This window comes from Macrosteles quadrilineatus, unplaced genomic scaffold (genome assembly GCF_028750875.1).
Source record: "Macrosteles quadrilineatus isolate MER2022 unplaced genomic scaffold, UCM_ALF_1.0 Scaffold_1__1_contigs__length_201487025, whole genome shotgun sequence".
Classification (NCBI taxonomy): domain Eukaryota; kingdom Metazoa; phylum Arthropoda; class Insecta; order Hemiptera; family Cicadellidae; genus Macrosteles; species Macrosteles quadrilineatus.
In genome coordinates this window covers 164,727,878-164,872,056 of record NW_026542594.1, presented here as the reverse complement: position 1 = coordinate 164,872,056, position 144,179 = coordinate 164,727,878, and the positions used below count along the sequence as shown (strand labels likewise).

Here is a 144,179-nt window from a genome sequence, read left to right as displayed (position 1 = left end):
TTATCTTGACGACTCGGTCCCACGACACACAACTGCTACTTACTGTGGTTATCTCCTCGCTTATAAACACACAATACACTATAACTATGAATATCACTGGATAACAGGTAACTGTGCTGGGATTTAGGTAAATAACTTCTAGAGTTTTGGTTACGTGCTAAATAGTTTACGGTGTAGATATACAGGGTGTTGAAAATGTCTGGAACCAACATTATATCTGGTGAGTGGTTAAAGAAAAAGAAATGATATTTTGTGTCCGGATATACTATGGTTTTACCTATCTTTTGGTGCCTTATGAAAATTTTTACCGCTTATAGGGAACGTCCTGTGGAGGATGCAGTAATAAGTTTAAATGGAAGCCTATGGTAAATGATACATCATTTTAAAGGCCATTTTTTTCTGAGTAAGGAGCCACAAGTTTCATCTCAAAAGGACCACCCTAGCAAAAATGACGACTGTTTGAAATTTAAATAACCACTTATAGGGAACGTTCTGTGGAGGATGCAGTAAAAAGTTTTCATTGAAGCCTATGGTAAATGATACATCATTTTAAAGGCCATTTTTTTCTGAGTAAGGAGCCACAAGTTTCATCTCAAAAGGACCACCCCAGCGAAAATGGCGACTGTTTGAAATTTAAAAATTCCGTTCCCTATAAGTGGTTTTTTAAATTTCAAACAGTCGCCATTTTCGCTGGGGTGGTCCTTTTGAGATGAAACTTGTGGCTCCTTACTCAGAAAAAAATGGCCTTTAAAATGATGTATCATTTACCATAGGCTTCCATTAAAACTTTTTACTGCATCCTCCACAGGACGTTCCCTATAAGTGGTAAAAATTTTCATAAGGCACTAAAAGATAGGTAAAACCATAGTATATCCGTACACAAAATATCAGTTGGTTTTCTTTAACCACTCACGAGATATAATGTTGGTTCCAGACATTTTCAACACCCTGTATATAGTAAATGACGGTACCTATTTAGGAAGGATTAAAGGTCATTGAGAACGCGTCTATTTGTTGGAAAATACAATTATTTAGATGGATAGCGTCGTAAAAAGTAGCAAAGAAATAGATAACAAACTTCTGTACTTATTATGTACTATAGTTTAAAACAGTATTACTATTTACTAAAATGTAAATCCTGTACTAAAAAAGGGTCATGTATCTCTGGATATTATTAAGATTAAATATACAATGATTTTTCTAGAAAATATAGTTTTTTTATAATTTGCTGCTAAGAATGAGTAAATTATGTTTCACATTTATTTCATAAAACAATCTTCCTATTATCAACCAAATCAACCTTTTTTTTTAACAAGTCAGTGTTAAATTCAATGTTACTCTATTACAGAATTATGTTTGTAAATCTGAGAAAGCACGTAAAATTCTAATGACTCATTTAATAAATGATTTTTTTATATACATGTTCAATCGCTTTAGTAGATAATATTGCTGAAAGTTTCTTTGTATATTTCAGATCAAATACTGTATATTTCACAGTAAACTATATAAAATTTAAAATAATTAATCAATTTTAAATTTTAAAAATAAACTTACTAATTAATAATTTAATTCAATAAAGACTTAAAAAAACTTGAGCATATTTCAAAACTCTCATACAAAGGCCCGATACTTCAGCAATCACTGAACCCGGTAAGTTGTAAGGGTGGAGCGCCAATCTTGAGGAGGCAGAACTAATGGAATTAGATGGAGTCCCTGAGGACCACTCGAGTGTGACGGTCCCTAGACGAGCTCGAGCAGGATCCTCCAACGTGTAGTAGGACTGACTCTGGCAAGATCATCACAGGCACCTGGACATGTGGACAGCTCAATGTTACTCGATGTACTGAACAACAAATAATATTGATTAAAACATTCACCTAGAGATATTTTCATATTTTTTAAATTTTTCAAAACAAATTACAATTTTAACTATTCAAAAATAAATAAGTTTATTGTTAATCACTGTAATGTAAATATCTCCTATATGAATTATACAATAAATATTTATGAGGAAGTGGATGGGTGAAATATGCAAAACGGAATTATTATGACAAAATTGTAGGTTTTCTTGTTGTAAACATAATTCAATTTAATTGACCTTTTGTTTGTTTTTTTTCAGCACAATTGACTACGTGATCAATGATAAACAACTATTATTTGGACAATGAATTGGGGGGAAAATTCAACGGACATGATTAGGCCTATTACCATTGCGTTGCAAGTCTAACTGAACAGCCCTAGTACTTTTTAGCTCAAATGAGAAACTTTTCTTAGATGTAATGGGTATCTTAATGATTTTGAAACAGCTTGTAAGTAAGTTATTCGTGGCAATTGAATGCAGTTGGTGATTTTAAGATATGATTACAAAAACATACTTTAAGTTTGTTATTAGTTATTTTATAGTTTGTCAATATTTTAACACAATTGAAGTTATTGGTAGGTGATAAGAAAGCTTATGTAACCGCAATAAATGTCATTCACTGTCCAGCACTAACAATATTATTTGAATTACGAATCTTCCTCCAAGTCGTTAAGGATTTTTAAAATTCTAAACTAGACTTCAGCCAATTTCACTTTCACTGTCCTCAACAATCAAGTGACTACGCACTGCGCTGAAACCTTGGAGGAATACAAAATCTGAACTGCATCCAAGTTAGAGACACTATGGCCAACGAGGTGGAAATGAATAGTGGAACATTTCAAGCAAATTTATATTTAGAACTGTTTGTAATTTAAATGAATAAAACGAATTCAAAATGTTAAAATAAAATGATCAATGCTAAAAAACTTCTGTTAGAATTTAACCGATTTGGACTATTATTTTAAGGTAAAGACATTAGTTAAAGAGCAGTTATATTTAAATAAATGACTTGAACATATAAACCTTGTCTAGTAAATTAGTCGTCCATAATCAAACTTCGTCCCCCCATTAAATTCATGATAAACTCATCGATTTTCGGATTCAGGGGTGTGTTTTAGCAAACGTTTTCCTATGACCTTTAAGAACCAAGTGAAACCAAAACTTGTTTTTTAAATGGGTAGCTTTATTTGTATTTAAACATCCTCAAACTCAGAGCAGTCCTGAGGATTAAATTATATTTTACACACAATCAGAAAATATCTAGTTTATTACGCTTATAACTACTGTGTTTAAAACTAATGACACTCCAAAACCTTTAACTTTTTTAATTTGACTAAACATTTTTAGAATTGCAATGCATATCTTCATTTAAGCTAATTAATAATAAATTTCTCAACTGCATAGCACCCCTTAGTTTAAGTTACAACCCCCCTCCTCTTTACTAGTGGGTGGTTAATACAAGCATTCGTCCCATGTAGTCATCATTTCTGCTGTTATCATTAGTTAGGCTTAGAACCTTATCGCCCCTACCACGCGGGCGTGTGTCTAGTCTATGGCTATAACAATGGGGCTAATGACATAGAAATGTTGTCAACTCGTATTTAACGCTTTTAGAACAAATTTTAGATCTAAGATGTCATTTGTTATGGCACTTATTTTCTTTACCATATTTTTTATATATTTAAAATCATTACTCACGAACAAAATAAGTGGGAAACGGAGAACCAGCCACCTCTGGCCCTAATCCGCATATAGAAGTTTGGTTAGGTTAGGTAAGGTTAGATTATATAAATGTGTCCCCTGAATTTACGACTAGTGGCCAGGACCCCTATACTCACAACTTAATTTTTAACTGTCAGATTTTGTTTCATTTTACGGATATCCGGATACAAATACAATATAGATGTCGGTTGTGCAGTAAGAGTGTCAGAAGTTCGTTGACCTTTTGAAAAGCAACAGATGTGCAAGTTTTGAATGAGTGTGAAGTTGGATTGCATTTGACGCTTAAGTAGCGTTCCTCCCTCTTTTAGTAATGGGTGTCAAAGAGTGCTTCAACTGTGTTAAGTGCTGCATCTTTGGCACTGGCGGATCTCCTTGAATTTATCCAATTGTACATAATTAATGTAGTAGTAAAAATAAAATACCCCCGCCGCAGCAAACCTGCCGACTAAGCGAATTTCCATTTGTCTGAATTGATTTTCAGTTAAATATATTTTAATAACATTAGGTTTAACGAGTACCTAGGTTTGCTGCTACAAGGAAACTAATACAGTGTGTTTTTGAGTAAAATATTGATAGCTTAGTAGAAAATAAATAAATTTGCCAAGTTTGATCAAAATATATTCATAAACAAGCAAACTACAACATTTGACAATATTCTTCATAAGAATAACATGGGAATTTTAAATTTACAATTTTTTTAATTTTCTCCGTTACTAATAATTGAACAAAAATACTTTCATATACTAAATTATTTGTTTTTTTAAGCTCTTTAAAAAGGTCTAAAGAGAAATTGGGAAATTTTGTGTTTTGAGGGTCAAAAGTGAGAAAACCCAATTTTTACCCCATAAAACCCCCCGTAAAGCCCCGTTCCCATGGTCCGATCATGCTGGTTCGCGAACTCATTCAAGTTTATCCCGCTTTACACCTTTAAACCAAATTTCATCAAAATCGGACACAAATTACTCAAGTTATCGCGTTCACGGACGTATATATATATATATAAGTCTATATATATATATATATATATATATATATATATATATATATAGCACTATACATATATAAAAATTTGAACGAATAGTGTTTTTGGCCTCTGGGGACATCAAAATGAAAAAGTAAATCGGTCCCGGGTCTAGGTCTTACCGTGCCACCTACGGTAATAGCTACTTCCCTATAGGGAAATTCGCTAACAGGCAATCAGCATAACCATTACTAATTTAGTAATGTATGTAATACAAAATTTAATAAAGTCTTTCATGTTACGACCAACACATGCTACATTAATACAGTGGTCACTATTACGATACATATTGTGAAGTGAACACTTACTTTCTATTGTATTTCTAAAAACATAAGAAGATAAAAATTACAGTCAACAATATTCTAATTTTTTTTATGTACAATGTTCATATATACTTATATTACTATTATAGGCCTACAACGACATATTACAGTTTCAATTAACACCCAATCTCTTAATAAAAATTGAAATATCAATACAAATTAATTTAAAGGTTAAAAGAACACTCTCGATACCGTTCAAATTCTGCGTGAATCATCTACTCTTTTTATTTTAATAAGCAAAACGTTGACAGGGACTGCAGAATTTTATTATTCATAGGAAACATAAGCACTACATTTGCATGTCCAGTAATAAATTGTTTGTCAAACGAAAAAATGGAAAATATACTTTCCAATAATATGATTAATCTTAAATGATACGGTTTACATTTAAGAGCAATGTAATGTTATGTTAATATTTTATATAGATACGTAAATCAAATTTCAAAGCCACAAATAAATCAAAAACTTTGTCAAAGGCCCCCATGAAGTTGTCAGAGCGTTCTTTACAATGAGACCATATTCAGAGAAACGCTTCACCACGTCCCTTGATTTGACTTGGGCCTTTTATCTTCACTTTTCAATCACATTTGGAAAGTAACCTAATTCCGCCTCCATTTTCGAATATGATATGGGGAAGATATTAGACTCGAGTCTTTCCTTATTGATGACACTGCAAGATGTGAGCAGATAAAAATATGTTCAAAGAAATTTTTCTTTTAGTTATGTCAAAAGAATATAAACAATTATTATAATTACAATACATTGTTGAATTCACTGCAATGAATTTTTAGTGCTTGAGTCTGTTTAAACATACAAGTATTAATAAAACTCTGTCCATAAAAGTCTTCTTTGTAGTGCTTTTATTAAAACGTTGGCAATCATTTTTAAACGAAGATCCCGATGAGCTAGAGACTTGAAACTTAAAACATAACTCACAAGTGGATGGCAATGCAATATTATATCATTTAATTTTCATATTTCCCTTGGGCTACGCCCCATTGGCTTTACATGTTTATATTTTGAAAGAATGTAAACATATAAATTAATTTAAGACAGCTGTAAATACTTAAATTTGACAGTTAGAAGAGCTGAGGTTAAGAGGTAAAGGTTCTGCTCCCAAGATATTCTAAAAATATAAAACAAGCATTTCAAATTAAAGACTAAACATTAGAAAATAATTGATAAATAAAAATACTTTTTAAAAATGCCACGTTTTAAAACGCACTAAAAAGTATAAAATAATTTTTAAATATGTTTAGAGAATAAATACTTAAAAGATTTAAAACGAAAAACGTGAGGTGCATGCAATAGACCATAATAGTTCAATAGGTGAAGTTAATTGTAAATTAGCATGCGCCCCACGTTTTTTGTTTTTAATGTAACAAGTAATTATTCTCTCAACATATTTATTCTCTCAACATATTTATAAATTATTTTATACTTTTCAGTGTGGTTAAAAACGTGGCATTTTTAAAAAGTATTTTTATTTATAAATTATTTTCTTTATTTGTTTAACAATACAAAAATGTAAAAAAGTTATCAAATTTCTGTTATCGAGTCCTACACGATAGAACTACATTTTTTGATAGGATATAGCAAAACACTAATAAACATATTTATTTATTTATTTACTCTCAACGATTACACAATTTTACAGCAAATACATGATATGTTAACATGTTGTTTCTAATAGGCCACAAAATACTAAGCAACAGTAACTCTAACAATAGATATACAATAAATAACAAATAATATTATAAAAATAGCAAAAGCATAAAGAGATTTGTACGTAATAATAATAATTTTGACTAGATACAAGTAAGTTTAATTGTTTGACGTTACAATCACGGATATATACTTATTCTCATCATATGTTATTACTTATTCGTATGGTTTCACGGACGATTTCCACTTCCTTCATGAATGTTAGATTTGACGCTTTATTCCTCCAAAAAAGTAGTAAAAGTAGTTAGAAAGGAAGAAGTAACATTCTAAAAAATGGATTTGAGAATAACAACTTTTAATGTATATAAGAGCAAACTTTATAAGATCTAAATCAGAACCTTTAAAATAATGTCTATATTCAAGTATTACTTGATTCGATAAAAAAAAAATCCATCTGTTGTTTTCCATTTATTTAATTTTTTTTATTATTTTTATTATTCATTTTTTATGTTTGAATTTTGTATTATCATTAATTTTATTTTTACAAAGAATTAAATTTATTTTAAGGGTAATTTTACGTGGCCTAGATTTATATTTTTAATTTGGTTATTGAGTTTATTGCTACCTATGAAAAAGGGTTAGCATGCATAGTAAAATATTTGTTTGTTGGTTAGAAATTCAATTAAATACACCTATAACCATTATTATTTAACCAGCATTACAGTGCTAAGATTGAAAATTATTCTTATTTCAAACTTCTTGCAGTTAACTTATTTGTTTACATGAGGGATCTCATAATTTAAAGTCCATAACACTACGTATAGAGTTATCTTTAGAGATTAAATGATAAGAATATTATTTATTGCCTGTATTAAATTTTTTGTAAAAGTATTAACAAAATACTCTTAGCATTCGATAAAGAAAACATGTGGTAAACAAGTCATTGTACACACGTATTCTACACTCACCCCTGTATCAGATTTACTTGATCGAAACTTTTAATAATACTACCTAACTAACTAGTAACATTACTAATAAGCCCGAATAACGTTTTTTCCAACAAAGTTGACATTCACTCATTGTCATTCAGTAGCCATGTCATGCAAATGAGGCCGACGGATATTTCGGCAGGACAAACACAGTGCTCTCTTATAAAAGGGGATTTTTAGCCTCAAAGTACGTAATTAAAAGTTTACACCTTTTGTTTTCTATTACAAAGCCCGTACAATGGAGGTCCCCACATGGAGGAAACTTGTACCCATGTGTGGTCACACAATACTCACACATACATACTTAGTTCACGCACACAGTGCCAAGTTTATTTAATACAACGTTCAAAACCCAAATATTCTTTAATATATTTGAATATATATGTTTGGCGATTTACACATTGGAAAAACCAAAGCTAAATCCCGAAAATATTTACAAACTAACATTGCATGTTATTTAAATAGGTAACCACTGGTTTATATATTATACAACCATGAAAGACAGCTTTGAAATATGCTTCCCTGTGATAGTAAACATTCTGCAACAAATTTAAGCAAAGCGAATTTCAAGTTTTTATTGCAATAGGTCACGTAAAGTCTTACAATGATGATCAAAGTAATAGTCACTGACCCTTAGGGTGGTTTGAAAAATGATAAACTTTTTTTCAGAATAGAACAGCTTAATCAGTTTTTGATTAAATTTTACCGATGGCAAATTTGGTAACGATTTTTTTACCAAATTGTTTGGCGTTTGATAAAAGTTGTATTTATGAATAAGAGTACACTTTAACTGACAACCGTATTGTTAGTAATTATATGCTAATTTCTGAATCTAAGAGACGAATCAAGAAAATGAAAAAAAAATTAAGAACCAATATATTAAAACAAAAATGTCAATAAAACGAAAAATCTGCTAAAAATATGTTAATCTCTGTTGACGGAGAGAGAAAAAATCACTGTCCCCAATTCAGACCCGAAGAAAAGTACATAATCAAACGGAAAAATAAAAATGCCGAACGAACTTCTAATGCTCTTTTAATGTTAAAGGTTTTATCGGTGCTATAAATTTCGAAGGGTGAACCCACATCAGGTATTGAGGAAATTGATTAAATTAACAAAGACTCTAGATATCAAGTAACCACATTATGAATCGATAATTTACGATAATGATGCCTGTTATCTATTTTACAGTATTATTAAATTGAGACTTGTATTTATATACGTTATAAATGCGTTAATATTTTGAGGAGTATTAATAGTTAGGATATTTGGTAGAAGTAAATTTTATTTCTTAAGATTCAGACATCCTGATTTTATTTTTTATCTATTATCTCGCAGTCAACTCCTCTTAGTTTTCAAAGGTTTAATGTACTTCTTTAGCCTAATAATTCTTCTAAACCTGATTAAAAAATGTTTTTGTACTTGTAAATGGTACTAAGAACTGATAGCACTCGTACATTCCAGAACTGAATATGCCTATAGAAGTAACATTAATTTTAATTAATTTAAGTAAACCCCAATGACTGGTGTTAACTGATACTACAAAAGAAAGTTGAAAGAAAGAAAGTTGTATTTTAATGTTCGTTTATAGTAAAACATGTCACGACAGAGGGTCGAGGGGACTTTCTTTGTGCAATTAATAGCAATCAACATACCCGATTGTTACTATCAAGGCTTCATGTTTCAGTGTAAAGCGCAACCATCAAGGCAGCAGTTTCCACGTGTAGGTCCTCACCATTCTAGTTGAAGGGCTGCATGTTGCAAAGCAACTCCTCTTGACACACATTGCAAGCATATTTCATAACCACTGGCACTAGAGCGCGGCTTTAACGATGCCATATGTTACAGTTAGTTAGTCTCTCAATGAAACTGGAATTGGTATTTTTTTCTTTCTAAAATGCTTAGTAACCTTAACCCAAACTTTGTTTTCTAATGGCAAATCACATACAAATAGTTTATAGGAATAATCATCCCATAAAATTTCATTTTCTTGAAATTTTGATTGTAAATATTGATGTTCCCGTAAATCCCCATACGATAATGAAAAGATTGAATTTACTCAAAACAGCCATAACGATTTTAATTAAAATTTTGTGTTTTATAGTCCTTTTAACTTTAGACAAAAAGGCTCAGTCGCAATTTCTGTAACCATTACGGTTCAAAGGTTCATCCCATAAAAACACATAGTAAAATAACAGAAAACTGAATTTAGTAAAAAACATCCCCAAAGATTTAGAAATAAATTTTATATTTATAGCTTTAACCAAAACGGAACAGCCATAAAATACGGCTCAAAAGCTTATGCCATAAAACGCCATCCTAAAATAACGGAAAATCAGATTTTCTAAATAGCAGCTCGACTAATTTTAACTAAATTCTATTATGTTATTATTATGTTATTATTATTATGTTATTATTATGTTATGTATTATAATGTTATGTTTTTATTATGTTATTGTTATATATTATTTTATTGTCCTTTTAACTCTAACCATAATGTACAACCCCCATCGTTTTAAATATTACTTTTTATTAGATATTGCAACTTTTGTGATATCCCCCTTTAAATATCATTGTTGCTCCTACCATTATAAAGATTGTTGACAAGCTAATTTGAGAAAGTATGTGTCAGATTGCGGATACCATTTATTTTCAAATATTTCATCATAAAAAATCAAGGTAAATATAAAATTATTTTACGATTACAGTAGGATTTGTGTAACGTAAAATGAAAATCAAAATTTGTCCCACGTTTTATATTTTTTTGTGACTTAGCTGTCCGAATTGTTGTTTTAGCTTGGATAACTCAAGGAGGGTTAAAGTAATTTGTAAACAAAGGCCATGTACCGCAGCCAGAGGGAAGGGGGGGGGTTGGTCAATTTACCGGTCAGTTGGGTCTGGGGCCCGTCTCAGCAAAGTCTTAGTATTTGCTTTGTTGACTTGGAATAAACACAGGAAAGATTCCAGGGAATGTAATTGGTGGAATTGATTGTTTCACCGTTGAAAAAACCTCCAACCTCTCGTTGGTCTTTTAAAGACTTCGTTGTCAACTGTAATATGCTTCACTCAAGCTGAACCTTCAACAACCTTCACTTTTCTTGTAAATATTTTTACGATTTAAATTTAATCATTAGTTATTGTGATAACCAACATAAAATATTTCCTTTGAGTGGATTTTTACGAAAATCTGCACCGTTAGGGACATGTGCGTCTCGTGCCGAGTCCAGTAAATGACAACTCTTTGGTCTAAGACTCCCCACTGGTGTGATGGACATCTCATTTCGCTGTCGATAAGAGGATTGGCAGATGATTGGTGTTTTTGATCTTCTGCGCAGTATTTTAAAAACTCTTTTACTCTTAAAGAGTAGAGGATGATTTTTTTCCACGGGACAGGTAGTGGCATATTAAAAATAACTACGGCCGGCTTTAAACTGCTATAGGTAAAAACTTCGATATAATAATATACCTTAAATTTGACGGTATTTGATGAAAGAATTGTCAAAATCATTTTCTGTGATGTGTAAATACATGGAACAAAAAACGTAATTCGGAATACTATGAAAATTACAGTTAATATCCTGATTATGCTCACACATTTTGTGAATTACATAAATCATTTACAAATTAATTGTTAAGATGAAATCGTTGACAAATCTTAAAAGTGTAAGTGGTAAGAGTTAAATTTAAATCTTTATAAGCTATATTGTTGCCATCGGCATTTTTAACACCAACGTTAGATGATTGGGCTTATTACTTAGATAGCACAGTTAATATTTTTCATAGTACTAAAATAATTTTGTATTAATGATGTGAGTGTGTGACGAACAAATGTTTTTGGTGGAAAAAGTATTATTACAGGTTTTATATCTTTAGCCTTGATAGGTTTGCATTCTGCTTTAAATTATAATTATCAACAACTTATTTCATTTATAATTAATTTTTTTTTATTGGCATAGTACCTACTTTCATTCAATACAATGTAAATCAATTTATTTCACCAGCAATATGTTTGAAGTAAACTAAATTTCACGCTCTTGATATTCTGTTGCTATCCCCACAATAATAACGCGTTTTAACTCTCTTCCACTAACTGCCACCCCTAACTGTGTAAAGGCTTTTGATAAGAGAAAAAGCAGAGTCTTTCCAAATAAATCATATTAATGACCGCAAGGCTTGCCCGGAACGACCCACAAATAACGCTACAAGAGTGCGACAACTGTAAAATGAGGCCTAATGACTGTCTGGTGGTTTCTTTATTATCTCTTAAATATATGAGGATCTCGAAGAATTGTAAACACAAATTTAGATAAACCAACTTCTAATTTCTTTATTATAATTTAAGAGTCCTTGGAGCCTAGACGTTCTAACTCTTAAAACAATTTAAAAAATACTAAGAACATTTATAATCTCGAAGTTTAATAGATATTTAAATTACAATCACTCTGGTGTTTGAAAAAATATTTTGGGATGGTAAGCAAGTGTTCAGCGGCTGTTTGAAGTTAACAAAATGTGCTCTTATGTTGGGCAAATCCAAAGCTTCCATGGATTTTCTTGGAGAACAATTCAAAAATACAAACACCATTTCTAATCTCACTGTTAACTAGATAGTGAAATTATAACCACTTTTGTGTTAAAAAAAATATTTTTGGACGATAAATAATTTTTCAGCGGCTTTTTAAAATTATCCAAGATGGCCGCTAGCCTCCAAGGACTCTTATAGTCAAGTATGCTATTCGTCATACCGCATAGTCATACTACCGTTTCAATCGATTAGTAAAATTTTAAATGGATGAATTACACTTTTGCTAATCAAATATTTAGGAGAACATCTATACCTTGTCATGAAAATTTGGAATAACCAAACATTTGGTAAAATTTTTAGTCGCCCCCAATGTTCGCAAATCAGAGGGTGGGATTGTTTATACCTCATGTACTCAGGTTGAAGCTACTGAGTTAAGTCCCAAGGGTGAAAGATTGCTAAGAGCTGCCAAATCTGGGCTTTTGTATGTAAGATCAAAGCAGTCATATGGGACATTGTGTTATAAAGTATAGTAGATCACCATGTGCATTTTACTACTCAATGGTAATTAGCTTGATTAAATTACTAAATAACTCTGTACTTAAATATTTAATTTTGTTCATAATAGAGAAAAGTACAATATACATAGCCTACATAATGTTAAATAATGTAGAAATAATTAACAAATAATATGTTTATAGTGAGGCGTAAAATTATATTTGATCAACGAAAAGGCAGAGTTTAGCAAATGCATGCAAATCTTATGTATCGTGTTTTTTTTCAGTTGTCATTTTACTTTGGATGCTAGTTCTGCAATTTTTCTTTTTTAATATATTTTATTATTCAATGATGATTTGAATAATAAAGTATATAATATATGTATATTATATTTAATATACTTATAATATATTATAGTATATATTATATATACAGAGTGTCCCGTAGCTCTCTGAAAACATGTATATAGCATTATTGCTTAGGTCAAGACAAACCCATTTCACGATAGGAACAGGGGCCTGTGATGCCTAGTTTACCGTCTGTCTGTGTTTATGTGTTATAAAAAAAAGTGAAAACTCCTAAACGGTTTGAGATACAGGGTTTTGCTAATAATGTTTTTTGCAAATAAAAGATTTTTTAAATATTAAGAAAAATTATTTTTCAGATCAAAAAGATAGAGAATTTCAATTCAAATCAAATGAGAGAGTTATCAGTTTTTTTTTCTACATTCGGTTACGCAACGTAACAGGATTTCCATACTGTTTACTATTTGTTATTTTACAGACTCCTATTAAATTTTAGGAGGTAGTCCTATTAAATTACGTAACCGAATGTAGAAAAAAACTGATTACTCTGTTTTTTCATCCAATTTTATCAAACAAGGTCTCATTTGATTTGGATTTAAATACTCTATCTTTTCATGTGCAAAACTGCCATTAAAGATTCTAAATGGCCGCCATATTGAAACGGCTTGAGATATTGGAACGAAACTTTGTAAGCTTTTTTGCCTACTAAAATACACATTTATGCCAATTTTGAAAATTCTATCTTAAAAATACCCCCGCTGCAGCAAACCTGCCGACTAAGCTAATTTCCATGTCTCTGAATGATTTTCAATTAAATCTATTTAAATAACATTAGGTTTAACGAGTACCTAGGTTTGCTGCCATAAGGAAACTGAAACTAATAAACTGTGTTTTGGTAAAACATTAGTAGCTTAGTATAAAATAAATAAATTTGACAAGTTTGATCAAAATATATCCATAAACAAGAAAACTACAACATTTTCAATATTCTCCATAACAATAACATGGGAATTTTTAATTTACAATCTTTTGAATTTTCTCCATTACCAATAACCGTACAAAAAAACTTTAATATACTAAACCATTTGTTTTTTTAAGCTCTTTAATATGGTCTAGAGATAAATTATGAAATTTTGTGTTTTAGGGGTTAAAAAAGAGAAAAATACCCCATAAAACCGCCTGTAAAACCGCGTTCCCATTGTGCGATCACGCTGGTTCGCGAACTCATTCACGTTTATCTCGCCCTACACCTTTAAACCAAATTTCATTAAAATCGGACAAAAATTACCCAAGTTATCGTGCGGATGGACACATATCTCATATAAAGCTGATATTCTGATGGGATGGTAGCACTGGAAGGTTAATTCATTCAGGAAATACTCATGTGTGAAACATTTTTCGCATCTAAATATTTGTTATACTTTTTTTTTTTTTAATTATTACATTGAAATCAGGTAATCGTGGGTGTTAATTGTGTTTGTCCATTATTATTTTAAATCTTTGTAATATCTCTATCGATAATTTCATTATATTTTCCTTAATTAATGTTCTGCAATGTAGGTCACAGAACTATTAGACAGTTTTCAATATCATTTACATCCAAAATCACACAGCAACTACACAGCTCAATAAAATTATGATGTTCTTGCAAACACAAATACCACGTTTAGCAAAAGTCGTGGCGTATATCATCAATATACAACATTGAAAAATCAAGTAAGCTTTGTGCTATTAAGGTGCCAAGAATTGTCTCATGAATTTTTAGTTAGTATACATGATTTACGTCGTTTTCAGACGGTTACGCTTTATTGTTCAAGGCTTACGTTTGCTTAAGAGTAAAGGAACTTCAATAAATGTTATAAAAAATTATAGTGTTAAATGAACACCAATTATTCCTTTGTACCTTATGTGAAGTATGGTTCCCCATACCCGATGGGGAAGCATTTTCCAGAGGTCAATGCCCCCGCAGCAGCAGATGGCTGCAAGGGCTCTAGAAGCATAAGCTGCATTGAACCAGATACCGCAGTCAAAATGCACACCACTTCAACGCTCAGCTCTCTTTGTTACCGTGATGCACATAAAGATGCATTGTTTCCTACACAGATTGTCTGTCGGTTACACAATCTCTATTCACTTTCTATAGACTTCTTTGCAATTCCTCTCTTTTTTTTAAGCGTGTAATTGTAAAAAAATTGGTGCTGCGATGAGTTTTTTTTTTTAGTTTCAAAATATCAATTGAAAGCTAGAACAACTTAGATCTTATGTCAAAGTTTTAAAATTAATCCTGCATTTCTAAAAGGGCTGTTTGACAACCTAACAGTAGACCCAGAAAATACAATAGTGTATTCCTTTACTAGACACTAAACTAACTATTTTTGAAACAAATGAATAAAGTTTAGTGACAGTCAAACACTTTAGGTCGAATTTACAAAAATAAACGAGGCACCATTCTTAAACATAAAAAAATTAAACTCAAATTACGTAGTGTATTTAAGTATTTTTAGCAAACAAGTTTAAGCTCAAATCGATGTACTTTAGCATTTTAATCAGTCCAAATACGGAGAAAAAAGTATTCATTGTAGTAACACGTACAATTTAATGAGATTTTCAACACAAATAAGTTCGAACAACGGTGTAACATTTGATTTGATCAAAACTATTTCCTTTGTCAAATCAGCTTTGTTAAACAAACTCTTTTCAGTTCAAAATAGTTATTTGTGTAACTAGTGGGCGAGGTAACACTTTGCTGCACACGAGAGAAATGTTTACACACGAGCCGTAGGAAAGTGTGGAAAGTTTCTCGAGTGCAGCAAAGGCAGTTTGCACTCATGTTACACATTATATTTTTCCTACAGTTACTATAAATCATAAACAATTAGTCTTTCAAACACTGTACAAGACGTTTTTAGGTTAGGTTAAATCCAGACATTGAATGAAAGGAGAAACGCTGCACCAGCTGATCGTATTCGTTATATCTTTAAGTGTTACCAACTTATTTTCAAGCGCACACGGATTACTGGCATAATAAAAACACGCTGTTTTGTGTTGTTTGGTTAGAATACTGGTGTGTGCGGAAGTAAAAACTTTGCGCCAAAGTAAAAACTGTGTGCCAAAGTAAGGCTTTCTGTACTATAATCTGTGCACTTTATCGGGTTACTGTAGGAAAATAAATATTGTACTCTTGCACCACATAAATTGAAATCTGCTGTTTCCTAAAACATACTCAAATTATACTGCCATCGCCATCCTAATAACGGTGTGAATTAAATATTTAATAATAACTAGGGCAACACTACATACGTTTGCAGCTTACAGCTAAGTTTGCAGTGTTACATACAGTATTTTAACTGTAAATCAACGTGCAATGTAATTTAAAATTCTATATTTAATAGTAGTCAACCTAAGGTGTACAATGCTTGTTTCTCTACAGTAGGCGTTTTACGTTTGGTCTTAAAATAATATGTCATGAGGTTTCATGGAGATATGTCTACAATAACCAGCCAGTTATCCACACCCAGGGCACTTATCTTTTGTAAACATAAAGGTCAACATAGGAGGTCCTACAGCTTGATGGGAGTTCCAAAAACCGGGTCATTATATTATTTTGTAGCAAATCCACAATGATGATTAGCGAAATATGATTTAGTAACAGAAGTACGAGGACCTAACTACTAGACCACTCATTTCCTATTTCGTATCAATATTTATAATTAAAAATTAGTAGATATAATAGGAGAATATGACCTCACTTTCGGCGTTTTAGAGGCACTTTTAGGGCACTTTTTATAGGGGGAAAATGAGAAAAAAATGGAAGAGCTTTTTTTGGCCACTTTTTTAAAGACCCAGCTCTCGACCTATACACCCCTATATAAATTTTCTACTTTTTTAATACTGAAAAACACGTCTGGAATATGGCTCATTTTTTTGGCCACCCGGCTCTCGGCACGCGAACTCGGGTGCGCTCCTGGTTGTGGGTGTGCTCTAGGCATGCTCTCGACCCATGTCGTCCTCCCGGTCGCGGGTGTGCTCTTGGCATGCTCTTGACCCATGGCGTGCTCCATGCTATGGTCGGGCTCCTGCCCAATGATCCCGCTCCTGACTCTAATGAATGACTGAGTGTAACCCAATGACCCCAATCAAAACTAATTGTTAATTTTCTCTGCCTGTCTGGCGCCAGTCTGTCTGGGCCAGGTTTTTTGACAATTTTTGGGTATAAAAGGGGGAGATTCTATCGTATCCTCACTCACTTGGACCACCTCGCCCACCTGGACTACCTCGCCCGCCTGGACCACCTCGCCCGCCTGGACCACCTCACCCGCCTGGACTACCTCGCCCGCCTGGACAACCTCACCCGCCTGGACTACCTCACCCGCCTGGACCACCTCGCCCGCCTGGACCACCTCACCCGCCTGGACTACCTCGCCCGCCTGGACCACCTCACCCGCCTGGACTACCTCGCCCGCCTGGACAACCTCACCCGCCTGGACTACCTCGCCCGCCTGGACCACCTCACCCGCCTGGACCACCTCACCCGCCTGGACTACCTCGCCCGCCTGGACCACCTCACCCGCCTGGACCACCTCACCCGCCTGGACTACCTCGCCCGCCTGGACCACCTCACCCGCCTGGACCACCTCACCCGCCTGGACTACCTCGCCCGCCTGGACCACCTTGCTCATCACCTGAATCTTCTTGTTTTAACATGTAAGCTAGACTAGTGTAGGCCTAATATATTGTCGCGTGTCGGGTCATGGGATCAATTGGTTGTGACCAATTGATGCTTGTACTCATATTCTGTATTTCTTTTAGTTTGAAGTTTTGTTTCTTTTAGTTCTTTTAGTTGAATTTAGTTTTGATTTAGAAAATTATAATTGCCAAATCTAATTGTGTGAAATAATTTTGAATATTAAAATATAAAATTAATATTCAAAATTATTATTTTTATGAATTGAAATTTTTAAAATGTAATTTCTACTATATATAGAAGATGTCAACCTAGTTTTTTAGTTACATGTCAATTGTATGCTGCTTCCCTATCTAAAATGTAACCTTATTTTGTTATTACTATTTTTAAGTGAGTCAAAAGTGTACAAGTTATTTTTTTTAAACTTAGTCAAATTTGACTCACCTGGGGACTTTGAGTCAAAAGTGTACAAGTTATTTTTTTAAAACTTAGCCGAATCTCAATCACTGGGGACTTTGAGTCAAAAGTGTACAAGTTATTTTTTTAAAACTTAGCCGAATCTCAATCACTGGGGACTTTGAGTCAAAAGTGTACAAGTTATTTTTTTAAAACTTAGCCGAATTTGACTCACCTGGGGACTTTGCGTCAAAAGTGTACAAGTTATTTTTTTAAAACTTAGCCGAATTTGACTCACCTGGGGACTTTGAGTCAAAAGTGTACAAGTTATTTTTTTAAAACTTAGCCGAATCTCAATCACTGGGGACTTTGAGTCAAAAGTGTACAAGTTATTTGTTTAAAACTTAGCCGAATTTGACTCACCTGGGGACTTTGAGTCAAAAGTGTACAAGTTATTTTTTTTAAACTTAGCCGAATCTCAATCTCTATATAATTTTTTCATAGGTAGTCTCCTCTATATAACTAACACTAACTCTGTATAAATGTAGACTCAGCATTCTGCTAAAAAGAGTTTTTATTTAAGATTTAGAATTTAGTTTTGATTTAGAAAATTTTAATTGCCAAATATTATTGTATAAAATTGTTTTGAATATTAAAATTTAGAATTATGATTTGAATTATTACTTCTCATTAATTTAAATTGTAAAAATGTAATTTCTACTATATAGAAGATGCCAACCTATTTTTTAATTTCATATATAAAAATGAAGACCACATGTCAACATTGTTTTGCATCGCTCTCCAAAAGAAGCAACCTTATTCGCCACTACAAGGTAATACATAAAATGAAGGTGAAACTGTGCAAAGTTTGTGATTTAATCTGTGATAGTAACATAGCTCTAAAATCTCATATATTACAAACTCATAAGACTTGTAATTTCTGTAAAAGAAATGTTGTTGGTCATTTTAAAAGACACGTAAATTCTTGTAACAAATGTCCATATACAATGATTAAATTTGTCGGCAAATCGATTAAAACTGAACTTAAAAGTACTCTTCAGTCTTGTCCTCTACCGATAAAATGGACTTTAGTAAGGAGAATCAAATTTATAAAATATTCAATGGATCAAAACGGAAAATTAGTTAATGAGAAAGAATGTATTGCAGATTTTAGAAGCCTTACTATCCTAACCATTGAGAAGAGAGATTTAAAGCATCAAATTGAAAATGCTCTTTTAAAGATTGACGCTTCCATGCACAAATACCAAGCCGAAGGTAGTGGATGGATATATGACTATACTAAATATTGGCAGTTGCACGTTTACAAGTATAAGCCCCTAACTCCAAAGTCATATATCCCCACACCAAAAAGTATTCAATTGACAAAAGCAGTTTTAAATATAAAGAATGCTGATAATAAATGCTTCCTTTGGTCAATTTTAGCAGCTTTACATCAAAGGAATGCTAAAAATGCTGAAAGGGTATCGAAATATGCACCCTATGAAAATCAGTTAAATATGACAAACATAAAGTATCCTGTTAAAATATCTGATATAGATAAATTTGAAAGACAAAATAATATAAGTGTTAATGTATTTGGAGTTGAAGACCAAAAATTTATATATCCATTAAGAAGAACCAAACTGAATAGTAATACTCATATAGATTTATTATTATTACAAGAAGGTCGTAAATCACATTACTGTTTAATTCGTGATTTTAATAGGTTAATGCTGCGGTCTACAAAACATAACAATAAGAAGTATTTTTGCAAGTTTTGTTTACAACATTTTTACACCAAAGATAAATTAGAACATCATATAACATATTGTAAAAACTTTGATGCCCAACGAGTGGAAATGTCTAAACAAGATACATTACAATTTAAAAATTATAAATATCAACTTAAAGCCCCATTTGTAATTTATGCTGATTTTGAGTGCTTTATAAACTCAAACAAGCATATTCCATCGGGTTTTGCATTTGTTGTAGTAAAAGATTCTAAGATTATTTCTGAAGAGTTATATAGTGGTGAAAATGTTATGGACGTGTTTTTCAAAAGGTTATTTGAGACTTATGACTTCATTAAAAGTCAAATGGCGATATATATTCCCCTTGTAATGACTCCTGAGCAAGAGGCGTCTTTCCAAAACTCAATACATTGTCATATTTGTGAAAAGCCCCTATATTTTGATAGGGTACGGGAACATTGTCATTCAAATGGCCAATACCGTGGAGCTGCCCACAATGATTGTAATTTAAACTATAAAGTAACAAAGAAAATCCCAGTATTCTTCCATAACTTGAAAAATTACGATGGACATTTAATAATGCAACACTTGGGAAAGTTTAATCGTAAATTAAATTGCATAGCCAAAGATATGGAAAAGTACATTTCATTCTCTGTTGATGATTTAGTATTTTTAGATTCCTATAACTTTCTGTCCCTTCCATTATACAAATTAGCTTCCAATTTAAATACATTTAGATTCATAGACAATCCACTACTACAACGCAAAGGCGTATTTCCCTATGAATATATGACAGGACCAGATAAGTTTGCAGAGTCTCTACCTCCAATTGAAAAATTTTACAGTACTTTAACTAAAGAACATATCTCTCCCAATGAATATGAACATGCTAAAAATGTCTGGACCCATTTTAATATAAACAATTTACAAGAATATCATGATTTATATCTTAAAACAGATGTATTGCTACTGGCTGATGTGTTTGAGACATTTAGAGACCTGTGTTTAAAAGATTATAAACTTGACCCCGTACATATGTATTCACTCCCTGGACTAACATGGGAGGCCTGTCTTAGAATGACTGGTATAAAATTACAATTATTTCAAGATATTGACATGCATTTGTTCATAGAAAGTGCAATCAGAGGAGGAGTCAGTATGATTTCTACACGTTATGCTAAAGCCAATAATAGATATATGGGCGAACATTATGATCCTAATCAAGAGAGTGTGTATTTAATATATTTAGATTGTAACTCGCTATACTCCACAGCAATGTGTGAGACACTGCCCGTGGATGGATTTCGTTGGACTAATGAGGTAGACTACAAAATATACAAAAACAATCAAAATGATGAGTTTGGATACATTTTAGAAGTTGATTTAAAATATGATAAAAGCTTACATGATTTACATAATGACTATCCATTAGCACCTGAGAAAATGAATGGCAAATTAATACCTAATTTAAATGACAAAACTAAATATATTTTACATTATAAAGCATTACAAAAATATGAGGAATTGGGTTTGGTTGCTACAAAATACCATAGAATTTTAAAATTTAGACAGTCCAAATGGCTTGCACCCTATATTAATTTTAATATTGAAAAACGCAAATGTGCTAAAAATGATTTTGAAAAAGACTTTTACAAATTGTTAAATAATAGTCTCTTTGGTCGAACAATTATGAACCAACGCAAGTTTCGTGATATATATCTCAAGGATGAGTCACTATTAACTAAATATGTCACTAATCCAAGGTTCGACTGTAGCAAAAAGTTCGATAACAATTTACATGCTATACATTTAAATAAATTAGTTGTAAAGTTTAATAAGCCGATATATTTGGGAATGACCATTTTAGATATTAGTAAAGTAATAATGTATGATTTCCACTATAATTATATGTCAAAATTTAAGAACAAAAGATTTCTTATGACAGATACAGATTCTTTAATGTATTCTATAGTTACAGAGGACTTTTACAAGGAAATAGAATGTGACTTGCACTATTTTGATACCTCTGGATATAGTAAAGACCATTTCTTATACTCTGATAAAAATAAAAAAGTCACTGGCAAGTTTAAAGACGAATTAGATGGTCATATTATGTATGAATATTGTGGTTTAAGACCAAAGTTATATTCTTATATTCCTCTAAAATGGTTATATGAAGAAGACAAACAAGCTTTAGAGGAATATAAGAATATAACTTTGGTCTTAAACCACAATATTCATACATAATATGACCATCTAATTCGTCTTTAAACTTGCCAGTGACTTTTTTATTTTTATCAGAGTATAAGAAATGGTCTTTACTATATCCAGAGGTATCAAAATAGTGCAAGTCACATTCTATTTCCTTGTAAAAGTCCTCTGTAACTATAGAATACATTAAAGAATCTGTATCTGTCATAAGAAATCTTTTGTTCTTAAATTTTGACATATAATTATAGTGGAAATCATACATTATTACTTTACTAATATCTAAAATGGTCATTCCCAAATATATCGGCTTATTAAACTTTACAACTAATTTATTTAAATGTATAGCATGTAAATTGTTATCGAACTTTTTGCTACAGTCGAACCTTGGATTAGTGACATATTTAGTTAATAGTGACTCATCCTTGAGATATATATCACGAAACTTGCGTTGGTTCATAATTGTTCGACCAAAGAGACTATTATTTAACAATTTGTAAAAGTCTTTTTCAAAATCATTTTTAGCACATTTGCGTTTTTCAATATTAAAATTAATATAGGGTGCAAGCCATTTGGACTGTCTAAATTTTAAAATTCTATGGTATTTTGTAGCAACCAAACCCAATTCCTCATATTTTTGTAATGCTTTATAATGTAAAATATATTTAGTTTTGTCATTTAAATTAGGTATTAATTTGCCATTCATTTTCTCAGGTGCTAATGGATAGTCATTATGTAAATCATGTAAGCTTTTATCATATTTTAAATCAACTTCTAAAATGTATCCAAACTCATCATTTTGATTGTTTTTGTATATTTTGTAGTCTACCTCATTAGTCCAACGAAATCCATCCACGGGCAGTGTCTCACACATTGCTGTGGAGTATAGCGAGTTACAATCTAAATATATTAAATACACACTCTCTTGATTAGGATCATAATGTTCGCCCATATATCTATTATTGGCTTTAGCATAACGTGTAGAAATCATACTGACTCCTCCTCTGATTGCACTTTCTATGAACAAATGCATGTCAATATCTTGAAATAATTGTAATTTTATACCAGTCATTCTAAGACAGGCCTCCCATGTTAGTCCAGGGAGTGAATACATATGTACGGGGTCAAGTTTATAATCTTTTAAACACAGGTCTCTAAATGTCTCAAACACATCAGCCAGTAGCAATACATCTGTTTTAAGATATAAATCATGATATTCTTGTAAATTGTTTATATTAAAATGGGTCCAGACATTTTTAGCATGTTCATATTCATTGGGAGAGATATGTTCTTTAGTTAAAGTACTGTAAAATTTTTCAATTGGAGGTAGAGACTCTGCAAACTTATCTGGTCCTGTCATATATTCATAGGGAAATACGCCTTTGCGTTGTAGTAGTGGATTGTCTATGAATCTAAATGTATTTAAATTGGAAGCTAATTTGTATAATGGAAGGGACAGAAAGTTATAGGAATCTAAAAATACTAAATCATCAACAGAGAATGAAATGTACTTTTCCATATCTTTGGCTATGCAATTTAATTTACGATTAAACTTTCCCAAGTGTTGCATTATTAAATGTCCATCGTAATTTTTCAAGTTATGGAAGAATACTGGGATTTTCTTTGTTACTTTATAGTTTAAATTACAATCATTGTGGGCAGCTCCACGGTATTGGCCATTTGAATGACAATGTTCCCGTACCCTATCAAAATATAGGGGCTTTTCACAAATATGACAATGTATTGAGTTTTGGAAAGACGCCTCTTGCTCAGGAGTCATTACAAGGGGAATATATATCGCCATTTGACTTTTAATGAAGTCATAAGTCTCAAATAACCTTTTGAAAAACACGTCCATAACATTTTCACCACTATATAACTCTTCAGAAATAATCTTAGAATCTTTTACTACAACAAATGCAAAACCCGATGGAATATGCTTGTTTGAGTTTATAAAGCACTCAAAATCAGCATAAATTACAAATGGGGCTTTAAGTTGATATTTATAATTTTTAAATTGTAATGTATCTTGTTTAGACATTTCCACTCGTTGGGCATCAAAGTTTTTACAATATGTTATATGATGTTCTAATTTATCTTTGGTGTAAAAATGTTGTAAACAAAACTTGCAAAAATACTTCTTATTGTTATGTTTTGTAGACCGCAGCATTAACCTATTAAAATCACGAATTAAACAGTAATGTGATTTACGACCTTCTTGTAATAATAATAAATCTATATGAGTATTACTATTCAGTTTGGTTCTTCTTAATGGATATATAAATTTTTGGTCTTCAACTCCAAATACATTAACACTTATATTATTTTGTCTTTCAAATTTATCTATATCAGATATTTTAACAGGATACTTTATGTTTGTCATATTTAACTGATTTTCATAGGGTGCATATTTCGATACCCTTTCAGCATTTTTAGCATTCCTTTGATGTAAAGCTGCTAAAATTGACCAAAGGAAGCATTTATTATCAGCATTCTTTATATTTAAAACTGCTTTTGTCAATTGAATACTTTTTGGTGTGGGGATATATGACTTTGGAGTTAGGGGCTTATACTTGTAAACGTGCAACTGCCAATATTTAGTATAGTCATATATCCATCCACTACCTTCGGCTTGGTATTTGTGCATGGAAGCGTCAATCTTTAAAAGAGCATTTTCAATTTGATGCTTTAAATCTCTCTTCTCAATGGTTAGGATAGTAAGGCTTCTAAAATCTGCAATACATTCTTTCTCATTAACTAATTTTCCGTTTTGATCCATTGAATATTTTATAAATTTGATTCTCCTTACTAAAGTCCATTTTATCGGTAGAGGACAAGACTGAAGAGTACTTTTAAGTTCAGTTTTAATCGATTTGCCGACAAATTTAATCATTGTATATGGACATTTGTTACAAGAATTTACGTGTCTTTTAAAATGACCAACAACATTTCTTTTACAGAAATTACAAGTCTTATGAGTTTGTAATATATGAGATTTTAGAGCTATGTTACTATCACAGATTAAATCACAAACTTTGCACAGTTTCACCTTCATTTTATGTATTACCTTGTAGTGGCGAATAAGGTTGCTTCTTTTGGAGAGCGATGCAAAACAATGTTGACATGTGGTCTTCATTTTTATATATGAAATTAAAAAATAGGTTGGCATCTTCTATATAGTAGAAATTACATTTTTACAATTTAAATTAATGAGAAGTAATAATTCAAATCATAATTCTAAATTTTAATATTCAAAACAATTTTATACAATAATATTTGGCAATTAAAATTTTCTAAATCAAAACTAAATTCTAAATCTTAAATAAAAACTCTTTTTAGCAGAATGCTGAGTCTACATTTATACAGAGTTAGTGTTAGTTATATAGAGGAGACTACCTATGAAAAAATTATATAGAGATTGAGATTCGGCTAAGTTTAAAAAAAATAACTTGTACACTTTTGACTCAAAGTCCCCAGGTGAGTCAAATTCGGCTAAGTTTTAAACAAATAACTTGTACACTTTTGACTCAAAGTCCCCAGTGATTGAGATTCGGCTAAGTTTTAAAAAAATAACTTGTACACTTTTGACTCAAAGTCCCCAGGTGAGTCAAATTCGGCTAAGTTTTAAAAAAATAACTTGTACACTTTTGACGCAAAGTCCCCAGGTGAGTCAAATTCGGCTAAGTTTTAAAAAAATAACTTGTACACTTTTGACTCAAAGTCCCCAGTGATTGAGATTCGGCTAAGTTTTAAAAAAATAACTTGTACACTTTTGACTCAAAGTCCCCAGTGATTGAGATTCGGCTAAGTTTTAAAAAAATAACTTGTACACTTTTGACTCAAAGTCCCCAGGTGAGTCAAATTCGACTAAGTTTAAAAAAAATAACTTGTACACTTTTGACTCACTTAAAAATAGTAATAACAAAATAAGGTTACATTTTAGATAGGGAAGCAGCATACAATTGACATGTAACTAAAAAACTAGGTTGACATCTTCTATATATAGTAGAAATTACATTTTAAAAATTTCAATTCATAAAAATAATAATTTTGAATATTAATTTTATATTTTAATATTCAAAATTATTTCACACAATTAGATTTGGCAATTATAATTTTCTAAATCAAAACTAAATTCAACTAAAAGAACTAAAAGAAACAAAACTTCAAACTAAAAGAAATACAGAATATGAGTACAAGCATCAATTGGTCACAACCAATTGATCCCATGACCCGACACGCGACAATATATTAGGCCTACACTAGTCTAGCTTACATGTTAAAACAAGAAGATTCAGGTGATGAGCAAGGTGGTCCAGGCGGGCGAGGTAGTCCAGGCGGGTGAGGTGGTCCAGGCGGGTGAGGTGGTCCAGGCGGGCGAGGTAGTCCAGGCGGGTGAGGTGGTCCAGGCGGGTGAGGTGGTCCAGGCGGGCGAGGTAGTCCAGGCGGGTGAGGTGGTCCAGGCGGGTGAGGTGGTCCAGGCGGGCGAGGTAGTCCAGGCGGGTGAGGTTGTCCAGGCGGGCGAGGTAGTCCAGGCGGGTGAGGTGGTCCAGGCGGGCGAGGTAGTCCAGGCGGGTGAGGTGGTCCAGGCGGGCGAGGTGGTCCAGGCGGGTGAGGTAGTCCAGGCGGGTGAGGTTGTCCAGGCGGGCGAGGTAGTCCAGGCGGGTGAGGTGGTCCAGGCGGGCGAGGTGGTCCAGGCGGGCGAGGTAGTCCAGGTGGGCGAGGTGGTCCAAGTGAGTGAGGATACGATAGAATCTCCCCCTTTTATACCCAAAAATTGTCAAAAAACCTGGCCCAGACAGACTGGCGCCAGACAGGCAGAGAAAATTAACAATTAGTTTTGATTGGGGTCATTGGGTTACACTCAGTCATTCATTAGAGTCAGGAGCGGGATCATTGGGCAGGAGCCCGACCATAGCATGGAGCACGCCATGGGTCAAGAGCATGCCAAGAGCACACCCGCGACCGGGAGGACGACATGGGTCGAGAGCATGCCTAGAGCACACCCACAACCAGGAGCGCACCCGAGTTCGCGTGCCGAGAGCCGGGTGGCCAAAAAAATGAGCCATATTCCAGACGTGTTTTTCAGTATTAAAAAAGTAGAAAATTTATATAGGGGTGTATAGGTCGAGAGCTGGGTCTTTAAAAAAGTGGCCAAAAAAAGCTCTTCCATTTTTTTCTCATTTTCCCCCTATAAAAAGTGCCCTAAAAGTGCCTCTAAAACGCCGAAAGTGAGGTCATATTCTCCTATTATATCTACTAAAATTGTTGCATTTATATCTGAGATCACAACAAAATTGTCATTCTTAAATGCTTAATGTTTATTTTGACATGACAAGTAGCTTAGCAAAATATATTTTTAGTTCAAAACCGAGAAGTATATATTTATGAATGATTTTGAAAACTATTGCAATATTACTGTACCGCAATAGAACTGGAGGGGCAAATAACCTATTCAGAATTTAAAATCATACTTGTCAAAACATGTTAAAATTAAGTCATTTAATTGTTATAGGGTTTAAAAATTGTATAAGGCCTAGTTTTTTTTGTTAATGAACATTTATGTTAAAATATAGATGTTATTTTAAAAACTTTTATTATTTTTGCATTTTACTCTAACGGAAACCTAAAAATATTATTGGGACGGTTTGGAAATCTAAAATACCGAATGCACTGAATGTTCAATGCAGATACGAAAATTCTGTCAAAACTTTTTAACCTATATAGTAGAACAAAAGATCATAATACCATCTGTATTGAAAATCAAATATCCAATTAAGCTATTGTTACGATTCCATTATTCCATCGAACTAATATGAAAACATGATCCCCAATTAGCGTATATTTCTATGGGTTGTGTAGATACGTGGATACACGTGCGAGTATTGCCATGGGCAGGCATCGCTATTGTATGTCACTTTGATGATAGTTGCCTAGCGAAATATCCGATTACCACACCAAATTCAATAACAATAGGAATTGTGTCCAAAAGTAGACGAACATTTATAGTTATTTTACCTAAACGCGTTTAGTATACCTTATAATTTTCGCAATGTACCTTACCTTTAAATAAATTTAAAGCGTTTTACCATAATCCAGTTTCAATTACAGTATTATCTTACTACTTACAGATAAATTACTAGCGTTCATGCACAAGAGAACATATCCTGTTTGTAACATTGAACAAGTGCAGGATATTCTGTGGTCTTTGGTTGTACCATTATTCCACGTCCGCCTAAAACCACAAACCATCAACTTGTATATAAAATTAAATTCAAAGATTTTTGGATTCATAAAGTAATAAAGTAAAAAATTGACTTGTGGAAATTTTGGTTATTTCTTTGCAAGATTTAGATAGAACATTAGAACATTCAAGAACATTAGATCAAGAATATTTAGGTATCAGTTTATGCGTTCGTTTGAAATAAAACTAAAGATTTTATTGTTTATCGACAGAAATGATCATATAAACCGAATGGTTAGAGGTTTTCTACTTTTATGTCTAACAAATCATACGCCATGTTGAAGCGCAGGTGATGTATTCTTTAATGAGGTTGGTCGTTATAAGGCTTCATCACTTGTCATTGATATTGTCAACAAGAAAGATTAACCTAAATGAGGTTGTCTGAAGTTGACATTGCAACTCATTATAGACTTTTCCGCTTAGGGAAATTCCCTGTATCTTCCGCAGGAACCATATCTTCCCAACATCTCTCGTGTTCAATGAACAATATAAATCGACAAAATATAATATAACAATATAATACGGATAAACCACTAATTTAGATGTTTTGTGATTTAGGCCAGTTACATATATTTGAATGGTTTCGTGAACCATCCTATTTCAGAGTTGTTAAAAGAGTAAGTTTACACAAAACCTTTTCTAACACAAAGTTAATAAAGTGTCTGATAATATATTTACCGTTTGTGTCCAAACAATACGTTAATTTTAGCATATTGGTTTCCGAAGTATTAAAAAGTGCTACAAAATATGGTAAAATCATCCATGGAACAAATATAACGTTTAATTTAATCCAAATAACTTTAAATTGGTGCAATGACAAAGAGTAAATAACGTATTAATGCACCCAACTGTTAACTCACATAAACATCGCCTCCAGCTTACAATTTCCAATGATATACAGGGTGGAAGGTGGAACAAAGTTAGTGTTAAACACTTTTATGAGTTAGACTACTAAGTATTGGTGACAAAATGACACCAATTTAGGTTACCATACCCTCACGGATAGGCAGTAGCAGAAAAAAATAAGATTTTTTCAACATATTTTATTTGCTTAGATAAAATGAACATAAGTTCACTAAAGGTTGATTTTATTCAACGCGATTGCATTTTCAAAATCAGAAAGTTCCAATATTAATACAGTATGTAGTACAAAGTAATTGGTATCAAAAATCTGTACAAGCTTTAGTTCTAGGCCTACAATGTAAGTTTTAATTTGTGATTTTTGAAAAAAAAACATAATTTACGCGTCTGGTAACTTAAATTGAGGCCATGTTGTCAGTAACACTTAGTAGTTTAACACATGAAAATTTTACCCTGTATATTTAAAGGAATATAATTTATGAAGGTACATCCCAACAACTTTTAAAACGATTAGCAGTAAATGTAAATATTACACACGCCACGACGACTAAACATTAAAACATACCGGAATATATCGTGAAGGTAACGTGATTCAACAGGTTAAAACTTTTCACACGTATCACGTATAACGTACACTTTAAGAGCAAGAATAAAGCCAAAAGTATTTTGCCTTAAGATAATATCTCTTAAATGAAGCTGTATAAACAACAATATAAGTTGGAGCTGGAACTTGGACGTGACAAGGCTACTAAAGCTCTGTTGTCAACCGCTGTACTTTAAACTACCGACAATCTGGTGTAAGTGGGGGGCTTGAACCAAGTCATTACAGATAATCACAGACAAACTCAAACTTTTAAAAAGCTGGCAATAATAATGTCGCCAAAATCTTGTGAGCTATCGTTTTAGAGCCTTTTTGGTTACGTTACATTTAAATAAAATTTCAAAATATAGTGAATTTGATTGTATGCATCCTTGTACAGTTATAAGATAAAAACATAAATAATAAATAAGATACACGTCAATGTCTCGTTCAGTAAAGTGTAATAGCAAATCACCTTCATTCGTCGTTGAAAATTTTCATCAAACGACAATCCTAAACTATTTAAAGTGCACAGTTTCTAAATATTTGTCTATAAAACTATATTTGTGTCTTTTAAGTTTTCAATATATTAGCAATGAAGGAAGGAGGGTTGGATACAACAATTTGGATTTCCCAATGATGAAGATTAAAAAAAAACACATTGCACACCCCAACCTGCATTTTATTTTGACGACTGCATCTTTCATAATCTGTAATGTATTAAGTTGTGTTAAGTCGAGTCGTGTGTTCAGTTTCGACGGAGTACTAGGCCTAGTTCAATTTTCTCTTAGAATAGTTTAAAAAATCACTAATATATTATTATTCAACATAAAATTTGATATAAAAACATAAGCATTTCTTTGTTCATGTTGAAGATAAGTTTTGTTTCGTTGAAGTTGTAAACTGTTTTTAAAAATTTTTTGAAGTTTTGTTTTAAAGAAATCTAGGTACACATTTTTAGAACACAAATAATCGATAAATTATGCTAAATTGTTTAGATAGTTCGGTCGAGGGGTTGTTCACACAATAGTGTGAATTGCTTAGATATCACAACAAATATCAACGTAAAAATTATATCTATATCAAGTTACACTTTTAATCACTCTATGTTGCCAATAATTTCATCGAGAATCAAATATTAATTTCCATTACTTTTTTTCAATGTTAACATTAATTTATACACAATAAGTGCATTGCAATAGACTTGTTTTATTGCGCTGCCTAGCTACTGTTTATTATTATTTCTGCTGATTTCTTAAGTATTTCTTCACATAACCTTAAAGTTTTAGTTGTGTTGACTATTAGTGTGCTTTTATTGTATTAATTTTCACAATCCTTGGCGAAAAATAGTGATCGTGCCACGGGCTGAAAGGGTTTTGTAGCTCTCTCGAATTCGTCTCGAACTTAAAAGCTATCTCGAGCCATCAAAACCTCATTTTTGGCCCTAGTTACGAAATAACTATTAATGTATCAAGCTTAATCCATATTTTAGTTTAATAAATCACTGAAATAAATGCTAATAAAACAAAACATAATGTTCGATCGAAAACAACTAACCATAAACTACAAGTAACAAATCATGCATAATTTTATGTAATTTTACATCTCTCCATAAATGCTTACAACTGATAAAATGACAAATCTGGTGAACCCCCCCCCCCCCCCCCACGCCACCACATCAAGTGTACTAAGGTGTTCGGTGTACGTGCTTCGACAGGAGACGGTATGTTTAGCGCCCCACTCCTGTTTGATGTGTTTTTAAGACTTTCGTCAGGCAAAACTCCGAGATATTAAGGTTTATGTCGTGCCGACTTTCCGCGTTTGTGCTTTATTATAGGTTGGGGGAGCTTAAAATGAATTGTCTGTACCTTTGGAAACTGTACAATATAGATAGTATTCTTATTGTTTAAAATATGATACGCTTTTGATAACTTTAGACAAAATGTACAATTTTACTTTATTTGATAAAAATGTGAAAAGGATGTTAGGAATAGAAGTACATATGACTGTTGTGCATAACGGCATGGATTGAAAAAAAAACGTTGGTTATAAGCGAATGGAGTTGACATTGAACTTATTGGATTCGTGTTCTTCTTTCCCCCGGGTTCCTTTCTTGATATTTTAGTGAACCACTAAAATAGAGAACAAGCTATTACCGCACTTCTTATGGTAATACCTAGAAAAGAGATCAATTTACTTTTTTAATTTGTATGTGCCTAGAGGTCATAAACACATGTTAAAGTTAAGAACTATGGGAAATAATAAGATTTTTATGAAATTTGTTAAAAACGTGCAAACCAACCCTTATTTGAAGAAGTACGTGAACTACCATGATCATACGAGGTTGTTTGAGGTAGAAATTGGTGTTTCCCATTTGTTGTACCCTTTAACATATTATAATGTGGCAATTTCTTGTAACACCACCTTGTAGAGCCTAAAAAACAAATGATTTACAATATTGTATGCCCTTAATGGTTATGGGTAAAATTTCAAAAAAACTGTAAATTCAAAATTCCAATGTTATTCTTATGGAGTATAGCTAAACTTTTGTAGTTAACTTGTTAATAAAGATATTTTAATCAAATTTTTAAAATTTATTGATTTCATTCTAAACTATAAACGTTTATAAAATAAACACTCTATTACCTTCCCTGTTGCAATTACTTGTTAAACTAATGTTATTTGAACAGGGGATAGAGCTGACATTTTTATGGAGACATTTTAGTGAAAATATAATCAACAGACAAATGGAAATTAGTCTAGTAGCAGTTTTGCTGCGGCGGAGGTTATTTCCTAATTTCATTATTTCAGTCTCATCATATAAGACTAACAGGGTTAGGAGCATTGGGAGCATTTAGGAGGTTAGGGCGACTTTAGAACAACCCACCAATGATATTTACATTTGCGTTTCACCGCGGAATAAAGCCTATAGACGGGAAGTTTCCTTTCACGTCACGTGCCAGCTGTTGTTCTAATGCACCACTAGCGCCCCTAGCGGATGCCACATTAACCCTCATAATCTTCTGACAATGTGGACACGTCCTCTGCAACTGATCTGATTGACGGTTCTTAATGTTGACTAACTACAAATGTGCAAGCGATTGCCACCTCCATTGCCTGGAAACCATTTGAGCTTTTTGGTTATGTTTAATAGGTTGGCAGCCTCTTTTAACATTGCATTTGCCTGTTTATATAGGTCTTAGGACAACCGTGTCTACCTGTACACTGAAATACTTAGATTAACATGTAATTTATATTATATTTTTGTACAATTTTGTACTACCAATAAAAAAATTTGTACCCTTACCTTTAAATAGAAAATGTAAAGCAAAGGACGTGTGGTTAGTGAACACTTGCACTCGTAGTGTGGAAATCACAAAATATAATTATACCAAAATATTGGACTGTTTTTATTTCTATTTTGTTCCATAAACGACAAATTTTGTACCCCTTTCTTTCAATGGGCAAACTCAAAACGAAAGATGGACACATGCACCCGACATCAATATTTTTTAGTTGTAATTAAATGCATATTGTTTGTGATATTTTTGTTCCTTTTGCTGTCAAAAATAAAAGGGTTGGTACCACCTTTGGTCTTCGTCGCAATGTAAGAATCTCGGTGGCCTCTTTTGTTCACCCGACATTAATATTTTAAAAACCAATTAAATCTCATTTCGTACTATTTTCTACAATATTATGCCATACTGGATAGTTATACTGAGACACTAACTAAAAACTGTGTAGCAATTAACTGTTTATTAAGTATGGTCATAATACCTCAAGGAAAGTTTTAAGGGTGTCTTTGTGGTATACATTCTTTTGATAGACTGGAGATATTGCTTCAAGATAACCTTAACATTTTGGCTGGGTTTTGTTTAAGGAACATGTTGTTGTCCTTGGGATGTTTAAATTGTTTTACTTCATAATCTAAAATGAAGATATACAGTATAGATCTTCCAACAGTGTTGGCGAACCTCCGTATCATTTATGAAAGATGTCGAACTTTTGAGTTTTCAAATAAATCTAAACTATTTATTTGTTTAAGGAAAATATTTTAGACCAAATTCAATCACACAAATGGTAGTTAGCTTAGTACACAGATTTGCTTGAGAAAGGGGGGGGGGAATTTTATGATTAGACTTACATACCGCACGCAAAATGAATTATTAGGAACATTTTTTATGTAAATCTGATTGTATACAGTTTCTTACAAGTAATTTTGCTTTTGTTACAAACCAAAATAACTTTTAGCTTCTTGTGAATCTTATTCGAACTGTTTGTTGAAAGGATAGTCATGATTTGTATCCATGCAATCCCTTGTAACCAAAGAAATCCTACGCAATATAACGCAAAGCTTATAAAATATTGTCGTATTGAGTTATGTCCACGTAACACAAAAGCAAATTCTCGAAAGGCCAAAGTCTAGTGTTGAAAGCTACTTATGTCATGTATGTGAAATATGTGAAGGATTTGAATGTCTCCGTGGGAGGGAAGATTTCAGCAATTGAACCGGACATTGGTTTGCGATGGGGGGAGGGGGGGAACCTGCCTACAGCACTTGTGCTTATTATTGGCCAATAGAGTTTCCAAAACATTGTAGGAAGAAGTTTACGTCAGATCTAAAATAACTTCTTTTATCTGGCTTTTGCTTTTACATTTCGGCAGAAGATTAGCTCATAATATCAGTAAAAAAAACTACTAGTAGGAGTATTTACTATTTTTATCTTATATAAGACTATTTAAATTATGTAATGTTTTTATAACAATATTTAGTAGATATTAAGTTCAATAGATAACTCATAAATTGAGTCAGGATCACCTGACTGATTTTTTTATTATTTTAATTTGTTTATATGATATTCAATGTTATGGTGAAGCGGTCTGGATCACTTGTCCTGTCCTACATGACGTCAAAAACTCAACGAGCACCAAACACCTCTTGTTTTCTTGTGTAATAAAATTTAGTAAACATTTTTGAAATAAAATTTAGCAAACATCGTTTGCAGCAACTTCTTAAAAATTGAATATCAAAAATCACACAAACATGTTGAACATTTTGAACATCAAAATTGCATTGTTTTTCAAAAGAGAGGTAAGTAATTTATTTAAATATTTCTACATGTAGTTAATAGCTAATGAAATTAAACATATATTACGTTCTATATTCTATTTACTTTATTTCTCTATTCTATTTACGTCCCTATTTTTTTTTTTTAATTGTTCGTCCCACTTATTCGGATCTCACTATTATTTATACAATTGTTTTAAAAAATTTCGTGTCAGTACCTTATGATTTAGTTTTATCATAGGTTTGTAGCTTTCAATATTTTCTGTCGTATTATTGAATTAAATTGGTACGTATACTTTCATCCCACTCTATATAAATGACTTACACAAACTTAAAAGAAAGTTTTAAACTTTCAGTCGTTATGAGTATTTATAGAAACACGCTTTTATAACCCCTAATGGTCTTATAGGTGTAAACTTGGTACTTCTGTACTTAAAAGTTCAGCGAGAAGGCTATTGTGATGTTAGCGTTTGAAATGATAATGGGCAGCAAGTGGGAGCTAAACACTTTTAATAAGTTGGTGTTGTTGGTGCTACGGACATAATAACCTCACAAAACATTTCACACTCCACTCTCCATGACGTGTATTTACTTTATAACAAACTATTTACTTAAAATGTAAAGCAATGTGCCATTGGCAATGTAATAATATGGGTATAAAATAAGTTTTACAGTTCTATAAAACACTCTACAAACTGTAACTTCATATTTATTTTGACCGAAAGTAAATAAAAATACGTCAAAAACACTTTAACCTCATATGGTTGACTCACAATGTGGTAAATACAAAAATTTATTTACAGTCTTGCGAGTAATTAGTATATAAGTGTTGTTATAGATATTACTATTTATTTCCAATAAAATTTAAAACATGTACAATGCTAATAAATTGTTTTTCTAATTTCCAAACCAATGCATTTGTTCATCGTAAAAACTGATATCGTTTAACGGCTGAGACGTAATCTTTAGTTTAATAGCTTACTATGCAATCAAAACTTAAACTTACTTTAAAGTAAATAGCTGTAATATTTCACGTTTTATAACATAAATCACACAAACACAGGTCCAACCGATTGTACAATTGCGCCTCAAGATTAAAGTCTACAAATACAATTAGAGAACGAGTTGTCATTTTCTCAAGTGGATTTCCAATCCTGCAGTCCTCAAGTGATCCACATTGGCTCGGTTTGTTCCGTACATAAAATCACAAAATCAAATGCGTACCAACCTTATATCCTCAGGTAGGCAACACCAACTTTCCATCCTTAAAATAATCGTTGGGCACTTTTCACCCTTACGATCCTGAAGTCCTAAAGTGGTCTATCTCTGCATCAATTGAATTTCATATGGTTACAATCGAATCTAAATGGTACACAATACACAATGGTACAGAATACACCAGTAATAAGGAATATTTTATGACCTTCTGCTTTTAATGGATTACATTTGATGTTTTCTTAAATAAACTACCTGAAAATGAATAACGGTTTACTAGTTTATAGTTGAAATTAAACATACTTATTATCTATCAGAAGCATCAATTAAAATTGTTAAACTAGTTTTCATTTTGTAATAAAAACAATGTACCACTTTTAAATTTGTTCATGGATAATTCGTGTGACCACTCCTCATCTATTCACTCTGTTGCATCACAGTTTATTCTATTTTATGGCTTGCATAACAGGTTGAGTCCCAGCCGTCACACTCCCATGAATGTAGGCCTAAAGCACAGACAATATAATACTTTAATGGTTTCCATTGTCTGTGCCTAAAGCTTCTCAGCACACGGGAGTGAATGTGATAAAGATACCAATTTTTTTTTCTGTTTCTATGTCAACCAAATAAATAACTAAATGGGCAATGTAAAAGTCACTATAAGATTTACATTAAAGATAAAGTTTTATCAAACATTTTCCTTGTAAGCTTGTAAGCTGGTTATTGATACATTGCATAAAACTAAATAGCCTAATAAGTATCCCACGTCAAAACAAAACCAACAACTGTTTATATGTATTGTGTTGCAATTTATCAATAACCAATTTACAAAGACCACGCACGTTTGATAAAACTTAATTGTAATATCCATGTACATATTATAACCTACATTAAAATGTTAGTGCACATACAACAATCATCTGTTACGTCAAGGTCCAGAGATTTGTGATAAAGTTATATAATCGAAAAAAAAACTGAATTACAAAGTATCCAACATCAAATGTGTGCCGGAGAAAACGACTGGTTCTTGACTCATATTGTTTATCAAGGTAATTTTGTTTAAAGATGTGATTCATGTCATAAGTACCAAGCTCATGCTGAGAGATACTTTTTAAGTACGGTATCAATCGTGACAAATTACGTGCAACTATGGATTGGATGGTGTTTTTTCGTTCACAACTTATTTTTTCATACTAAACTAGTTTAGCTAAAAAAAAAACAATAAAAACTATTAAATGATAGACCATAGCCAACCCTCTGGTTTTATAACCAAACAGTAAAGCAAAAATCAACAAATCAACCCTTAAAAAAGAAAAAAACATTTCTTTAGGGTAGCGCTTAACGTCACCAACGTGAAACACTCATTCCTACAAACATAAAACAAGCTTCAGACTATAAAAACATGTTGTGGAGACTTGTACTACTCAATTTCTATAACTATGGTAACTAGTCGTAAATAATTGCTAAATTTACTGTAAACTATTTTTTTCTCAAAATTCTTTAGTGTATTCACTCCTAGTTTCACGACCTTGACATAGAGAAAAATAAGGTACGAAATATTGCAGGGTATTTAAAATTGTACATGCAACAGTTATTTTTTAAGGTAGATAGTTGGTTAGTGTTTATTTTAACCGGTAAGGTTAATTTGAATTTGACGACATGATTCAACGTTAGTTTCTGTTATTTATTCCAAAAAGATTTACTTAAAATCTATAAAAAATTGGTTGTCAATTGACAACAAAAGTAATTACTTTGACGAAACTTTAAACAACCTTTCGAGCTCTAAATTTGTTTACGGCCAAAACCTATGTTTCACACTTATTACCTAAAAAAATGTCAGTTGACTGGTTAAAATAATGTAAAAACAGGAAAAATTAATTATATGAGAAGAAAGTAAAAAGTACCGATTATTTCTCTAGCTCCAGCATGACGACGACTAACATTGAGGTTCCACTGCAGGAGGTGTTCCCACTGTTCCAGTGTTCCGTGTGTCATGGTGTTCCGATGTTTCCACCAGTACACTCCTGTAGTCGGGGACACAATGTGTGCTATTGCTGTATGGACCTCGTGAACAACCGTAAGTTATAAAGTGTATTGCAATTTAGAGTGATGTAATTACTTATACCATTGCATGGGATATGCACTTTTTTCGTGCTATAAACAGCAATGCTGTGTTAGGTTTGAAGAGGAATAATATTCATTTCTGTTTAGTATTTTGAAGCTATATTACTTTGAGCATGAAATACAGATATTTTTTATATCCATGTGTGTTTTTTTAAACCACCAGTAATTAAAACGTATTTGGTAAGGCATTAGTTACAGTGTGGTCTTGTCACTATTGCAGAGAATTTAAATACGAACATTTTACAATTAATTAGTCAAAAAATTTAATATAAGAGTGGTAAAAACATGTTACAAGTATACTAATAATGTGACTCCCAATTTCAGTTTAATTTTTAATTAGGGCTATCCTCTGGGAAAAATATAAAATTTATGCAGACTTATTAACGCTCAGTATTCAGAGCTGCAGTTCTATGTTACACCAATTATTTTTCTAGTCATTCTATTTTTATTTTAAGGAGTAGCAATCGATGTCAAAAATTACGTCCATTCTTTACATAAACTTTACGAATAATCAAAGATGATTTTATTTCAAATAATTCTATGGAAAAACACAACTATTAATTTCCCAGTTTGTTAATGTTAAAATGAAAATAATCTGTTACAATGCTCGAATGCCATAATCTACCATACTACCTGCTTAGTCTATGATTCTAGTTGATTCAAATATACATATTATTGATTTGTCTGTAGATTGTAACGAATGCAAAGAACCGCTCTCAGTGCGGAACACCTTTCTAGAGGAGTTCCTCGCTTCTACAACATTTGCGGAATTGATGAATTCTACCGGCTCAGGTGAGATGACAGTAGGAACAGCTGCTTCACAGACCATGGAGAATATAGTAACTGACGAATGTGCGGCTCAGCTGTTAGTTAGTGGGAGGTACGTGAACATATGGTTTAAAATTTTAAATGCTATCTTATTGGTCTGAATCTTCTATTTTTAATGGACTGCAGTTGATTCACGTATTTAGAGATTTAGTTTCCTGAATGTGTAGAGACCGTAAAGCCAGCCGACATCCACGTTAAGCACAGCAGTTGTTAGTAGTGAATTGTATGCATGCGAACTTTTTACCTAGTAAATACAAATACATTACTTCCTTTTGGATGTGGAACATAGTTGTAATTATAAATGTCAACAGAACTTATTTATATCCTGTTACTCATAAAATTTAGTGATCTTAAAATAATGTGCAGTCAATCAAATAAAATTAGATTAGTTTTTAGGTTAACTTAGTAATTAGATTAACTACACTGTGTTAATGAATTTCCCTCGCAGGGATTTATTTAGTCCAGAAAACAGCTGTTTGCCGCCAGCTTAATCAAATGGGGTTTCATTACGTACTACTGTACTGTAATGAGTTTTTACCGGACACCAACCAGCTGATTGTATTTTAAAATGAGTGGTTATAACATAAACTTAACCTCTTTTAGAGGTTATGAGTAGTGATTATTAGAGAAAATATTAGGATTCGTACATAATGATAAAACATTAAGTTAAGTTAAACGTTAAGTTAAAGTAGTATGGCGTAAAATATCGTACAACACTCGTCCAAAATGTGTTTACCGGACTCCTATGGTAATCCCGTACTCGACTTCATCTCGCACGGGAACGACCACACTCGACCGGTAAACACCTATTTTCAGGACTAGTGACGTAATATACTATTCCAAACCAGCTTTAATGGCTATTGCTATAGCCATATGTGCCTTAGTGACGTCATTTGTTCATGTTTATGATCCATACCGTTTCCATTCCGATATTCGTGGTAGTAACGAAATAAGACGAATCATTAGTAACTGGCACACATGTCAGGTGCACAAAAATACAATAAAATATTGAGCTATTGTAATCCACAGAACAGTCAGTTGTCCGTTCCCCTGCCCCGCGAGGATCACTGCCTCAGGACTCTACAGACATTTCGAGTTTGGCCATCCTGAGGTGCTGCTGGGGATGTTATGCAAGAACAGACCCTTCAACGTCGTCATCCCTGGAGAGCTCCTGGCAGAATGTCCTAGGGTCTCCAGGTGTCTCTACATCTTGGTGGTGGACATCGCTGATGACAACAACGAGGACAGGTATAATTCTACTTATATTAAACCAAAATAATTGTGAATTATTCATATAGTCCGTTTACTAAAATCTTTGGAGGGGGGGGGGGTTAAGGACAAGGTTACTTGGGTTCCCCCACATCTTTTTTGGCTGTATTTATCAGCTGATCAACTGTTGGCTGTTTCAAAGTTTGGGTGAGGTGGAGATGATGGAATTGCTTCCCCTCCATATTTTTGAACAGAGTATACAGTTAATGATAACAATTTAGAAAACAATTTGAATTGCAAGTAGAAGCATGGGTTACCTCCCGCTATCTCCGCGTCCCTCCACCACCGTGTCCCGCATCCTCCGAATTTCAGAGTGACCCCTATAATCCTCGGTTAATACCTGCGTTAAGGCTTTCCGTCCTAACCTAACCTAACCTAACCTAACCTAATCTGACCTAACCTAACCTAACCTAACCTAACCTAATCTGACCTAACCTAACCTAACCCAACCTAACCTAACCTAACCTAACCTAACCTAACCTAGCCCACGGGTTAAGTTTTCATTAAATCTCCCATTTACGGGGCTTCGCATCCGTAGATGGAATTACAGCTACCAACGCAGGCGGTGACGGTATTATAAGGGTCACTCAAGAATTCGGAGGTGGCGGGACAGATTTGGGTTCGGAGGTGGCGGAACGCGGAGATAGCGGGAGCACACGATAGCGGTTATGTAGTTTAAATAAAATAAAGTCAAACGAACACCTACTGCGTTGACGATTTCACAGTCCACCATCCAATTATTGTATAAGAATTTATGTGCTCATTGACCTTGTTTATTTTACTGTTTGGATCTGTTATAACTGTATTAAATTTATTCTAGCGATCTAGGTCTACTAGACCCGTTTTACTGTGAAATCTAATCGTTCGTATGTTTGCTTCCTGGTTATATTATTTTCATGAAAATTTGCTATTTACTTTTATTATTTTGTAGGACTGTTCTATTTTACCTGAAAATATATGGGGTCATTCTGTAACAAAAAAAAACTAATTTAGGCTAACTATTTAAAGCTATTACATATCAATAATTAAAACAAGCGTAGGCCTATCGAATATGTTTTAATAGGTAGTGGATTTTCTCATTCTATGGAAACATTTTTGTAAGGTCCTTATCCCCCCCCCCAAATTTAGAGATAAAAAGCTCCAGACGTAAATAGGCCTCAATTCCAATGAATTGCTAAAGAATGTAGCTAGTTTTTTATCCATATTTACAACACACCTCCAGAATATAAACTAAACTGTTCCCATCAGTGATTTTACTTTGACAATGTGTGTAATGAATGGATGGAAGGATTGGCTACTATGTATAGGCAAAGACTAGTAAATTCCTGTGAATTCGTACAAGCAGTAATTGGTATATGTAACCTGAGCATACAAATTAAAATTTTGATATTTTACAGATTAACAGCATTAAACAGCATGAGTGCTGCGGAACTACTGAGCATAACTGAGAGCATGAGCAACATGCTGAGACGCCAGAAATACCTGGCCATGCTGTCTGTCAGGCCATTGAGCACGTGTAAGGGACTGGCTGCATGGGTAACCGCTCTTTATGATTTCTCTCCGGTTAAATACACTCTGAGATACAACAATGGGCCGAACTGTACTTCGTATCATGGTTAGTGAACTTGTTGGACTAATTTTAGATTGAAGATCTGACTATTCTCTAAACAAAAGTGGAAACTCACAAATTAGTTATCTGTTTAATTAGCTTTTTGAGGAAAAAATTTTTAGAAATATTTCAATAATATACATTTAGAAGTAATGGAAGTAAATAAACTTCAACAATATAGGACACACAATAGGACAAAAACAACAATATGAGTACACTCCAATTGACTGGGCACTCGAGTAGATAGTCTTCGAATTCAAATTCGAAGGTTAGAGCTTCGTCTCGACATGGTTGAAGCTAGACTCAGATGCTACTTGTCTTAAGACAAATAATGAATGGTCCCATCTTCCATAAAATCGGAGTAACAAAACCAGATACTTACAGTATCATGTCTTATTACTCCGATCTTATGGTAGATAGGACCATCGATACTGTTACAGAAAACCCTTTTAACATGGCAATGGTGCAAAAGACAAATCAACATTGATTTATCGTAGTATATAACACAACTATATTATACTATAACACAACTGTGTTAATATACTTCGATGCATTGATTTCACTGTATACATTATACAGTTTAAATTAATATCTATGGTGGTGTTACCCCATCTACTTCACTGTAAAGTAAGGGATTTTTCATTTTAGCGAATTTCCCATATAGGGAATAAGCTATTACCGTAGTACTCATGGTAAGACCTGGACCCGAGACCGATTTAATTTTTCATTTTGAGGTCCCTAGAGGCCAAAAACACCATCCGTTCAAATTCATATATATATATATATATATATTTATATATATATTTATATATATATATATATGTGTCCGTTAGCGCGATAACTCGAGCAAAAATGATCCGATTTTGATGAAATTTGGTACAAACGTGTAAACCTACGTTTATTCGAACGAGTTCGCGATCCAGCATAATCGGACCATGGGAATGGGGGTTTATGGGGGGTTTTATGGGGTAAAAATGGGTTTTTCCCATTTTTGAACCTAAAAACAAAAAATTTTGCGATTTCTTTCTTAACCGTTTTGTAGAGCTTAAAAAAAGAAATAATTTAGTATATTGAAGCGCTGTTGTATGCTTAACGGTCACGGAGAAAATTCAAAAATAGTGTAATTAAAAATTCCCATGTTATTCTTATGGAGAAAATGAAAATTGTTGTAGTTTACTTGTTTATGGGTATATATTGATAAAATTTGGCAAATTTATTTATTTCATCCTATACTATTAACGTATGGTCAAAAAACACTTTTTACCTTCCCCGTAGCAGCAAACCTAAGCACTCGTTAAATCTAATGTTATTTAAATAGGGAATAATATGTCTTATTTATGGAAATATTTTAGTAAAAATGTAATCAGACGAGTTGAAATTCGCTTAGTCTGCAGGTTTGCTGTGGCGGGGGTATTGTTTTTATGTTTGAGGTTAACTTCTGTAAGACTAACAAATAAGATTGGTAACTGTAAACAAATTTCATTACTGTAAATGTTTCTATTTAGGTCGACCCAAGAGCCTTCTGTCCTCTGACGACCCTTTGAGTGACTGTCTGATACTCTCCTCGGCACCAACCTCCTACGTCGACCTGGAACTTACCCTCATCTTCCATCTAGACCTCCCCTTCCCTCGCACTGTAGATCAACCTGAGAAGGAAAATACGGGACCGTGGGAGTTGTTGTATTGACTATATCTGGCTCAATAAATATTACTGATTGGCTACTTAACTGATGGTTTTAATAGTCTACGAGGATTAAAAAATTAAGAATTCATAACAGCAAAAGGCATTTTAAATAAATTTCTGGAAATAAAATCAGTTAAAATGAAATAATATCTATATAGGGAGGGTTTTTAGCATGATACTAATTGAAGGCTACTATACAAATACAAAAAAGATAATGTCATACAGTTTTAATGTTCGTTATTAAAAATAATAACAAACACGTAAAGCTTTATCAGATAAAAGAGAAAAGAACAATAGAATGACCCAAGAGTAGGTAACGTGATGTTATGTCCGGCTAGAGTAAAACAACGAATGTTTTGCAAACTAATATAAAAAAACTAACAATAATATTGAAGAAAAGTTATATAATCGCTAAACGTGTGGTCAAGTAGTAAAGATTACATAAATGCAGATTTTAAATCATTTACACCAAAAAATCCATACAATAAATTGAATAAATAGCATGCCAACCGCCATTATGATCAAATGTTAGCCACAAAAATTATCGAGAATCTGGATTGTCCTGACCTAAATGTAATGTTAAAGATATCGATTATCTAACGTATACCTCTGTTGTACAAATTATCAGTGTTTATTATTTAAATATTGTGAATCATTGATATACAAGTATCAGTTACAGTAAACATTACAGTAACTATTGGGATTTTTGTTTAGTATCTTTTGTCCCTCCAACATTTCCAATCATAAGAGTACGCAGTGCGTAACCTGTCTGAGCGTAAAACAAGAGATTTTTTCAATCATGCTTTGTCAAGAATGAATAAATCCAGAAACACAGTTGATTGTGATCGTCTAAGAGCTGTTATTTTATATCAATATTTGATTGTATTATTTCAGCCTGCGCTAGAGCGGATCTCTGTTTACAATCCATCTCCTCTGACAAGATTCCGCCTCAATGGACTTGATCATCGAACAGCCTCACTGATTGCATTCACGGCTATTTTAATATTGTCTTTTGTGCAGTATGAATTTTATAAAATAAAAAATACATACTTACATAAGAAAAATAACAAGACTTTCTACGAAATAAAGTATCATTATTTACGATCAAATAATGTCTCATGTAAAAATACATAGCCTATAAAGAAAAAAAAAAAAGGTTATCACTAACAGAAAGACGCTATATTCATGTTGGTACGTTTAACAAGCCAGAAAGTATCATACTTGACTAAACCCATTGGCTTTAGGAATTAAAGATTTTTCATCCTATGTGTGTGGTTCATGTTCTGTGTTCGGGTACATTTGATATAGTTAATGTCAACTAAAATCCTACTAATATTGTAAGTGAGAAAATTAGGATGTATGGATGTTTTTGACAAATACTAGACAGGGTTGAAATTTGGTATGATGATAGCAAACACTCCCGATTAACATATAGACATATTCTTATCTGAAAAATCCTTTAGGGCTCCGCCACAGTGGCTCTGGGGTTTCCCATGTTAACCTTATGAGTATTAATATTTAAAAGGAATTAAAGCATTTAGTCAGCTGTTTCAACTGCACAAGTTGAGTTGGTTCTATGATAATAAAGAGCATTAAAAGGTTTACCAACAGGGTGCAGCATTATTATTTATGTGCATTTATGACAACAACTAGCTACAAAAATCTGTGGTACACAATAAAAATCTACTTTTTTCTATGTTTTAGGTGCAGTGGTAGAACATTATGGCTATAATGTGCTATACTATTGCATACCGTATAAATTAAAAGAAAAACATTCTTGAACCGTGTCCTCCCCATAACTACAATAAGAATTTTATACTTATATGCAAACCCCGTACGAAGGACGGGTACTCTGCTAGTGTAAATATAAATAAAAACTCACACCTCAGGGCAGAGACATACCTTCAACTTTTGCATCCTGCTGAACCATAAAGTATGTATACCAACGGGGAGGAATCTTAAATCCACTATAAACTGTATTGTTGATAAATCTACCCTTGAAAATTGAGCTTGCATTTCCTAGCTTTAAAGCAAATAATGGAAACAGTATTTAAATGATTAATTGATAAAAATGCTATGATGAGTTCAATATTAACTCAGCCAAATAATTTTTCAACTGTACAAAATCCTTACAAATGTGTATTCTAAATTTTCTGAAAACGGCATTTGTGAGGGACGTTTTGAGTTAAGAATAATTTTTATCAGGTTTATATACGAATATTGCCTTAATTTTATTAAAATAATTTAACAATATTAAGTTACAAAATATTTCGAGGCTTTACTTGCCATACGTACTTTTTCAACAAAAAAAGGTAACAAAATATTTGATTACGTACCAATAAAATAATAAATTATATATTTCAAATACTTACAATGCAACGTCAGTCAAACGTAAGTAAAATGTAATCAATATCAGCCTAAACAACTAATTTATTCCCGACTGTCCTGAAGCAGCGGAAGGTGAGGGCGGAGGAAAACATTTAAAGACCCTAATTAATTGATTTGTCGGTGCTTAAATAATCCTTTGAACTTTTAATTTTTAAATTAAACGTCGTCCTCTCTACTTCGTTTCTTTACTCTATATTGGCCTCCTTCAGTGTTTTAATTCAATTACCCCGTTTCTTTGGACTGTTAAGACTCCCTTTTTATTTGTTTATGGAAATTTATTTATGATTTAAAATCCATTTGAAACGCGTTAATATTTTATTTAGACTCATAAAAGTAAAATGAATATTCAATGGATTGAAGAAATTTCTCGATGCACATTTTTCTTGTAGTACCTTTCAGCGATGGCTTGGTACACGTAACTAATCGAAACTATGAAGGAATAACATATGCAATATGTTTGTATGTCCTTCATATTATAATTACTTTATTTCATATATTCCATAATACATGTATAACAGTTGGTGTTTTATATTTGATACATTGCGTGATTCAAGTTTAAAAGGACTCGGTTGTACGGACTTGAACTTCTGCAATGGAACGCGATATGAGATGGATAAATATATCCTAAGGAAAGTTATTAACTTTTTGATCGATCAAACCCCAACTACTTTTCAAGAACATTATGGCTTTACTAAATGGGCCTCGCTGATCTAACAGGCAGTCTTAGACAGTAACAAAGCTACACAATACCTCTAACTCCATTCTACCGTTTTACACTCATGTTTGAGTTTAAAAACGCACATAGGTTGCCCATATAGGGAAAACTAAATCTTCTCTTTCTCACAAGATACGCCGATACTAATTAAACAAGTCGACTGACTCTACTTACTTAGGGTTTACCTTCCAAAATCATTATGTTAATTTTATTTGTCTAATTAATTGTCAAATAAAGCAGAAAAGTGCAAAACTTATTAAATAGCCAATACGACATCAACAGACTGTACCGCATCGCCCTACAGTCATCCAGACACTAAACAAACCATTTGATGTTGACCTATTGGCATTGACCCGTTTCTTCTTATCGGTTGCCTTATGATTGACATAATTGGTTTTTGAACACTCAAAGATAATCGGTTGATAAAAATAAATGTTCTATGTGTCGGAATGCTTCATAGACACTTATATATACGTACCCTAATCATTTGATTTCAACCAGATATTTTACCCAGTTATTTACATTAAGTAAGTATGATTAGTTGATATAAATTACTTTTACGTTATAACAAACAGTATTCCATCGTAGTTTTTTTTTTATTTAACTTTACCTACTGGACTGTACTTTTAGCAAATTACTCACATTACCGTTGGTCTCGTGGAAAGCCTTATTCCCGGGACCGATTTACTTTTTAATTTTGATGTCCTCATAGGACAAAACACTTTTTTTTTTCTAATTGTTGTAATTGTATATACATGTGTCCGTAGACATGATCCGTAGTCATTTTGGTCAGATTTTCATGAAATTATGAATAAATGCGTAGACCTGGATTAGAACTTGAATAATTTCTCGAACCAGCAAGATCAGGTCAGAGCGTTATGGGCTTTTGAAAAAAAAGGTTTCTTCAAATTTTCATCCTTAAAATATGGCAATGCTCAAACTTCATTACAGCCATCGTGTAGAGCTTAAAAACAAACAATTTTGAATAAATCATTGTTGTACAATTAATGTTACGGAGAAAATTTCGTACATATAAAATGAAAATTTTTTGGAGAAAAAGACAACTGCTGTTTGCTTGTTAATGGGTATGTTGATCAAAAGAGGCTTATTTATTAATTCCACCCCCTACTATGAACATTTTACCAAAACACCCTTTTTCCTTCTCTGTGGTAGCAAACCTACTTACTCTTTATTTAAATCGGGAGTAATAAGACTTTTATGGATATATTTTTAGTTTAAGGAAAATGAGACGAATTAAAATTCCCTTCGTCTGCAATGTACTGTGGCGTGGTTATTTTTTCATTAAAGGCGGTTAAAAACAAGTACAAAAATAATATTCACTTATGTATAAACCAAATTACACCAATTCACAATCTGATTGACCCCACTAGTCCTTTACCTTGGCAGCAATACAAGAAATACACGATCGCTACAACAGATACGGTAATCGGGAAATATTGAGAATCCCCCTCTATTGCTATTGCTTCACTCTGTCCTCATGTTTTCCTTTGTCCGTAGAAATCTACTTAGAGGAAATCGTATTTTTATTATCTGATGTAAAACTGATCTTCAATTTCCTATAAAAATAACTGGGTGGGTTCTAATAGTATTATAAATATATTTTTAATTATTTATAGGTTTTTTAGTTCTGAAATTACATTGGTTTTTTATGCTCATTAGAACTGAATGAGCCTTCGTCAAAAAGCATTTATTTTAGCCCAAAAATTTCGTAAAATATTATACATAGTTTTCTAAATTTTGTGAAAGTTCGAAAATTAAACGTTTAGTTAGTAAGAAATAATTATCACAGTTATTTATTTTTTCGTCAAAGCATTATTTTCAACCAATAGAAATATTTTTGAAATTTCTAGTATAATTTTACCACGCATTTAAAGATTTCTATAAAATAGTTTCAGGCAGGTGCAAACAGATCAAATTAGAAAGGGCTAAGAAATCAGGAAATAATTTTAGGCGGAAAATCAGACACACTTTAACTGCTTGACCTTATTATGGGGCCTGTACAGCTAAAATTCGCTATTTATTGTACTGCGGTAAGTTATTCATTTCTAAAACTGATAACGATTTGGTTAAGAAAATTGATTAACTATGCCTCAATTCATCCAAGCTCAACCTTACAATCATGTTAACTTGTATATCCTGTGTTCAGTAGTGCAAGCCCGTGATTATCATAAAAGGGCATCCTGTATAACCTTGAAGCAATTAATAAAGTTAACAAACATTTTGTTATAAAACTTTTTATCGAAATTATGAGTAAAATAATTTTGACCTTTGACACAATTAGACATTACATTTCCATGTTAAAGTTGTTATCAGGTTTTTCATCAAAATCGTTATAGTTTATGTGGGCTGATGTGCGGATGTAAAACTAATTTCTGTCCAATACATGAACTTTTTTACAATACAAAAGTTATTAACGGTTATTTATTCAAATCTATTTAAGTTTAAAGTTATTAATTCAATAGGTGATAAAGCACTGGCCACTTGGCATAATGAAACTTTTTTACTAAGTCAATAAACTACGTCAGTAACAAAAAATAAGGTGAATAATAGAACTTTAGAAACTAGCACATTCTGTGACTAGCTGTGATTAGCTACAGTTGGCCCATGTAAATAGGATCTCTGTTTATAAAACCAAAGTGATACAGATAAAAAAAAACCCCGACACATTAGGATGCAGGAAATAGCCTCCAGTACCACGACCGTCCCGACATGGACTCATTTCCGCCAAATCCTCCACTCCAAGCCTCATTCCTTCTGCAATTCTTGTAAGTAGCCACGTACCAAGGTTATCGGAGATTGTTTCTCGTCTCAGCTTTAAACACGTCCAATAACTGATTGTTTACACTCTACTTATCAGGACCTCTTACACTTACACCCTCGCTTTCATTTAATGTGTTTGTTGTTACAGTCGCCCACCTTGCAATCTTCTCAACGAGTAGAAAAGTCTCCGTCTCTAAGAAAGCTTACGTTTCATTTAGGGGTAAGAAAGAGTGGGTTTTGTGCACTACGGGCTTAATGAGTATTTTAGTTTTTTTTTAATAGTGCGGTTCAGAAAATCGAATTAATGTTCTAAAATACCTTAATACTTTTTGAAAGTTTTTGTATAATTAAATGAACGAATTCCATTGGCCAGTGTCAGAAACAAGACTCGTATTCATATATCACCGAAACACAGATAAGCCTTTATCAAACTTATAAATTAGTATTTTCAATTCAGTTCTATAGTGTTCACATCGGCATTGTTCTTTCTAATTATTGTTCTTGTGTACAACAAATATGACATCTACAAGTAAGTAACATGTTATACAAGCGTATACTATAATGTGTTCATTTGTCTCAAATTAGTCAATGTTATAGCATAAATGGGTTACATTAACTTGCAGATTAGTCATTATTACTTGGATACTTATCAATTATATATTTTTTGATAAACCGCTTCGGAATTGGCCATGTGACTTCTCAAGTTATACGTATTTCTTGTGTTGTTGAAATTCAAAAAATAAACTTTCTTTTACAGTACTCTCTGATCTCAACAATAAAACAAACAAGGTCAACAGATGAAGTTTATTCGATAAATGACTATCACACTTTACACCAGATGAATTATGTGAATTTACAGAACAACTTCCATATAAACAAGAATGTATTTAGAGTAATGGTATTATATGAATGTAATAATTTGAAAATTCTTGGCTGTTAGCTTTTACTTGATACGTTATGTAGTGTAAAATAACGTGTCCACCATATATCAGAAAGTAGCTGATTTCTTTTTCATTTGTAGAGAGGAAATTAGTTGTTTGCAAAAAGGGCTCGGTCGGACTAGCAAGAGCTAGAAAAATTTCTAAACTGTACTATTACAATGCAATTTATCAAAAGAACTTTTGATTTTATGCTCAACGAATCGACCACTAAGCTAAAAACATTAATACAAATTTACAATGCTTTTTCACAGTAATAATTATTTTGTGAGGTTAAAAACATGATCAATTTTAGTAAAAACCTGTTAACACATTTTGTAAAAATAGGGGAAATAAAAGTGCTGAGATTTTATATGTAGTTTGTAAGTTACTAATAGTTTACATTTTTGCTGGTAGTGTGGTAAAAAGTATCGCACTCGATTCATCTGGGAAGTAAAATGCAATTTTTACGTATTCAAAACCATGTAATATTTAATTTCACCACACCACACTGTAGGTATCTGGTTTATCGTTTAATTCTAGAGAAGGATGTCGTTGGGTGCAGAAAGAGCTCGGTAGGGATTTTATAGTGAACACTTTTACTTAACACCGTTAACCAAAAGGTGTTAAAGGCTGCATGGGATCCCACGTTAGGATTCTCGAGAACACCTTCTTCCTGATCTCATAGTGTATAACAATAATATGAACTTTTATCATAGATCATTATGTTTATATCCAACAATCTATACGTTGCGATGTTACCAGCTGTTCTACCTCTTGAAGGAGGACTGCCTGGAAAGATGTTTCACCAGTGGTTGCCGCAGATCGGAGGTATGACCCTCGGAAGGACTTCCCGGACGCCCCGGAGCCTCCCCCGGACCCCAAGATGCACATTGGTCGACTGAACATGGTCGTGGGGAAAGTGGACCATGCACACAGAGAGGCTGGCGAGAACAGACATCGCTACACACAACACATAGACATCGGCGACGGTGATGAGGGTGGATTAGCAGTAAGTTATCCACATACACAAACAACCATAAACGACATATGTTAGAATGGTTTAGGAATAGTGGCACTAATTACTCACAAAATAAAACTAATGTGGGTCCAATATTTTGAAAGAAGAAATGTATGGTAATATTTAACTCCTTCTATTTTAAGGAACTAAATAACCATACCACAAAGTATTATCTGGTATTTCTGAACAGGGAAGGTAGGGAACAGGGAAGAGGTCACTATTCCAAATACTGTATTTACCCATCTAGCACGTCGCGTCGTGAAGTATTTATATCGAAATGCAAATAGTGAAATTGGAAAATAGTGCAACATTTCTTGTTATATATATCGTTAAGCAATTTTATTTTCGTATTAGCCTTCTGATGAGCACTCAAAAAGCATCATATTATCCTCTTACATAAATTACGTCAATGTAATTTATGTAAATCAGGGAACAGGTTTGATTTTAGACATTAGTGTTTAATTTTACGTCATGGTGGCTCTATCAACGCTTCCACCCAGTTATTCCCCTATACCAAATTATGCTAGATACATTACTCAAACTCAAACTCAACTCAAATATCTTGATTTTTGACAGTTGTCATAAACTGCATTAATAGCGTCAACAAAAATGTCTCTTAGAGAAATCAAAACAATATTTTCTTATAGATAAAATTGCTATAGCTCATAATAAGTCATTTCATCAGTTTGACTTGGTAAAAACCATCATGTAATTGGCAGAAATTAGTAATTTATATCAGTGCAATCTGTAGGTGGCTCACATCAACTAAGACAAATTTGATTTAAAACCTGGCGACAACTTTAACATGGAGATGGAATGTCTAGTTGTATTAATAGTCCTAAAAACTAAAGATCATTGTTCTCTTTGTAAGTCTTCAACATTGTAACAACAGCGTGACAAAAGAAGACTCTTAACCCATTTGCCAAATTTGTCCACACTATTTTCCACCTTCAGGGGAGTGGAAAGTGCATTGAACAGTTGAATGTCAATGCAAAATAAATTATATAAAAAAAAAACAGTTTTGTGTTTTGGAATGCCATAATCGGCTTCTTAAACCATAGGAGATAGGGTGAGACAGATTTTGAAAAAAGGTCAATATTTTTCTTAACAAATACAAGATAGTTTAAGATATAGATGGACGGAAAAGTAAGAATTATATTGTTAGCAAAAAGTGTTTTACAGGAAAATTTACGGCTGTTCTTAAAATTTTTTCTGGTGGTTTTCTTTTTTTGTTTAAAAACTCTTTTAGAATTTAGACAAATATGTCCCAGAACTGCAACTGCATATGAAAGAAAAGCAAAAAAAAAAAACAGTCCGCAGAACTAGAACCACCACTAGATCTTTAAGAGTCCAAAAATGTTGCGAAATTTCTGAATAAGAATTTATTAGAACTCAAATTTTTACATTACATTACACTCAATATTTATGTATATAATATTTCATAAATGACAAAGGTATTGTTATATTTTACCAGTCAAGTGAACTAGTTCCGTTCTACAAGAAGGCGGAGATGCTGGTGGGTCGTATGGTTGTTGTAGTACTAAATGTCCTTCACTGGGATAATCGCAACATCAGCCGACGTACCCTCGTCATGTGTGCCAGTGACGAAACTGACGACAAACTGTGGGCTGACCACGTCGAGATGCTGGTTCCTCCCCCTGGTAAGTCTGACTACAAAGTCGAAATATCATTCGTGGGTGGAACCTCGATAACAAGACCTTTGAATACTCACTAGTAGTAGTATTTCGATAACGAGTGCCATTTCCAAATCCCCTAGAATTTGTTTTACTCATAATCAAATGACATTGCAAACGTAAATAAGAAGTAAAACTTGTAACAAGTATTTCATAATCCCCATGAGTCTTGCTATCCAGGTTCTGCTGTATATGAAATAATGGCTTCGCTTATAATGTCACTAGCTGGCCCGATAGACATCCTGTCCTAATTTGGTTTATGTCAAATGCTCGTTCATTTTCAAGATGAGCTCGTTCGCATGGCTCAATCACGTCCTTTTTGAAGTTCGTTTGCTACGCTTATAATTTCATAATAATAACAGCAGTCAATAACACAAAATTTAGTCAATAAGGGATATCACCTTCGTTTGCCCACTGGGACATGACAAAATTGGTAAAAAGTAAAATTTATCCCTTAGTAATGTATTCAAATGGTTCCAAAATTTGACGTTCCAGACCATTTTATTGAATGTCAAATGTCCAGATAAATCGCCAGGATTTTTGAAATCATAAGTTTGACAATCCACACTGTCTAAACTAAGGTAATAAATACAAACACTTCAGTGTTTGAAATATTTAGCGCTACATACGGATGAAGGAGCAAAAATTCAAAAGAATGTAATGACAATGATGTAGATCATGAATAGTTAGCGACTGATAGTTGTCAGTTTTTTTGGTTTTTTGGGGTTTTTTTTTGCAGACGGTTGTCTTATAGATATGACAATAGTTTGCTCATCAGGGGCATTTGCCAAGATGAAAGTAAATACATTTGATTTTTTGGGAATTTTCCAGGGAGTTTAAGACCAAGGCCATAGATTAAACATACTAAGGGAGTATGTTTAATCTATGCCAAGACCTAAAATCGTGCCGAATGTCAGCCCCTTAGCTCTTTTAGAAGTGGATCAGCCAGATGGACTCTGTGCCGACCCTTTTTTAAATTAATAAGGCAAACAACACCATACTTTTAGGTAAAAAGGTAAAAATAAAACATAGAAAAACTTATTACATCAAGTATATTCACACCCTACCATCTAAGTATATAATTCGTATTCTGATTGGATGCACGAAAGGCCATCAGTTCTAAAATGGCCAATCCCCAATGATACTGCAATACTGAGTTTTGTAGTACTGTAATTAAAGAGACATCCTAGGCGCAAAATATCTTCAGCTAGGACCTGCCAACTCCACTGCAGGTTTGAAGGCAAGAAAAATCAATACTACATCAAATGACTTTAATTCTATTGCCTGTAGCTCGAGTTCACCGATTTGAAAAATTGCAATAATGCTTCTCAGAGCTCAAGTTTTGCACACATTTTGTTGGAATAAATCTCAATTTAAACACGTTCACGTCTAGAAGACAAGAACAACCGGTATTTCTGTTTAGACTTTTCTGTTGAAAATGTCAATGTTCTTTCAGGCAGTAAGATAGGGGACATAGTGACGGTTCCTGGGTACGAGTATAAACCAGACTTCCCGTTCATCAACCCCAAGAGCATAGTGTTCGAGACGATCGCCCGTGCCATGAGGGTGGACGGCGAGCGGCGTGCCGTGTATAAGGACATCCCTCTGGAGGTGAAGGGTAAGGGCTACGTCACTGTGGAGACCCTGTCTGACTGTCGTCTCACCTTCGAATGACCTTGACAAACACTCGCTGAAGACACGTCATCAATACCCTGGTCTCACACAATATCATTCAGAATTCATACGTAACAGTGAGAGGAAACTTTATGATAGTAACAAGATACAATCACAAAATAAATTACTGTCTTTATTTTGTGATCAAATGCAGACCTGAAGATGCACTGTAACTCATAAAAACCATTAATTCACCAATAGAGAACAGACATCAAGATGCACTTGCATCTTCAAGATTAGAAAACGAGTATAAAGTGTTTTAGCGTACTTATTTTTGGTGGTTGCCAAATAGTGCACTACTTGAAGGGGCGAAGGGCTGATTTATTTTTGGGAATAGAGTATGGAAGGACTGTGCTGTTTCCTCATAGCAAATCCAATAACATCGAAAGTGGACATTAAATTTACGATTGACTCAGGTGTATTGTGAAAAGCACTTTCTTCTAACAATTTAGTCTTCCATTCCTAAGTCTGAAAAACACCATACCACATTTTCCAGCATAGCATATTCAACGCAAACTCAAACTGTTTGTAGAGCAAAATATGACAAGTTGTGGGGACCAAACTTAAAATGTTGCCAAAATGTACATGAAGAAATAATGTACCGGCACCATATATTGTTACCATGTCCATAGATCTGTTACTTAAATACTTGTCATGTGAACCTTTGTAGACGAAACTCCTAAAGTATGAAACAAGACTTTTATCTTGTTTTCTTAAAACTTTCCATTAAACACCTTTTTTGATGTTTTCATGATTATTTTTAATATGAACAAGATAATATGAGAAATGACATACTAAGGTATTTTCAGACTCTTAAGGTAGACAGTTACAAATAAGAAGGATAATTTTCTGTATTTGAAAGAAAAATGTTTATTTTGATGATATTTATACCATTAAATAAATATCATATAATTGTGTTCATGTAATTTATCCATCTTGTAAATATTATTTTTGTAATTGCTTTTTTACTACACTGTAAAATCAAAGTTGAAATAAACTTGGACATTTTCACTTCAAGCCATTTTTATCACATCCTCCTTACTTATTTAATTAAATAATAACTAATTCTGTTATTAAGAGGACAAGTTCCTACAAATAACAGATTAACCAACCAAAGTGGTATGGTAAATAGATACTATACCAAAAACTAAAAACTTAGGAAAGCTAAGAAACTAATAATTAGGAAGTACCAACATTCAAATAAAATTTTTCTTGAAAAATTTTACATATTATTCTTGTTTGAGTAAAGAAATAACGTCTCAAGAATCTGATACTGTTTTCTGGTTTCTTTAAAGAAACCTGAAGAATACTGCCAAATATTAAATCGTATTAGTAGGCCCACTTGCTTATAATTAGTTACATACTTGAGTTTATAAACTAAATTGTTATACCAACTGGCAAAAGTTTGATTTATAAGATAAAAAAAAAACATAAGAAAAAATTACTGGTCAGCAGAACTGGTATGCAAAGCATTATTTCAATTAAGGTAATTAAATAAGCCAAGTAATAATTATTTCAATATAATGAACACAACTTAATTAGGATCAGAGTTTGTGAGTTTAAGACTAAACTTTACAAATCATATATTAAAGTCCATTTTTAAGAGGTTGGCAGCCCAATTTTTAGCCAATAAGTCGTTGCCAATTTTACAGTAAAAATAAACTTAATTTAATTGAGCATCTAAATTTGCTTCTGTAATAGTGATTTTATTTGTGTAACTAGTTTGCGACGTGGCACTTTGCTGCACATGAGAGAAATGTTTACGCACGAGCCGTAGGCGAGTGTGGAAAATTTATCGAGTGCAGCAAAGGCATTTGCACTCGCGTTACACATTATATTTTTCCTATAGTTACTATAAAGCATATAAATGATTAGTTGTTCAAACACTATAACATGTTTTAGGTTAGGTTAAATCTAAGCGTTGAACGAAATGGGAAACGCTGAACCAGCTAATCGTAATCTTAGTATATTTTAAGTGTTGCCAACCTATTTCCAAGCGTACACGGATTACGTGCCTACTAAAAGCACGCTGTCTTGTGTTGTGTGGTTGGAATACCGGAGTGCTACAGAAAAATGAGTGCGGCAAAAGAATGAATGCGGCAAAAGTAAGTAAATGCAGCAATTAGCTACTTTGCGTGCTATAATCAGGTCAAGGAAGCCCACTTTGCCAGGTAACTTTAGGAAAAATAATGTTTTGACTATACTATCAACCAAGACTAACTAAAATAACACATCTTAGTAAACTCATTTATTGCATGTAATATCAACTATCTGTATAAACAAAGATCAATTAATTATAATTATTGACATTGGCAGTTGGCACACTCACTATGTTCTATTAAACAAAACATTTCCTACAGCTAGTCCATAATATAGGTAAATCTCTCCTCTGGTATCTAAATTTCGAATCAAATGTGATACTGAACATCATTTGTTTATTTTAAAACTTCAATCTTAACTAATGACTCTTTATGTAGTAAATTCTCTTGATTGTATTTTATTAAATCCAATCTATGACTTGTATATGTTTATTATGCATTATCAACCATCCCAGCAAAGAAACTTCTTCTATATCTGGGAAGATTTTTGTTTCGTTCTTATTTTGTTTTGACTAATGAAATCATCCTTTAAAAAAACAAGACTTAAAACTAGATAAAATTATCTCTAGAGCCAAAAACAGATACAGGTAAACCCAATGAAACATTCTGTTTGAGTAATAATGCCTTTATTTGTGAATTACGTGTCAACCTCATCTACAGTCTAGACTGGCTGATAATTGTAGTTGTAGACATAGAAAAAGCCACCAAAAGCTTGCAATACTATTGGCAAACAAATCGTAAATTTACGTCGCTTATCTATTTTGTGGTTTCATTTTTATTTGAGCTGAAACACAAAGTCGTTAGATGTCAAAATTGCTTCCACAGTAAGAATCAATCACTCTTACTAAAAAGTGCTACACAAAACTTAATTGTAACAAAACAATAACAATAAGAAATTATGTATAGACAAGCTTTAAACTAAGAAGTTAAACACTATGCTATCTTTCTAAACAACATGTTCAAAGTAAAATGTTAAAAGAAAAAAATTAAAATTAATTGAAAACATGGAAATAAACGTACGTACATTCCTATTAAACTGTCGGGAAATGTATGGTTACATATAGAGTCAGCACAAATAAACATACACTATTTGGTTTTCTAAAACTAAAGTATTGCCATATGTAATAATACAAATAGTATACAACAGCATACATAGCAAACTCAAGATTTTAAACAAATCTTACTTTAGAGTAGACATCACAAATGGTCGAATCATTACTTATTAGATGTAACACATTTATATGAAGTACATTTTCGCACTAAAAAAAACACTGTTAAAATTTATTTTTGACCATTTACATGAGGTCTACTCTAATAAAAAAATCAAAAGTTTGGTCGTTGTATGCATAAATATGTAAAGAGTAGTTTAAACATAAAAAGCATGTCTTTTAATACCAGTTAAAAGACTTACACTATGTTTATCATATGTGACCAAAGAGTTAATTTTTCATTAATTATGTGAACAAAATAGCACCAATAAATAAAGGGTTTTAAAAAGAAATAATATAAATTAAACTTGTTAAATTTTTAAGAAATAGAAGAAAGCTCACAGTAAATTTATTGATTTTACTTAAATGTTCTCAATAAAAAAGCTGAAAGCAAACTAAATACACAGCAGTGGTACAGAAGGCAGTGGTAGAAGGAGGAAATCTCACTGACAATAGCATAAAATCAAGTAATCTTTGATTAATTGATGACTAGATCTAGGACATTTTCAAAATAGTTTGAGTTTCAATGATTTCACACAACTTGAACGCATTTTAAGTAGATGAGAGAACTAAGAAAATTGTATTGCATACCTATTGCATCCAATGTGCATATGATTGCGGAATTTAAACACAAACGTGGTATATTGATCAATCTTTTGGTTAAAAAATGAGTGAAATTTCCTCCTCATTGGTGTACTATAGACATGAACATGAAGACAGGAAAGAAGGACCTGCCTTCTACAGAAAGTTGACAGAAAATATAACACACAACACGTCCTAGACTAAAACGCAAATATAACATTGTTTGTATTTCGTCATTATATCATTTCGTAATATGTCTGGGTATATATTATACTATCTATATAATTTTAATATTTTTTTGTTAAATAGTATTTGTTTACACTCATTTGTACTATTTGAGAAATAAATTTGTAGGACTAAGGTTAACAGCTGGTCAGACTGCATAGTGACTCTTGGCGCAAACGACAAGTCAACAACAAAGAAAACACGAATAGAGTTTACTCTATGCTTTGTCACATCGCCATTGCATAACTTTGTACTCTGTGGTATTGTATTGACTGAGGTAAATAATATTGTCGTAAACAACACATTTTCTACAACATAATTAGGTATGTACAATAAACCTCGCCTAGAACATCACAAAATCATTTCCTAATTCATCGTTAACATCGTATAAAACTTTACAAAAAAATGTCGTCAAATCCAAAACATTTTGAAATCAGACGAATCGACAAATCAACAATGATATGGTGAATTATTTAAACTTATTACCGTGAAAGGGATTTCAATATTTAAATAAATATCGATGATAATTCTGAGTCCAATGATTACAACATCCCATCACAAATAAACTTAAGGTTGTAATTAAGCTACTCACTAAATACAACTAAAGCTTTACAAAAACAAAACAGTAACACTTTCCTAAAATCAATTTACAGAACTCTAAGAACTAACAAATATTACAATCTCGTTGACAATAACGAAAATTTATTTAATAGACTTTATTAATTACCTACGATTTGTACTGTTTTGCTTTGTTATTATTACATTGCTGAAATCAAGTTTAAACTGATATATATATACAATAATGATAACCAACAATTAGAAGCCAAGAATGCACAGTCTGACCAGAGAACCAGTAACATTAACAACAAATAGAATCAAACAGTGACAGTAGGCCTACAAGATGTTGTGTTGTGTTAGGTTGGTGGAAACAAACTACTTAGTTCTAGAATGGAATAAAACACGTTGCAAGTTTGTACAGTTGATGTATTTTGCTACATATACCAGTATTTTAGTAGAAATATTTGTGTGATTCAATTATGGGAGACTCCAAGGGAGACAGATATTTCAATAGTTGAAAGATACTACAAGACCTGGTAAGTATAAATCAAATATATAGAGTGAAGTAAAGAATATTTTACTAATAAATGTTGTAGTCCTAAGGGACCCAAGACATCTTTTGTACCTTTATAATATAATCACAAAAAAATGACATAAAAACCTAAAATTTTTTTTAGTCAAACATTTTGAATGGAATTTTATCATGTTTAGTTTATAATGAAATATTAGCTAAAATATAAGTAACAGATATAAAGTAAGATAATTTAATTATTTCTTTTAAAATTCCAAATGCTTTTTAATTGATTGCTTAGACCCTTTTCCAGGTTTAGAAAGTTTGATAATAAGTTATTGTGATTCAAATTTCCAGTAAATTTTATAAAAATCATGTCCTACCAATAGACATATTACGGGTTTAACTGTTTCACAAAAGATTTTCTTCCATTTAGAATGTTGGCTTTGCCAATTCCAATAAAAACTTCAAATACACATGCAGCTCTGTCTTTAGTCAGAGTCTCCCATGATTGAGATTATTGCTTGAACTGCAGCAGCTAGAGGTAGAGAACAGGACGAGGTAGTAGCAAACGGAATTTGTATTGTTCAGAACTTTTGTACCATTCGTGTTTGTTTGCCGAGGTAGGATAAACAAAGACAACAAACAGTGAATGTATATACTGTAGATAGACATCGATACTTGGCGTTGGACTATGGTAGCCAAGTTTTGTACTGGTCTTAGCCTCTCCTTATGTATTTTGTGATCAGTCTGTCATGCATTGGAGCACAGAGGTACAGCTTCTCACACACACACTCATGCATACACTCACACACACACAGTACTGCTATGGATACATATTGTAGAAATGTAGCTAACATGTAGCTAGGATCCCTGACTTGATAAAACAATTACTGTATCAATTCAGTTGTTTTAAAACATTACTAAAATCATCTTCATTTAAAAAGATCATTCGAATACAAAATACTATTCAATCTGCATCAGAAGAGATTTAAAAGCTACTTACAAGATACTGGCCTAGAAGCTGTATTCTGTGCATTGTTTGTTATTGTATGGCTTATCTATTTGTGCTTTAGTAATCTGGAGTGAGAAAATGTGAATACTGACAAATATTTACACAAAAGCCATGCAGAGACATTGAGCGAAGCGAATACATTGACATGCAAAGCACATAACAACACTTTACTGGATAAACAATCTTAGTCATTAAGTAGAAAAGATAAAAAGGTATAAAACGTTATAAAAAGTTCATAACAAATTTTAACGACTTTACACAAATTTTTATGACGATTTTAGTCATTGATGGTTATTTATATATAAACAATGAAAAATACTTATGTTAGTGTGATAGAAAAAGATGGCTTGAAAATGCCTTCATGAAACACATTTGGTATAGTATCGACTACCCTGATTAAACGTGGCCGATGTATTTCGTGGCTGGCCACATACCAAAAAGCTCCAACATTTTACCCAAATAGTTTTTGTTTTGTTTTTAGTTTAGGAAATGTATTGAGTTCATTTTTAATGTAATTTAGACTGGTATTAATTTTTTTTCCTGTAACTGTGGGCTAGAAAATATTATTTAGTCATATTTAAGGAGGAAATTTAATATATGTTTACAAATCTGGTATTTTTTATATTTCTTGTTTACAAGTAGGACTTCATTGACAGATTGGTATTAGAGACATGAATGTGGTTTTAGTTTTTCAATAAGCCTTATCAACATTACAATTAAAACCAAACTACATATTTAAATGACAATATTACACACTAATCAATAGTATTACTAATCATTAATTAGGCCTATGGTGGAACCTTGCTCAACAAATACAAATAATTGATAAAAATACCGGTGGTGGTTTTCCAACCCAACTTTGGTGGTACAAAAATATTTTAATCACTATAAAAACTTCAATAAATAAATACAATCCTAGAAAGTAATAATTAAATATAAAATAATTTAATTTATTGCTCAAATACTTTTAAAGTTAATAACAGATATGTATAATGAGTAACTTTCTTTTATAAATTAATTGAAAATGTAAATATTAATTATCTTCACAAGATGATCAAAAGAATTTCAATGAAAGAAAGTATGGTTTTTACAATAATATTTTGACAAATAAAATAGACCACCAAAGTTTCCACAGTGCTTCCCTTCCTTGGTCCACTGCACCAGCTTGACAGAAAATCGTCACACTTCAACATTTTAATAAACGATCTTTCCGATGCACCAACCCTTATTATACAAACGTTTAGGAGTAATTTTGTGCAATATAAACTTTATTTTACCAATATACAAAACTACGTACAACAAAAATATAATTTCACCAAGTATTAGGCCTGGGGCTCGCCGACTCTAGGTGGTAACGATGAATAAATCTCCCGCTACAGGGAACAGCTGAGCACTTTCTACTAAGCACCCTTGTTACAAAGCTCATAGAAGATCGATATACAGTATGAAAATATTATATTCTACAAAAGCTTAGAAAAACACCGATAGGAAGAGTAAGACTTACGCTAGGTCAGCAGGGATCATGCGAGATGCAAGCGTCCTTTAGGTTAGGACCCGGGGTAATTTGACTTGAGGAGTGTCACATTTCATGGAAACTCAACTTCTGAGAAATTATATACAAATGTACACACAAACTGAGTCCAGTGATGACATTCATTCACACCAATAAGGTAGCGAAGTAGTATATATCATATATAATATATAACTTTATTAATACTTTATATATAGACTCTAATTTCTTAACACGGATCTTTAATTCTTATCATCTTTTGAGTTTTCAAACCTGAGTATTAAGAACAAAACCGGCATTAAATATAATATTTAAATGCTGTTTTTATTCATATTCAATGGACTTTCACAAATTTTATTTTATTCAGTCTTTTTTAATAGACATTTTCTAAGTTGTACTCTCAAAAAGGCGAAGAGATTGACACTTGGTCACTCACTACATGTTGTTTTTTTGTAAGGGCTTGTTCCATAGATTTTAAATTTATATTAATGCAGATCTGCACAAAATTGTATTAAATACAAAAACTCAAAGATGTGGACTTAACAGGAACCCTTTGACTTATATTTATAATCTTCCAACTAAAGTAAATTTACTTTAAACTCAATCAAATTGAATTTAGAAATGGTAAAGAGTTTATTTTCACCCTTAATCATTCTAGGGTGAAAAACATGTGGTGCATCTGACTGAAAACTATCCTAAAGTATTACATTAAATAGTTTTCAGTCAGATTTATCATTTAAGGAGGACAGCGCATGAATAACTACGAGCTTCCTCATGTTCTTAACCGTTGCCTGATGAATTATTTGACAATTTATTTAATAATAACTTTTTTAGTTTAAAGTGTTTACAAGACAAGAAACGAAGACAATTTCATAAAATTTACCTAGAGTCTAAAATTTGTGAAAGTCCAAAAAGGAGTAGGGACAACAGTCTGTTAAACTTCCTCAAACTCCTTCCTTTAGTAATTCCATTTGTACATTAGCGGTAGGAGGTTGTAACATTTTCTATTTTTGTACATAGGTGATTGTTCATACCCGCTGTTGGAAGGACCAAGCATGGCACAGATACATTTAGATTTTGCAAGATATGGACGATCCCTTAACCTATAGTAAGCGGCGCAATTTGAATATGAGTCCATCTTAAACCTAATTTACAACAAAGAGCGATTGAGCAGTGTCCTAAAACTCACAACACATTTGACATCAACAAAAAACTAACTGAAATTGTCTAAATCAAAGAAACCTAATGAAAATGAATGTCCTGCGAATAAAAACTGACACTAGTAAAACAAGTTTTAGACACCAATATTTACACAGTTCATCACAAGTCACAGTTATATTATCTGGACAGCAGACAAGAGTCATCCGTAGTCACTTTACCAACACTGGTGGGTTTGGCAAATCACAGAAGAATAACACGAAACTATATACAAATTAACTAAAATCAAACCTAGTAAAATGCAAATAAATGGTGGGTCGAAAATAACTCGGAATGCTTGTTCGGAACAGGCACACATCACAGACAGTGTTCAAGAGAGTCCGAACGCGTTAAACGCCAGCATGAGATCGGCCAGCTTTGTCTCCCAGGTCTGACGAAGGAGTGACTCGACGGCTTTGACTCGGAACTCCTCCTCCTGGGCCTTTGGGCGTTATGGCCACTCTCGAGAGTAGCAGGAGGCCAGCGGCTTGACAAAGTGGTGGTCTGCCGTGCCGCAGTGAGGACAGGTCACTCGGTGACTGTAGTCGCTGAAGAAGTTGAGTCTCTGGTGGGGCAGCAGAAGGGCTTTGGCACATCCGTTACACTGCAACAATCAATATGTACTCATGACTCAAATATTTACGTAATTCAAGATCGCCCAAAGTCTCATAGCAATAAATAAGTATAAAACAATTTCTGATAAAGTCAATTGTAAAGGAATACCCATAATTTGTATGTATATTACTAATATAAAAACATGCATTGTATACAATGTTTTACATGATCTGGGATAAGATTATTTTATTATATCAAAACAGTTTTCATAAAGATAGTTTAGTTAATGATTACTATTTCAGATGATCTGTTAATATGGACTAGCAGCCTGCGTCACTTTGTGACTTCAAAATTCGTGATATATTTGATATACTGTATAGTTGATAAGGGTGAAAAAGATTATTTCTCATCATATCCCTATATTTGCATTGCGTGGGTGATCTCTTTGAGGCATCTTAGTAAAATTACAAATGCTAAGAAACATACTATGAAAACATAAAATCCTATCACAAAACAAAATCCAATGTCCCGCAAAAGGCACATTTGGGAGGATAAGAGCTTTAAGTTGACACCCTATGAAAATAAATATTTAGGGGTCAATTTGCTACACACAAAAATCCAACAAATTCTTTTAAAAATATAATATATAGATTAGTTTTACTGTCACCTCAAATACGTACAAAATAGCTTGACTTTTTTTGTACTGTCGCATTTGGTTTTCTTCATAACTACATATCACAACTGAGGAACGTAGTTAACATTTTTAAAGGTACCGTATTTGGTTTGTAGCAAATATAACAAGATTTTTGCCAATCAAATTAAATCAATAATACACTAACAGTATGCAGAATATATTCAAGAAACATACTGTAGGTTTTTAACCTAACATCAAAACATTTAGATTACTTGACGAGGTAATTATACCACAATATTATAGTCAAACATACTGTATCAATGACACATGTATGAAAAGTAAAAGCAAACTTTAAATTTATACTTTTGGTTTTTAGTTTGTGCTGAAGAAGATAGGTAACTATGTAAAACTCACACTCACTGTAATTATAACCAAGTGACCAGGACAAACCGCCTCTTCAATACTAAAGAACTTAAGAAAGTGTAATACATCCACCAACATAGGTTCTAAATTTGTAGGTGGTTATTTTTCTTGTGTCTACTGTAATATTGTGTTATGCATTCACTGTAAAAAAAGGAAACAATAAAGATTTCTTTAAATATTTTTACAATTTTGATTAACTTGAGATTACCTTAAGTCGCTCAGTACAGCAGGGCATGGCAGCGAAGACATCATACGAGTACATAGTGCCAAGAACAAGAGAGGATCCGTCCCATGAAGTGGAACAGAATCTACACCTGAGCCTACGTCCAGGAGCCCAGGCCTCCAGACATCCCATGCAGACTGCGGTCAGGAACTGGGTACGTCCTTCTACCTTTACCTGCATAAAATAACAAGTAAGTTCATGTGGTTGTCATTCAAGAGGGATCCATCCTAAGAGAAACTTCATTTCAGTCTATGTTCAAGAGTTTGGGAAGACTACCTGCAATACTGGGGGTGGCTAAGTGGCTTTCCCTCTTCAATTGCCAAATAATCACAGCAGAACCCATCATTGTAGTTCTGAGCTTAAGAAAGTATCAAAACTAAATCCAATATCACTATTCCATATTTTGGTTCATTGAAAAGGACTGGTGTCAAGACGGTTTATTCATAAAAAAAATCTAAATCTTAAGAATTTTAACCAAATTGTAACTGTGAAAAAGTAAAGTTTGTGCTAAAAAGTAAACCGAAGATAACATATTGGTAGGCCTACATGAATTCAAAAATAATATTTTTTTTATAGTTACATAACACACCTTACTATTTTATCAAACATAATTTTTCTGTAAAAAAAAATAGACAGTACTGAAAGGCTAATATTTTTTTTAAAAAGGAAGAGCAAAGTATAAAAGCATATCCTACATTAAGGATTTTTAAAATTAAGAGATAGAAATTATTAAACCAAGAATCATTGAAAAAATAATCCATTCAAAAAAGCTATTAAGCCAAAACAGAAGGCAACAAAAAGACCTGTTAAACCCCACCAATACTTAAGCTCCATCATTCTCCAGGGGGCTTTGTCAGTGGAGAGCATGTCTTCACTTCACCTACTTGAGTTTTGTTTGTCACAACATTCTTGTTTTCGTGAATAGACTTGTTGCATAATCATTTATCTTACAGACCCTGCCTACCCTTACTCATTTATGGCCTTCTAAAGATTTTTTAAAGATTTTCAGAGTAGGTAAATAGTTTCGTCTTTAAAAATAATTTTTCCACTACAATATTTATTTAATTTCATATGTACAGTTTCAATAACATTTTAATTTATCAAATACAAAATGAAATAATATTGAAAAAAAAAACCTTGGACTAAATTAGTTTTAGCTAAATACTCTGTTTGTGGCTTAGGTTGTTAACAAAGGTTCCGTAATTTTTTACATCAAAAATATTTTTTTACCCCCCTAACAGGGTAGGGGGTAGGGGGTGACTTATTTTTTTTCAAATAGCAACCCCTATTGAGTGACCCCTCATTTTGAAGGATTTGTCAAAAGAAACACAACTTGAGGCAAATCCGAGGTAGATATATCACCCCTAGCATAAATGGTGGATATTAAAAAAATTGATTAATGTGAAAACCCACAAATTTTGGCTAGGGGTGAGATACTCCCCTCGATTTGCGTCATTGTGTTTCTTTTGAGAACCCCTTTAACATGAAGGGTCACTCAATAGGGGGGTTGCTATTTGAAAAAAAATAGCCACCCCCTACTCCCTACCCTGTTAGGGGGGGTTAAAAATATTTTTGTTGTAAAAATTGCGGCACCTTTGTTAACAATTATTGCCACAAACTGAATATTTCTATCTATTTCGGTTTTAAAAATACATATTTGTTTCAAGACTTAATTTACACACTGTATGTCTCAATGTCCAATCTTACTGTTTATCAAGGAGCAACCTCAAAACGTACCTCGATGCAAGCTTTGCTGTGCTGACGAGGACTGAGGAAGAAGGTTCCATCGATGAGAGGATAGCGATCAAACACCAGCATGGGAACATTGCAGAGGATGCAAGGCACTCTGGATGTCGAGTGAGAAGCAAGAGTGGACAGAATGAAGCATCGAGTGTCGTCGTTACCATGGTTACCCTCGTCTTCCATCTGTAACAAGTAAACATACACTGTGGTGAGATATGCTATGGAGGGAAGAGATGAAACACCAGCATGGGAACATTGCAGAATGCAAGGCACTCTGGATGTCGAGTGAGAAGCAAGAGTGGACAGAATGAAGCATCGAGTGTCGTCGTTACCATGGTTACCCTCGTCTTCCATCTGTAACAAGTAAACATACACTGTGGTAAGATATGTTATGGAGGGAAGAGATGAAACACCAGTGAGGGAAGAGATGAAACACCAGCATGGGAACATTGCAGAGGATGCAAGGCACTCTGGATGTCGAGTGAGAAGCAAGAGTGGACAGAATGAAGCATCGAGTGTCGTCGTTACCATGGTTACCCTCGTCTTCCATCTGTAACAAGTAAACATACACTGTGGTAAGATATGTTATGGAGGGAAGAGATCAAACAACAGCATGGGAACATTGCAGAGGATGCAAGGCACTCTGGATGTCGAGTGAGAAGCAAGAGTGGACAGAATGAAGCATCGAGTGTCGTCGTTTCGATGGTTACCCTCGTCTTCCATCTGTAACAAGTAAACATACACTGTGGTGAGATATGCTATGGAGGGAAGAGATGAAACACCAGCATGGGGAACATTGCAGTGGATGCAAGGCACTCTGGATGTCGAGCAAGAAGCAAAAGTGGACAGGATGAAGCATCGAGTGTCCTCGTTTCCATGGTTACCCTCGTCTTCCATCTGTAACAAGTAAACATACACTGTGGTGAGATATGCTACGGAGGGAAGAGATGAAACACCAGCATGGGAACATTGCAGAGGATGCAAGGCACTCTGGATGTTGAGTGAGAAGAAGAGTGGACAGAATGAAGCATCGAGTGTCGTCGTTACCATGGTTACCCTCGTCTTCCATATGTAACAAGTAAGTAAATATAAACTAAATTAAGTACTTGCTATGTTGTAATGAAATAACTGACAATTCTGGTCATAACAGTCTTTAAAATACTTTATCTAAAAACAAATTAGAAATGCTGAAAAACGAATGCAGCAAATTATCCTAAATTTCCTCGGGGAATTCATTAACGTTGCTATGTTTGAAAACCATTAATAGTTTCTTTTTCAAAAAAGTTTTAGATTTTATAAAATGTTATAAAAGGAGTAGGGATAACAGTTAAAATGGGTGTAAAACAAAAGTTGTTATGGTCAGGTTTCCACAACCAGGTATATGAACCCAAGTAGTTATTCTTATATTTAAAAAGTTATCTCAATTTCCTGGGGTCATACGTCGATTAGTCTCGGTTCAGTACTTGCATCCAACACTGTATAATTTGAAGAACTAGAAAGTCTAGTACCATTACACCTGGATGTGACGTTATTGGCTGTCGGCCAGGCGAGCGAGTGGAACGTTATAGCTTTGTTTACATTACTGTCTTTATTGCTTCAATCATGGTCTGGTTGTCATTGGAATGGCTTGCGGCCCCTCTCGGAGCGATTTGATCAAACTAAACTAGTTCCTGGCTGTTGAGTGTTTGTTGCCCTTATCATCGAGAGATAAGCATAACTACCGCGTCTTATTGGAGGGTAAATCACTGTACGACGGTTATTGCCAACTAGGATACAATATGGGGTAGTAAAGCCAACTGCATAACTGCGTATACAAAGGCGATATATTGTAATGTTGGACTTGAGGCCGCACTGATCATCACCTAACACCCACGGGTGCAAGTGGGTAAATTAAGGGTACAATGTACCTGACATTTTGATTTAATTGTGTTTAAAATACTTGATGATTTCATACAATGATCCATCGGAGTTTTTCCCGACAGTGTACTAAAGACTTGTACTAAAGAAACTGAACACTGTCTGGAGAAAACCACTTGAGGTTTTCATTTGAAACGAAAACATACTATCATATGATGCTTAGAATTAAAGGGAAACGCTCGCAAAAAAGATTACTGTAAATTAAGAAGTCATGCTGTTATCGTATTTTATATGATTGTGTATTCGTACCACGGATTGCAGTTTCCTTCTGGATTATGGGTAACCCCTTTGTCACCTTAAGAACCGATAACTTGAAACAGAAATAAACACAAAGTGGCGACGACAAGCATAAAATCGGCAATAACCGCGATATTAAATGTGGAATCACATCATGTAGCGGCGCAATCCCTCAACGCACGTGCGTCTGGCATTAAAACCGCGAATAGTAAGCTTTATACCAAACATAAAATAGCGTTAGCGGCGTCCTGCATAAAGAGTAGGCACAAGCTTTACTGCCGGCGACGAAATAAAACTTAAGTCGCAGAAATAACTCTGAGAGCACGGCAGTTTTGACACTTGTCCGAAAAGAAAAGCGCGGGAATAAACAGGCAGTTTCGCGCCGAAACACGTTTCGCTCGCGCCTGACTTTTATTGGGGTGGCAACGTGCGTGCGGGTGTGAGGTTTATCAGTGCTTATCACAGAAGGAACACGTGTTACCAACGAGGAAATCTTTGTTTGTCAGCTGTCCAAATGTAGGATTCGATTTTCGTTTTGAGAATCGTTTAGTAAATGATTTAGGTTACAGCGTTTTCTTTCTCGTCGAACAATCTTTTGCTTTTCACCCTTGTAAGATATTTCCTGTGCTCATATAAGTCAGGAGGAATGAGTAACGGAGGCTTGAAAATGAGTAACGGAAGAGTTTGAGAAGTAAATTTCTTGTACTTTCAAAAGTTTAGAATTCCAATAATTGAATAATTTAAGGATTTATTAGATTTATGGATATTATTTACCCTTGAGCGCATTGCACTGTTTTCAAATTAAAAGATTCAGTTAATATCGCGAGATATGTTGAAAAAGTCCTTTAAAATATTTAAAACGTTAACTTTAAAAATTTTACAAACTCAGTATTTGCTTTGAACTGACACAAACCATTATTTTTATCTTATTTTATTTTGCACATTATTATCACTATGCCTTAAATCTTTAAATGTTTATAAATATCATGTCATAGTATAACATTTTAATGATTTAGACACTAAAAAGTAGCAGTAGGCCATTTAGCTTTTTGCCTTAGTTATGACCTACAGATATAAAATAAAAAATCAAGAGTAGTATCTATAATGGGAGAGAAAAGTGAACGACATATAAACGCCTTCAAACCATTAATAGGCCCTAGATCAGGGGATTTCTTAAACTCTCGCGGACAGCATTCATGCTGTAAACTTTTTTTCCTAAAATAAGTTAATTGGGGATTAGTTTTACAATGAATGTTAAGGTGGAGGAACTAAATATTGTACTACCGTAGAATTCAAGTACAGTGAAAGATAGTTTGTACCACTGTCGTGTCGTGAGAGAGCGGTCCATGAGGTGTGACGACCAGGGGGGGGGGTGTCAGAGGGGGGGGGTGATATTTTATTGACGCCCTCAGGGAGGATTAGCCTCTGAATATTTCATCACACATTAGACCCAAAACGTCCGCGATTACTGCCAATTTCACACCTTTTGACACCTTTCCATCTCTTCTCATTTTTGCTAAAGAGCTATTTTGTTTACTTGTTTGAAATGTTCAAACGTAATTTGTCGAAATGCAAACGATTATTTTACGGATTTTAATATTGTTAATACATTTTTAAAACTACCTATAAAAACAAAAGATTGATTAAACGTATAAGTACGTAGGCCTATAATATAACGTATATTTTAAGAACACTTTTTTCTCCTCCTTGGTCTTAGTTTTTTTAATTAGGTACTTTCTCTTATAGTATTTTTTCACGAAAATACATTACTTTGTTTAGTGCTGGATAAAATATATTCCTTTCATGTACCAATGTTAACTTAAATCAAAAAGCTTTTCTCCATAATGTAAATTGAATAATGGTTTGGAATAAGAGTTATAATCAGTAAATAATCAAATCTAAGTTTAAATTAAATTTCGCCATTTTTTATAAATATTTTATATCATGAATAATTATACTTAAAGTAGCATTCTCGCCTCATTTTTCAGATAGGTTTGCATATTGTTTAATATATTGTGCCGAACACTACAAGAGTTTTTTAATTACCTCTAAGAGGTAGATATACATAAAAATTAGACGTAGTAAAAAAATCAACGTTAGGCCTACTATGAATTCAAATTAAACTTTTATTTATTTACTCAGTGTTTCAACTTCAAATAATAAATGTCAAAATGTGAGTGTATGTTTTTGGAAGCTTAGTTACAATGTTGGCATAGCGATTAGTATATTTTTGGGTTGGTTAAATAGGAGGAAGGATGATCATTTACAGTACGAGCAGACGCATCTGAATGTAATTATGAAACTATGAAAGCAAAAAACACATATAAATGTACAAAACACAAACTATGTTATGATACAACCAATTAATAATCACGATATTATATGGATCGTTTATAAACTGAGATAGAAGTTAACAAACGACTAAAACATCTTTACATCTGCCCCGTTGTCACAGTGAGGGTAAATTACATTACGCCGGTGTAAGGCGTGGGGGGGGGGGGGTGGGGGCGCTCAACGCTCAACGCTCAACACCGAGTGAATAATTAACACCTAAATGGAAAAATATTTCGGATTTTTACTCCGTGATTAATGAAAAAAGTGAAAAGCCTTGCAGACTGTTGTATATTTAATAACGGCGGATTAAGACGGAGTGATCGCAGGTTTGAGTGGCTCGCCCCCTTCGTTGAAGCCTTGTGTTATTGTACGGGGGTTATATACTTTTGACGAGTCGGATTTATATCTGAGGGAGGGGGAGGGATAGATAGTAGTTGCTTCTCGCTCTTATTTATTTGTTGATTTTTAGTTTGTCCCATATCACCGAGTGTGACGTGTAGCAAGTATCAGTATCAGAATCAGAATAAGAGTCCAAATCAGAATAAGAATCTTTATTGCCATTGATCAAACATACATTGAAATAGACATAGTCAAATTAGTGCTAGATCTTTACATAGGTCAAACATACAAAATCAAAGAGTAAAATAAATAAAAATTAGAGTACTACCAGCTCGCAATGTGACCGACACATAAATATATACATTGTATGTAATGTATGGTTTCGCAGTTAACAAAAGATAGGCTAGTGCAAGTTTTGTAAAAATTTTCTCTTGGTTTTCTAAGTAATTATAAAATATTAAGCGACAGATAACGAGACTTGACTTAAATAAAAGTGTTTTGGTAAAATATATTTTTGTACAGTATGTATCTACCATACAATGAATTTCTACACTACGGTATTTTCATGGATCCATTGACTTCAAATATAAGTAGGGTGTTGAAAGTAAGTAAGTATACAAATTAAAAAGTTCATATTTTTTAAATTAAATTATTGAGTTATCATTAAGTTAAAGTAGTTTTAAATACCCATCTGCGTGACTTTTTATTGGTTGCCTAGAAAATTTGAACCCTTTTCTGAATTTAAAGAAATGAATTTTACTTAATACTTTTATTCTGAAAGATGACCATACGAATGTCGGTATTTTAAGCCAAGTATGAATGGAGATGAGTGTACAATACTAGTCTATGTGGTGATATAAGTGTTTTGTTTATGAATACATAATATGATTATGATAGATTATAGTTAATTTTTATGAAATTTTAGCTAAAGAACAGCTAAATATATTCTCGTTTCGTGTATTAATCTCTTTCATAACTAATTGACATAATGAGTACACCTATCTTTCAATTCTTTACTTTATAAAGTATTGTAAACATGGTTGTGTTAAAATGTATAAACATCCCCCCTGTTTATAAATAAATAAATGTGAATTTCTGGGTTTAAATTTCGTTATAACCATCCAACCTAAAAAATAGCTCAAAGAATTATTGTCGCAAATAATTGTTTTAAAAAGTAAAATAATGCTTTTAATGGTTCAACTGTGGTCACGATGTATAACCATTATTACACAATACATTGTATATTACCAGTAGAGGACATTTTTAGCTTTTTAATACTTGAGAACAAGTACTTTTTTAAATGAATTTACTTACAACCGTGTGTAGATAGCTAGTTCGGTTATAATCTTTGTTATACCATAGATGAAGTAATATAATCTATGGTTATACTATACTTTGTTTGAGTAAAGTAACAACTTTGTTTCGTGTTGCAAATATTTTTAGGCACTAGTCTGAACTGTTTGTTTGTCGAGTGTATTTTTAGGCACATTCAATTGAACTTTTAAATTTAAAGCCACCAATATGTCGACAAATAAATGCAAAATATTAATTGTTTTATACAGTTTTAATGCTAAATAAAAAAGAAAAAAACACCAATTCAAAGTTTAAAGGGCAAGGACGCATATGCTGATGTTTCTATTTCCATCAGAACCAACCAGTTAACAGCGATAACTGGGGCGGGTGGCGTCGTCCTGTAATCATAGATAAAAGGAGTATAGACACTGTAATCCAGCTACTAGGAGGTCACGAATTGTGGATATTTATAGGCATGCACTGTGGATGCGATACTCCCTGGTACAGTATAGATTAACGTCCGCACGAGAGAGTACTACGACTATCCGCAGTATTATCCTGATAATTAGACCAATTCGTATATACCAAGGCGAAAATGTGGTTCGGATTCCACGATAAACTGTAGGTCCCTTAGTTGTCATTAGCTGTATGGGCTATCAATTGACAGCTGTGTCTAAGTAATATGTCGGCATTAGTCACTAACAAGACTACAAGATCGCGACACTCATCCTACACTCATCTCCATTCATACTTGGCTTAAAATACCTACTTTGTATGGTCGCCATTTCATTAAAAAGTATATTAAAGATAATAGGCCTACGAAAAATCAAGCCAAATTGCTAGGCTACTACTATCTAGTATCCGACTGTTTGTTACAGGATGTTTATTACTACAACAATTGTAGCTATTATAAAACATACAACGTAATTACACTATCGTTGGATCCGTGCCACTTCCTACATTACAACATGATTGTTGACTCCAGATAGCATATCGATAAACCAGATCATAACAACGCTGTTCTATCAGAAAATCAAACAGACGATCAGGAAAGTGTGACATGTCAAATTGAGGTTATTTTACAGGTGGAAACAAAATGGCGTATGTGCAGTGGCCCGCTTCTAATTAATGGTGTTCTGGACGCGGGCGAGCCAGGTGCTATGGCGATATGATCACTATACTTCCTCTACCACAAGGTCGTGGGCTGTGATTGGCTATGTGGGACTAGGGACTAGAGATTTGTTCAGGAGAAAATGCCAGAACATCAGGAATGGTCGGGGACGTCGAAGACGATCGCTGTTGGTGAAACACGGTTTTTGGAAGTGGAAAAGGAACAGATTTTCGGGTGGAAATCTTGGCCTCGGTCGCCAAAGTGCCTTTGGAAGGTGTTGGGAAACCTAACCTTACCTAATAGGGGAGAGGGTGTATTCCTTCTGACCTAGAAAATCCCCTTTCAGTTGCTAGCCTACTAAATTTATTATTCTTTTCAGAAAAAAAAAATACAAATCGGGCATATAGTCCAGTTCCCAATGGTTGACTTAATGCTACGAGGATATTATTTTACCTGGTGAGAGAGTGCAAAAATTTTTATGCGAAGGGAAAAATGCAAGCTGCTAGAATTAGTCTATCGATGTAAAAAATGATTATGCTAGAATGTGGTTTCTACAAGTAGTAGTATAGGATTCCATTTTTCAGTCACTATTGATGTCTGAGACTCACATATTGTGCTGAAACCACCATGCCTGATTATGCAGATATCTGTTCAAGGTAAAATGACACTCCTAGTTAGGTCCTTCAGGTTTACTTACAACGAAACAAATTCAGTATACTGTACATGTAAAGTGTAAACCAATCATATATACAAAACTAAACTGAATGCATTTTATACGTATATTCATAGAGGAAATGTTTCTAATTTGTAAAGGCGTTTCGTCCGGTCTAGCAGAGCGGAGTTGCAATGTTTCATAGTGGACCAGATGAATCAGCCCTGAGGGGGGTTATTTAAAATGCAAATGTGCACATCAACACAGCATAGTACGCCACGTCCCCTCGCGGCTGGGGCTGATGAATGCCGACCTACCCCACATCCCACGTCCCTCATCCCCCGTCCCCCGTCCCACGTCCCAATCACCTTCACCCCCAACCCTTCAGGATGTAACTGATTTGTACTTAGAATACGTGCTTCATAAATCGACAGATTATGAACTGGAGAATGAATTCACTCGAGACTCATTCGGTTGTGAAACATCGTTTCATTACGTCTGAAGATCAATCATAGCAAAATACCGTTGTTAATTATTATTTATTTGTTATTGACAACGTCTCTTTTTTTCAAGAAAATTAAATTGATTCACCATCACCAGTGTTTTGTTTGGGGTATTTCTTTTGTATAATTTCACTGCGGTATCGCCCTTGCCTTGGTGCATTGACAGGATCTTTATAAGGCATTTTAGTAAGGATTTTAATAAAACTAAATAAGTGACCGTGCCAACCAAATAAACATAAAATCCAGGAGAAGATAAGTTCTTCACATTTCCAATCACAGATATAGTGGACATACGAAATAGTATTTAATAATAGAATGATAATGCATTCGTTGACAAAATCTTAAGCATTAAAGCGCACAATAAAAGGACAGGGACAGGTAAATCCCCATATTAGTTATTAGCTAGGTATATGCATCAACAGTGTGATTTAGAAACAATAAATAATTTCTTATAATAAATACAACAATAAACAATGTAAAATCACACGCTCGAGAGAGCGGGTCAGAGATCGCAAATACTACTTGAACGGGACATTGCTACAACAATAAGCTGTTATCAATATCATTAGCCTCTTATCAGTCAGGTTATCACAACAATGTAGCAACAGTCTGCCCTTGATATTGCTACTGAGTGGGGTAATTGCTTCCGTATCGTGCCTCTACTGCAGCCATATCGCCGGATTAGACCGGCAAATGTGTAAATAAACAATGTTTATGAAAATGCATTATGGATTACATATCCATTATTTAATTTTTCGTGAATTTTCAAAAGATATATGATTTATTTTGAGTAATGAGGAATTCGTTTTGGCCATGTTGTAGGACTGTTGTAGTTAAAGATATGTCAAAAATATCTCGTAGTCGAATAATAGTGTTATAGTAGTATCATAGATAAAAGGAGTATACTCCTTTTATCTATGGTAGTATACGCAACGATCGCGTTAAGATAGTATTAACGACGGGAGTAGAAATTTAAGGTACGAGCATTGGCGAGTGCCTTAAAACACTTCTTCGAGTGCCGTTAAAGACTATTTACGCGAGTTGAGTACACTACGACAGTGTTTAATTACTAACAATCACTGCTCATAATTTTTTAAAGAGGTTATTTTTTCGTTTATAACCTCTTATTGCCACTGATGCAACGACTCATTGTACCAATCACTAATTGCATCAATCGTTAACAATTAAATTGGTAAACAGCTGCTTAGTTGAAGACCGAAGCGTAACAATTTTACTTCTTCTCTCTCAATCCTTGAACCTCGTTGGTCCGTTACCCGTGTCGTTAAGTGAAAAACAATGCTGTTAAGTGAATCATTCAACCCTACTAAACTGAAAAGTTAGTTTAAGAAACGGCCTTCGGAAAATTTTTTGGATATTGCTTTTGTACGCCGGATTCTATAGATTTTCCCGTCTTGCAACATTAATCTGCGACAGTCCAGTGTGTTTACTATGTAATTTTTGGCGCGCCTGCTAAAACGTAAACGCATGCTAAAGCCGCGTTTACACCGGAGTTTGAAACACGAGTTGCAAACAGAAATTGCAAACATCTCTAAAAACGCACATTTTTAGACGAAACATTTCGCTGTTGCAAACAGTTTTTCAGTGTTTGCAACAGAAATTTTTGTTTCCACTTGAAGTCGGTAAAGATCAAAGGGAGTTGCAAACTCTTTGTTTGCAACACTAGTTTCGGTCAATATGAGCCGTTGAAACACGAAACAGAAACATTTCTCCGCCATCCCCTATGCTACCACCTCCCCTCTCACTCACGTGATCTCTCGCACGACCCTGTGTCTGGAATCAGTGTTAAATTAATCGGGAAAATGCTGTTTGACTGTCAATGAATTAACACTAACCTCAAATGACAAGGTTGTCTAATTTAAAAATAACAATAACGTCTCATGTGAATTGGGTTATAATTATGTCCTTGTAATCTTTAAAAATGAATAATAATGTTAATTTGATGATTTATACAATCACCGATGTTCACCCAGCATCGTCTCGGCCTACGTTGCTTTGACAACACGACACACGCCGCCGTGGCTAAAATAACATCCTCGACACTTGACATCCTCAAAAGGACTAATCTGAAGAACCAGAACGAGGCGAGTCATAATCAAGGTCGAAATTATTTCAAACATTTTCATGAAACATGGAAACAAATCATGAAATAAAAATTGCAAACATTTATTTGAAACTACTGTTTGCAACTGCTGTTTGCAATAAAAGTTTGCAACTTTTTGTTTGAAACTCCAGTGTAAACGCGGCTTAAATGCACAGCTGCCCTGTAGGCGTTGAGAGATTAGCACTTTGAAGGCGTTCGTAAAAGTAAATAAATCCAACGAATCATTAGGAAAGAATGTATAATTGAGTCTGGAAGATGTCTAGTTGTCTAGTTCAGGGACGGGAGGAGTCTGTCCTTGAGTGAAGGTTGGTCCAAGGTCAGCTATATATAGACTCTAGAGGCGCGCCGCGCTGTGTGCTGGTACCCAATGTAGCCGATGTGGTGTACAGGATGTAGTAAGAGAATGATAGGCTCGTACAATTAATGTACTACACAATGCATGTATATACACAGTGTATGTGTATAAGTACATGCTGTAATATGATGTATTTGTATGATTATATACAATGAATAACAATGTACAGTGGTTATATGCAATGTAAGTTACGTGTCAAATATTCTGATGTCAACTAAATAGTTTTATTTTATAGGATAAATGTTCTATCTGCATTCTATTCTGTGGTAATGCTGAATTACTACAAGCAACAAGCAAGACAAGTGTTTAAACGGTGGTGTAGTTCTGTCCACATACGGTAACGTACTTTAAATATAAAATGTAATCTGAATGTCTATATATTGTACAATGAATGTGCTATGCGTTAAGTCTGTCCACATACAATGTACATACTGAGTATGATAGTCCATAAACAAAATGTGTACTGTGCGTGCATCTATTCATATACAATGAGTAAGCCACATGTCCAAATGTCTATGTGATATGCACTATATTTACTAATATATGTATAACCACAATATGTGGTTCATCTTCATGTGTGGGCATATACATATACTGTACAATGTGTACAACAAGTGCAATGTGCCATAAGGTCTGTCTACAATGTATGTGCTACAAGGAGGCCGGTCTGCGTGTTGGTCTGTCCATACACATTGTATAGAACTATGTATGTGTTGGTAGTTAGACACGTTCGCCGCAGCTGCGCTCGTATAGACAAACCACGTGACACGTTCTCGCCGTCACCCAACAGGGAGTAAACGGAGAGTTCCTAGAATTGAACGTGTTGCTCCAGTTGAACTATTCTAACATGAAAGTCCTCTAAAATGTTAAAACAACTTTTAGCAGTAGTCTTTCTGCCTTACTGCATTCTCATTAAACACTTTGCAATTTGAAGACACAATTACATCAACATTAATTTATCATCGCCCTGTACTTGGGATTGAAACCGATCAAAATGAGCATGTAATACACTCAAATTCAGTCGCAAAACATACTTAATGCAAAACGCTCGAAAAGAAATAACAATTGAAAAGCAAAAATTAAAATTAAAACACGTGCGCACCGGGAAACCTCTTCAATAAATAAGGAGCACCTCTTTAGAAAATTTAATCTCGTGATTGCGAAAATGGTATTTAGGTACGGAACAAACAATAATGACAAGAATGGATTGAAAAGTGGATCGTTTTGTAGCGAGGCAGCGGTGAAGAATAAAAGATTAATTACATCAAAAGATACAGAAACGTCGGATAAAGGGGTGGTGGAGGGTGGAGTGTAGGAGGCGGACAACAGGTTTGGAGCTGAACAGAACTCTTCATTACATCTGAAAGAATGAGCTCTCTAAATAATATTGTAATATGAAAGGCTGAACAGGGCTCTTGTTGTATTGATGAAAGATCTATTGTGAAACGCGGGGCTACGGATGCTGTAATACTGCTACAGTGTAGTAGCATATCACGACAATGAGGTACGATGCAAGTGGTATACAGTAGTGGTGTAGTGGTGATGGTGTGGTGGATGCATGTGGTAGTTATGTGTGTTGCAAACTGGACCTATATTTGCTTCATTATACCAAGCTCTATATGTTTGGTACAGCATACCAGACTAAATATTCGGAATGGCATACAAAACAGTATTGTTTTAGGTTTTGGGTTCATGCACACGTGAGAGTGGCCTTAAATGCTTATATTAGCAGCTTCCATGTGTGATAGTTGAAGAGGGAGTGATTTACACACAATCTAATATACAGTATAGCAATAATAATCTACATTGCCAACTAAACGAATACTTGTATTAACGAAAAAAATGAACTATGAGCTAAGCTGTTGACGGTTTGGATTAGTGTGCTGATTGTTACATTAACTGTTTTTTATATTGGACAATTCTCGCTCTAGGGTGAAAATTTTCTTTTTCTTCGATTATTTTAACGAGAATATGTTTCAGTGGACTACAGTACACATTTCTCTCGTCCATGTTGTCTACTCATTACAGTCAGCCTAGTTGCAGCATGACAGACTGCATGAGTGTAGCAAAGTGCGTAGTGACGGCAACCAATATTCCCTTCTATATATAGATCCAGCTGTAGCCGCCGTGTCGACACGCACACACGCACGCCACTTATCGATCCTCTGACCTTGAACACGGCCAATGTCAAGCGAGTTGTGGTAGCTTATCACATGCGGGTGGTGGTACCCCGTGACATTGCCACTGTCACTGGTAGTCGCCGTAAGGAGAGTATGGAATCTACTACTAGAGAGTAGGCTAAATAATACTGTGTCCTATAGTCTGAATGATGGAACCTGTCTCCCCAAGTAGACTAGTCAGGAGACAGGTTCCAACACACAGACTATATACAGAGTACAAACTCAGCTTGTGTTATGACTTATGACACGCCTCACCGTGTTACTATGTACATGACACACCCCGTCTCACATATCCTTGTATGTGTTGTGTATAGGTCAACGATCTCTCTCAGTATTTATTACACATTTATTTGCCAGTATGGCGCCAACACACTTTCCCGCGCCTACACACCGCCTCTGGCTGGCCTACTGCATTGTACTGTACTGCCTTGTCAGATACGACCTACTGATTGCCAATACTGTAACAGCAGTTTAGAAACAACGTTTAACATTTGTGATATTGGAACGGTCTTCAACAATAATATATTTAGAAATACAATTTCACACAACGTATTAGAAAGACGTCAAAACCGTGGCTGTGGGTTTTACGACAGGTAAATGCTTTATGCACCGTCAGGCTCCAAGGAGTATTTTACCCTGGTGTGTAGGACTATCACCTACTAAAACATATCACTCCAGGCAATGGAAACCCTCTCGGAAACGGTGTTTCTAATACTTCAAGATGGTGCCTACAGATGGCATATCAGCCACGATATTCCACCAGGTTCAGCTGTTCAGCGTCACAGCTGTTCGGTTCTCTTAATTTTTTAGCACTTCCCCTGGAGAATGCAGAAAGTGCGTTCCACGATTCTGGACTGGAGAACACCAGTTGGACGAGTGTGTCCGGCGAAACCAGGCCAACAACAGATTCGAGGTTCCTTCTGACTACTTCCCACCTCACGCAATGGGGAGGCTGTAACTTAGTAAAGGCAGTTAGTAATCCTTCTTCATTTGTTTTGGTTGTTTATTACAACAAAAATCTGTCAATTTAGTCGTTTCACCATCCCTAGCTCATCCTACAGTACTACCACAGATCAAGGAGTATACAAGCACTACTGTCTGCTCTTTCGGTGGTTTTACCAAAATAATAATGTCAAACTGCACACTTTGTACAGGAAATTAACTATTTACGTCAGTAACTAAAAGGCTTTACATTTAAGTAAGAAATTAGCACAATTAGTATAAAAGAGCGGTAAAGAAGTGCCACGAGGGTGCGACCTAGGGTAACGCGGCGAGGAAGAGAAGGCATGTTTTTAGCCACGCTAGTACCTCCCCTAGCAGGGCGGTGCATCTACAATCGATAACTGCAGTGCAACCCTCACAATCACTCTCTCTCTCACTCTCACGCATACTGCAATGCCCTCTCTCTCGCGCTGCCCCTGCCCGAAATTAATGACTGCCATAAATTGCAATTGAAGTGCGCCGCGGGGATACTGGATAATCCAATCCTGGTTGAGTACTCGCCTGTGATGTGACGAGTGACATGGACATGGTCAGTGACGAACTGAGGGGTGATTTGCATCTGGGAACTAATTGGTAGTCAGATTCGCGTTACTGAGTGGTTTATTGCTGAAATACAATGCAGATATTTAATTAATCCTGTGATTCGTGACGTTAATTGGATGTAATTGAATTTGGAAGAGACATTATGGGTTTAACCAATAAAAATAAGCATAATTTATTTTAGGTTGTATGCTTTTGCATTTCAAGTGTTGAAATAGAGTTTTGAAAGTTTAAGGTTTGGAAGTTTATGAAATTTTGTAATTATAGCTGGTAGTTATGTATCAATATTAATATTTTGCATTCTGTTACACGCTTAACAGTTAATTCTTACGCTTGGTTTATTTTTTGTTAACGGTACAAATATCCCTTTTTGATAGTCAACGAGTTTACATAGTTTCAAATAGTTAATTCAATATATCAATTACGTATGATAGGGACGCCACCTAGGTGTGTATTTTAACCATTTAACGCAACGAGTGATGGATGAGTGTAAAATGGTGCGAGATGCTTTAGTACTGCTGAACATACGGTTTCGAGAGTTTCCACATATTAATAATTTTTTGGGGATGCACTTGTAAAGAATGCACGTAAAATAGAAAGACATTGAGCAATATTGAACAAATAATTTAACAAATTGAATTCTTAGTATGACAGAAATCAGCCAAAACGTGTCCATAGCCAATGAGAAACTTGGAATCCGATCAAAAATTACACAAAACTAAAATATTTCACGATCTAAGTAAGCTTAAGATTTTTTATTTTAATTCTATTACAAGACCAATTTAGCTTGTAGGAAGTTGTTGAAGTATATTTTAGACCGCTATCTGTTCCCGAAACATAAATCTTCAACTAACGAAGTACAAAGTTGCATCATTGCGCCGCTACGTACGACAATTTATGTGTGTAGGCTCAGTTGGCACGACTGGGTAGTAAAGTTGATTGTTGATGTTCCACCGACCAATGGGAGACGTAGCAACATTGTAGTAGTTGTCTAGGTCAGTAGTTACTGCTCGGCCTTGGTAAGTCTCAACTACGACTACACTCTACGGTACAGTCAGTGCAGCCAAAACAGTCACACAGAAGAGGATTATGGTCCCAGGAATAGTTGAACGAGTCAATCGTGTTGATTTGTAGGCTCATGTTGATGGGTTCAGATAACTTTGTCGCTAACTTGGCACCTCAGTTCGGTCCAAAACTTTGGACATTTGGCTGCAGAGGTTCTCAAAACTCGGGCAAGATCTTAGGGTTAGGAAAATTGAAACTCACAGATAACTATGTTTACAATTCCCTAGGAAATAATCACCCTCAATATGAAGGTTAGTGTATGGGACTTTGGTTTACAGGATCAATCCCCAACAACCAGAAAATATTTCATTTGAATGGGATTCCCATCAAAGTAGGGGTTCCTTAACACCCCCACTTTCAACCTCCTATTTACACCAGTTTAAAAAGGACACAACTAACCTTATATGTTCATCGACTCATCCACTTTGTTTTTACCTGTATCCCAACTGATATTTCCAAGATTTATCTTGATTGGAAAGGTTATAAAGGTCGAAGACTACACACAATATAAGTCAAAGTAATCTACAAACTTGATCGATAAATGGTCGATTTACATGCGGCATATAAATGACACCAGAGGACGTTTTCGGTGAAAGGAATTGTACCAAAGTTTCCATCCGATAGAAGTTTAGGCACAGCTGTTGACCAGGTGGTCCGGTAAACTTGTCTGAAATAATACTTCCTGCAGCTCGGAGCGGTGGGAGAGTGAGCATTGTTCTAAACCTCTGTAAACTGCTCAAAACGCGTTTAAATTACTCATTTAGCTATATAGTTTATTACTTACAGTGTACTTACTGTGAAAAATACATGAGAAAGAAAATAGGTAGCATAATTCATTTCCATTATACCCATAAGGCATTTTTGGTGCGAATAATCACAGAAAACATACTACTATAACCGTATAATCAACTTCGATGTTGTTTTCGTGTACTTTACACGGCTATATTTCAACTCAAGTTTTTAACGTAACAATTATTTCGTTTTCAAAGAGTTACTTAGCCTCAGCATTACTGTATTATACTGAACATGGTTTTTATTACAATACCTGCATAAAGTAATCCTTTGTTGCTGACACCTTGAGGCCTGATGATGTAGAAGAACCGAAACTAGTTGCCAAAACAGCAGTTAGGATTACTATGCAGGTATTTTAAAATATTTCAAGTAACAATTGTCCGAAAACACTATTGTATGAAAAAGTATATACATGAAAACAAGACTTTCGGTTTAAATAAGTTCGGAGATTTGGTAGTTCCGTCGGCATCGCAACGGACTACAAATTCGTAACCGCGATCAACACAAAATCTGTTGTTCAAAACGTTCTCCATCTGAATGTTTAATCAATCTTGATAACAATAACACCCTGTAGATCCACTACAGTGGTGCGGTACCCCGGTGATGTTTAGTACCCCACAGAATAGAACTAGGACTTACAAGATGTGCAATTCGCCCCAAACCTGTTGTTATAGCAGACACTGGCTCACCCTTTGATGAGATGCACATTGTGCGTCTGTGTGTGTTTGTGTGCGTTGGTTTATGTGTTTATGTGCGCTTGTGTGCGTCGCTTGCGTGGCGATGTAATGAATGCACACACTATTGTGTTTCCCACAAACCACGGGGTTGTCTTCGCTCATTCAGATTCCACTATTGGTGATATTAGTATGGGGACTGGTAGGCCGGTCTTGACAATAGAGGGGGAATAGTTCGTAGCGCGGTTTCCTGCAATGATTACAAAAATACTTTAAAACAAACGAAATAATAAGCTATGCAATGACTTTGCGAAGAAAGAAATTCAAAGAGACAAATCAAACTTGCCGACTTGTTCAATAACAAAGCCTCGATACGAAATACATAATTCAAAAGAGACTATTAGAATAATAAATTCGGATATCAAAGGACATTTAAATTACCGTCATTTTATCATTTGTTTCGATAATAAGCAATGATAAACATGTTTAGCAGGAAGCAAAGAGCCAATAAATCCAATCAAATGAAGGTTTTTGTTGGGGGATTGTTTTTAAAGTATTTCTGTGAACTCGGTAAATAAAATCTGTCTAAAGAATGGATGAGTAGGAAATAAATATTTTATGAAATTAAAAATTGGATATTTTCAGCTTTTGAAAACAAGATCAGATATAACTTAACTTTTCTCATAACAAAGCTTTATTCTTTATACTATGAAAACTATTGTTTGACTAGGTAGGTCTAAGGGTTAGTTCAAAAAATAAAGCTAACAACAACAACTATATGACTATGATTATTGTTTCATCAAAAGCCCTTCTTATCTCCTTCATCTCTTGGCAAGAAATTAATTTTGGATGAACTTTTAAACACCGCTGAGAAATGTGACTACTCCTTGAGAAACATCACAGCTAGTAATAATATAGCCACTGCAGTAACGGGCCCAGCGCAAGTCATTAAACGATACATGCTTAGGACCTTGAAGACGTCATTAAAACGTGAAAATTTAACCTTGTTGAGAAATCATTACTGCTAATAGGCAAAAATAGTGTTCAACTGAAAAGAGTAGTTGTAGATCGTTAAACAAAATTAAAAATCTAAATTTAAAAAGAAATCTTACGTCAAACTGCTTAATTTGACCAACATTGTGTAATGTTCTTGACTTGAAGTATGTTTTGAAATCTTACTGAAAAGAACGAACCTTTTTGTGAGCACTACACTAGAAAACAGCCGGATAGCTGGATACAATCCCAGTAAAATTGTTAAGTAGGTACGGTATCCAGTTCGATCCTGAAAAAAGTCAAAAGGTTTTTCGTGGTTCGAAATTGGATCAAGCTATCAAGAATAAATAGGACTGACTAAAGGGACTGCTGGTCTTGTTCAGTAGGCTAAGTACAGTAAATTACAAAAGGCATTTCACTCCATTCTACACTCATCTGTCAGTCAATCAATATATCAATCTGGTATAAATTAAGCAGAATTGTTTCTCTGCCTAAATGTTGTCTATGAGTGATATGAAACACAATTATGAGAATTCCAAAATGTTTCTCTGGTAGACAATTGGTTTAAACCTCTTCCTACCGTTTTAAAAGATTATGAAATTAAATATAAGGAAGGAAAGTACAGTTCCCTGCAATATTGTTGGATAAATGAGTTTTTTAAACAAATCGTTACTTTTTTTTCTGAACAAAGTAACTAAAGCAAACGTAAGTAAATTATGTTGTCGCTAATTATGTAGCTCCTACAACATGTTCACACGCTCTAAAGGAATGTCGTATAGGAATATATTTTAGCTATAATAGTGCTTGGTGCCACAGAGTGGTTAAGGACTGAACTACTGACTGATGGACGTCGTCTAGTCGTCTAGTAGTCTAGTCGCCTACTCAGGCTGTAGGTAGTACGACCAGCCATGAACCAGGCGAAGTGAAGGCAAACGTCTAGGAAGGTCGGGGTACAAAGGCCTTTAACTGGGTCATCGTGTGAACGCCCTAACAGCCAAATGTGGCCGCCAAACCGCCATATGGGGCTTAGTCGGTAATTAACTGATTGTTATGTTGCTACCACTGCAAAAGACATGGTCAAAAACATTTGAATAAAAAGGGATGAATACAGCAACAGAAGAACTCAGTATAGAGACAAATTATCTATAAAAAGTACCTACATACGATACCAGTTCCATCTACATAGATAAACCTTGTACATAAACTTTAAACTTAGTAATATCGACTCCAGAAACTTTCGTGTGCCTTTTGGGGAAGATAGGTCTCCTAAACAGAAAGTTCTCAAATGCAAGTTCTCCTTGTTCTAATCTTTTTTGTTTGTAAAGCTTATATTTACTACTGCTTAGTGTGGTCCGAATCACCAAGTCAAAACACAGATAGCTAAAAATCCACTAGTAATTGGTGTGATTTGAATTTTTACATGATTTCCTCAAGGGCAAGTCCCACACTATAGCCATAGACTAACCGTGCTGTAATTTCATCTATACGCATCTTCGATGAAGGTATGTACAACTTTTAGGAGGATGTTATACAATAGGTTTCAGTAGATAATTTTCAACAATGTGTTCATCTATATTTACATAAAATATATATATATCTTGCAGTACAATTACAGCTATATAAATTACAAAACCCCATAATAAACAATAACCCTGATTAACTAAATCCCCCTCTCTATTACTGAAAGGCGTTAAAGTAATTGGATTGCCAAACGCACAAGGGGTGTTATATTCCCCATAAAGGCCCTCACTGACCGATGTACATTTTGGATTTTCCGGCAACCGGGCACATATAACGAAACCGTACCTTTGCACGGTGCGGATGCGTATTAAGCCTTTGAAGTGTTCGACAGCTGAGGCTCCGATAAATAAAATGCCGAGATTGGAGACCCATCGTTATTCCCTTATTGTTTCCGATAAAATCGCTTCCACATTCCACGGGAGCGTTTCCAGTTTCCAGGCATTCCACGCCAGCGGCCCGCTGTGGTCGGCGCTGTTTGGGAGGCTGGAGCACAGTGACACATATACGGTGTGACAAGCCGACAGAAAATTTATTGATTAAAAAGCTGTGAGAAATATTCACAAATTAGATGTTTAGACAACGATCCTACTCTTAATCTATATCTATCTATCTATACTATTATAAAGAAGAGGTGGTGTCTGTGTGTGTGTTTGTATGAGCTAATCTCAAAAACTACTGGTCGGATCGGGCTGAAATTTGGCATGATGATAGCTCACATTCCTGATTAACATATAGGCATATTTTTATCCCAAAAAATCCTTCGGGGCTCCGCCCCAGTGGCTCTGGAGTTTCCCATGTTAACCTTATGAGAAATGGAATTAATGAATCTTAACAGCTGTTTCAATTAAACAAGTTGGTTATGTTCTATGATGTTCAATAGCATTAAAAGTTACAAGGATTACCAACAGGGTGCAGCACTAGCACTATTATTTCTTTTACATTTATGACAACAGCAAAAGGTGAGTGAGCGTAGCGAACGAACTTCAACCTGGAGGCGAGTGAGCGTAGCGAACGAGCTAACCTGAAGGAAAGTGAGCGCAGCGAACGAGCTCCAACCTAAAGGTGAGTGAGCGTAGCGAACGAACTTCAAAAAGAACCGAAATTTCTTAAACCATGTCCTCACTCATAACTGCTATAAGCATTTGATACTTATATGCCAACCCCGTACGAAGGACGGGTACTCTGCTAGTTTGTTATATAAATAAACGGTATCAGCAATCTGACACATACTTTCTCCCATTAGCTTGTCAACAACCCCCTCTCGAATTTGCTGGAATCAAAACATTAAATCTGAGATCCAATATTAACTTATGTTTTCATAAAGTTAATGATTTATATCAGAGTTACATATCCATTTTGGGAGTTGAACTATAAATATCCAGTATATGCAAGTAAGGAACAGAAGGTAAGTAGAATCGTCATGATAGACCATCAGGAATTGGTAATATTTTGTCAGGAAGGTATTTACGACAAAATATCGATCAATATTAATTAAATAGAATCACCATCGCCATTATCAACATTATCACTAATATCACTATCAATATGTTGGCATCAAGATGCAGTTAACCCTAAAATCGCATACTCTCGTGCCAAATCCGTATCCTCCGAAAAGATAAAAGGAGAAAAGAGGCAGTAAGTCAGCAAACACATGTTATTTTATTCAGAGGGCTTTTATAGCCATGGTTTATGCCAAGAAGTCCGCTTTCGAGTCATTTGAGAGGCTTCCACGCTAGTGATGTGTACATTCCGTCCAAAAACATGACATATGAAATAATAAAAGAGGCGTAAGGGGGTCGGGGAGGCCGTAATAGGCCCATCCGTCTTTCTGAATTGTCTCGACTTCCCAAGCACCATCGTCCGCATCGCAGATTTAAATTAGCCTTTCTTGCTTAATGAATATATTCATAATACAAAAGGTTGCAAATCAAACAAACGAGGCTGTTTTGTTGTGGATGTTCACTTTTTGGCAGAGTTTTACGTGAATACTGAATTTGTGGTAACTCATAAAACTGCAGGGTTACATAAAAATATCAAAATCTCTGAATAATTTGTTTTAGTGTTTTATTGGTCTTCTTTGGATACGACATAACGGTTGAAATTTTGGGTCCTACTCTTTTGCAGCAATAGTGTATTGTATAGAATAGTAAAAAAAGACCTTTTTTCCAAATTACGATAAAAGCAAAGTATTATTTTGCTACCAATACGCTACCAGCTGCAAGCATACCACACATACTCTGGAATTTAAATATTTATGACACAATAGGACGATAAAACGGGGAAATATCACGGCAGCAAAGTGGGGAAAGTTGGAAACTCAGGGATTATTAGCTACACCCCTCAAAGAACACCGCCTCCGCCACAATCATACAAGCGGTTAAAAGTTGTGCAGAGAATTAAACAAGTTTTGGCAACCCTTGCATACACAACAAGGGGCTAATTAAAAACTGATTGGACTCCGAGGCGACGCGGCGTGCAACGAACTTTCAGATCACAATATTAAATGCTTGTTAGGACTTCAATGACTAACAATAAACCCAAGAGGGAACTTATAAAATGTAAATATGTGACCCCAAGCTGTTGTCCCCGGTGAAACTGTAAATTGGTCAATGAGCAAAAAAAATTTAGTACAGTAAAAAATTTGATCCTAGTTTCAGTTAATTTCTAAATAATAATAATAAGTATTGAAATTCTGTTGACTACTTAAACACATTCCATTAACCGTATCATGTGAACCCACCTAAAAAAATATTATGAAGTCATTAACATGTCATATTACTGAAGTGCTATATCCATAAACCAATATGTAAACCTACAATAGTTTATAGGCAATGTTATCTATTTTCAATCATAAACGATGTTGTTGGAATTGTATGCATGATAATTATAACAGATACAGTATATACTCTACAGTTGCTTGTTTAATTTAAAATATACATGATTTATTTTAGTAGAGCTAAATTTCCAATTCGTACTCATACATAGTCAATTTTCATTCATATACCTTTAGCCAAAAAATTTGAGAATTGGAAACTACAAAAGTGTTTAAATGTATATAAATCACGAAGTAAATGTTTGAAACAATATTTTAACATTTTTAGACTAATACAGAACTATAAATATGTACTTAAATGAAACGCAAAAACAAACTTTACACTTATATGATGAAAAAAAGTGTATATTTATTTAACATTGTAATTTATAATGGAATTTTTCATATAGAGAATTTCAACAGTTTTATGTAAGATACAAATAAAGTCAACATACGATACAGCCTGTTGACATCTACAAAAACAATAACAACATCAACAACTTAATATCTCTGTGTGACCCCACGCTCAAAAATAGATCCACTTCGGCTTAGGAATTACTCACAGCTATTGATAAACTTGTCACCTACAGAGATAAGGCGTTTTAGCGTTCTCGAGAACAAATAACAGTAACAATTGAACAGAACTGTACGTTGTTTCATCATTTAACTAGTGTACATGGTGCTCGAATTCGAGCAATTGCAAAGAATTACAGGAGTTATTTAAAAACGAATAAAAGTCATAATTTCCGATGAGTTTAAAAGAGTTAACTCAAAAGATTATGCAACTAATGTAAATACTCACAACGTCCATACCAGTTCGATATAATTATCATTTCTTGTAAATATTTTATCATTTCATAGCCGATCTTTTATTTATATAGTGTTTTCTACAAATATTTCTGACTTATAGTCGAATTAGATTGTAATAATTATATTCGTCATTGATAATGTAGCCTGCATGGTACCACCAACGTTGTCAGTATCTTAACAAATGTCTTTCATTTTTAGCGAATTTCCCAAATAGGGAATAAGCTATTACCAATGTATTTATTCAAAGTAAGAAATTCCTAAATGTTATGTACATGGACCATGTTCACCCCTAAAAACATAGGTTATCTCCTTTATTTTTTTATATTTTTATTTATTTATTTATTTTGTTGGAAGTCAAATATTACAAAGATCTCAGGGAAGGAGTTGCAAAGATTTAACAAAGAAAATGATTATGTAAAATGGTTGAGGCGATGTGGATACAGTAATTGGATTTTGGGACAGCTGTTATGGTAATTTGTATTTTGATTAATCCAAAAGAAATGTCCAAAAACATTATTGCAGAGTTCAGACCTTATTTCTTAAAAAAAAAATTAAACCCGAATGAAGTTGTAGTCAAAGAAAAAGTAACTACTACTATTTATAAACACAAAACTTTTGCGAATCCGTCATCGAAGATAACAATTAACAACTGGAACACGACAAGAAACTGAATAATTGAACAAACACGTTTTGTCAAAAGGGGGTTCGGAGAAAAAAAATTGAATCTGCAACATAAACAAATCAAGAGCTTTCAAAATCAAATCCAATAAAACGGGTTTTCGATACGCATTGAATATTTGTATCAAAGCCAATAACTGTTGAATACTTGCAGGGAAATTCACAGTCCGATGAGTACAAGCATACAGACGGAGCTTTGTCCCATGTCCATTGTTATATCTCACACATGAGTAGCCACATAACTCCCCATAGTCCACATAACAACCTGGGGAGAGGAGATTAAACTGCTTATGTGGTCATTTGTGATGAAATGTATACTTTCAATTTGTGTAATGTTTTGAATATTAATTTATGTGGAAGTAAGTTATCATCCTACTTTGGAATCTGAATGCTATTTCGACAAGTGTATCGTGTTCAATTCACTTGCTAAATATGTCCAATTCAAGACTAGGGGACTAAGGGACTGGGTAATGTGTATGCAACAGATTGCAAATATATTAATCATGTTGGTCGAAATAGTTTTAAGTGACAGGTAGATATAAAAATTTAAAACGAATACATGAAGTTGAGTTAAAAAATATTTAAGTTGTCTGCAGCCGGTTCAAAAGAATGATAAACTATAAGAGTATGTATCCATTGATACTTAAAGAGTAGGGTATGGGTGTGAATTCTAAAATTACTGTAAAAATTGTATTGTATATATTTTAACAAAAACATAACAAAAATACGTAAGCAAGCTGATTCAAATACTCGTATTCTTTGCGTACCATTTTCAAATTCATGCATTACATGCTAACAACCCCTTAATTCATAGCATATAATTATAAAACTTGATTGATAGTTGATGAATCGTTATCCAAACAAATCCCACTAGAGAATTAGCAAACTCAGCACAGATGGATGTTTTACAATGTAATTGAGCCATATTTTAAATCCCCCACTCTAATATTCAATGCAGTGGAACACTTTAGCTGTGGGATCAAGGGCGCCGTCAAGCCACGATTTACGCCAAACCCTTTGAACGCAAGATAGGCGTGAAGCTGGGATTTCCAATCAAACAAATGAACCTTTCCGATTAGGAAACGATAGGCAGTATCGTACAGCAACAATCAGTTAGCGAGGGCTATTGGCAAATTGGCTTTTACATTTTTCTCTCTGCCCAAACTTCTTTCTCTGGAGCGGTCGCGCATTTTCCCGATTGACGCGTAATCGGTTATGTTTTTATATTCTGATGTTCGTAATGATCGGCGAGTTGTGGTGGGGGGGCCGGCACTACTGTTTTTTTCACACCCTGTGCCAAAAATGCTACATTATTACGATGTTTACGTTTGGTTGACATTCTCAGTTGGCTAAACTGATATCGCTGTGTTTCTGGCAATGGATGATTCGATTACGATTACTAAAGTTGTTCAGAAGCATCTATGGTTTGTTTATGGTGTAGCTGAATGGCTGTAATTCATTATCAACCTTTTGAGCCCATGCGATTCGATCTATTTCACTTTGACTTCCTTTATTGCGTGAGTTTCTTAGAGAAATTCCATAATTTTCAAGGGCGATACAAATTTAGTAAAATGTCTAGAGAAGGCTAGTTGCTAATAAATTAGGCGTTGACAGTTATTTATTTGTTTGTATGTTACCGCACATTTTATGTATGTTATTGTTTACATTATTCTTGCAATAGTTGAACGTTTTAGTTATGTTGGTAATCATCACCTATACCCATCAGTTTAGCGGCCAAAATGAGTCAACGGCCTAATATTTAGCCGTATGGTTTTTGAATAAAGAAAGCATTTGCAAATTTTGAGCGAGTTTAAATAATTTGTAAGAGTGGCAACTTTTCTTTGCCAAAACTTGTGTACTTAAATTTCTTTACACAAGTAGGCCAAAAGATATTGACACTTCTACTACAAATAACGCGGTTTGCACATTGTCACATAAAAGTGTTAAAGTTGTTTTTGCCTTAGACACGAATACACGATGTTAACGTGTTATTAGCTAGTAGAACGTGATAGTAACAAGCAGTCAGCAACAGAACAGCAGTCACTGGTGTTGTGTCATGTTGTTATCAGTGATAAGAATGTTGCGCAGGTCAGTTAAAACTCGGCAACCTACGCCCATATGGTCCTACTGAGTGTTATCCGGTGTAACCTTAAAAAAAATGTGTACTAATGATAGTCTGATAAATTTACAGTTGAAGGAGGTCCAAGCCAAACTAACCTCAGTAAGCAGTGAGCATTCCACATAAGTGTGACGATCACTATTATAGTGCATTTGCTTGGACTAAGGAATATACAACAATATAACATTATATTTTTTTAAACAAAGAACAAAGGTAATTTTTGCAGCGATGTGATCAAAAAAGGTTAAATGAACAATCCGAGTCAGTATGAAGTATTAACCAGATGTAGCGACGAGAGAACCCCTACCATAAATGAGGACAGTAAAGTTAATTGTTTCGACTTCTAAGGGCCTTGTTACTGTTAGCCATAAACAATTACATTAATTGCTACATAAACGAGACTTGTCCAGCCGGCACCGCGGCCGTGTCTTTATGGTGGCTTGACTTTGGACAAGTTATTGTTTCAATTAAGTCCATCGTTTGTGCCGATTCTAACGATCGGGATAAGCCTAATTTGGAGTTTCGGATATTGAAAGGGGCGAGAAACGGTGTAGAAAGAATCAAATGTTTTAGTATCCCAGGTTGTAAAGTACTTTAAAGTTATAGGTACAAAGGGTGAGTAGGAGGGTATTCCGATATTTAAGTGGATTATCCCCTAAAGTAATCAGAAGAAGTTTTTATGACCCCTTTGGAATAAATTCACAAATCTCTTCCAATCAAAAAAGCGTATGGTTTGTTGTTCCTTACATTAAATACAATTTTGTTTGGTAATTATTACTCCCTAAAAACTATGTAAAAGTTACCATTCATGTATAATTTCTATAATAATTACATACGTAATTCATAAAATTAAAAACGTACGTACAAGAAAACATATGTGTGTACTTGCATATTAATCAGGAATTTTAAAAGCGTATTTTTGTCTGACAATAACTTTTTATCTAAATACAGGTTACATTTCTTAGCCGTAGGTAATATTCCATATCATTGGTTGTTAACACTCAAGATCTCTTGAAACCTAACTCTTCCAATAACCGGAGATTAATCAAATGATATGACTCTTATTATACAGTTGACTGTCTTGCCCGATATATAATTTAGACTTTGGATGGCGAAGTATAAATCTGGATAGTGTGTGATTATTAAAATTTGGTATGCAAGAAATGGTAGTTAAAAAGCCGTATCCGTCGGTAATTGGCCTAAATGTTTTTTTTCATCAAAGGCTCGTCCCTACTTAAACATGTGAATGGAATGCCCACTTGACGGTAATGTAACTACAACAAATGTTAGTATGAAAAGACTAGCTCGACGACTACACCATGAGTCTAAAAAGTCATCGCAACATTAGAATGTTACCAGCTGCGAGTGTATATACAAGTTATGGATAATAGGCTTGTTTACAGCTATTCTGGTGTTAGTGTTGTTTACCAAAGTTACGTCACCATATCCCGGGCGATCGGCCAACGGAAACTCAAGGTTGAGAAATAAAACATAAACAACACAAACGAATCATATCTTGATAGAATGACAACTCAGTTGCAAACGCGTTTGTGAAACCAGTTGCAGTGTGATCTTTGACCTTTACTATATACTTAACATTGCGTTTACCCGACGAAAAGAAGGAATTGCTGAAAACGTCGAGGTAAAAAATGTATGATAATTTTATTTAGGCCTACAGTAACAAATTTTACGGTCAATGAATGGGGTAGAAAAAGTGAAAAGGTTATATATTTATCTTCACTGCTAACTACAACAGCGAGGAGATATAGAATATGACAAGGAGAAATATGCTATTTTACTTTCTGTAAAATCTTTGGTTTCTCGACACACTTCACAAAGATTAAGTTTAGAGTCTACAAGTCTGTGATTAGACCCTAGTTACCATGGATGTGAAGCATGGACCTTGAATAAGGAAGACAGAGGTTACCTCCCGCTATCTCCGCGTCCCGCTATCTCCGTGTACCGCTATCTCCGAATTTCAGAGTGACCCCTATAATCCTCGGTTACTTCCTGCGTTAAGACTTTCCGTTCAAACCTAACCTAACATAACTTAACTTAACTTAACTTAACCTAACCTAACCTAACCTAACCTGACCTGACCTAACCTAACCTAACCCACGGGTTAAATTTTCATCAAATCTTCCATCCACGGGGCTTCGCAGCCGTGGATGCAATGACAGCTAACAACACAGTCAGTGACTGGATTATAAGGGTCACTCAAGAATTCGGAGATATCGGGACAGATTTGGGTTCGGAGATAGCGGAACGCGGAGATAGTGGGAGCACACGGACAGTGAAAGGTTAAGGATCTTTGAGAGAAGAATCTTGCGTCGCATTCCCGGGACCAAGGATCAGAAATAGTGTATGGAGAAGGACTGAGGAGGAAAAATGAAGATTGTTTTACGTGCATGCAAGGAGAAGACACAGTCGTCGGATTCATAAAAGCCGAAAGAATCAGATTGTTTAAACACTTAACGAGAATGCAGGAACACAGGGTGACGAAGAAGATTACAGAGTAGGCTAACCTCTGCTAACACATAAAAAATGGCAGGATAATGTAGAGGAACTTTGTAGGTTAGGAAGATTAACTGGAGAGAGGAAGTGGAAGACAGAGGTCGATGGAGTCTGGTTGTAGCATCGATTAATTAATTAGTAAGCAATTTCATTATATAACTTACCTTGATATGATAGGAGTTGAGCTTGTGGCGAGGCAGTGAGTTGAAGGAGCTGAAATCTTGGCGTCTGGAGAAAATACCGTTGCCGTTCATGGAACTTTGTCTGGAACAGAATAAAACAGAAAAGTTAAAAGTTGAAAAAAATTTCTGTTTAGGTCTGCCTAGGGAAATGTTCAGTAGATGATCACTTAAAGTAAATGTTCTCTAGCTGTATTTTCCCACTTCCTCTTTAGGTTTGACTGGAATAGAGCAAAGAGAGTTTCTCCCCTTGGGCTAAACCAAGACCAAATTTGCCGCACCACTTGACACTCCTACTCCTTTTGCAATAACTGTTGAGTCCGCTGCACTGAACTCAAACAAAACCCAATGAGGTACCCTTGCACATGCACATGCAAGCACTGAGCACATATTAATGGGGATCTTACAACGGATTTTCCTTGTTCTTATCAAAACCGGTGAGCTGGACATAATTAATTGGAACAGCATCATGAACATGAATCATGAAGTCCGTATCTAAAAGAAAAAAATAGTCAAATGTGTTTAATGTTAGAGAACCAATTTAAAACACGTAACAATATTGTAACTCGTATAGTTGAAATAAGTTATTAGAAATTAACTGAAAATCATAGACCGTATCATTTAACTTTTACATGCCAGTCAGTTGGCCTTCGGTAAAAGGACATCATATGAAGAAGAGTGTAAAAGAATGTAGTACAGTTCATATTGCTATTATATAACGAGCGTACTGACATAAAGGACTACACGGTGTGGCTTTTAGTCTAAGGAAAAACAAGTATCTTCTTTTGAAGATGCAACAATACTACATTATTATATTCCTTTGATGTAAATACAGAGAATCTATGTGAATATCGAGTTCGAGGAGTAATATTCAGTAATCCCTCACCATGCATTAACTTTGTATTTTACTAAACATTTGTTGAATTATTCGACCAAATGCAATATCGGCTGCTGAATTTCGTTCAACTACAGTCCAAGACATACAAGGAAATGTAGTGACAAAAAGTACAATTCACCCAAATATCTTCAACACATAAAGGCTCACAAAGAGACTATTTATTTGGCCAGAACCGTACAAGCGGCAATAAGGAAAACCATTCAAATATCAATACAATGCATAGCAGCGGTGTGTGTGTGTGGGCAGAGGGACGCGGGGCGACCAAAACCAAAACAAGTGAAGAAGTGTGTTGCTTGCCCAAGGCCCTGAGCTATCTGAGTCAAGGCTGCATGTACTACAGAACAAAGCCGGCCTCAAGGTCAGTACAGCGGGTAGTGGCTGCAGCAACACCGAAAATCTGGCGAACGTCTGGTGTGATGGTCATCCGCACCTATTCGCACCTTCGCACCGGCGAACCAGCGCACCGGCGAACCAGCGCACCGGCGAACCAGCGCACCGGCGCACCAGCGCACCGGCAAACCAGCGCCAACGGGTTTAGCAACGGCGCAATCGAGGGAAGTTGAAACATTTCGTAGAATAAAGTTAAGACGTTGAGATCGAAAATAAATAAATTAACTTCATACAAATCTGATAAAGGAACATGAAGTCCACATAAAATGTGAACAATGTAAAAGGGTAATACTTATGTCCAATCCGATTAAGCAACTACAAAATTGTTACGATAAACTACAATATTCAACGTTTCAGTTTGTATCTAATAGGTTTATCGACGAATATTACAACAGAAACGGTGAGGACCATAAACATAAATAAATTACGTCACTGGCCCGAAAGTAAACGCGTTTATTTTAAATAGCTAAATGGAACCATAGATAAAACCACGAACACTAGAAAACATACTCCCTTGGAACTGTCAAAAGCGTAAAAACCAGCTGTTACGACGACTAGTTTATTCGTTCAGGTCAGTGACGTCATTTGTTTATGTTTCTGATCCATACCGAACCGCTTCTGTTCTAATATCCGTGGGTTTATAAAAAAAGAATGGTTTGCGTGGTCAGAGTCAATCAAGTAAAGCTACGTTAAACATAATAACTTGGGTAAAACGTAGTTGAATAAGACAAATTTTCAATTAAAAAATTCTATTGCAGGTTAATTAAAATAAAAAACTTTATTTTGCAGCCCCATTATGTTCCACGACTGCAATATCAAACATCACATCTGGTATTGAAGCTGAGTAAACCAAAGCAGCGAGTGATGTCCACTGAGTAGCTCTCCGTCATGATTATCGCAGAGACTGTACTGGCTAATATGGGGATAGCCAATATGCTTGGACTGATTAGCCATCAAATAGCCACAAATCACATGTATAGGCGAGGCGTGCTAATGCTAACATCCTCTACATGCATGTGCATATACATGTCGTGGGGTGGGCCAGTCGTATCTATAGCCTGTAGCCTGGGGTGTCAGGTTATGTCTCTAGGGGACGATCCCTTCTGATCATGATCATCTGTCGGATCGCCGATATCTAGTAGGCTTATAACTAAGAAAATATGATTGGATAACTTGTAAATATAAAATTACTATGCAAGTCGATATCTCATTACCACCATTAATTAGGTGAAAACTACCGGTACAGTAATCATAGAAAATGATCAATATCTGCGATAAATCGCCGATGATTGACTTGTGTCTACAGTATAATATACTGACCATTATTATACATACGGTTCCAAGTCCAAACTTTTGATAATGTACTTATATTTTACCTAATTGAGTTGGCCTTTTCGAAATAGTGGGTAATACAACACCTAGTCTACTTTTATATTGAGCATAGTTTTTTCGTAAACGCTTTTAATTTAATTTTGTGTGGTTTGCATAAATAAAAAATATGTTTTGTAAAACTCAATGAGAAACTAATACAGTTAAGTGGATCATCGATAAGAAGACCCTCGATAACAAGTCACCTTTGGTAACAAGTGTCATTTTCATATCCCCTTTAATTTATTTTACCCTTAATCACATGTTATGCAAACCTCAATAAGGAGTCAACCTTGATAACAAGTCTTATTTAATGATCCCCACGAGAGTCTTCTTATCAAGGTACTGTATACCAATATCGGGCTACAATTGAATTTATTGGTGAATTTGCCTTACGTTCACTATTGAATCTGCTAGCCGGTAGACTATAGGGACTTATACATACCGACATAACTTATATGAATTCTGTGATGGTACAAAAATTCATGTAGCGAATCCGTCCTGGAACTTCATAATAAGAGTTTCTTTTGCCTACAAACGTGATATCCAGTCTTTATCGTAACATAACTCACATGAGAATTGCACTCTTGTTTTCATGCTACGCAGTTACTTATTCGCTCGATAGTCACGTGGGCAACTCTAGAACCATTATCAGACAAGAGAGTTGCATTCGCAGACACATAAAACCACTGAATGAAATGACGATATCACACGCGAGTTCTCATTAACCCGGCGGTGGTAAATAACGTTTATTGCTCACAATAAACACGACGACTTTCACTTGACCTTGGACGCGGTGCCGAGCGATCACGTGACTACACATCTGGCCTCTCATTGGTCCGCGGCCACCTGACCCATTGTTGGAGTGGAGCCATCCAATCCTAAACGCTCAAGAGTTGTAGGATGAAGCCTTCTCTTTTGCTGTGTTGTATTCCTTGGCAATCGAACAGTAAATTTTAGCCTTTTTCTTCCCATGATGTAGTAACACGACCGTAATCATTCCTTGGTAAATGTCGGTAAATTAGAATCCGCTGGCAATGGTAACAAAATACCCCCACCGCAGCAAACCTGCCGTCTAATCGAATTTCCATTTGCCTGAAATTATTTTCAATTAATCTATTTAAATTAGGTTTTACGAGTAGGCCTACCTAGGTTTGCTGCTACAATGAGACTTATAAAGTGTTGTTTTTTTTAGTAAAATAATTATAGCTCAGTATAAAATCAATAAATTTTCCTAGTTTGATAAAAATGTATCCAAGCAAACTAAAACATTTTACAATATTCTCCATAAGAATGCCATGGAAATTTCAAATTTACAAATTTTTTTGTTTTTTTTTTGGCAACCAAAAACAGTAGGCTACAAAAACACCTTGATGTACTGAATTACTGTATTTGTTTTTTTAAGCTCTTTAAGAAGGTTTAGAGAGAAATTGGGAAATTTATGTTTTGAGGGTCAAAAAGGAGAAACCCCAATTTTTACCCCATAAAATCCCCCATAAACCCACAAATGGTGTTTTTGGTCTCTGAGGTCATCAAAATTAAAAAGTAAATCGGTCCGGGGCCTAGGACATACAGGGCCACCTACGGTAATAGCTACTACAGCGTCACAAAATATAGAGACAGTACCGGCAAGGAGTAGAATCATAAACGAATTAAATTGTTAGTACAATATCATCATCACCTATTTGTACATCAATAATATAAACAATTACGTACCTATTGTGAATTATTCATCATAGGTTTAAATTCAGCTAACGTACAGTCCTACACCGGTTTAAAATGCCAGACGAGCTAGCAGGCCGCGATCTGAGTATCAACTATCAAGCAAGACCTTCTGTAGTTTGTTGCTAGCGTTAGCAGCTTTCATATTTTCATTTTGTAATGGAAAGTTAACTAAATTTAGTGTCCAATGTGTAAGTAACCAAACATAATAAAGAAAATTATTAACTGTGACGTTTACGCTAGTCAATGGGCATTTACAGGTAATTGGCATAATTTGAGCAATTGAAACTATATGTTGGGTCGCTATGGAAAAACTGTACACCATAAATTTATTTCCTGTTTGTAATTCATTGAAATACATCCAATACGATTGTTATAGCAATACACTTGTAATTACAATTCCAACGATATGTAACACTTGCAATTATTTTACTAACTACTGTACACCATCACAAATCTTACTTAACAATTTATATCCCAGAACCGACTAAAGTATTTTTTCTTCCGATGTAAAACTGCACCAGCAGTGTCACTAAACAAATAAATACAACATTTAAATGCAATTCTTATAGCAACACACTAAATCTTTTTAGAATAATAAAATGATTGGAACTGAAATAAAAACAAATTATTTAAAGTAAAACCTAAAAATTTAAGTTAAATTTAACAAATATGTAACAGCTACAAAGAGCTAAAAAGTTAGGTAGGGTGGTTAGCTATGTGGAAATTTCACCATAGGATTATATTTACAAACAGATATAATCCATTTACATCTTCTTTCTTCTTAAAAAACAGGTTGTTTCAACGGCCATGGCTGCAATGATATCTTCTCCCGAATTATTCTTGTTCATCTCACAGCTGATACTGCTAACAGCTGGTTATATATATATTCTAGTGTCGTCCATTAATCCTCAATAGACAGGCTGAGGTTGGATTTTCGGCTTGTTAAAACATTCTCTGTGACATAACTCACAACCGTGTCTTCTGGTTCTCGATATCTGACGACATAAATCTAGCTTTCCTTTGTTTCAAAACTCGGTGGGTCGATTTCTAGAAAAACTCGTTTAGGCCCTTAAATAATTGGCTGAAGAATTCAAACAAAATAAATGAATCTAATTTTCGATATTTATCTCAAACTGTGTGGTCTATAGCAATTTATTTTTGGAATGATAAAGCTACGTTTATCTAAAATAATATGCACCTAAATCTTCAAAGCACTGCGGTGCGTTCAGTAGTAATGGTTTGACCCTGAATTATCCTGCTCTAAAAACTGATAACCGTAATCTTCCAAGTTTTTTAAACAAGATATTTTCGTAACATATACAATTAGGACTACATTAATCACTTCTCTAAATACATAAACAAGTTTCGATGCTGTTGCCCACTATTAACTAATCAGTCATCCCCCATCCTATTGAACAAGTAAAAATATATCTATTTCCTTATTAGTTTGAACCGAGAGCTCGTCCCGTGGTCGAAAACTCTTTCAAAAGTATGTATTGTGCAAACTTCCATATTTTCACCCCACGCTGTAAATAAAATATGTGATTGGAATTTCTTCCATTTGTTTTGATTTTCTGTTTATAATTTCTTGTTATTTCGTTACCAACATGGCAACCCATAAGGCCCATGTTAATGTTTTTTTTTTTATTTTAAATTAGGCCTGTTTTTTATGCTTAATTTTGAGCCTATTTTAATTTCTAAAGGGATACTGCACATCTACAGGAAAATATATTTCATTAGGTACCAGCAACCGCGTGTAATTCGGTCCAGTAGTATGGTCAGGCTAGCTGTCATAAGTTTTGCAAAAGTTGTTTAGTATATAAGATGAATGTATAATAAGTTACGTAACGATAACTACTATAATTTTCTCACTTTGTTAACTGTACCTAAGAGTTTTAATGTTTTGCCATTTTTCTATATTTTGTTAAAACATTGTTGTAGGCTACTAAAATGTTATTCCAGAATATAATTTTCATTAGGATATACAGTACTCGATTGCCTAGGAATAATAATTTATTATTACATATCCACCAACATATCCTAACATCCGTTTGGCATAACAGTTTTAAAGGATTGAGTGTCGAATATACCAGGTGGGAAGTGAGAAGTCCCAAGACACGCCCTCGAGCTGAGAACACCTCTATAGTCTGGTCACTGGGGGATGGCCCACACTATAGTCTATAAATAGCCAGGACAGGACCAGTTTTGAAGGCTCGGCGCAGTCAAGTTAAAGATGTAGGCCTGCGTTACGCAACGTAAACAAACATGCGATACAGACACATTATATACGTTCTCTGCTAAATTTGTTGTAGAGAGTACATAGTTAATAATTCATCTAGGGGTCTAGGCTATGAATAATAGCCAACCTTTACACCAATCCTTCCAAAATAAATTAATTCCAATTTTGTTAAAAAATTTTTTTGCAAAAAGTCCTAATACGGTACGTTAATTACACAAACTATTTTTTTCACATTTTGTTCGGTTACCTGTACAGACCTTTCCCTATGTTTTCTACGATCCTGATCCGCTGCGATATTATCGCCCGAGTATCACAGATAAAATTCTAGGAATCGTATCGTGCCACTCCAGCGATAAATTATCGCTCCGGTGTTTACAAGGCTTATGTATACACTGTACCTTACTTTGTTTATGGTATTTTTCATTTCGTACTTTAAAAAACAACGAAACAGTTATTGACACATTTTGGTATGTAGGCTAATAGGCTATATATTTCAAATTAGTAGTCACATAAATTTACTTTTAGCCTAAAGTATACAGTAACTCTTTTCAAGATATAAGACAACCCAATTTAATTCCCAAAAAGGAATATCTACATCTAAATAAACACTGTTACAACAAGGAACAATGAACAGTCCCGCTCATTTCAGGAAAGTTCTAAACAGACACATTAAAATGCTAACCAAAAGCGGTGGCGGCACAAATTACTTCCGCCGTGAAAACAGGCTGGTCGGAAAAGTCATAATCAAGGCGAAGGCGGAGAAGGCGGCCTACTTATAAGATGATGCTGAGGGGCAATTTTCGGGGAACACAAGTTGTCCCATAATTCGAGGACATAATGGAGACGTTGGGTGGGGACATTCAGCCGATATACCCTTATTGTGCGGATTAAAATACGCTCATTGGGGTTTTGGCAAGGAGGCGCAGATCCTTGGACGACGGCAGTAGCTTTGTTGAGGGCCTGTGTTCTAATTTGTTGAAAGTGGTGGACTTAGAGGCTTACACCGGATTTACAATGGAAATATTTACCCTTGTTGATATAATTATCCTGAAACTGACTGTAACGTGTTATAGCCAGTAGAATAGTTTTCCTGAAGGTTTTTTGTATGTGCAAATACAATTAGTTAATACAATTCAGTTAAAAGCATTATAATTATTAATAATTTAATTTCATGGCATTTTTGTACCCAAACCAATTCAAATAATGATTTATACAGTATTGAGAAATAGAACATAAAATTGCTTAATAAAAGATAAATGTACAAAGCACAAAACACAAAGTCTTTACACACAAAGTCTACGAGTGTCAAAGTCAAATGTTTACTTGAGCAAGGTTTTTTGGCACAACTGAATCTGAACGCGGGGCTATAGAATACACGATCTGAACGCCCTAATCTTCCACAAAATATACCTAGCTTGGTAATATCAATATCTTTTGTAATAAATCACCAATAAATAATAACCAATACAACTTCATTCCTACAGATTCGTTTTGTAAAACCCTTAACTCTTCTTAAATCAACAAAAGCTATGCACAAAGTTGGTATGGCATGGTTTGCTGTTTAACGTGCAAAGGCATATTCATGTGGCCTCAAAGCATTCATTCAATTTGGGCAAGTCTGCAAATGGCGGCGTAAATTGTCTTGAGGGGATCGTTTTTCAAACGTCGGATAAGAAATGCGGCCGCTTGTCGCTCAGTCCACATAGTCCACATGCATCCAACATCGCGTGCGGTTAATGTTCGAGGTCGTCGAAAACAAAATGCTAATTACTTGGAAACAAGGGACGCTGTAACTGCTACTGCATGATATTGAGGTCCAATTTCAGTCACCATGCTCATATAACAGCATACTTTTGTATGAACGTAAACATTTTACTCTTTTTGTACATCAACTTTGTTTGTTGTAACTGTTTTAAAAGTTTGCTCTTATCACCACGATTAGCATCCAAGTTACCAGTATATCCTGTACTTGTAGATCATACTACTGTACATTACTAAATACTGTACATACTTTACTGTAATGTACTGTAGATACTGTACATTGGGTAAATCATCACTAACTCGACACCCAGTAACTTGCCAGTCAGTGTGCACGTAAAAAGCAATTATTTCAGAAAATGTTGTTTTAATTGTTAAATATTTAACATTTCTCTTACTCAATAGGTACAGTAAAACTATTAAGTAATAAATGTATGTAGAATTTGTCTGTTAAACCCATTAAAAATGTCAATGTTCTGGATAACTCAACAACCCCCAAACTTGACGACCTCTGGGTTTTAGTAAGGTTTTACTGTAGTTGCTAATTTAGTTTTCTATGTAATCCTTTTATTTTGCTGAAACTACGGACTTCAGAACTCTACTGCAATACTGTATATAATTTGTGGCAACGCTTGATTTGAAAGACATACAGTAGGACGGCTGTGCTTGAAAATTTTTTCGTTTTGTACCGAGTTTTGTCATAATGTTTATACGTTTTTCAATCTTGAATTGTACAGTTATTTGATTTCTTCTTCTTTAGTAACATGGTAATATACCTTATTAAGCTACCATCCACAGTTCATATGCCGTGTATAGTAGGCCCAAATTTTGGTTAAGTAAGTTTAGTTATTTTAAAATTGAGTACAGTATACTGTATCTTATTTCCCCTAACATAGTTATACTTCATTTATTTAAGCTACCATTCAAAGTTCATTCATCGCACGGTTTGGTTAATTAAGTTAGGTTACGTTATACGTAATAGTAAACCAAATCCATTGTTTATTTTATCTATCACTAGTGTACATGTTGCTCGAAATCGAGCAATTGCAAAGAAGTACAGGAGTTATATATAAACAAATGACTTGTTAAAAAACTAATAACAGTCATAATTTCCGATGATTTTAAAAGAGTCAACTAAAAGATTATTAACTAATGGAAATACTCACAATTTACATAACAGTCCTATTCCAGTTTAAAGGGTTATTTTTTAACTATCAAACTGCCCATGGACGGGAAATGGTAAGCTTACAATTTAAGTCAAAATAAAAAGTCTGTCAGCTTTTATAATGTACTGTACCTAAGTTATTTAGCCAATTTGTAGACAATAAGGTGTAGGCTACAAACTCTACAGAACTCTCATGCTTCCATGGGGAGCAACTAATTATTAATATTTAATTCCTGACAACAGCTGGGGTTTCAAAACAATGTTTGTTTCCCGTGTTAATCTTATGGAGAAATACGAAACTTTAAAGGGTCCCAGGGCCTCACTCTCTAATTATTTACCTAAAAAGAAAGTTTCCTGCACAACTTCACGTTACGCTCTTTCCAATGACACCAAAAACATGTCAATCGGTTCAGTAGTTTCGGAGGAATAATTGTCACAAAAATCCTGCTTGCGTATTAAATAAGTATAGATAATTCAATAATTTACAAGTCTCTGAGATTTCAGACGTTTCAAAAGATGTGGAAATCTTAAAACAACATGTTAGATTTAAGTAAGCATAGTAGTTTAGTAAGTAGGAAATTTAACTTTACTTTTACGGTTATGACTTAAATTGATAATTTTATATATTTAGATGGTCAGTTAGTTAACATGGATAGTTAAGGTAACAAAGCAGCATATCGGTGAGAAAGTGGTGCAATTCGATCCGCTAGTTTTTGTCTCGACATGGCGCCAGTAGATGATGGAGCTGTCTATGAAGCGATAGTACAGTACATACCCTGGTACATACCTACATCATCGGGTAGTAGCAAGGAATCTTGTAGTAAAGTAGTTGAACAACCGTTGAGTAATTGTGTCAAGAAAATGGGTTAATATACAATATTGAGTATTAATATCTAAAGAATCTTAAAGAGAGAGAAGAAACATATCGTGAGAAGTATAAATACAACTATTATAGAAGGCACACAGTGCAAACTCTCAATCCTCTTAAAATAGGAGACCCAGTTTGGATTGTGGACCTTAGAAGACACTGCAAAATTGTGAAAATCCTGGACAGCCCTGTTCATATATTGTTGAAACCGATAAGAGGAATGTGAGGAGAAATCGATTCTATCTCAAACTTGCCCCTTATTTTAAAGAGGAAAGCTGTGAACACAATTTGTCTGAGAATATACATCAAACAGAACCATACAACCGTCCAAAGAGAAATATACACAAACCAAGGTGGTTGAAGAACTTTTAAACTTAAAAGGGAGGATGTTGTGAGAACAGTTTATTTCAACACCTGTTAATTTCTGTTAATTATAATCATATGTTTATTTGTTATTCTTTGTTGGAAAAGGTAAATAAAGATAGTTTAGTTTAAGTTATGACTTAAACAGTGCATCCACTTAATTCTTAGTAAAATAGTACATGGTATATTAAGATATTAATATTAATATTTCATTGTAAAGTGAAGTAAATGAATGCGTGTGTTAATGAATCATCTGTTCTAAAACCAATAAAGTGTAATACAGTAAACCGGGTGTAATATCGGTTAAAACATCACAACAATCGCACAGTTCCATTACTAATACACAGCTTTCACACAATTACTCAAATATTGGCCAAACAAACACAAACAAAGCAGAAACGATCATGGACAAATATCGGCACAGAGCGCGGTACAACATGAAAGCAAACAAAAATGCGCTTTTAATAACGACAAGCAAATACAAATTAAGTCTGAACCGCTTCCCACAAACCACTCGAACAATCGAAACCCACTGCTGGAGCGAAACAATCGAATGAGTAATATACAGTACACGAATATACAGTAATTGGGAGGCAAGACTATAGGATACAGCCGGTACAGTACCTACTATATCCAGTATTTTAATTTTAGTTTATGGACATTTCCTACCCGGTTTGACTACACAACTTTTCGGGAGGTCAGGAAGAAGCTCCCGTTTTCAAGTGACTAATTAATCCACGTTTACCAACTCCCCAACCTAAGGATTTTTTTCATTTATTACATAACCTAAAAACAAATTACAAAAACACGACGAAGTAGTATAGTCAACACACTAAAGCCTAGGAAAAGTTCATGAACTAAAGTAAAAATAGCTTTCCTTCGCAATTATTAACGTATTAAACACAGTATACCCGTATACCATAGCTGTTGCCCCTCTACTAGCTATGTACCACTAGCCGGTAGCCGCTACAACTACTCATCACAGTCACTACTATCGGTATGGACAATAAATACTCTCAAGTAGGTTTATTTTAAAACCTAAGAGCATTTAACTTATTTTGATGATCGATTCTTTCCAGTATTATATGTCGTGCTTTTAATTGGAGTTATTTTTCAAACTATGAAACTGTTGCGCCATATTTTTCCTAATACGGGAAACACATACTGTAAAGTTGTACAGTAAAATTTTAGTGAATAGTAAACATCAATGAACTGAAGTGTAAGCTGTCATTAACAATGCATCAAAAAGGCATCGGATTTTATAGTTGGATAAGAGGTTTACCATCCTTATCTAAAGTCAATTAAAGGAACAATAAACCAAAACTAGCTAATTCAGTGACGGCTTTATTTACTCCATAGTATACCAATAATATAATAATTAAATTCAATTTTTTGTCATACAAGCAACATTTTTGGAGGTAAAAAGGACGATCTTTTAAGTCATTCTAAAATTGCTCATCTGATACAGCCGATGATGAAAAATAGGAATCGTTTCGTAAAAGTGGTAAGTAGGCATATATAATTTAAAAAATAGTTTGCAGCGTGGTTGTACTGTATTTACTTTCATCTTGTAGCAGAGATGAAGAGTTAACATTATCTTTAAGAGTAGTGTTTATTCCTTAATGTAGCCCAAAATTACTCGAAACCATCTGACCGTCTATGTATCATTGATTAGGCATATAGTTTGTGTATTCATTGGCATAACATACTTCCTCAAAGAGTTATCATGCGAGGAACACCTGAAGACATTTTTTTACTTCAGTCCGTGTAGCAGCGGTTTTTTATTTACCGTTTCTTGTATTTAGCTTTGCAACGATTCAAATAAAATAAAAGGAACTATGTGTAAGCTATTGCTTGTGTCATGGTATTATAACCAAAAAGTATCTAAACTTTTCGGAAAATTACCACAAAATAAAATTAAAACGTTTAGTCAACATCAGATCCCATAATCGTTACCGACATAAAACTAGTTATTTTCTTCATTTTAGTTCCACACTCTCCTTGCACTTGATGATAATTATTTGTCCTGGTGTGTTTTATCAGATATACACACACACCACATACTGTATTAAATAACGCACACATGACGCGATAAGATAAGGAAATAACATATTCGTCAGCTACAGCTGTGGTATGCAGCAAGTCAGCTGTAGTTGTAGAGCAGCACAGCATCAGATGTATGTCGAGATACTACAAGAGGCACGGCAGATATTGTTGCTGGCTCAATTATAAACAATTGATCCAGGATCAAAGGATCGCGACGGTCAAGAATGCCACAGTAATTATACAAAGCAAATTGCGACTGTGTACAACGTCACGCACCACGACTACAAATCATTTTATTGCTTTTTGTTTTTCATTTCATGTGACCTCTGTCGCAGTGGACGTATGTTTGAGGTTTTCACTACTCATAACTTCTGAGAGGTTATGTTTTCGTTTGTAACCTCTCATTGCCATTGACAATGACGCAACGAAACATTGTACCAAACACTAATTTCACCACTCAACAATTAAATTGGCCTGAACAGCTGATTAGTCGTTCGGTGAGTCATATAAAAAAAGTAGCCTATTATAATTACAGTATCGAGAAATACTTTAATTTCAAGTATCAATTGCTGTGAAAATTAAATTTCCATATTGAAAACGTACAAGATTCCAACGACGGTAAACATACTTACTAAAAAAAAATCTTTAGGAAATTAAATTTTTATATATCAAGAAAATTTACGAAATGTAGGTGTATATAAAAAAAATTCTGATGTTCAAATCTGAGGTAAAGGAAATAACGCCTTATCAGGTACTATAATCCAAGTTCACATAAAATGTCTTTTATAAAACAAGTAGACTAAACAATAGTTATACAGAAAATTATCTATGAATCGTCGCGTCAAATTAGACCAAAAATTAATAAATATTTTGATCACCAATTTGGAGCAGCAAGGACGTCGGACAAAGAAGAGCCCAGTTGGGCGGATCAGACTGTACATTGTAGACCGCGTACCAGACTGTACACGGTCAAGGTCAGGTTCCATACTCGGCTTCACTTCCTCTCCTACCTAATCTTATTTTACACTTATCGCCATTTCCTTCGTTCAAGGACTCAGGACATGGTCTAATTGCATCCTTCTGTCTGCCCGCATCTTACGCAAATGGCAACTTGTTACGTACGGTGTAATTACGCCATTTACACCTGTCCATTCAGGATGTCTCCAACGTATCACTAAAGTACGTATACGCTTCATGATTTGATCTCTACTCGAAAGTAAAAAAAAAAAAAAAAAAAAAAAAAAAAAAAAAAAAAAAAAAACTGTTCCTACTGTGGGCCCTATAGGGGTCTTTCTTTGGGAGTAAGATACCCTGCCTAAAAGTCGTAATTCAACTTATTCCGCCCTTTCATTTTTAATTTGCTATCCTTAGGATTTACTCAAAGTCTAACATGCATTATAGCGATTATCTAAGCCATATCTAGCAAAATTTCTGGGTAGCAAGTTAAAAACGGGAAAGTCGAATTAGCTTGATTGTGGATTGTGTGTTGATTGAGCTCATCCTTAAAAGTAGACTGGTTGCTTGGGATGTAGACTGGAATATAATGTTGTGTTGCATTCTGATGTAGTGTTTCTGGAATTCGATTAGAAATATGCAGTACAAGTTCGAAAATTATGAATACAAATTATACTGTAGTCTTTAAACGTTGTAATTTACCCACAAAAACACAACAATAATTGGGCAAGTTCTAAATAACCATTACGACGCGACGTTTTGATTTCAACCTGTGAAAATTATTTTGTTGACAGACTTACCAAACTTACGAATTGTCATTGGAAAAAGTAAAAAAATAGACTTGGAGGATTTTGACAACTCATTATAGACCGAGTAGAGTATTCTTTAAACAACTTCTTTAAATAAATTGACAGTACCAAGCTTAATTGTAGAAGCCGGTAATCGTTTAGTAATAGGAATTTTTTGTTTTAGCTCAGTGATCGTACTTAGATTCAACTCTAACGATCAATTCACGAGCTATATGGCATGGGTAAACGTCACTTCTCTGTAGGTGGTGCAAATGGTTAAAATGTTCTATTTGAGGTAAAATTATTTTTTACTCGCTATCTATGGACTTTGATAGCACAATCTAGTGGTGGTACTTCACAAATGTGAAAGTAAGTTATGGCACGTCGGTGCCATGGTATGATGTTTATAGGCCAGCCGACCAGGGTGGACTGTAGAGTGTGGGGGACTGTAGCACTGTAGCACTGTAGGTCGTAGACGGAAGTGGCCAAACTGGTTCTGGTTCTGTCCCAAACAACAAACAAAACAAGAAGTGAAAAGAGTAAAGCTCCTGGCTGCACAGCCTCTCCCCTGAGATTTAAACGATTTAAACGCCCAAGTCAAGCTTGAAACATCCTCAACTCACCCTCTACTGTAACGCATAACAACTCCTTCAGTGAGCTCGTATCGTATGCACATGAAGTTTTCGTTGATGTGTCTAAATTGAACACGAACAATTTCTGCTGAAATGATTTTTAGTGTATTGAGTGATTTTCATGTCAAGATAGGACTTATTTCCTCCAGATTGTTTTTGGAAAAAGAATTTGTATTTAAATTTAAATTCAAAGATTAAGACTGAACCGAGATTCTTTAGCCCTGATTAATAAAAAAAAACAATTTTAATTAATTACACACTATAAGAATATGGATAAGAATATGATAATATCCATAGGACTATGAAAATTTAAATCGATATTGGTTTGATTTGATCCAAAACCAATAATTGGGAAAAAACATTTCAATATTCTACATTTTTTAAGCTGTACCACCTGTAGGTTTGGGAAAAATTTTATGTTTTAGGGTAGAAAATTGGGAAAAATCAATTTTTACCCCATAAAACACCCGTTCCCATGCTGGTTCGAATACGGGCGTGCCTGACTAGATGGTTTTCGGCTCAGTTACATCACATTCAGAAGGATTGCTTTAGTGGGTCTCGTACTGTATGTAGGCTTAGTGCTGGATGTCAGCCCCTCGTGGTGTATCCTCTACAGCCTACAGTGTCAAGAGAATCTCACTGGAAAGTGGATACAGAACGCCGATAAACAAAACAAATTATAAAATCGGACAATGAAGAATATTTACACTTTAAATTTACAAAAAATGGAATAAATCGTATATGTCATTGTTTTGTAAACACCCAACACCAAGTTTGGGGTTTACTTTTGCTTCTTACACAAAAAAACTGTCTACTTTTATGTGTTACATCTATTTTTCAAAATAAAATATCCAACATGCATATCTACAACAATGCCAAAGAGCAAACATAAAAATTTTACATGATTTCTACAAAAAAACAATAACAAAAATACCCTTTATCCTACCTACTGAAGCTATTATGACTAAATAATTGTACTTTGAAGCTATGCATCCTGTAGCCATAATAAGCACGTATAAACTACATATTACGCAATGTTGTAAAAAAAGTGTATTGCGAAATAAAAAATTAATATTAATCGAAACCAGATGTGGAAAAGTTTAAGACAATAGGTATGGAGTGTGAGTCAGAGGTAACATGGTAAAAAAAAAACACACATAACGTGGTAAAAAATATGATAAAGTAGGTCTAATGTTTATTCAATGATTGCAATTGTATCTGTATGTACAAAGGATAATAACCTAGATAAAAATCACAGAAATCATGTATAGGCCCTGCCTACATGTAAAAACTTGTATTCCTGAGTAATATTAACATCTGGAGAGACGAGAAATTGTGAGAGAAAGCTTGGAGACAAGTCAAGAAGTGTAAATCAGGGCCAGGTCGACAATATCTCATTATACTAACTGCTCATTATATGGTAAATACTTTCCACATTCCGTCTACTGGGCGGCAACTGTCAAATTTGGGCGGCGGGCGGCGGGCGGCGGGCGTCACTTGTACCCCTACTGTGAAGCTGTGGTGGCATTTTGTACCTACACCATATACCTATTATTGTAGATCTGTGGCGGTACTAAATAGGCTATACTTGCCACAGAAAACTACAGACAGTAAAAAATATTGGTTTACATTATTATTTTGTTGTTTCCCTATGATGTTTGTGAAGAAAATTAGACATTACTGTGTTGTTTTAAGGGTAAACAATAAAAATTTTAAGAGCCCAATTCTCTAAACTTGTTTAACCCCATAACACCCCTTTTCTATTGATCTTGCTAGTTCGCAAACTAATTCAACTTTATCCAGTTCAACGCGTTCATAACAAATTTCCTAACAATCGGAACTTAATTGCTCGAGTTATCGTGTTCACTGACATTTACACATAAACGTTTGAACGAATGGGGTTTTTTGCCTTTGGTGGACATCGAAATGAACAAGTAAATCGGTCCAGGGTACAGGTCTTACCGTGCTGCCTTCGATTGGTACTACCTTCTTCTCTATCGGGAAAAATTGTCCAAAAAACCTCCTATTCCTATTATGGATCTACAAGTAATTAAAACTAAATTTAATACTAACGTGGATTTTGTACCTGTTGAAGCGTTCTATATACTTTCGATTTCTACATCAAAAGCAAATTTAATTAAAATAAACACCAACATTTTGTTAAATTTTTTCCTACAGGAAAAACAAATTTCCAAAACAAAATATAATTTTATTTTAGCATGTTTTAACTCCGTTGGAACTTTTGTACGTTTTCCCATATGAGAAATTGCCCTAACTCAAGTTTACTTATAATTTCAACCTATGATTAATACTGTATTGATAACCCAGGGACTATGGGATCTGGATTGAAAAACACTTGGATTCGATCCAGTAATATTTATTTTTTACGATGAACAATATACCCACTGTGCTACCCAATAAAATAATTTAATGTAGCTTACAACAAACTTACAATAAATATCTAAATATAACTTATAAGTTATTTCCCGAATTTTAATTTGTCCACCATGACAACTAGGGAAAGTGTTAACAAAACAACCACAATAGAAGCTGTTTCCACTTAACAAACAGTTAAAACTGAGGTACAATCAGCTGATTGTAAGACATCTGATGGGGGGGGGGGTGAGTTGTAAGTTTTAATTAGACCAGTGCCAATGTCTGTATCGAGCAATCAGCTGATAACGTTGGAGAGCCCTGGAGAGGACGAAGTGTCCTCAGATAAGGACCTTCCTTGATCACCTTTGATTACAAAACTTCCCCTCCTACGTTCCGTTCCGTTATCATTGTCACTGGGAACTTGTCGAATAAACGAACAAACGACTTGTTACAACACCTTTACTCTACTTGTTACATGCGTTTTGTTATACTTACAGATTTCCAATTAAATGTTTTCTATTACGTGGTTCATTACCTGAAACAGAAAAACATGTGTTAAATATGTCGTGTCTTCAGTGTTAACTTGTTTTATGCAAAATACATTGTTTGTATACAATCGATTATACAGAATGTTTGTTGTAAAACACAACTAAAATTTTACGTGTGATTAAAGAATTTATTGTAAATTAGATCGTAACATTGTGTTCTTACAAGCTCAAAAATATTTATTATTAAAATATTTATTAAGTCAATAATTAATTTTATGTCAAGAAATGTTTGCAATTAAGATACTAGTGTCTAATAAAATCAACTAAAGGTGAAAAAATAAATGTAAATAATAAAATACTCTATATATTTTATATAAATGTACATTCATTTTGGGTCGAGTTTTTGGGGAAAAAACATGTTGAGTTTTATTCACACATTCCTAATAACAGAAAATCGTGTAGAAAAGAATGCAACAATACATAATCAGGTGATCAGTATAAAAGTAACTGAAGGGAGCAAGGCTGCCAACTCATGAACTTTATTTTTCATATTTTGAATTTAGTTTGCGTTCAATGAAAATAACTTCTTCCCTACAGAAAAAATCACTAAATCCTCGATTGTTACAGATTCACTATACTACGAGTATATCATTGATTTTCATGTGTCCATCGAACTTTACTAATGTGAATAATCAGTTGGACTAGTTACAAAATTTAAACTATTTTTTTTATTTAAAACGTAAATGCCACTAAATCCTTGTACCTTAACGCTGCAGATCACTAGAAAACTAAAGTATACTGTTAACTGAGGATTAATAAAGTATTAAAGGATATTAGAAGACTGCTACGCAATCAACAAAATATTTATCATTGACTACTAATTTCATCTACTGATACAGGTTTGTTGCATAAGTACTCCTCCTATTGTTATATTTTTAATCTGTATTACACTGTTAAGATTTAATTTCAAACAAACGACAGAACAAAAAAGAATAACCAGCACGTCCGTATGTCTACGCTCTTCGCATTACTTAATTAAACCAGCAGATTCCAAGATTAAACAAACAAAAGGCGCGGCGAGAACAAGCTGTTAACAAAATTTAACAAATAACACGCCCCAGACGGTTATAGGAGTTAATAAACAGGGAGATAGTAAGTGGATCTGCATTTTAATCCGTGGCTGTATTTTGGTTTTTGATGGGCCCAATCCCCACGGGCCATTACACAGCCGAATTATGGGACAGATCGGGCGCCCTGAAAATTGGCCTCTTTACTATTAGCATAGATATGGTGTACTTGGGAGTCAGTTTTCACCGTGACAGTAGCATTATCTGAACGTTAGTATGTTTTTCCATCTGGATGTTAGGTGTGCTTGTATACGTAGTTTGTAAAACTGTGTTGTTTTACTTTTATACATGTGTATATGCCGTTGTTTAACCATGATAAAACATACTTATTAGAAGATTTCTCATCCTTATTAAAACAGCTGAAGCCAATTTCATTGTTAGTTCTGTCATCGAAGGTTTCGTCCGGTGCACACTACGGGTCGTGTATTGTTTACAATTTGTTTCTTGTTATTCCAGTCATTTAAAACCTCGTTTAACCAAATAAAACTGTATAATCATAAAAATTCGTCCCCTTGTTATATAACAAAACGGCAAAGCACAAATCTTGACATTAACCCTAAAAAATATCAAATAAATTGAACTAGACACGAAACACGATCTTTAAAATTTACAATGGGCTGACAAGTCTACATGTGTTGGTTAGTCTATGGTTTAACTATGGAGGTATATTACGTAAGGAAGTTCAAATGTATATGGGCCAGATTGTTGTACAAAACTGTGTTTTAGTATACCGTACGAAATTATAGACATCTTAATGTCAGTTTATAAGGAATGTCTAAGTCCAGTGATCTTTGCGATAATAGAACCAAAAAGGTTTGGATCATTAAACATAAAAAATGACGCCTTTGGCCCGAATATCTAGATTTTATTTAAATATAAATAAATTCATGTTTACTATCGGGCCATTGGCATAATTTGTTTGTGTTATAATCCATACTGTTTCTTTCTAAAACTTTTTGATCCGTCCCCCGCGTTGTCTACTTGTAGATTGTACAATCATGTAATTAATTTATGTGTGGAGGTTGAGTAAGAAAGGTAAACTAGTGGGTTAGACTCCCGGACACGTATTGCAACGGTTGCAGATCTCATGTGATTTTAATTTCGTTGCACATAGCATCTCAACTCACAATTCTACTTCCAATGTTGTTATTCTATTGATTAACATTTACACAATAAAACAAATCAACTATCAGTCTCATATTCTTCCATACATTGCTATTATCTAGAGATTATTTTAACCTAACAAACATTGACTTTTGTCAACCAAGTGATAAATTAATATCAATAAACATACAAACAGCCTTCTTCTATAAATAGATCATAAACATTTGGAATTTCCTGTAACCAATTTCCAAGTTTCGTAAGAAACTGTAAACAGTTGTTGTGAATCAATGTAGCCTTTGTTCAATGCAATAGTTTTGGTTAATAGTATAAGAGGGGATCATACGAAAATTGCGCATTTCAAAGGCCTATTTCTAAGGCAAAACTAATAATACCTTTTCACCTTTGAAATATTGTGTTAGTTTAGGTAACTGTCGTTTATGTGAATAAAACTTAACTTAATTTACAATAATATGCATTCGTTGATTGTGGATATATACTATAAAGAGTGATTTACCTACCCAATCAGAGGTAACGATTATCATTAAAAGTGTCCTATTTTAAATTCATTATCTATATAATTAATACGCTATATGAAACTTTGTCGGTTGAACTTCTCCGCCATTTCTTAATCGATTTTATCCATTGACGTCTCATTGGAAAGAGCGTATCACGTAGATTTGCAAACTGGCCTTACATTTTTGAAAATGTCCCTTGGGCTCTGCCCCAGTGGCTTTGAAAGTTCCCATGTTATTCTTATGAAGAACATAATTGTTTACATTTTGATCAGCTGTATAATTTAATTGATGTTGTTTATTTTTCAATTCAATGAAACGCATTGAGTACATTTATTTACTATTTGAGTTTGTGTAAACATAACCCCCAAGATGGATCGTGTTAGTACGGTTGTATGTTAAATTTGTGTGTTTATCTTTGTTTTCTGCCGTTATGACGGATCGTGTTAGCATGATTGTAACTAAAATGTGTGCATTTATCGTTGTTTTGTGTAGCTATAATTTGTTTATTTGTTATTTTTTCTTTTAAATGCCTTTGACGCGACGACAACGAAACATAGACAGGAGGCGTAATCGTGATAACGGCCGCAGCTACTCAACTTTTAGGTTACAAATGCGCCCTAACACTACCCCAAAACGACTTTTCGTTCTCAATTGGCCCTCTATCAATGACCTGTGTTGCCTGTACAGCGAGGCATTTTGAGAAGGAGAAAACCGGCCGGAACGCTTTAGGTTTATCAATAATGAAGATAAACATGGTCTGAGTTACACACCAGTAATCTTTGAGTTGACTCTTTTAAACTAATTGTAAATATGACTGTTATTCCTTTTGAAATAACTCCTGTAATACTTTGCAATTGCTCGAATTCGAGCAACATGTACACTAGTATAAACTATTTCGTCTCTTGTTTACAATCTGATTGTGGTTGAACATGTTCACCTGTTAAATTACAATTCACATTTTTATACCGTGGATTATACCACTGGATCTTTGTAAGTGAATTCTATAAACAAATCAAACTCTATGGGACGAATCCCTTAAGGATATTACAGTGTTAATACCATTCGTCCCTTCGCTGGATAATAAGCTTTTAAATAATACCTCAGTCATAAAAATCTGTTAAGTAGTTGAAAAAGGATTGTTTAAGAGAAACCATTTTGTATTAAGTACAGTATATGGGTAGATTGGTACCATGTAACATATATTTAAAAATTTAGGGGAGATGGATTGAAATTTGTGTATTACTGCCCGAAGGTAAAGTATTCAAGGATGTTGAAAATAAAATACGTACTTTTTTCATCTAAGGCAAAGAATGAAAATTTAAATAATGCAAATGATATTCAAAAATAAAATTATGGTGATTTTGTTGCCTGAGGCTGTTTTAATGAACGAAGAGCGAAAGTAATGGAGCAATCAAATATATAGCGGCGTAGAGAACATACGACATAGTCCAGAACACTGCATGAATCATGTGAAGAGTCCACATCCGTACAAGAAACAGAACTCCCAACATTAAAGCATTCATTAACTGTTGGCGACTTGCTGTAGGCAGATATGAGCAAGAATGTAGCAATATATCTGGGTTTATTGTTATACTGCAATAAAATAAATGAAACAGTGAAAAGTGCAAGTTAGGTAATTTATTCTGATGAAGGTTTTTGGTACAGACACCATTAATTATTGATGGTTATTAATAACTACAATATATTGACTGAATAACTTCTTGATCAGCATCGTACGAGTCATTAAATGGCCTGAAAAAAAGATATACGTGTATCCTTTTCTTCAAATTTATTGACGTAACATAGGCCTACTGATCGGTTTTGTATCTATGGTTTTGAGTGGATGGTGTTTTTGCCCTATGGGAACATTAAATCGAAAGAATACGGTTTCGGGTTCAGGTCTTACCATACTAATGTAATAGCTTATTCTCTATATGGGAAATTCGCTTAACACGTTTTTATTCGATTATATTTGGATTACGCAAGCTGTGGAAGTATATAAAACAGATTGTTTACACAAGAACCCCAATGTTTTTTGTACTATACGCGATGGTAAAAACCACGTTCTTCACAATTTCACATTGTAGATTGATACCCAACAACGATACGACATAACAAGACGTCATTATTCAACGTTTTTCGACTGCTAAACTATGGTAATCGTTATTGCATCCGGCAACGAAGGAAAACAAATTGTTCCGAAACACACATCCGGCAAAAAACTGCGACATGGCCAAACGGCATCACGAAACGAGACGCGGCGTGGACGAAAACACTCTGCATTTGGTAGTATAGCCTGTTTAGTGGCGGATGGACCTGTTTGGAGGACAAAAAGGGACGCGTCGAAAACGCTGCTCACGCGACGTCGACCGATTGTAGCCCAACTGTGCTGTTACAATCGCGAGAGATCTACTTCCTTCCGCCGCGCAAGGATTTATGAGACTTAGCTCGCCTTGTGCGTGTCACCTCCTGACTTTGGTAGGCAGATGTTTGCCTTCCCTAATTTCATTTTGGATATGTGCCCAAAATGAGCCCACTTATCCACCTCCCAACCGCTGGCCAACATCAGAAAACGTGACTTTCCGTAGTGTAGCGCTTATTATTGTTCAATTTTATTGTTTTCGATGTTTTAATTTACTTTTTAACTTGTGTTGTTGCGTAGTGGATATAAATAAGGAATTACGAGTAGGCTAAGTATTAGTTATACTGTACAAGCGATGTAGATGTGTACATGTAGATGTGTATGTACATGTAGATGTAGATGTGTAGATGTGTGTAGATGTGAACGCGATCATAGAGGAGTAGTTTAATATTTTATGTTTAAACGTAGTTGCAAGCATCACCTAAGGTAGTGAATTCCAAATTATCGTCAATGCCAAGATACCGTCTCTCATACTTGAAATAACAGTTTGCAATAAATTGTTGATTATATGTATTTTTATGAATAATCTTTAAAATGAGTAAATATTTAAATATTAAAATTACGAAAAGTAAACATGAATAATGTAAATTTAAGGTAAATTTGTGAATATAAGAAATTCATCTCTTTATATTTTTGAGAATATTAGTGACCCAGCGTATATAAAATATGCATCTACTACATAATTTAATCGTAGGTTTTAACTTTCATACATTTAAACAAATGCACCAATAATGACTGGAAAATAAAATAAAAATGCTTAGTAGAAATAGTTGTTGTTAGACAGGATAGAACTGAGTGTTTGAGGATAAACAGAATGAATGAAGTAGTCTTTGCAAGGGTGAGGATGTGAATGTGGGTAAGGGTGAAGGGGGAGGGGGAAAGACCACAGCAGCCGTAATTATTGTCCCCAAAATTGCCCTCAGCTCAAATTCTTGACCCTTTACCTTGCTCGGCCACGTATATTCAAATGTTAGAGGTTTCTAGTTTACATACAATATTTTAATATTATCTTGACAAAAATTTCTAAGTACAATTAAGCTAGCTAATGTGCTTATATTACACTGTGTGTTGAAATACAATTTATAATAAACTGTCATAGATGTAGTACATTTCAAACAATTAAATGTAAGGCTACATTTCGTATTTTTAATATTAGAAATAAATTTATTCTACATTGTTATTCAAATTTGTGTATGGATACTTACAGATGAAACACTATAAAAGTAAATAATACCCAATTCTCCATGGAAAATATCGATCATAACAAACTTAAAACCACGAAGAAAATTCTCCAAAATATTGGAGTTCGCGAATCGCACTCCTAAAAATACCGTGAGGAAAAGAATGGAGTTATTTTTATTCCGGTGACAAGCGCGATCATTAAGATGAACAAGCAAACAGACACAAACAATATGTCATTAAACGAGGGACACACCCGTGCACACGCACATACCCGCACGTACAGGCACGAGCGACTAGCGACCAACACAGTACATTGTAGCGACCATCGCTGGACTAGGCTATCTATTCTATATATAATTCAGTTTTAAAAATCTTTGTACAACTAAATCTAGAGTTCTACTGGACCGATTTTATTAATTAATGGGTCGTTGGAAAGCTTAAGTCGTGTAGATTTGCAAATAATTATGAAAGTTTGTTTTTATTATGATTTATGGTGAAAAATTTCAAAAAACATGTTTTCCATAAGAAATACATTGAAAACGGTGTTTTTCACACTTTTTATTTGGGTGCGACTTTTAGCTGCCTTTTTTTAGTGTTTCCAAGAAGTGTATGGTATCAATTTGTAGGAAATTTTATTCTCTTTCAGAATATCACCTTCCACTTTGGTCGATTTCCTCACCATTTAAAAGTTATTTTCAAAAAAGCTAAGCAACCTCCGAATTTATATTAATGAGAAAATATTGAGTTTGGGATATTTTTGTTAAACTTTGTACAACTAAATCTAGACTTCTACCGGACCGATTTTGTTAATTAATGAGTCATTGGAAAGCCTTACTCATGTAGATTTGCAAATAATTATGAAAGTTAAATTTTATTTAATATTTGTGGTAGAAAAATAAAAATAACAAAAATACATTAAAAACTGTTTTTTCAGGTTTTTATTTTCAAGTTTATATTTGTAGTCAGCTTTTGGCTGCCTTTATTAAATAATTTCAAGAAATACACACAAGGTATTTGTAGGAAATTTTATCATCTTCCAGAATATCACGTGCATTTTCTACGATTTACTCACCATTTAAAAGTTATTGTCAAATTAGATAAGTGACCTCCAAATTTTTAGTTGTTAAAAATAGTGAATTAGGGATATTTTTGTTAAACTTTGTACAACTAAATCTAGACTTCTACTGGACCGATTTTGTTAACTAATGTATCGTTTGGAAGCCTAATTTGTGTAGATTTGCAAATAATTATGAAAGTTTGATTTTATTAAATATTTGTGGTGAATAAAGAATAAAAATCAAAAATACACTAAAAACTGATTTTTTTTATAGTTAATATTTTAAAATTTCAATTTATAGTTAACTTTAGGTTGCCTTTTTTGAATATTTTCAAAAAACGCCTAATAGTACTTTGTAGCAAATTTTATTCTCTTTCAGAATATCACCTTCCACTTTGGTCGATTTCCTCACCGTTTAAGAGTTATTTGCAAAAAAGCTTAGCAACCTCCTAATTTATTGTGGTGAGAGAATATCTAATTGGAGAGATTTTTGTTAACTTTCTACAACTAAATCTACAGTTCTACTGGACCGATTTTATTAATTAATAGGTCAATAAAATCTGTGTAGATTTCCAAATAATTAGTAAAGTTTGAGTTTTATTTATTTATGGTAGTAATACGTTTGCCGGTATGAATAATCTAAAAAGAATTATGGTAGTAATAATGGGTTAGCCAGTATGCATCTTCTGATCATATGGAACACATATTGTATTAACCTATAGTTTAACAGCTGATTGTTTTATTGTTATTTCCTTGATTTTTCTTTGTTTACATTTAGTTGTTTACTATTTGAATTGGTGGTTGAGGTCCGTAAAGTGTGTTTCTAAAGTGATGTTTTTAATCTGTACCATTAATAAGTATTGGTAAGTTAAGTGATGTATGGATTTCATAACCAAAAATTATTATTTTAAACTGTCAATTATAAATTATTCAAATTTAATTTATAATTTACAGTTTAAAATAGTATTTAATATTCGTTATTTTGAAATGTGAATTATAAACTCAATATTTTTCATTAGTTTAAAAATGCATAACTTTACTCTTCACTACATGGTTGGTGATGGAAACTGTTTCTTTAGAAGTGTCTCATTTTTATGCCATAAATCTCAATCCAGATACAGTGATATACGATCCACAGTAGTTGATGAAGTCGTCAATAACTGGGACTACTATTGTCCTTTGATCGTAGGGGATAAGACATATAGACTAGAAGTAAAAAACGCGACGGAATACAGAAATTTGATGACCAAAGATGGGGAATACGCCGGTAATGTCGAAATCGAAGCTGCAGCAAGAGTTTTTGACTGCCAATTCAAAATATATGCTGAGAAATTGGATTATTTTGTAACGGTCGGTGAAGGCACAACAATCTATAAACTACGATTCTCAGGAAATGTGGATGCTGGGCATCAAGAGGATATAATCTTACCAAAATCAAAACGTGGCCGTGCATCAAAAATATAGAAAAAGTAAAACATGATCTGGCAGACGTGAATCAACAGCTCATAAAAATATATTGAAGAAACCAAATTATAGTAAAGATAAAGATTTGCTCCAAGGGGTAAAAAAGTGTTTATCAAGCAATCAAAAGGATGGAGAACCAGAAAATGAAAAAGAAACAGAACAAGATAGTCTGACCAACACTTCACTCAGAGATGATGCAACTTCCTCAACCTCCTTAATTTGTGTATTGAGGAATGCCAATACACAAATTAAATTTAAAAATTGGAGCTGTAATAATGTTGCTACGAAATCTTAACACAAAACGGGGGTTATGTAATGGCACACGATTAATTGTTAAAGAACTCAAGCCCAATTAAATAATTGCAGAGGTTTTAACTGGATCAGCAGCACGTGAAATTGTATTCATTCCAAGGATTGACTTAGCACAGACGGACACAGATTTACCATTTGTATTCAGCCATGGACAATTAATTGTATGTTGCAATATCAAGGGTTAAAAGGTTTGAAGACATAAAAATTAAAATTATCCCTGGCAAAGAACAAGGAAGATTATTAAAACAATCAGATGAAGTCTTTACAAAGAATGTTGTTTACAAAGAAATACTGTAAATAAAATATTTTTGTAAAACTGTATTTGTTTTTCATTAATTTACTCTTTTACAAAATCAGTTTATTTTCTAAACAATTTAATTCTTTAAAAAATGTTCAGGTACTTACAAGGGCATATATTATGTACTACTGTACTTTCTAGGGACCGTTGTATTTATTAACTACAACGGGCTCTGTTGCTAGTATTATATATATGGCACAATTTCTAAGTTTGTTTTTGTCCTAGGACGCTAGGCACGAGCCCGGGATTGTTTTCACATTACTTCAGGCTAGACCTAGGGGTTGCGGCATCATCACTTAGATATAATCCAATGGTGATTTGGCTGGATTTGAATCCGGGACCTCTTGGACCGAAGTCCTGTGCACTCCAACCACTAGACCAGCTCGCTCCCCACAATTTCAAAGTACTAACAGATTATCTGGTCTTATGGGAGATACAGGTAGGGTAGGAGGGAATACCAACTTGTTCATTTATCCAGTAAACTTGCCACGTCAATTATAAATGAAGAGAGCTAATGTCTTTAGCAACTCGGGTTTGTTAAGCTCCTTAGAAGAGCTTACAACTATTCGGAGAGTTTACGGGGATTAACATACTTTTTTGTGAATCAGGTAAATATTCCAGGAAGTGTTCAGAATGATTTGATCGAAGTAGGATAAGTGCTATTCCTAAATTAGCGTCAATTTTGAACGTCTAGTGTCTAGGGGGGATCACTTTTATTTTCAGTTAGAAGTTAGAAAATGTCTTGCAATTCCAACCAAATGTTGCTAACTCGCTAAGATAAGCATTATCTGCACACCAGAGCGAACGCCTACGTGTGTGTGCGTGTGTGCGCTATCTTCAACATCAACATCAAGATGAACAGCTGACTGGCGCCACTCCTGGCGAATTGGATAAATGCCATCGTGGCAATTTAGACAGACCTCCATGATGGCCCTCTTCTGGAGAGAAGAGAAAAGAAAACACGATTTAACTAGGTTCGGCTTAGTCTACCTACCCCAAGGTGTTCATTTAAGAAAAAACAAAACATTTAATAATCTCATATAGGATATTTTTATTTGGATGAACACTAATTTGAAATAAAGTGCATTAGAAAAAAATCTATAAGAAAAAAACATAAATAAGTTCTTATTTTAGCTCATGACGTTTCGGTATTGTGATATAGTATCAGTACGATCAGTACGAATACGTTAATGAGTAAGTAAATGTACGACCATTTTATTTCAAAAAATGTGTACATTTTAAACCATTTACGATGGCGTTTCGACGAAGTAAATTATAATATTTACACCTAGACCTCAATATGTTACTCTAAGATCTATTACCTAACAATTTATACATGATGCTCTTATCATACTTTTAAAACTTAAATAGTAATTTATTTCTAACCCTGATGGTTAGTTACATACACAGTTATAATGGTGAAATAATCCAGAGTACAACAATAGTAGTCCTCTCTTTGTCGCTCTCGAGTAGACGTGACTCGCCGTCTCTCTCCCACCAATTACATAAATGCCACTGGAATCCAATCCAATTAACGTTTTTCTAAGTGCAACGCAAATTCTGGTTGTCGTTTCCTTTGTTTGAATTGAGATTGTGGATTGATTGAAGAGGAGGGAGAATCTGTATGAAAATGTTAAACCGCGACTCATCTCTAGCAAAACAAACGTAAACAGATGTGTGTGATCAAGGAAGATACGCCAATAATAATCACGGATGGATTTTACTAAACGACAAAGCATCGGTTTTTGGCTTAAGTTGTTGTTCGTAATTGGGCTGTTAATCAATTCTGCTCTCTAACAAGTCTGATAGTAAAATAGTATTTGAATAGTTCTCTAAATTTCATGGTATAGTAGCCTCTGGATCACTATTAAGCCAAATGTTTTAGGTTACTTCGCTTCGCCAAGTTATCGTTTTTCAGTGGTACACTACTATAGTTTCGGACTTCTGGATTAGATCATCAGATGTGACAAACACATCAGGTTAAAATAGAATGGTTGACCAGATGGGTGGACTCCAGAAGAAGCAAGGTAACCTAAACCATTTATCTTAAATTTAATCCAAAAGCTAGTACACCATGAAGTTTAGTGAACGTTTCTACCATTTAGTTCTCTAAACAAAATACCAATAGCTTATAAGACACTCCAAAGTGCGAAAATTAAAAACAATATCTCTTAGTGATATCATTAGTGTTAAATTTGTTGTGCGATGTAGGGGAATAGATTTTACAACGCTACACTGAACACCATTATTGACCTATTATCTATTCAACCTCTAAATCCATACAAGTCATCTCTTAGTACTTTCATGATAGCCACTTCAAATTACTGGATTTTCAACCAAAAACACTTTTCAATCAAAATATTTTTTCGTAGCAGTAAATTTCACGAATGGCAAATCAAAGAGGCACTGTTGGGCAAGAGAAGGCCAATAGAATAAAGACTGTTGATACCAAGAGAAATGGAGGCGTGTTATCAGTTATCAGTGGATTGATAAGCCATATCAGCTCTCAGTCCCGCAAACAAAGTTGTAAGACGAGGCGGCGCTGTGAACATCTGGACGAGCTGAGCGAGCAGCGGCGCCTGGGAACACGTACAACCGGGTACGAAAAAACCGCACCAGATGATCCGAATATTGTGAAACCCACTGGGTCGAGGTCACCAACAAAACAGTGTAAACAGTGATATATGTGCGACCAGAAGGACTTGGCGGTAAAAACTGGTTTAAAGAGACATTTGGTGGCTTCTGCTATTTTGGCAGTGGCTCGTTAAAAGAGGTTGCTTGGAGTTAATTGAAATCAACTTCATAAGTCAGGACTTGAACCGGATTTTATCGGTTGTTTTTAGTAGGTAATTTAATTTTCATCAAATAGGCCTATATATTTTGGGCAATACGGGATATTAAAATAATACTGTACTAGACTAGTTACTAACATTAGAGTAGGTAAATAATATCTATATAAAATGTTGCCCTTGTATTTTAAGTGTATCTAATATACCACTAAAATAAGGAACAATGGAATTCCAGATTTATTTACATCTTTTATGTTCAATTCTTGTTAAGTTTGTTATACAGTTATTCATGTTGATCATTGTTTTGCTTGTTAATATTATTGTTGGTTATCAACCTAGTTATTAATCTACGCTATGTTACATGTTATGCAATAAGATGATATGGTGTTGACCGTTGATTAAATAAATAACATAGCAAACTTTTTGACGCATCAAGTTCTTACACTCAAACATTTATCAAATACTATTATTGAGGCATGGGGAGGTAAATAAAATTAATACAAATTAATTAAAAGTTCAATAAGTGAATGATATAAAGCCATCATATACCAAACAGAAACTATGTTCATAATCTGGGGGAAAACAAAAACAGGCGAGTAATGAAAGTCAATGGTAATACTTTGCAAAGAACTTACTTTGGTACGTCCTTTGCCAAAATGAGGCCAATTAAACTACTTTATTACGACATAAAATGTTCTTTAAGAACGACCAAGAGATTATTATTTTTTTTCTATTAGGTGAAGGTGGGGACTTTGACACCTAAGATATACATTGGAAACATAATCTGTTGTTGGTACCAAACTACCGATGCAAGTGTAATTGATTTCTGTAACTCAAGATGCGTGGCGATCCATGATCCACACAATATTAGGTTACATTGTTATAAACCTATAGCTGACACTTAATCAACATATATGTAGAAATATGAAAGTGGGCTCGTTATAAATGTTATAACAAATTTTATGATACACTACAGTGTTTCAACGGACTTCCCACGCAAGGATTTAGTTCAGAAAACAGCTGTTTGCCATTGCCACCAGCTTTATCAAATGGGGTTTCAATACTTATACTTGTAATACTGTAGGCCTTCTGTAAATGGGGTTTCCCCGGACACCAACTTATTATATTAGGCAATAAGTGGTTATAAACAAAAACATAACCTCTCCTAAAGATTATGAGTAGTGATTGTTAGTCAAGTCGGTGGGAATATATAAGGATTTGTACAGGCTTTTTATTGTTAAGTTAGCTTTATCGTAGGCCTACGTCACTCGTCCAAAATGTGTTTACTGGACTCACATGGTAATCCCGCACTCGACTTCCGTCTCGCACGGGAACGACCACACTCGTCCGTATCGTCACACATTATCCATTCTCCGTTGACCAACCGCTATCGCTATCACTTGCAAAATTTTGACAAAGTTTTTACAGCGGGAGCGGGCCCGCTATCGCCCCGCTCCCGCTCTTGGTGTATAAACGGGGCCTTAGGGCTACTAAATTAATATACCACTACATGAATTTGACACATTCTATGGTCTATATCAGTAGTTTATGTAATAGTTTAATAAATATTTAATTTAATCTGATTAGTATGATTGTAATAATAAATAAAGAACAACACTAAAGTAAGCAGAATGAGTGTAGACCCTTAAAAATACTCGTGCCTATAAAATGTATTTTGCATCGTGTTTAATGGATTTGAGAAAAATTCAGGAAAATAACTGATGAACAGTAAAAGCAACGTAAAATATCGGGGAATGTACAATTCAACCTTTAAAAAATAAATGTAATTAACTATCAACATGTTTTAAATACGTAAACCAATCTTTCTGTAACAATTTTATTTAAAGTTTTCTCTATTTGTATCAATATTTACCTAGCTATAAATTACAATGTACATACCGATAATCATAATAAAACTTTAGCTAGAATTTCTATCTAAAATCTATACTATGCAATCAACGTGAACTCAGTTATTTCAACTAAAATTTCCATGGAGCGCATTCCACTCCAGCTGATGTAATTACATATGGTGAACTATTCAGTTGGTCCGGCAACTATCCGGCATGTCAGCACAATGTGCAGTGGTGCTATTGCTATTGGTTTGGTATTGGGGATTAATGTAAACAAATAAAAGCTCATTTGGTGGTGTTTGACCAGAATATACGGTTGGCTCGCCTGCAGCGTACAAACATGCCACTCGGTTATGTAGACTCAGAACAGTAGTATATGCGCATATCTCCTACCATGCTCATTTATAAATGTAGAAATATAATAGTTGACATTTGTAAATATTTATATTAGTAGTGACTCAGTTAGTTTGAAAAAAAAAAGCAAAACTAGGAAACGAAATTTTGACGACACAACAGTCCAGTGATACTTCAGACCTGTCATATATTTACATATTTCAAAAATGGGAGGGAAAATGTGTTTTTAAATATTTATTTTATTAGAATACGGTAGGCATACATAACGCACGGCAGTAAAAACATGTCACTGACATAAAGAAATATGTACTCTATCATCGGTTAAAGCTTAAACATTTTTTATTGTACAATGTGCTAGAACAGTGAAAAACTCCTTGTGGTATTGTACCACATAATATTCGCAGTAAAAAAAATATTTTGGTAATATATTCTCAAACGTAAAATATTATAACAATAACTGAACTTCTATTAGAAGCAAACGAATTAGGTGATAATGTTTTCCTTACAAAAAACACATCACAACGCACATAATAGAGCTAAATGGGCAGTTTTACATTAATGATGATGAAAGTAGGAAGACATCTCACTGAAAACCCACTTTATACAAAAATTATGTTGATCTATTGAAATATGACGATAGGAACCTATTTAGTTTGATCTAAAATCAATCACACAATATGTGTACGACATGAACACGATAGTTGTACAATAATAATATTAAATCACTTTGAAAAATCAATATTGTCATAGCGTTAACGAATTAAGCTAAATCCAAAAACAAACGTGTGAACCAAGCCTGCTGTCCAATGTTGCATATCTATTTACTAATTTGTCACCAGCTCTTTGCGCCTCAATAGACTCGATCCGCTGGATTTACTCGCCATTTTGTTCAGTATTATGTTTGAAAACATGCGACATTAACGCACTTCCGGCGAATTTCACATCAAAAGCTTCCCATCAGCCTATTGGGTATTGCTATTGCGATGCACCGCTAGTTGTTGTGCAATATGCGTGAAACCTTTTAAAACCGTAATCATCCCAAACATTTATTTGCGAGTGCTGGTGACATTCCAATCCGTTTTGTGGTCCGATTTCACCCGATTGGCGCTCAAATCGGATCCCGTGGTTATGCGTTTAGTCCATATCTTCATTTCACTCTCGCTTATTGAGTTGTCCATATTTCGTCCCTCCCACGTGCGGACCGTTATAATTAATGCTTATTAAATTATCCCCTAGATGTTGGAGTGGCTTGCAGTTCACCAAAGGAGGTGTATTTTACTGTTGAAATTATAATTACGTAAAAGGTTAACTGCAAGTACTATGTTTATAGCACATAACTAAAATAGTAGGCCAATACAAAAACAATAAACTTGTTAATAAACTAGAATAACTCTAATTTATTTTATGCTGAACATAATATTTTAATTGGTTTAACAAATAAGATCGTAAAGAAGAAACTGATTAGGGAAGTTTATCACATAATAATACTACAGAATAGGGAAATAAACCAATCAGTTTATTCTTTAATGGAAGTACATCACACAATTAAGTTTCGTGGATGTTTCTTGTTATATTTATGATATGCAATAAAACGTAATTTAACCATAAAATCCATTATGATACACTTTTAAAATGGTGTCTTGTTTAGTTTACAATTGTTCAACTACCCTTTTTACGAGTTCTGCAAGCTTTATTATGTTTTTTTGTCGATCGTTCATTGGAAATTATGCCAATTTTACCACCCCATCACCAATAAGGCCTGTAGAGAAACAGACAAAATCATAAATAATAAAAAAAATTAAAAAATAATTTGTGCATAATTAATTTGATGCTTCCCAAACCCTATGGGTATAGCGTTAAGGGTCGTATTACATTTTTGTATATTCTATTCCTCTCGCACCTGTGAATAGAAAGGTTGGTACAAGTTATAAAACTCAATTTTCCACGATTCATATTTTAAAACCAAACAACTAGATCCTATTAAGGCAAACAAACAGAACCCAAAGTTTTCAGTTTCTTCTTCAGATATTACTGCGGCCGAACCAAAAAGTCGTAAAGAACAAAAACATAGAGGCCGGAAATGTTAGCAAACACGGGCAGTAAAATAAAAATCCCGTCCTCGGACCTCCAACTTCTCCCATTGGTGGAACCTAAAACCCTTTCGGCAAGATTTTCAATGGCCAGTTCACCGGTTGCCCAAGTGTCATCAACATAAAACTGTCGTTCCAGGACCAACGGCGGCAATAATACCAGAAATTCATCAGTCAAAATACTAGCGGGGTTATTGCTGGGGGCCGCTTCGTGTCATTAATGGCTGTTTTTATTTCGGCAGTAAACATTGCCAAATTTATGGTTCCACGAAGTGCCGAACAGAGGTCTAATTCATAACAAAATGGCCGCCGTGAGTCAACCCGACGACGTCGTGTGTTATGGCAACTTGCAACGAGAATAAACACATCACTCACTGGTCACCTCGTCTGAGATTTATCGTGGAAATAACGAGAAACATTCGGCAAAACTAGGACGGAGGACGGAGTACAGTCTAAACACGGACCGTTAACTCCAAGTTTGCTTATTCCAAAATGATTTATGACGGTCAAAACATAACGAGAAATTCTTAGCGAACTGGACTAGAACCTAGTTATATTTGGTCCAAAACTGAATGGGTTGTTATTTAAAGTCGGCGTAAATCAAATGGGTTACGTTTGTAAAAAAACTATAACAATCTTTTACATACAGGATGACACTGTCATGAAAACTATAGAAGGAAGTTTCCAAAAAATAGTAAAAATTCAAGTACTGATAAGGCTTTAAACCCAGGATATAGAAGTACCCACTTTTTAATGCGGCCTCGCCTTAATAGTTAAAACTTAAAACCTGACCCAAAATGCATTTGTCGAGAGTTAGTGTTTCGCAATTTTTCCCCCATTTGTGATCAGGTATAGTTCATTCTACAGTTTTAACCGCCCAAAGTTCTAAAACCCCTCACAGACCCGTGTTTCCACGCGCTGGTTCGCGATTCGTTTTTGAAAGGGAACAGGTTTAGTCAAAGATGGCGCACGTGGGGAAAAGATTGCGAAAACATAACGAGGTAGGGACAAAGAAATGCTTAACGATCGGTGGACGCCATGATGCTTTTGTTTGGTCTACCAGGTGGTTCAACTAGGAACTGACCACACACAACTTCCGCTACTGCACGGGGTGTGAAGCGTGTAGTTAGTGCGTATGCGACAGATGGGACTGAGTGCATGCATATGCATACGCTGACCTATATACAGCAGGTGCAGGAAACTGTGGTGGTCAAAGGACATTAATTACTATAGAGCTTTCTACAACTTTAAACAATTATCTTAAGTGTAATTCTGAATTCAACATTTTGAATCTTCAAGATTCAGAATTTTGAGCTTAATTGACGTAAGTATATTTCTTACAATAATTATCTCCAGTTTAGGGGCTCAAATATGAATTTTAATATCTTTAATGATTGACGGGACGGTTTGGTGATCAAGACATGATACTGTAAATACTATCGCGTAAACATGTTTTATTTTTTTTAGTTGCAGCATGGCCAGTGTTGTTTAGAATTAATCAATCACACCCTTTAAGGAAAGAGGTGCAAATCCCGAATACCTGTAGAAATGCTGATGACAGAACTTATCCCTCTAGCACCAAAGTCCTAGCCCTACAACTGGGCAAGCAGCATAGCCAATGGCTCAATACATATATCTAGAATTAAATTGAAGTTTCGGATGCCTATCCAAAACCACTATGCCATTGTGACATATGTTGATTGTGTGATTTGCTTCTATAAACTTTTTTTACAATTGTTTACTCTCCATTGGGTGCAAACGGATAGTTTTCTGGATGAGAAAAAAATTAGAAAAACATTAACAGTTTTTATTAAAACAAAAGGTTACCACACCACAACCCGAGAAAAATTAACCACAATTCAGGGTTTTTATCTGTTCACTAAACAAAACTACTATCTGAAAAGTCAGACATTTGCTACTATGCACACTTAAGTCTCAACAATTTTAACGCGAAAACAGTTGTCATTTGTATGTAGTCAAACTACACGCAGGAACAAAGAGACAGTATTTGAATGCAGTGCAGTATTATTAGTCGGGCCCATGCATGTAGGACGGTTGCCAAAGATCTGTAGGCTTTTGTAAATTTAGAGACTAGACTTTGGAAAAAGAGGACGGCGCCGATGAGTCAGCTCTTTGTGTATCCAGGCAAAAATAGTAAATAGGGATGTACGAGTTTTCCTAAAACAAAATACCGTACACCAAGCAAAAGATCATAAAATATAAACTTTATGAATTATTTTTTTCTATCATAAGAGTGATCAAAGACGTACAAATTGACACAATGTATTCCATAAGGCAATTCTCGTCGGTATAATTTATTTCATTAACCACTCTCATTAACATCATGAAAAAGTAATAAAACACCAAATTCAATTGGAGTAGTCTGACGAAATAACAGCACAAATAACAATTACAAGGAAAGTCACAAACAACAAATGAGTGATCAAAGACGTACAAATTGGCAGAATGTATCCCACAGAAGGTAATTCACGTCGGTGTAATTTTCGTGGACCGCTCTAAAAAGTGCACGTCGTCACATACTGCTTTGTACAACACATTAGTGTAATGCCGCTGACGAAGACTAAAAGGTTTCAACCTCAGATGGTCGTCGTCTCTTCATTTCGCAAAATGAATTTCGAATAATTTCGTATCGCACAAAGGCGGAGTTCGTTTCGCTCCCAAATTGAAGTGACGAATTCCTCGGTGAATATTGAACGAATGTGGCCACATACTGCAAATGGAAGTTAAAAAGTTTCTCATCAGTGTTGATTATTACAACTATTAGGTGGAGGAAAAGTAAACATTTTGAATCAAATTGAATAATAGCTATGGCTTGCTTATTCACATAAGTACAGTTTCCGTAATTTCAAATTTTATTGGGATTTTTTTAACGCTGTAAACCTTTTCCACATAAAAAAAATTATGAAAACTATACTACCTCTAATAACTCTACTACATCACTAAATAGAATATTTGAATAGACAAATGTATTACAAAACAATAGATATATCGTAAACCAATGGAATTCAGACTTTCTCAATTGGTTATTTGGTGTCATCGAAGGATAGAAAGCAAATTCCAACGGTAATAAAAACTGAATACAGTAACATCTGCTTGGCTAGAGCTAGAACACTCTTGTTTTTAAATAATAACATTTGCAACAACACAACACCGTGGGCTACATTGTACTTGTGTGTTTGTGTGTGTGTGTCAACCAAAAGCCATTAGTAATGTAAATAGGCTTGTAGCAGCCTGTGAGAGGGACTAAGCCAAGTCACTGACATCGCGTACCGTACAGTATATCTGTAGGTCTACTGTTGTGTTACTTTACTGTACTGTATAGTGTATATACGTTTTATTGGAGTTTCATACAAAATACGTGAATTTATACGATAGTTATCGTACCTAAGGGCATAGATTAAAAATGCTCCCCTTTTGCGCACCCCAGGTCCCCTTTTTTGGTTGGTGGATTTTTGGAAATACTGTATCCTCGGAGAATATCTGTTGCTGATAAATTCTTTTACCAAGTAAAATAATACAATAATAAGAAGTTAGTAAAATACTAAGCACTGTAATCTAATGCAACTGAGGTGTTTTATACATAAATATTAGGGGGGGGGTTGTTTGGGGGGGAGGGGGGGTTGTTTGGGGGGGGAGTGTAAATTTTATACACTTTTCAAAATTATTCCTTGGTTTTAAAACGAAGACTAGTGACTGTGAAAGATTTCAATTGGCCGGGACCCTTAAAAAGAAATTAATGTCTCTATACCAACCTAAAGACTACAACCACACTTCACCGGTTTTTGTAACAAACTTTTCAGATATATTTAAAGCAGCGGTGTACATGTTCTGCTATTTCGTGTGTACGTCACTGATAATGCTGGACGGACCATTATGTGGTACAACATAATGTAGACCTGTAGCACTGGTGACTCTGAACATTACTGATATCCGTGTATTGTGCCGATAATTAAATCCCCGACTCCATCGCTCCATTGTGTTCTCAGAGCTTTATTTTTTGGCAAATCGGTTTACATCGTTATCGCTGAAAGCACACTTTTCATTTGCATTTTCCTTGTTGTAGGATTGTTCTTGACGAGTAATCCGTCCATGTACGATGGGTTTTGTTGTCGGAACTGATTAGATTAATAAACATTGTTTCTCCTCTAATGGGACTGATGTTTATTTTAAATTAAATGTTGGACCTACAGTAAATTTAGAAAAAATAGTTCGACAAGGTATTTATATTTATTTATGTATTAGTTATAACATGGATATGCATGTGTGTTGCAAATTTCAGAAATGGCAACATTGATCAGTTGACTTCAATTATCCCTATTTCATCTATTCTTCTTAATTTTTTATCTACAGCCAATCAATGGTGATTTAAATGACTTTCTGAAGGACTGCTATACGTATGTGGTACAATGAAAGATGTATCCCAATACTACTACATTTTGTTTCGCCTAATACAGTAGAATTTTGATTGAATTATTAAAATGGGCCGGAAAAATTTTGGGTCACACCAAAATGGGAGGGAAAATTTTTCGTTTCTCCAAAATAATAAGAGTAGCACAAAATTAACAAGAATAAAAGCGTGAAAAAATAATACATAATACAACTGCCTCGTTGTTAGGTTAATCATTCAAGATTAAGTGCGAGCATCTCAAAAGTACGAGAGTCGGTAAGCTGAACTACCAAATATTCATTAATGTTAATTCGAAACGTACCATGTCTGCAATGAAATGTATGTAAAATTAACTTAATTCCAGTGCTGATCGTCTACAATGCTCAATTGGGCACACGCCTTTACCGCAGTTGGTTGCTTTTGTGAATTCCAATTCGGCTGTCAAAACTGTCAGATTATGCCAGATAGCCTGCTCGGCGCTGGGGAGACGCGGCGCTCGGGAGACTCGGCGCTCGGGAGACTCGGCGCTCGGGAGACGAAATCGAATAAATTGACCTACTTCGTCTACAAACTGAGAGAATCTTACATAAGTTTTATTTACTCCGCATTTAGAACGGATCCGGTTATGGTGTGGACCACTACAGCGAACCAGTTCTCCCCCTCTCCCTCTTTCTCTCTCACTCACTCTCTCTCTCTCTCTCTATCTCTCTCTCTCGCTCAAACACCTTCGTTGCATCCTGTGTGGGGAGATGGATACGACCTTATCTTACTCTGGAGAGAAGCAACAAAAACAATAGCGTTTGTTTGGAAACAGTCAAGGACGCGAGAGATCGATTCTGGATATCCAAAAAAGAGGTTTTACTTGTTTATTACTCGTTCGTTCTCACGTGTTATTTGTCTGTACAGAGTTTGTACTTCAGATAAGGAACACTATGAGGGATTAGTAGTGTAATAACCACTATAAATTAATACCAGGGAGATATTGTAGATAGGGATGGACAAACAATATGTCAAGAGATATTGTAAATATCAAGTGATAACTGACGGTTCAAAATGTCACCGGTAGACAATTCCGAAACAAAAAAAGTCGTATTGAAGTCTGTGTTATCAAGTTATAAAAGTGTAAGTGATAAAAAATATATTGTATTTTTAAATATTGTTAAGATATTTAAAGATAAATAGATTTCAAACGTTTAGGTGAAGTACCACTACTAAATATTTTCTTTTGTGAAAAAAGGAAAAAACCAGATGACATATGAACACAGAAAAACGTTACTTAGTTAGAAAGGAATAAAACAACGAATTATATATATTTTGTAAATTATTTATCACTACTCTGTATACAACAGGATCGATATCCTGTGCGAGGCTCGTTGACGATCATTCTGTAACGATAAATATATTTAAAGAAGATATGCTCAAAGTAAAGAAGGAAGTTTACTATACAAATAAATATCTGAAGTACTTAGTTAGATGTTTTACTAGTCAATGTGACGTATTGGTAAAATACAAATATATAACTGAATGCATATTTTTAAATGAAGGGTGATCACGCTGAAATGCCCAATTAATTCAAAGAATTAATTGAGAACATTAAAATTGGAAAAAAAAACTTTTACTCAAATATTAACATAAAAATAAACAAATCTACACGTATGTTTAAAACACAAATAAGATCACATAATTGTGTATATTTAGGTGTGAAGGAAACCCGGTAAATATTAAAAGCGTGTTTTGAAAATTCAATTTGAGGTGGCAAAACAATTGAGGGAAGTTGGGAGTTTGGGCGAGGTTTAAGTCTTTGAAGAGGTTTATTGCAACTTCGACAAATGCCGCATCCTCTTTCATTTCTTTCTTTGTCTTACAAAATATTATCACCCAATTGGTTCGGAATTTTAATGTGGTTTTTAATTGATGAATTGATTTAAAAATTTCTGCGATTTTTTTACATTTGTTAAATATTTGAATTACTATTTTATTACCATTATAAATTATTATTATTTGTATTATTTGGTGTACTTTAAGCTACTCGTATTCAAAGGAATATACACACGAAGTGTTACTACAGCAAGGCTTACGATTCACTATTTAATAATACGTGATAACCCCATATATTTAAAAACCACACCGTATTTCACAATAAATGTTCATTGACTTGAACAAGGACCATCCTAGTTCCTTGCTGCCATGAAACAAACCTACTGCATATTACAAAAAAAGGGACCCCAAAAAAGATGCAATTTGAAAATAACACCTTCATGTGAAATAATTCCCTAACAACTATTTTTTACATTTTTATGCAGAAACAAATTGCATGTACTGTACAAACAATAGTCAGCTAGTCGCTTCCCAGTTAAGGAAAATTATCATTATGTTTGTCTTAAATGATATAAATGATCTAATCTTTTTTTGATAATTTTTATTTTAAGGCTGTTCTCAACATGCACGTCTAGGAGATAGGCCTACATATTTCACGTTTTCACGTTTTAAAAGACTATATAAACACATATACGTACGAGTAAATATTATATTATTTTTATTAATTTAACAAACCAATGGCTATTGCAAACCCAGAAAAAATCCCAACAGAAGTATAAACTTCTAATTCGTGACAAAAGATTGCCAATAACTCCCCACTGAGGGAGTCTCCCATCGCTGTTTGATTTGATCAGATAAAGTCGAGGTAATAACACTCAAAGACGAAACTTTTACATCAAACAAGGCGAAAACGAGGAAAGTTTGTAGGGCCTGACCTGGGGTAGGGCGTAGAACGTAGGGCCTGTAGGGCGAAGGGAGCCGGAGCACCCCATCACAGCTACGGGCCGAGATCAATACGGCAGATGGTAGGGACACAGGGAAAACGCTGAATAAATAGATATTACATTGTAGAGAATGTGAATGAAGAGGATGTCAGATACCAGATTGTTTAGAATACCCAGAAATCAAAGTGAACAATACTATCATAATATACTGAAGGCATTGTTGACGTTGCATTAAATAAATAAGCAAATAAACTAGGGTAGATAAAAGTTAATGTAAAACGTTACTGTGTACTGATATATCTCGTGAACTATGATAATTAACTAAGTTTTACACGACAAATGCAAGGTCGATAGCCAATGAACAAATTATGACTAAATTTATTAAAATTAAACAAAATGTTTGAGGTCTTAATAAGTAAGAATAGTTCAGCGTACAGGAAAAGATAATTAAAAAAGAACTTTGATAACCGAGATGCAAATCATATATGCTTATTTTTTTACGCGAAATATCTTTTGTTGACTAAACCTAAATCAAATCTTTAACGTATGTTAATAATATTAGGTGTAGAATTTTATTAAATGTAGAATCAACACAAAGATGTATTAACATGTATGAACACAACTACGTATCTCTAACATGTATGCGATTGTCAGAAACATTGACAACCAACATGAAACACGCTTCAACTTTGATTGGAGTAGACTAGTCGAGTTGAGCTTCTCAGTGATCAGCTGTTCAATGTGGATTGTTAAGTTTAAGTAGATACGCAAAAATGCTAAATAAAGTCAGCATAATTAGTTATTGTAATGTATAGTAGACATATAGTTTAATATAGTGTAGATGTGGATAGTGGATACAGCAACAGTAGTAAGAGAAAGGCAGGACAACAACCTATGATGCAACTAGAGATTACTGTAGACCTTGAACGTGCCTTCTCTCTACACTAAACTGCAATACTGACCTGCAGTTTCTACCTCTGTACATCTACAGTGTAGTGTAGCATAGATGTGGATACAGCAACAGTAGTAAGAGAAAGGCAGGACAACAACCTATGATGCAACTAGAGATTACTGTAGACCTTGAACGTGCCTTCTCTACACTGAACTGCAATACTGACCTGCAGTTTCTACCTCTGTACATCTACAGTGTAGTGTAGCATAGATGTGGATACAGCAACAGTTATGAGAAAGGCAGGACAACAACCTGTGATGCAACTAGAGATTACTGTAGACCTTGAACATGCCTTCTCTCTACACTGAACTGCAATACTGACCTGCAGTTTCTACCACTGTACATCTACAGTGTAGTGTAGCATAGATGTGGATACAGCAACAGTAGTAAGAGAAAGGCAGGACAACAACCTATGATGCAACTAGAGATTACTGTAGACCTTGAACGTGCCTTCTCTCTACACTGAACTGCAATACTGACCTGCAGTTTCTACCACTGTACATCTACAGTGTAGTGTAGCGTAGATGTGGATACAGCAACAGTAGTAAGAGAAAGGCAGGACAACAACCTGTGATGCAACTAGAGATTACTGTAGACCTTGAACATGCCTTCTCTCTACACTGAACTGCAATACTGACCTGCAGTTTCTACCACTGTACATCTACAGTGTAGTGTAGCGTAGATGTGGATACAGCAACAGTAGTAAGAGAAAGGCAGGACAACAACCTATGATGCAACTAGAGATTACTGTAGACCTTGAACGTGCCTTCTCTACACTGAACCTGCAGTTTCTACCTTTCTACGAAACGTAGGCCTACGTATTACCAGTAGTATGTTTTCTATTACGGGTATAATTACTAATAGAAGACCTGTAGGTTTTCATGTTGAGTCTCATTTTTTATTATTATAATACATTGCTGAATACTAAACCAATTTTAGCAACCTATAAAAAAATAAAAATGTTTGCCAACATCGCAATACACGGTAGCCCATACGTAAAAATCTGAACAAATAATTTTCCATTGTTTTCCCTACAAAATGAAATTCAATAAGATATTAAATTATTCAAAATAAGCTGACTTAAAATGAAATTTAACCATCAAATTAATACTTACTACTTTCTTAAGCGTTAATTGTACAATTATGCCTCTACTGGTCTTGGTTTTTTACGGTAATTAACGGGGAAATAGTTGTTAATGCATACAAAATTCCATTTAACATAATTAATGATGGTAAATTAGTTTTCCGAGGGGTTTAATAAGTGTAACCTAATTAAATATACAAAATGAGCATTCACGACATGCTTGTCGAGATAGGTACATGATAGGCATGTACACATTCACACAGACACACACAATAGCATGTGTGTGCGTAGCGGAAGGGACTTTTCGTAGGTAATCAACAATCAACACGCGCTGGTTCCAAATTAGACGTATTTACATAATAAATAAAAACTGACTCAAGCGCATCACCTGTCCAGGTTGAAAACAACGCATCCTGTCAACTATCCGGATAAGATTAGAGGATAATGAATCTAACTGTTTTTACCGTTAGACTCCTGTATTGGTAATATTTCGTTGGTAATGCATCAATAATCATGTTAAACATATTACTATTAATTGATTGGTAAATTCGTTAAATACTGCAGAATAATTGTAACTTTTGGCATAAGACATTATCTCTGAGTGTAAGGGTAATAACTTATTTTAAAAACAAATTAAAAAAAAATATTTTAAATATCAGTTACCAACGGAGTTAAAAGTTTTGCAAACCATTTGTTGACAAAAACTACTACAATATGCGAACGTGTGCAAATCCTGCTAATTATGAATATCTACGAATGTGAGATATCAACGACAAATCGCTCTTCTGAAAGGAAGGATTTAATACGAAGAACGCAGATAGGCCGTACTATGAAAAAATTAGTTAAGAAAAATAAATATAGTAATTATAAGAACCACTAGTTTTTTTGTGAATATACTGTGATAATTCTCGTATCAATATATTGATGACAAATAGGCCTATGTAAAGTAGTGTCACATAATAAAACCAAAGATAAAGATGTAACGTTTTATCTTACTTCTTCGTTTGCCCGTGACCTTCAATGCACCGCCACACAGTCGTATGAGTCAGAACAGTTGTGAAAACGGTAATCAATGGTACACCAGGTGCATTAACATTACCAGTACTAGCTGAATGGTACATTACCAGCTTGTCCACTAATGTATGTGTACGACGTATGCCTCTAAGGCGATAGTGTTGGTGTTATGTATATCTCTAGGTAGTGTGGTGTTAAATATCCAAGTAGGTCACTACACCGGGACTGCAGGCTGCCAGTTGTCCCAGCGAGCCCTGGGCCAGCTGGCGTGTGGCCGAGGTCTACGTGTCTAAACCCACGTCTACTCTACCATTCCACTGCTCTCATACATCTACTCTCTCTATATATCTATGGTAACCCATCACGTCAAACATATTCTTATAGGCTTTACATGTATTATAACTATATAGCCTACGGTATTACAGGCAACACTCTGGTATTTGCAAACCATTGATGTAAACCGATAAATAGGCTAATGCAAAAATATTCACTTGACATAAATTCTCAGTACAGTATATTTATCACTTGCACTTCAAAAACCTTCTTGTTGATATTTATTCTATTTCAAGATATTTTCTTCAGGAAACAACCTGTTAACGTAATTAGTGTCGGCAAGTTTGTAAACAATCTCATCAAACGGAATTATCTATGAACTAGGTAAACATTTAATGTGATGTGGTCTAAAAGATTGATAATAATTAAGTTTTACTCGTGACTTACGTTTTGCGAAAATAGGTTTTTAATATGATAAGGAATGTTTTACATAATGTAGGCTATGTTCAATAAACAACAAACATAAAATGAGTTAACTGAAAAATGGCGCGTATTCTAGAACTGAAAGAATTGAGAAGTGAGACGCAATTGTGTTTGTCGGCGCGGTGCGAGAGGCGGGTCATAACCATAACAAACAGTGTCTGACGCCTGACCACAGTCAACATCGTGCAGCGGTGCCGCCGACGCCGCGACAACGTGCTGCAGCTACACTCTACTGTACTATGTAAACAAATATAGGCTACTGTTACTGTCTGATGAGTTACCTGTCTGAGAAGAACTCGACGAACTTGGACTTCTTCTTGGTGTTGTTGTGGACGGGGGACACGCTGGAGGCAGAGCCCGGCGGTGAGGCAGACTCGTTGCTGGACGACAGACTCCCTGCGCGAGCCCTCAACGTATCGATGGTCTGGGATGTGGTGTTGTGGTGTGCGGAGACAGCTAGGGTCGGCCGTGTGTTCTTGGGACGACGTTTCTTCTTCTTGTTGATGGCGTCGTCCTCCCTGGCGCCGAACCCCGGTGGCGGCGGTACCCAGTCCAGGTCCTTCTTCAGATGTCCACGACCGCACTTGCAGCTGCACGCCTTGAACGCCAGATCGTAGCCTTTCTTGGTCCAGAGGTTCTGGTGCCGTTGCCGCTCCGACCAGGACCTGGCTCTGCCGCAGCTCTTGAGGTACGTCAGCACCGTCTGCTCCCAGTTGTCGAAGCACTCCCTGTGCATGTACCTGCCCGCCGTGCAGTGGTCGTTGTTGCAGGTCACTCTCACAGTCTCTCGCAGATCGTCCAGACAGATGGGTGTGTAGTTCCGCAGACACTCGCCGCTGGGGACGCAGCACGCCGTCACGTTGGGGTTGTGGTTCTCGATAGTCTCCGGGTCCACCACGCCCTCGACCATCAGACCGTTGTTGTTGTGTCTTCGTGGAGCCATCGCCGATAAAACCTGAGTCTTTTGTACTCTGTGTACGAAACTCCGAACGCGAAGTTTAAAACTTTTTCGGAAGTAAAGTAAAATTTACAATATTTCGATTACGATACGACTAAAACTACATCTAAACACGAGCGTGAACACATTTTGGTGCCTCAGTATTGCGGAAACCGCGATCGAAGAATGAAATGAAAAGTGTAAATAACGCAAGTAGCCGGACAGGGCGCTGCAGTCGCTTTCCCTTTCAGTGTACGACTGGCGCGCGCCACGGCACGGCGGGACGGACGGCGGTAGAGGGGACCGCGTCTTCACGCCACGCACGGAGGGGAAGTGAAGTAGGGGTCGTCCCCCCTCCACTAACCACTCCTCACTCCTACCTACCGATGTTCCCTTTCTATTAATACATCTAATTAAACCCCGCTCGTTATATATTCGGCAGTGTTTTATTGTTGCTTTCATTCGCACCGGCATTTTATCATTTATCGGTTCTTTGTCGCTCTGAATTATCGACGGGAGTTAGTTTTTGGTCGCGTAATTAATTTGGAAGCGCTCTCTTCCAACTAGTGCTCGAAATAACAATCCCCCATAAGTACCGGCAACATTTGAATCCTTCCACTTCAAACTATATTAATTAGTCATTTAATTAAATCAAACTCGTTGTTACCACTATAACGAGTAGTCGAGTGCTTGACGTTGCGGGGTTCAAAACACAATATTGCACGTTGGTAAACCTTTGTGGATCATTACTTTTTGAAATTACACTACAGCTTCATACGTGTGTTTTTATTAAATTATTAATTGCATTTCATGCTAAACCCCATCAACACTATGGACATAAGACCCTAAACAGGTCAAATGTAAAACAAATTCTTTTAATATTTAAACAAATTTAGAATCAAATTACCTACAGCATGTGTCACGATTTTTATCGCTGTACACCGTATCTTTTGTGAAAAGACAGCCTCTTTGTTTGCTTTTGTTTTTTAACTTAGGTTAGGTTATTTCAATCAATAATTAGAATCATCCTAGAGGTTTAACTCTGCTAAAGGCAGCAAACATAGGCTATACAATAAATACTGTTAGTTTGTGATGTGTTATACTGGTTTGCTTTGCTTACTAAAATGACAACACCAGAACTGTTGTCATTTTAGTATAATGTAAAAGATACCTTAAGCAAAGTTCTGTCAGCAAATGATAAGGCGAGTGTTGTACTTGCCACTCCTCTAAATGATTATGTTCCATCAGTACGCACTACTTAAAACTTATCATCGGCCAATTTATAGAATGCACTATGGTTTAAAAAAAATAACAAAAATTGCCCTAAAATTCTTGAATTAACGAATAACTAACTATAAGGGAACTAATCGTTTATTACTTTTGGATAAAACAATAATTTACTCGACTAAAATTATAAATAGATTCTATTTATGATCCGATTAGGCCTGTAACCTAACAATTAAATTCTTGATGAATGCATTTTTTGCTAAGGATCTAAAATAATTGTCAGCCAAACAGTTATTACGTTAAATTCTCCTTCGCTTTATAAAAATGTAGTACGAAGGGAGGAATTGAAATAGGTGTTTTAGTTCCATTTAGTTTTTCAGTCTTGTAAAAGTGACGTTAAGCGAATTTCGTTTTAAAATATCTTCATATAAAATCTTTCCTTTCTAGATTAGTCATGCATATACTGTATAAAGTTAAAATTAAGTTCTGACACAGAACATAAACTTTTGACATATTGTACATCCTTATTTTCAACCGTGTTGTGAAAGCTGTACCATTGACTATTGGATACTGAAGTA

At 34.5% G+C, this 144,179-nt stretch overlaps 3 protein-coding genes across 3 annotated transcripts; 2 read left to right on the top strand and 1 right to left on the bottom strand.

The window, feature by feature from the left end:
• Window positions 1-37,835: 37,835 nt before the first annotated feature.
• LOC129002322 (uncharacterized) lies at window positions 37,836-40,991 on the top strand. The gene is made up of 4 exons (XM_054430037.1): window positions 37,836-37,987; window positions 38,725-38,914; window positions 39,892-40,110; window positions 40,952-40,991. Exons 1-4 carry the CDS (start codon window positions 37,837-37,839, stop codon window positions 40,989-40,991), a joined length of 600 nt encoding a protein of 199 aa, XP_054286012.1. The 5' UTR covers window position 37,836.
• A 539-nt stretch (window positions 40,992-41,530) lies between these two features.
• On the top strand, window positions 41,531-43,467 carry LOC128983267 (uncharacterized). Its single transcript, XM_054402508.1, has 2 exons — window positions 41,531-41,746; window positions 43,246-43,467. The coding sequence occupies exons 1-2, from the start codon at window positions 41,548-41,550 to the stop codon at window positions 43,425-43,427; spliced, it is 381 nt and encodes a 126-aa protein (XP_054258483.1). The 5' UTR covers window positions 41,531-41,547; the 3' UTR covers window positions 43,428-43,467.
• Window positions 43,468-60,030: 16,563 nt separating this feature from the next.
• LOC128988918 (headcase protein) lies at window positions 60,031-142,646 on the bottom strand. The gene is made up of 5 exons (XM_054410703.1): window positions 141,719-142,646; window positions 95,825-95,924; window positions 67,092-67,280; window positions 65,340-65,528; window positions 60,031-64,123 (listed from the first exon to the last, which is right to left on the bottom strand). The coding sequence occupies exons 1-5, from the start codon at window positions 142,378-142,380 to the stop codon at window positions 63,971-63,973; spliced, it is 1,293 nt and encodes a 430-aa protein (XP_054266678.1). The 5' UTR covers window positions 142,381-142,646; the 3' UTR covers window positions 60,031-63,970.
• Between the last annotated feature and the right edge of the window lie 1,533 nt (window positions 142,647-144,179).

Excerpts from the sequence above, each read along its gene's own strand:
- LOC129002322 (XM_054430037.1), top strand. The coding sequence starts at position 37,837 with ATGACGACGACTAACATTGAGGTTCCACTGCAGGAGGTGTTCCCACTG. Across the intron at positions 37,988-38,724 it reads TATGGACCTCGTGAACAACC|ATTGTAACGAATGCAAAGAA; the intron begins GTAAGTTATAAA and ends ATTTGTCTGTAG. Across the intron at positions 40,111-40,951 it reads GATGACAACAACGAGGACAG|CGATCTAGGTCTACTAGACC; the intron begins GTATAATTCTAC and ends AATTTATTCTAG.
- LOC128983267 (XM_054402508.1), top strand. The coding sequence starts at position 41,548 with ATGAGTGCTGCGGAACTACTGAGCATAACTGAGAGCATGAGCAACATG. Across the intron at positions 41,747-43,245 it reads GAACTGTACTTCGTATCATG|GTCGACCCAAGAGCCTTCTG; the intron begins GTTAGTGAACTT and ends GTTTCTATTTAG.
- LOC128988918 (XM_054410703.1), bottom strand. The coding sequence starts at position 142,380 with ATGGCTCCACGAAGACACAACAACAACGGTCTGATGGTCGAGGGCGTG. Across the intron at positions 65,529-67,091 it reads ACAGCAAAGCTTGCATCGAG|GTAAAGGTAGAAGGACGTAC; the intron begins GTACGTTTTGAG and ends TATTTTATGCAG. Across the intron at positions 64,124-65,339 it reads GCTGTACTGAGCGACTTAAG|TGTAACGGATGTGCCAAAGC; the intron begins GTAATCTCAAGT and ends TGATTGTTGCAG.